General features: G+C 38.7%; 3 protein-coding genes across 12 annotated transcripts; 1 reads left to right on the top strand and 2 right to left on the bottom strand.

Moving 5' to 3' along the window:
• Window positions 1-16586: 16586 nt before the first annotated feature.
• Window positions 16587-37039, bottom strand: ALG5 (ALG5 dolichyl-phosphate beta-glucosyltransferase). Its single transcript, XM_030953471.1, has 10 exons — window positions 36893-37039; window positions 35717-35858; window positions 34841-34887; window positions 34085-34153; window positions 32776-32868; window positions 31127-31240; window positions 29762-29821; window positions 26862-27013; window positions 19001-19086; window positions 16587-17841 (listed from the first exon to the last, which is right to left on the bottom strand). The coding sequence occupies exons 1-10, from the start codon at window positions 36980-36982 to the stop codon at window positions 17729-17731; spliced, it is 966 nt and encodes a 321-aa protein (XP_030809331.1). The 5' UTR covers window positions 36983-37039; the 3' UTR covers window positions 16587-17728.
• A 102-nt stretch (window positions 37040-37141) lies between these two features.
• On the top strand, window positions 37142-47320 carry EXOSC8 (exosome component 8). Its single transcript, XM_030968175.1, has 11 exons — window positions 37142-37217; window positions 38809-38845; window positions 39895-39958; window positions 40504-40577; window positions 41146-41191; window positions 42186-42291; window positions 42375-42420; window positions 42685-42781; window positions 43840-43960; window positions 45888-45994; window positions 46416-47320. The coding sequence occupies exons 1-11, from the start codon at window positions 37177-37179 to the stop codon at window positions 46529-46531; spliced, it is 855 nt and encodes a 284-aa protein (XP_030824035.1). The 5' UTR covers window positions 37142-37176; the 3' UTR covers window positions 46532-47320.
• Window positions 46557-76398, bottom strand: SUPT20H (SPT20 homolog, SAGA complex component). Of its 10 annotated transcripts, none has more exons than XM_030967275.1 (24): window positions 76336-76398; window positions 75551-75648; window positions 73560-73595; window positions 72410-72468; window positions 72260-72326; window positions 70850-70979; window positions 70138-70241; window positions 69497-69613; window positions 69329-69382; window positions 68997-69136; window positions 67597-67753; window positions 67455-67511; window positions 65784-65855; window positions 64633-64790; window positions 62436-62468; window positions 60403-60514; window positions 58123-58231; window positions 57725-57883; window positions 55646-55958; window positions 54485-54639; window positions 52147-52202; window positions 48558-48663; window positions 47906-48033; window positions 46557-47083 (listed from the first exon to the last, which is right to left on the bottom strand). In XM_030967275.1, exons 2-24 carry the CDS (start codon window positions 75566-75568, stop codon window positions 46949-46951), a joined length of 2475 nt encoding a protein of 824 aa, XP_030823135.1. In that variant the 5' UTR covers window positions 75569-75648; window positions 76336-76398; the 3' UTR covers window positions 46557-46948. The 10 variants fall into 10 exon arrangements, with proteins under 10 accessions (XP_030823135.1, XP_030823649.1, XP_030823215.1 ...); XM_030967789.1 differs by having other exon boundaries at window positions 55646-55715; XM_030967355.1 differs by having other exon boundaries at window positions 58123-58228.
• Between the last annotated feature and the right edge of the window lie 61232 nt (window positions 76399-137630).

Genomic DNA, 137630 nt, shown 5'->3' with positions numbered 1-137630 from the left:
GTAGCTGTAAAATGGATGGAAAGGTACTAATGTCTTTTAGCACTGATACTGTGTAGAACATAGAATAACATTAATTTTCCACTTGGATGAAGCTGCAAGTTCCTGAGAGCTGTAAATACACTGACTCTGTCAGTACTGCTCCAGGGCTCCAGTGGAGTACTGGCAGTGTCCACCCCTGAACAAGGAACAGCTGTTACAACAGCAGTGTCATGTGCCGGGTGATGGAGATCCCTCAAACTGCTCCAAGTGCGCTGCTGCAGGCACTAGAAGACTCCTAGCCACAGTGTCTTGGATTTAATGCATGAGTTACATTTTCCTCAAGGACACTCTCCAGGCAAAGACACAGCAGGCACTTGCCTCTGGCAGCAGATTTTTGGGAACAGCAACATAGTTGTGGTTCTGTTGCCTGCTTTGCCTGTGCCAGAGCCCTGGAAAGTGAGGGCTGTTCCTGTATTGCAGGGTGGACTCAGACATGTGGGGCAGCATTGCCAAGAAGAAGCTCATTATTCAAGTAGCAGCAGTCACCATCTCACTCTCTCTGTGTATGCCTGAACTACAATCCCAAACCCTGCCAGGATGCCTAGTTCCACAACTTTTACTCCCCTTCCCAGGATAGGGCAGGACCAGCCCCAACTCCTTACCCTCGGGTTTGACTGTTTGATATTTCTTGTGCCCTCTGGAAGCCTGAGCTTACCCTGCTTCTTATTCACAGGCAGATTGGGTATCTCAGTATCCTAAGGTCTCAACAGTTTGGACACATCTGTATCAGGTTTGAAAATAAGCACTTGAACCATCAGGGAGTCTTCTTTCACATATCTTTTCTAGCACAAGCAGGATGAAACATTTGCTTTTATAAACATGTTTTGTGCTACTCACATCAATTTCCTGCATGTTTATGGTTTAAGGTGCTAATTCTCAGAAGAAAAACGGGTGGAAAAAGCAGCTGCAATCTTGTGCAACATGTTGGTGAATGCAGCATTGCAGAGACTGTGCTGGGCAGCTGGGTGGTCTGTTCTGTCACAGAAAAGGAATTGCAATTGCTCATCTCACTGCTTTTTGCTTCAGATTCTGCAAGTGAAGCTATAAATCCAGAGAGGCAGAAGAAGGACGTAGGCAGGCAGGTTTGGAGGTGCATGCCTAAAGGGAGAGAAGGAATAAAGGGAATCAGGAGTAGAGTGGATGGAGTAACAAGGACCACCTGAGAAAACTGAAAAACAATAGTTCAGAAATATTGGGAGACACAGATGAGTGGGCTAAGTGGCTTCAGGTACTGCCACCAGCATGGGGATTCTCTCCCTTTTGGGTCAGATGATTAGTAAGATCTGCAATTTGTCATTTAGCTTCGTGGCACTTATCATCCAGGGTTGAAAGAGGTGTCAAGAAGTGAACGAGCATACTGTGGAGTGGACGAATGAATTTATTCTCAGTACCTTTCAATTACCAGATGAAAAAGACTCTGCAAAATATTTGGACTGGCCAGGTTACTACAGTTTTCGTAAGTGGAAAGGATAATTTCCTACCCAGTACCATAACAAGATTTTTGTTAGTGTGTGTATATAAGTACTGGCTAAAAGAATGAAATCATATTTGTTATTGAAGATTTTGGAGGCAATTTCTGCTCCAGGCTAAAACCTCATAAATTCTAAGGAATTCCAGGGTAATTTGTCTTCATTTATTATACTAAATTTCCATAGGGTCTCTTGATTTTTTTCCTTTTTTTTCATCCACATACAATGACTTGTCTTTAATTCTCCAAAGCTTTTAGTGCACTGAGATCCAGCTACCTTATTTGTGCTGAGTTTGTTCTCTGCTGCAGAGACTTGAGATGCACAGAACAGTATGATTCTTGAGATGTCTTTTTATTCCAAGATATGTGGATTGATGCCAGACTAGCTGAGATTAGTTGGAAGAATCTTCCAGTTGACAGAGTCTGTTACTTTATCCTCAAAACTGTGAGACCACGTGGAGGAAGAGGACAGAGACAACCTACTTGCCCTTCTTGTTCCTTTAGCATAGCAACACTGATGACGCAGTAAACCTTAGAAGGCAAAGTCTGGAAGGATTCTTTCCACTCTTTTTAGCCATCACTGGCTGAAACCTGTGATAAATCACCTCCCTGATGTTTGCTTGACCTGGATGAAATATTTATGTGCCTCTGCCTCAGCTGGCATTGATTCAAGAACTGCTGTAATCCCCTGCCTTCACTTCACCTTCTGAACTTCACACCTAATGTTGAGAAGAATCAGAGTAACTCTCAGCCATTTTATCTAAGTCCATTCTTTATCTTACTAACATGAGCAGTTTTCTTGTTGCTGAGGACTTGCTTGGATGAAAAGAAAGAGTATGGCAAAGAAACAATATATAAAGATTCATTGGTAGTAAGAATAAGCCACTGTCCTTTGGCTTCACAGATATACAGAGGTCCCAGGATTTCCCTGAACTTTGGCATCAGAGCCAACAGCTATGGTTGAGCTAGAGCAAATCTTCTGGAAAAAGAGATTTTGAAATCATTAGTGATGGAAAATCCATTACAAGTCTTGTTAAGTTGTTCTGTGGTCAGGCTTATCCTTGGCTTACAAGGTAGCATAAGCATGGGCTATAAAGAGAAATGGATTTCTCTGCTCTGAATTTTTCGAGCTTCACTACTAGCAGTTTCATCTTGTGTCTCTACACATGGGACTAAAAGTTCATTAATTCTGCATGTTCCTTTACAGACTGTGCTTATGCTCTATCTTTTCCTTCATACACTTGGCAATGGCCCTTAAATATCAGGTGATTAAATAATCTTAAGAGTTGCTGGGCTCCCCTTTGATTCCATTCCAAGTTTTCAACATTTTTTGAGTGGTGGCATCAAGAACCCAGGCTTCTCCAGCTCTACTAGAAATCAGGGGACATACACAGAGAAGAGTTGACATTTTAAGTCTCTATTGCAACTTACGGACATCACACTGGTATTTAATAATTTTGTCTCTTGCTGAGATGAAGCCCAAGATTTATTTAGGTTCTAGGTTAGACTCCCCATTCTCTCACACCTTGACCTGCAAAGATTCTTGACTCCAGCACGTCACCTTACAGACAGGAACAGACTGTGCAGAAATGTGCTGTTTTCTTGAGCCAGGCTTACAAGCAAGTACTGGAATAACTTCCCCACTGCCGAGGAAGAAATTCTGCCTCTGAAGAACAGATTAGGCAAAAAATCTGTCAGAACAGCTGGTTCTTTCGTGGAAATGGGGAGGGATAGAATGACTTTGAGGTCCTCATCTGCACTACTGACAGTCTAATTACATATTCTCTTCAAATTATTTTTTGTCCTCCTTTTTCAACAATGCCATAATTTGTGTCATTGGCAAAGTTCTCAGTAACAACTTCATAGATTCTTCTGTGTCATTATTAAAAAGATAGTTAAATCCTGTTAGGTCAAGAAATTATCTCTTTGAGCCCTCATTAAAAATCCATCAAGCTGATAAAATTTTCCCCATTTATGGTGATGTTTTCAGACCTAGGAACTAGTCAGTTCTTAATCAATTTAAAATAATACAAATTCAATACAGCTTACATTAATTTCTTAATTAAAATGTCAGGTAGCGTGAAGCTGAATACCTCTGCAAAGTCTGTAATATCAAACTCATTTCCTTTACCACTTAATCTTTTAATTCAATTTTAATTTCATCAGATGTATTTATTGAGTGGGGGTACATATGCCATCCTCCTGTTGTCCTCCCTTAATCTTATAGCAACCATGACCTGTTTTAACTGTTTCATTGTTTTACCTGGAACTGTTCTTAACTCGGAAAGACTTCTAATCACCCCACATATCTCAAAATGCTAACATAATATTAGCTATCTTCTACTTTAATGTTCCTAACTTTTCCAAATCCGTTGAAGTAGCATGTGTTGGTCATAGAGCTCGTTAGTGCTCACATTTAAAATCCTTGAGAACAAGGTGTTAGATGCTGAATTTTTAAGACCAGGGAATCCAGTAAGCACAACTTTTCAGAAGAAGTTATTGACCTAAAGATTTCAAAATGTCTTAAGTCAGGGTTTGCTTTTTAACATCATCTTCAGTTATTGTTAAAATAGAAAATGTACTTACCTTGCAGTATAAGTAATTTAACTCTTTTTTTCCCAGATAGTTTTTGAAATCTTTAATTTATTATTTTCAGTTCTATGATTTCTACCTAGTACTGAACAAATAATTGTTGGAATTAATTAATCTGGAATACTTAAGACCTTTATTACTGTTACTTTTGCTATCCATGGATTTCTCCTCCTTTTTTTTTTTTCTATCATGATTTTTTATCCAAAATATCTATTTCTTTTTTGTCTTTTGTGTTTTATAGAACATATTTGCACTCATACTCATTCAGGGTCTGTCTGTTCTCTGTTAACCAGAATAGCCTCCGTTCTCAGTTGGATTGTGGTTTTGAAAGTATCTCCTACAATGTTTTAAGCAGTTCCTAATTATTATTTCCTTTCTATTTATTTTCTTTCTTTTCAGCTGATTTAGCTTCAAAATGCTTTCAGCTTTGTAAGACTAAATTTCTGGTTTTGGTTTGTGGTTTTGAGAGGGTTTTTTTTTTTGGTTGTTTTTTTTTTTTTTTTTTGCGAGGTTTTTTTAAAATTTATTTCCAAGAACATGTGGAGCTGTCTGAACTATCTCCTGATCACACATCACAAATGCAATTGCAATACCTTGCAATTAAGCAATCTTTGTAAAGCAATCTCTTTTGATAGAGAAGATAGGTTTCTCTACCAGTCCAAATTATATTCCTTCCATGTTAGATACTAAATTTTTGAGGCCAGTGAAGACATCCTTAGTGAACAGAACTTTTCAGGAGAAACTATTGACCTGACAGGGTATCATTCCTGACCCTTTCTGGAAGCAGATTTAAAGTGAGTCCATAGAGGTATTTTTTTTCTCTTGGCCACATTGTCGATGAAGAAGAGGTATGAAGAAGATTGTGGAAATATTGAGTGGGGTCATCTTGATGTGTTAATTTCAGTTCTGATGCACCTCCTTCTGTTTGAAACTCAGCTTGAACAGTTCCTTTACTCTTTACAAGTGCCTGAAAGGAGGTTCTAGCAAGTGAGGGTTGGCCTCTTCTCCCAGGCAAAACTAGTGATAGAGTGGTTACACACTGGGACAGGCTCTCCAGGCAATGGTGGAGTCAGCATCCCTGGAAGTGTTCAAAACCCGAGAAAGCGTGGCATGTTGTGATATAACCTATTGGGCATGGTGCTGTTCAGATGGAGCTTGAATTTGGTGGTCTTGGAGGTCTTTTCCAATCTAACTGGAAACTTTGTTTTATCTTTATCTAGTGCAGCAGTTATCCCTAAAACGTCCTTGTATGTTCTGTTTACTTAGAAGGTATGGTTGCTTGGATTTTCACATTCTTATATGGTTTCTTCATATTCTTGCTCTAGGAAGGGAAAAGAATGGTCACAACAACAACAAGCCAGTAATTTCCCCCCTCCCCCACCCTTTTTCTTTTTTATGGACTTAAAAGCTCATTAACAAATTTCTCAAAACAGAGACTGCAAAGATGTGTTTCACTTTTGGAGAAAGCCCATCTTGGAAAGTAATTTGAAACTCTTATCACTAAATGGTGTCTTCAGCCTTCCCTCTCCAGATGAAAACATGTAAAAATGTTAAAAATTAATGTTGATTGCAAACATCTCCTTAATAATAAAACATATAATAATATGTTTTATTTTAAAACACTCCCACAGTTTAAAGAAAGACAGTATATGTGCCTGCCAGGGGAGAAAAAAAGACATCTTTATAAACTAGACTATTTAAAACTCAGAATATAAAGAGGAAAAACCCCTCAGTGATACATGACAGACTAGAACATTGTACTGATAAACATATCTTATTTGTTCAGTGTTGGCATTAAAGCAGGATGCAGTGATTAGAAGGGAAAATGCCATCTGTACTAGAACACCCAAAGTATTTTAATTAAAAACTTGATTTATATGGGTCAGATTTATCTGTATTTTTATTATCGGGCAGAAGGAAAAAGAACCTCACAAACTTACAGTTGCTTCAAGCAATACGGGTCAAGCAGTGCATCATTTTACCCTGTGTTTTCTTTGAAACAAGTTGGGTACTGACTGAATATTCTGCTTAGAAGTTCCAAGATGGAGACCACTGCACTCTAATCCATTCCTTGCAAATATGTTGTTGTCTTGGAGATCATGAAGTTGTTGCCACTCCATAGGACAAGTAGGAACAGTCTGCTTGGAGGTCTGTGCCTTTCAAAGGGAGACGCATTTGGTAATGTATGCCCTGATTTAAAGTTGACTGCAGTTCATAGGAACTAACATTAAGTTACAGATCAAGTAGTTATTAAATAAGGATTGCAAGACTAAGCATGTGAAAAATTCACTCCCCTGGGAAACACCTGGCACCAAATACCAGGCCTCATATTTAATCAAGTTATCAGAGAAGCTGAGATACATAAAGATCTGTTTTACTCAGCATCTGTTCAGTGACTATTAGATATCTGAAATGTACAAATCATGAAGAATGTTTTTATACCTGCAAGTATTTTAACCCACTCAATGCCTAGCATTAAATACTTTGAGATAGTTCATTAGTCTTACATTTTCTAGTCTTAACATAAAAAACCTGCAAACAAACCAAAAGAGAAATAAGGGGAGAAGAAGCTATTTCTTATGGAGGAAAGCAAATCAACATTTAAAGATTTGCCACTAAAGCATACCTGTAGGTATATCACTGTATGAACTTCAGACAGGAAAATCATAGAGCAGCTTAAATCATAAAGCAGCTAAAACCATAAAGCAGCTATTTATTTTCTAGAGTCTTACCACATTTGAATTACAGAGATGATGTACAGTACATGAGGCATATGCTGTTGCCATTTCATGATGTCTCTTCATCTTTTTCCATGCTCCAATCCATATTCCAGAAAAATTGAATCATTCCTTTCACAGAAACATCTGTCCAACTGTAAAACCGACCCCTTTTTTGTTGTTGTTTTGTGGCTTCCATCACAAGACTTAAAGGCACCATATTTTACAATCTAACACATTTAGATTCAGTGAAACTCTGTGTTGCTGCACACTAATGTAATAATGAGAAATGTAATTAAAGTCACTGCTATAATAACATCTTATCGGAATGCACAATGAAGATAAACTTGCTTATTCCAGAGACAGAGGGCTTATTGCATAGGAAGCAGTTTGTTCTGATGGGTTCTTTGATCTACAACCCGTATTTCTGTTAACTGGAGGGGTGAGGAAGGGCTCGGTATATACTGCTGCATTTTCCTTTGGCTGCCAAAGGGAGGATAATTAAAATAAAGGGGGCTTCAGGATCAAATAAATGGAAAAAGTTATGCTGCCTAGTCAACAAGCTGAGGGAAAAAGTTTTTAAAAAAGATCTTCATTAGTAAATATTTAGAAGGCACAGATGCTGAATAAACACCTCATTTAGCTACAGAGCTCAGCAGAACAATTACTGTATGAAAAAACTCAAAAGATTCAAAAGAAAAATAAAACTGGGTTGGTGGCTAGTATGTAAACTGTGTGGAGAAATACCACAACTATGCACAAGGTATCAGGTTTTCTTCATAAAGAGAGAGAAATTACTCTGACTCATCTCTCCATATTTTGTACACAAATGAGACTGGATGGCAACTGAAAGCCTCAGAGAAGGCTCAGAAGTCAATCCCTGGGAACTGGGTGAGATAGTTTCAGCAAACTGGCCCTTGGCACTGTGTATCTCAAACTGGGGTGCCCAACTAGCTCCAGTCTCCTCCAAAGGAGGCACTAACAAGCACAAGGAAAGAGAGAAGAAAAGGAGTGATTTCTTTATTCTGCACAAGGCTTGCGAAAGCTGGAGCACAACATTAATTGTTTATTCCAAATACTTAAACACTCAGTGTAAGGGTCCATGTTTGCAGAGTCCAAGTGGAAATGACTCAGCATGCTAAAAAGAAAAAGAGCAGGCTGTCCTGTTGTAATTCACGTAATTAAAATATTCTGCCTAAATGCATTACATCTCCCCACACACATCAAAGGCTTGTGTTTCCTCAAATTCTCCATTTACATTTAAGGAAGCAGAGTTTTTAAGCTCTTATGAGAGAGAAAATATGATGTGGTCTGGGCATCTCTACCTCACAGTGCATAACAAATCATAATACTGTGTAAAATACCAGGTCTCAGGGAAAGATGCCTGATTTTCAATACATACTGCAGCAGCACCACTGCTCTGTTACCCTTTGCTGTATGAAGGGCTGTTTGTCTAACTCAGTTTGTACATCAGCTTGCATTGACATGAGCCTGCCTGTGGGCCCACCAGCAGCCCAGCAGTGCTGGAAAACTGGGCTGTAGGTCTTAAGGAGCCAGTAGGAATTTACATCCTAGCTGGCATATTTTTAAAGGTTTTTTTTTGTTTACTTGCTTTTTGAAGGTTGTGTGGGGAATTCCTGGGAAGCAGAGGTCTGCCTAGAAGAATGGCACTTGTGATGTGAATGGGCAAGGGCCTGCCGTGCCCCTGTTGGCATTTGGATAGGGCTGCTCTTTTCCTCGGTGGCTTTAGATAGCATTGATGAAGGCTTCATCAGCATATGTGAGGTATTTGCTCTCTGGCCTGGCAGCCTCCAGGTGATGGAAAATGCAGGTGGAGAGGCAGCAGTTTAGGGAAATAAGGACTCAGCAATCCCTATGATGGAAAGAGCAGCAGCTGTGGGCTTTGGGCCAATAATAAAAGTGACAGTCATTGCAGGGGTATCCTGAAAAGCAAGGAGGAGCCAGCAGTAATGCTTGTGTGGACTGCTTGCACGGGGACTGACTGGACGGTGGGTGCAGCCTTGTTGGTCTTTGCTGGGAAGAGACATTGACAGGGAAGATGAGGGGCAGGCACTTAGTGCTTGTTGTACCCTTTTGTATCATGGAGACAAGTGATATGAGTAAGGTGAATGATCAAAAATTTTAGAAGAAAAGGTGGTTGCTATTTTCCCTTTATAGCCCAGCTGGCATGGTTTTAGGTCAAGGATGATAATGTGAAGAGAGTGAGGGTAGGGGCTAAGGCATGGTGGTGTTGCCCTCTGGTCTCTGCATGTGAGGTCAAATCTTTTCCTTGGCTTAGGGGGCTGTGTTCTGGTTGACTATGTGATGGACAGTGTCTGGACTCTTCTGGTGGGGGCAGCCACTCCAAAAGCTGGAGCCTGTCACCTGGCCCACATTCTTCTTGGCTGAAGCAACATCTCCCTACAGGTTTCTTTAATGTAATTTGGCATTTCCAGTGGGTTTATGTCCCAGTGGTGCTATTTACTGGGACATTGTACTGTGTATCTTGTGAAGACAAGACTTAGGACTGACCACTATAAACAACTACCACATAGTTCAGGGGGTGAAGAAATGAGCATGTTTTAGAAAAACCTTCTTGTTTGGTATTTTCCCATGATACTCCCAATCTAGTTTCTCTAGCAGCAGTAACCAACCATTCCGTGGCATTTAGTCTTATACTACAAACATTGGTTTCCCAATTAATTTTCCCTCTTAGTACAGCTGGGGAATAGATCTCATTTCCACAACATGGGTGTATAATCCCTTTTATTTTTACAGCTTTGATGAATTAGAGCAGTTCTCCTTGCCTGTCTCAGCTCCTCAGCTGAAAGCTCTTGGGCATAAGAGGTGGTGCTTGGTACTTGTAGGAGAGTGAGAACCAGATCATCATCTGAAGAAGGTAGGAGCTGTGTCACCACAGCAATGTAATGGCTACAACAAAATGGAGCAGACAGGTTTTGGATCCTGCTGAGCTTAAAGGAATTTAATCTGTGGTACCTCCTTTCTGAAACAGTCATTGAGCCATGGAAAGGTCCAGCATGAGGCCACTGAAATCCATTGGGCCACTGTTCAGCAAGGAGTGCAGGACTCCTGAGGACACAAAGTGGAGAGGTACACACCCTCCCTTTTAACAGAAAAATGTGTTTGAGAATGGGAAGTCTTGGTTCTTGTCCATGTGCTGGAAACTGCTTCACTACACTTGCCCAAGAAGCAATTGAATAAAAAATGCCTCTGCAGCACTGGAAACAAGACAGAGGACTCCTTTCCCAAGGGGATATTTAAATTTTTCATTGGAAAAGATTTAAACTTGTCATTTGACATATTTTGTCAGCAATGATTTTATTACTCAGTGGCTATTAATCATGGGCCTTACTGTGGCACTCATATTTCAAGTCATTAGCCTTTTATTTTCTGGCAAAAATGTAGTAGATCTGTAAGAGTGACTGTTCCCTGCTGTTGAGAAAGCCATGGCATCATAAAACTTGAGAAGCCTTGCACTAATGTAATCAATCTACTAAGCGACAGCTATATTTGAAATACAGTGTGCATGTACAATGCCTCACAACGGAAAGCAAAATACTGGTAGCACTGCCGTGTTGTGGCTCCACACCAGCAATCTGGGCAGTTTTCTTGTGTGAAACTACTTCCATGCTGCAAACACTTCTTGAAGGTCTGTTCCCTCAGACTTGGTGGTGCTATCAAACACCAAATGGTGTGTTGGCCACAGAGCATTTTGATGTCAGGTTTGCATCCTAGCAAAATGACAACAACGTCTTTTTTTGGTTGTTGTAATTATATTACCCCTCAGATATGAAAGATAATGTTTGCCACTAACTTGACATCCAGTGAATGTTTCCTGTAAATTTTTTTGCTGTGTTAAGCAAAGACCCGTGAAACCTGAATCAATTTATTTTGAAATTCTTTACAGTGGTACTAACTACAAAGACAACAGCTATCTTAGGAACATTGCATCAGGAGCACTGCATACTTTCATCTGTCCTCTTCATTGAGAATGAGGAATAAATCTCTACAGGACACAGTCCCATTTAGTATGGGATTCAACCCTGAGTGAATGTAAATGCAGATTAAATTGAGGGAAAAATGTTGATGAGTCTGCAGCAGCAACTTGGAAAGAACAAACCTTTTGTAGAGCTAGGAATTTCCTAAGAAACTTTTAAGGTCCTCGTACATTATTATCTAGGCACAGGTGAGAACATCAGTCTACATTCCTGCTGAATTTTCCTAACTCTTAAATATCTGACTGAGTGCAGTAGTGGCTTTATGAATGATCATTCTGCAATTTTTTTCCCTAAACATCAAACATCTTGCTTGATGGAAATAAAAGCTCTTGCACATTGCTTGAACTTGTGCAGTGATATTATCCATTAGATTTGCACTTAGTAGCAAAGACAGTATTCTCCACAAAGTAATCACAGTGCATAATAAAACTTCTTTAAAGTGGGGAGTGCAATTGCTTGCTGTTGACTGCACACCTACAGAACTATAAGCCAAATGCTTGCATTGATAGAGAACATCTCAGAAGGAGAGGAGCTAAAACCCCAGGATTTTAGTGCAGCCTGCAGGCAGGGTAATTGGGGTCCCAGGGAGTTGACAAAATGACTTCATATTCCTCGTGAATGTTTGCTGTTCACAGTGAGGAGCTTCTGTTCCAACATATTAAAATCTTTTGTCCTACCATTGGAAAATTCAGCAGAGGTTTTTTGAAGGTAATTAAATTATCATGCCCATCTTCTAGATTAGGGGTAGACTGATTTACTGTATAATCTTGAGTAAATAAGGAGAAGCCAGGAATAGAAAGAATACTTCATTATTTTACAACCCAGAGAAATCATTACATGTGAAATTAGATTCTTGTAACCACGCAGGTCTGTTCAAGGCACTCCTGAAATTCCTTTGTGATGGGCAAGGGTGCACACAGCAAGAACACTCTTCCCTCACTACTTTCTCCAAAACCTTTCAGTACTGGAGGCAGAGCATCCATGGTTTCAGGGAATGGAGTGGGCCTTACACTGAATTTTCCTACCTTCAGTCTTCTCAGTGTAAGATAAAACCCCATTCTCTCGCCTCTGAATGATTGTTCAGGGGTACCTGAGCAGCGACCCTGCTTTATCATGATTCTCTTCTACTCTGTGGAAAGGGGAATGTCCAGGATATGAAGTTAGCTCTTCCCTGGTTCTCATGAAGCTTAGGAAGGCGCTGGCAAGTATGTGAAAGACAAACGTTACACATGTAGACAAGATGGTGAGTAACATCTCCAGTCTGCAGTATTTCTGTAGGATCTGACAAATCACAGCATTCCTTACTCTTTGTTTAATACTTAAAGATGAATGGCTCTATTAAGTTGTCTAGCTCTATTTATTCATTTTGGTAAACAGACTTTTTCAGTAATTAATTTGTTTGATTAGTGAACTGAAAAGGTCCAGATTTCTTCTGCCATGGGATTACTATATGCAGATATGAATGTGGGTGCAAGAATTTCAGAGGTGTCATGGAAATTGAGGCAATACATGAAAACATGAGTAATGCATGAAGAAGTTGCTTCAATCGAATATATTCTTGTGTAATCAACCATTCTCTTTTTCTAGCTTTCTAGCAAATACTGGAATGAAATTGCTTGCTGTCTCCTTTATGAGAATAATTTTTGTGTTTGTCCTTTCTCTAGTCCCCTTGCAGAAAATGGGCTATATTTCATTCTGTTCCTGTTCTTATGAAGCATTTTATTGAGAAAATAAATTGTCAAGAATAGTAAAATTAGACATAACATCAGAAAACATTTTTGTGAGATCAGACTTTTACTCTTTGATTGAAAACCAGTAAAGGTCGTTCTAATCTCATCTGTGTTTCATCTTTCATTACCGCAAAACCTTCTACCAGGACAGAACCTAGCCAGACTTGTAAAACAACCAGAGGAAGAGCTGACACAGTTGATTACCACTTCCAAAATGTATGACTTGGCTTAAAAACAGGAAGATGGCCATGGATATAGTTTTGGTTTTTTTGGCAGCAAGATATGGAAGTTATCAGCAGTTCTGTTGTTGAGACCTTAAACGGCAGACCAAGTCAGCCAAAAAGAGTTACAAATTCCTTGTGGTTTTGACCCTTTTCCTAGTTTGACAACAGATGACTGAGAGTATGCAGTGGGTTGTTTATGACAGCCTGTGCTGTGCAACTAAGGCTGTAGCGTGGCTAAAGGGTGAAGCCTGTCCTTGACATAATTAGCTAAACCTTTCTCTACTCTACAAAGATAGGAAGATAAGGATTAGTCCCACATGTGGAAGGCTGCTTTACAGAGATGAGGCAAAGTGAATTTGCCAAAACTGTTTGCAGAACTCCATGATTCTTCATCATCCTGTGGTTCAAGTACCTCTTCTGATCTCCAGTCCAAAAGCTAACACTCAATATTTCTCTTTGTTTTGTAACGGGATCTTTACATAGCTCCAGAATAACCCCAGATAAAACACCAAAACATGGCAAAAACCAGATGGGAATGCCAGAGTTCATGTCACCTCATCCTTCAAGAATATTGCATAGAATGTGCCAGCAACAAAGGCTTGGATTCAGTCTAGATATTGAAGTTTGTTCTGCTAAAACAACAAATTGATGAAAATCCAATGGAGGAAAGTGATCTTGACAGCAGAGCATGAAGAACCAAGGAAAGCAGAGCCTGACTGATGTGATATACCTGAGGAGGGAGTTAAGCTCACGTAGGTAAGAAGGATCACCTGTGGCTAAGCTATTTTGGAAGGATGTTTGTTTCATTTGCAGCTGTTTCTTGAACACCAAAGAGTGTTCTGGTACTAAGAAGACTAAGCCCAGCAAACAGGACTGGACTGGTTTTGTTTGTTCCTTTTTTACACCAGAGAAATATCTAATTATGCAGCCAGGGCAGTTGAACAGATCCATGAACGAAACATTAAGTAGATTAAAAAACACTGAGGGAAATGGAGGTTAGTTAGCCCTTTCTTTTCTGATGGATCTCTTAAATGAAATCATATTCTAGCACACCCCTCTCAGCTATGATCTCACAACTATTACTAATGCTTGGTCATATGAAAATATAATTTCTTTCCTAGTAAGAAACAAAGGTTTGTCTGTAGCTTCTCCCCTGAGCCTCAATGACCCCTTGGGCTTGTGTGCTCAAGACTTCCTTATGTGCTGTTGGATAAAGCAATAGGTATGACTTGGTATCATCCCATTCTTAACCTCTGAATCTCTATCCCATAGAGGTAGATAACTTATAGTCCAGCTGGCAGGGTGCAGCCTTCAGCAGTGCTGGAATACTACTTTAATTCATGCCCCTTGAGCTATTACAGACATGCCACTGCATCCCTAAGAAACACACACAGATCATAAATAAGGTTAGATGTTATTTTAAGTAATAAACACTAAGATACAGAAATTTCATCGCAGCCTTCTGTCTTTGACTGTCTCTTCGTTTTGACTATTTTTAGTTTGCAGTCAGCATTATGCCTGTGAACTCAAGGAACACTTGGACAATAGGTACATAAATAATTATGGATAGGTCTCCAGAGCCTTAAACATTAGCAAAGAATTCAAGTTAAATACTGGCTGGTACTATTCTGTGGCTTGGAAATACAAACTGTACTTATACACATTGCTATAATTTTATTTCCCATGACCAGGACATTGGTGGTGGTGGAAGGGTCTGCACACAAGCTTCGAGAATTGCAAATTGATGTATTACTGAACACAATTCTGCAGAACAAACTGGTGCCATCTTCTATGTTTGTCTGCTTATACTTCTCAACAGTGAACTTTGAGCTGTCACAGAAAACATATTGCACATCCACAGACATGCCTGAGAGTAAAATGAAGGATTTTTACTGTTTTTCCAATTAATATTTAAAACGTGAGTTCAAAAAAATAGCTTGTAAGGATAAAAGCTAAGTGTGTATCAAGGGATATTGCATGGCTAGTGCTTTGGGTTGTGATAAAAAATAGTAAAGAAAACTCATATAAACTACTGAACATTTTCCAGTAACTTGCTTTTTTCTTTTTTATGTGTTTTTCAAAGAGGACTTTAAAATTGTTGCCTTTTGAAAAAATCTCGTTAGTAAAGTGGTGCAGAAAAGTAAGGTTTTTATGCAGAGATATAAAAATGTTTTCTTTTTTAAAATTGAAATCTACATTTATAAAAGCACTGCCTACGCAGACATTGATGTTGGTAGGAACATTGCAGAATTACCATGTAGATTTTCTCTATTTGTTTTTATTTTCCTTCACAGTCTGTGAGACTACTTTGAGTCTTTGGAGATCTGGGTCAGGACAGTGAGTTATATAGAAGACTTTCACCTCCTGCAGGTCACCCCTGCAAATGCAAGGCTAGGAAGAAATAGTAAAAGTTAAGACTCCACTGGAATACAAATAAATGTATCCCTGCAACTCTACAAAGAGAAGCATGAGGACAAGTTAGGCAGAGCACTGGTCTGAATGACAGCCTTAGTGATCAGGGAGGTTCTTTGTTTATGTCTGAGGCACTTAGTTCTCTACAGTCTCTGCAATTAAGCAGGCCTGCATCAAATGTGAATCAATCAGCTCTTCTACTAGGAATGACTGAAACATTCTACTCAAACCTCCCATTTCATGTTGTACCACTTAGTAAAACCAAGTGGGGTCTCTGGAACACGTCAAGAGCCAGAGTCAAATCTTTCTTGATGGAACACAGTAATTCAAGGTCTCATTATGAGAATTCAACAAGACCTCAGGTCTTGTATAGGCTTAAAAAAGGAGGAATTTTAATTTACTTTTCCTGCCTTTGGACAGGGTACTACTAGCCTCCAGGTGACAAGTCAGTCTACAAACTTGTGGCATGTTCACAGCCACCAAAGGGGCAGCTCTCCTTTTGCTGCTGCACCCTCTGCCTGCTAGACCATGGAGGGAGTCATTTTAGATCACTGAAATGGTAGAAAACTATCTCAGAAGAAAGGAAAAAAAAATGCAGACATGTAGAAGATGGGATCCTGCCATTCTAGCGAGCTGAACTGGCTCCAGGGAGACTCTAAGCAGCATCAGAACAGGTGTAGAGAGGGAGCAGGAATACTCCTCTTTATGCCTCTGTGCCATTAAACAGTACATCTGCTTCTGAAACGGAACCCAGGAGAATATTTCCCTGATTCTGGGATCACTGTGCAACAATTGAGGTGTGCTGGGCCTGAAGGAACACACAGGAGAGCAGAGCAAAAATCTAAATGAAACTGTGAGTCTAAAAGATGCTTTTTTAGAGCATGTGTGTGGTGAGTCCTGGTCTCCCGGTACCACCTGTGTGTCTTGTATTTCCTAATCTGCAAATAACTGCCTAGGAGATGAGTATGATACCCAGAAGACTTCTGACAGCTACATGAGTGACAGAAGGCCAAGGCAACCAACTTTCTCAGCTAAAGTAAATCTTCCATTTCACTCTGGCTTTCAACCTCAGCCCCAGATCATGCTCCATTTCTATTTCTCCCCATTCTCCTTCCATCCCAGATGGCTCCTTCTTTTATTCCAGTTCAGCTCTTATCCCCACTACAAGGGAATGCATCAGGCTACACCTATAGAAGCAACCATTATAGGTCCCTTCCAACTCAGAATATTGTCTGATTCTGTGAATCCACACTGTAGCTGGTGTCCTGAGGAGCTGGTATTTTATTCTAGTAATGGCAATGAGGAGTCATGATTGATTCTGCAGAGGTGACAGACATGTATCTGGATAAGGTAAGAGAACAAAGCCTGTGAAGTCAAACTGAATATATTTTTTGAGAATTTATTCCAGCACTTTATAGAAAACTGAGGTAATCCTAACAGAAGCAATACTCAAGTCAGTATTACAGAAAGAATAAGAAAAATCACCAGTGAATTAATATGTGAAAGTACAACCATACACTGTTCATTTTTTAAAGCTCTTCAAATTTGTACAAGTTTCAGGAAGACAGATTGGCTTAGTTTGTTGGCAATTCACAGCTACTTTGAAAGCACAAATGAAACTGTTACTGTACTGTAATGCAGTGTGACATTTGTATGAAAGAGTCAAGACCCTCCCTCTGTCTCTGATTTCATTTGAAGCATGACAACATCAGACTGGCATTACTAATGCACAGGTCCCCAGTGTACACTGGGTCTCACTTTCGCATACTCTGAGCTTTCCATAGCCTTTTCACTACAGATCTGTAGATGTCAAGGACTCCTAGCCTTGAGCATGCACTACTAAGTATGTATGGGCAAAACACATTTATAAAAGACATTTTAAAATTAAATGTGCTTTCTCTTGGACCTTCTACAGTCTGGAAAAGATCTGCAGTTGCATCTCAGGAAAATTATTTCAGCTTCAGACAAAAACATTTGGAATGTCAAGGGACTACTGGAAGTCCTGAGAACAACTTTATGAACATTACTGTTATAACTCAGTAAAATCCATGAATGTTTCCCATAACATTGAATCTAAACATGCATCAGTGTGAACCATGAATGATAATTCCAAGTTGCAATATGTCCTAACATTTCCAGATATAACAGAAACAAATGGCTGCGGTCATTCACAACAGAACATTGCACTATGTCGAACAGAGTGCCTCTTTTTATAAGGAGATTCCAGATGGATTACGAGACAAAAGCAGATATATTTATTTGAATGAATTTATAAGAAATGTTAAAGCTACTATTTAATAAAATAAAAACCTGATTACCACGTAAGAAAATCTTTTTGGAAATGCTTTCTTTTTTCAAAATGTAGAAATTCTCTGCTAACAATCTTATAAAACACATACATGCTGCAAAAATGAGACATACAGAGGAACAAGGAAGAATTACCTCAGCTTTCACCACCACTTCACTTGATTGAAACTGTTCTTGTGTTCCATTAAGCATAATAATATATTTGGAAAATGTAAATAACCTAATTACATTTTTTTGCTTCAAGCTTCCAGGCACCAGTCATATATCGCAGTCGTATAAAAAGAAGATCCCTGCCCATCTGCAGCCAGCTCCAAAAGGGAACTAACTTAGAACCTGTGATTAATGAAGAAGAAAATCAGAATGACATTGTTAGGAAAAAAATGAGCACCGGCAAGACTCACATTTAAGCAGTCACAAACCTCTGCATTCTCAGCATACTCAGCCCCACAACCTAGATCTTAACATTAATAAAAAATATATATTTTGAAAGCAATTGCATTATAGTATTACATTATGCCATAAGTGAAACACTCTAGTTTGCAAGCAGCACAGTAATTCCATGTATATGACAAGATGCGCACTGCTCCCCATGACAAGGCTTTGTTCAAGTAAATAGGAACCTGAATGCCAATAGCTAAGCAAATTACTTATCTAGCAACTTTGGAGAAGAGGACCACCAGCTTGTCTTTCAACAATAATACAAAGGTACCTATCTTGAGGCAAGGCAAGGAACCCACACTACAAAACCAAGCCTTCTACCATCTCTGTTAATATTTGTGCTGGGTGCAATGTACACATGGAACTGCACTGAAAGAAAACATTTTTAGAAAAGTTGGCTCAGGACATTCTCTGCTTGCACCTTTCATCATTACTACAATTCATTATAATTTCTCTTGTCCAGGGGTTCTGCACGAAAAGGGCAAAAAAACCAGAGGAACCGCATTTGATGGGGGGGAAGTGAGCTGAAGCAAGCAGTACCTCTTAAGCTGGTTCTGCACTGAAGAAATATGCAAGGAGCTATACTTCCCAGTAACTTAGTGGCAGAGACCTCCCTACAGGTCTGAAAAAATATCACATCTTAAGAAGACATGGTGCTCTAGAGGAAGCCTTAGTAGCCGAGAATTTTGGAAAGCAAGATACAGCGAAATGGAATTTAATCAGTAAGCGATGATGGTCAGACTCCCTGCACAGTGTTTGAAAATTGCACTGATTTATTAACACATTACAGCAAGAAGACATGCCGAAATAGTATTTTGTCCTAGCACTGTAATTCCTTTTGTCTCCAGTGGGACTGCAGAGTTTCTCTGCCATGTTACCCCTTCACCTACGCTTTCTATACCAAGCCATAGCAATAGGCTGGCAAGGACACAAAATTCAGTACGGAAAGAAGGCTGTGTGCTATCAAAACCAGGTAAATAGTGCAATAACCTTGGATCTGTTATTCTGGATTGACATGTCAGGAATCTTGTAAGAACATGAACTATCTCCCCACCTTCTATTTCAGTCCAGTTGACAGCAACTTCTGCTATAGGTATTTTCAAGCGCTGGGCTATATAAAGAAGTTCCACGTCAAATGCCCTGAAGAAGAACAGGAAATACCATTAAATATAATCACACATACTCCCAGATGAAAGACAGTGGAAATGTTAATTAAATGACTGTTCATTTATGCAGTTGATACCAATGCTCTATGGGTCAGATACACATGGATGGGAAATTAATTTTCTTGATTAAACATCTCACAACACAGCCAAAATACAGACAACAATAACAATACTTCACTGTGTCCTGTATTTGAAGGTATAGATCACTCTGTGTTCAGCCCACTTCTTGCTTTTCCTTCTGTCACAATCACAATTTTAACATTTTTGAAGACCATGAAGACCAAGCAGTCAAATGCACAGTGTCACTCCACATCTCTAGTAGTTTCATCAAAGAGGACATCTACCTGCTGTGGCTTTATGCTGATCTGGTGGGTGCTCCTTTTATTTTCTCAGTCAAGGAACTCAAGGCAGCAGCACAGAAGTGAGAAATTATTTATGTTACCATGCACAACCGAATCCAAACAACAGTTTGGTGACCACTTAATGCACAACACAAAACCCCTCTTGAGAGAGACGTGGGTTTTTTTTGGCTCAATTTTTTGCAGGTTGTACGGCAAAATGAATTGAAGCAGTGATCCTGCTGTGTAAGGTGCTCCTTCCTATTCACTTTGTCCAGAATGCACCTTAATCCCCTCAGTTCTCGGCATAGAGAATTGTCTGTGTCTTTCATTCCTGTAAGTGCATTCTCAAGTAGGCCTTCTGGCTCTGAAACACCAGACTTTTGATATGCAACAAGTAGTTTGGCAGCTTATAATGCTTGCTTAGAAATCAGCATATGAAACTGCCAGTAGCTACTACTGACAGGGTTGAACACAAATCACAATTAAGAAGATTCTGATAATTTGCCTTAAGTTCTCGTTGCTGAATCAAAGACAGTTTTCTTTTGAAGTGAAAGAAAATATTTTGCCACTGGAGGAAATGTATGCAATAAAAAACCCCCAAAATTATTAATTCATGCTTAAAGAGTTGCTTGAATTCATGTCTTTGGTAATTCCATTTAACACTAGAGAAAAGATGGAAAGGGACCAAGTGATCAAGAGCAGGCAGAAGACACACTTTAGCAGGTTGCTTGCAAAGTTCAGATGTTATTTCCTTCTACTTTAAGCCACCTTCTCCTTTTAAGAGGTGCATTTCTGTAAAACTATTAATAAATGCAACAACAGCAGCAGTCCACTCTGAAATGTGCACGTAGGTCTGACACACACAAGTAGGTTCCCCCTGAAGTGCAGACCACAGCAGGCTGCCTTGCTGATGGAATCACAGGCACACGCACAGATCTGGACTCATGCTCTCTGTGTACATGACAGGAGAGCCACTGATTCCACATGGGACAGCATTAAAACAAGCAAAGGCAGCACAGACAGATGTTATCTACAGAGGCTACAGCTATTGTGTATAGGGAATTTAGAGCTGCTTTGCAAATCTGATTTTGATTAGGACACAGGCCTTCTCACTGTCACCAAAAAAGTTAGAAGAATAAATTATTTTTTTACCTCAGTGAACTAAATCTGCTCCAAGCAGCCCTGTCATTTCACTGCTGCCTTTACATGAGGGTTGAATATTATTTTATTAATCACTCCACGGTCTCTTCTACTGAAGAGGTAGCATTTAATTTTTTGCTGACATTTACATTTGTAAGCTAAAAACCCAATGTATTCACCTTTGAATGTTTATGAATCGTGTATTAAGACTAAATCTAATTTTGTAAGACTTACTTAAATGACTAAAAATTTTAAGAGACGCAGAATAATTGTCTGATGAATTAGACTGCATGAGCTGTTCTAAAAGTATTACATAAACTATTAGCCTAGTGAACTAATAGTTATTTGCAGTAATTCCTGTGGACAACTGATTACTGGAATGTCAGCACATACATCACAGAACAACAACATTAAATAGTTCTGTGAACTACAGGGCTCGAAGTAAGAGATTAAAAGCACACGAATTAATCAGGTTGAACACTAATATTGTTACATGTGGTTGCCATTTGGGTAACAGTGAACATATCCTGAAATTAAAAAAACCACAACCTATTCAAAGCTGAAAGGAGAACGACTTCAGTAGAATATCACTGGGCTATCATTTTTCATCCCTTTTCCCCACCACCTTTCAGTATGCCAGAATGGTTAGTCAGGGAATACAGAGTGCAGTGTGCTCAATACACTGACGGCAGTACAGGCACACTGCAGACCACCACATCCAGATGATACAGGAGAACCATACAGAACTTGGGTGTGTTAAATAGAGCCTACCCTAGAGGAGATCAAAGCCACACCCGTGGATGAACTGTAAATGCAATTCATGTGCCATTTGTGAGCAGTTAAACTGTGACAGAACCGCTCCCAGAAACAGCAAGATATTATTCACACCATGTACTTAATTCTGCTGCCTCTTGGGAGGGGGACACACAGCTCAGAACACCCAAACTTGGCTCCAGCCTGAAAGAATTCAGATTCCAATCTAAGTATCCAGAGTTAGATAGCCAAAAATCTATGATGTGAACGATTTCCCCATGTATTTCTAATAGTAGCTCCATGACATCCTAATTACCACAAATATATATTGTAAACTAAAGAAAAAATTCTCCATGTGGTTGTGTTTTGGTTAAGTTACAATTTAAGACAATGCTGGCTAAAATTCATCCGAAAACCAAGTTGGTAGGCGTTTAATTGAATTCAGTCTTTTTAAACTGAATCCTTAAGATGCTTGAGCTTTTAAAATATCTATCCTTAAAAATTATTCTGTATTTTAAAATTGCACTAGGACTCTTTCTTCCTCTGGTCCAGTATAGTGTTTCAAAAAACAAAATCAGGCCTTCAGCTATAATGTTCTAACTGGAATTTACGAGTTTTGTACATCCAAGATATGTTTTTCCAAGAAACTCTTAAAGGCAAAGAAAACAGCAAATGGTCAAAGAGGTCCAACCATGAAACAAGATGCCAAGTGGGCTAGACTGCCAGAACTGCCCTAGCTGAACTTGGGCTTCTGAAAGTCCACATGTCAGCCAAGAGCAGGACTTTTTAAAAGACGAAACAGACAGAGTTAAAACAGCAAAAATATTTTTGCGTCGACTAGACACTCATAAACAATTCTACTTGCCATGCACAAAACCAGGAAAAAAACAATTCATTCCACTGCTTGTGTTAGTCTAGAATAGCACAAAAGTGGGGAAAAATCCCTGCAACAATATGAATGCTTATTTTTCTGTAACTTTTGTATAGCAACTCATATTCAGAGATTAGTGACAAACTGGAGAACCATTTTTTTAACCATTTTTTAAACCAGTTTCTTCCACAGTTTAAAATGTGAAACAGCATGCCTTGCTCAGTGCACAAGGCAATTTTTATAGATAAAAGTAATAGCAACAATTTGATCTCTTAATTGATCTGCTGACTTGTACAATGCCATCATAAATTGCCACTTTACAAAAATATGTCCATCAAACCAGGACTAGAACTACATTTTGAATTTCCCCTCCTTTCATCATAAAGGTAGGACTGTAATTGCTATGCCTAGTTCTCCTACGGATAGACATTTTCTGGCTGGAAGAAAATTTATCTTTTTTTTTTGTTGTCAGAAGAAATCAATGATCAAATTTAGGATAGGAAAACTCAGCCAGCGGGACCATTTAATTTTCCAGTATTTCTCCTGTGCATCAAAATTTAACAAGAACAGTTACATTTTTTAGGTCAAGACTGTAGATGCAGAACTAGATCTTCTTTTATAGCCTGAAGTGACTAATTCCAACTGTCTCTGTTATGTTTTTATAATATCTCTTTTAATTTTCTTTTAAGTCTTAAATTAAAAAATCTGCTCCATCCGTTTCTGAAAAACAGATTAGCTGTGTAATCAAATTCAGAATCTAAAACACAAAGCATATGCTTTCTGTTCAAAAGGTTGCTTTCATTTCAAACTAATGTCAAAACTTTGCTATTTAGAAAGTAAATTTCAAGAATGTTTCGTTTATATTCATATATACACAGCTAAAGGATAGTTAAACAAAAAAGACAATGAGAACACTCACCAAAAAAAGCCAGTTTAGGATGTAACTATCGAATATATAAACAGTTTGTAGTATCTATTAATTTTCAAATGCCTTCTAAAATTTAGGGTTAGATTAAAAAAATATTCTAGGAAATATTTGGTCTCTCTTTAAGAAGTGTTACGTGATCCTTATTGCCATAATAATAAAACTGTATTTTTCCTTGTATGGTTCAGTTTCAAGATTTCTTAAATGTAAGGATCTATAAATCAAATTCAGTGCAGCAAGAAGAAAAATCTGGTCAGTTTTCTAGTATTTTTAATGTTAAAGAGGCGATGTTCACATCAATGTCCACTGGAATGGAAAAAGCATGGTGAAAGCATTAAGAACTGAGGGTCTAAGCAGGTGGGAATTATTAGATAGCTGATTTTATAGTACTTCTGTATTAACTTCATGAGTAAACATGTTATGCGTCAATTTTAGTCTAAGTATTTTTAATAAGCATTCACCTAGCACTGTAGTACTCCCACAAATCCAAGCTTGACTAAGCTTGAGCAGACAGGACAGACAACTTGGTTTGTGCAGAAATTCCCTTCAGCAGCTCACAACATGTTCCAGTGCACCAGCTGGGGAGCCTTCAGCAGGCTCAAGGACCAGGGTGCTAAACTCAGATGGCTTTTATCCTATTAAATCCAGCACCCTCCTATGTTATTCCCTGAACATCTGAGCACTGACCACACAGAACTGAACACTCCTTCAAGTACCTAACAGACCTGCACCCCACTTGTGGGATTTTAAGATTCAATGAGAATCAAATGTCCATTTCCTTGGATGTCAAGTAGCCTCAGTGCAGTGACGTAGAAGCAAAAATAAATCCAGATTTCAGAGCCTGTTATCCAGTACCAAGAGAGTGTTTCCTCTGCTACCCCTTGCTGATGGTTTCAGCATGAACAAGTTGCTTTGTGATCCAGCTGGGGCCACATTGTTCCAGGTCAGCAGAAGTACAATTCCAACTACTATTTCTTATTCTTCTGTCTCCATACTCATGATATGTACAGAACCTCTATGGCACAATGTCTAACCAGTTTGTATTTTCCATTTTACACGTTATGCAATGGAAAGATATCCGATTTGCTTAAAAAGAAGTTTCCAGCATTGAGCTATTTCAGATTCTTACACACTTACATACAAAGAAATCTAATGCTATGGGATGAATGTTTGATGTCACTATATAATTTCCAATTACAATTATCCCAACTGTTTGCGCAATGCTGACATTTCACTTAGGACTATCATTTCCCTGAATATATGCACTCTCCCCACATACTTATATCTCCCCATCTCCCAGTTTATTTTCAGATCTTTTGAATATTAACTGGGAAAGGGACAATACTTGATTTGTGCACTGACATGCTATCTTCCACTTACAGATGCTAAATGACTAGCTGTGGAGCAGAAAAGTAACTTTTGAGACCTTACTATAGGGTTTTTTCTTCAGCTGTGGCAATAATCTGAGTTTCTCTCCCCTAAGTGGGTTTAATTTTCCACAAACCTTGACAAAGCTTTTGATCTTGAAATCTCTACTGTTCTGTCAGATTAGGTTTAAATTAGCCAATAAATATAAAAAAGAAGGTGGGTAAACACAGAGACTGTTGATCGAGAGATGAGCATGAAACCAGAAAATACATTGCCAGTTTGTACAGAAATAAACCAAATTTTAAAAGACCCAAAAAATCTATAGCTGTTTTAGGCAATTTCTGACTTATAATTATCTGAAGAGGCTCTTTCTTGGAAGAACTTGAGTTGTTCTTTTCTTGACACACAAAACAAGCATTCTTCATCACTAACTAGCACATTTCAGATAAATAATAAAACATACAAGGGATTAGTTTATGGATTACTGTAGATAAAAGAGTAAGAACAGAAGGCTCATCTTCTAGAGGCACATAAAAGGCTCAATGAACTAAGACATGAAGATCTGGTATGTTCCACACCAATGCTATAATTACTATAAAATGTTAGCAATATCCCTTTTTCATTGCTTCTATTCCTGGATAATGAGGTACAGCACAATTGTTTTTACTCTTTCATTCTTTTGGTTCTAGATAACTGAAGTGCAGAAGAAAGCTTGTTTCTATCTAGAAAACACTTCATATAACCAATAAATCCAATTACAAAAAAATCCTTCATTTTAAAAAAGAATAAAATTTAAGATTGAATTTTTAAGCTGAAACTGATTATCCTCATTTACTTCTTTCAGTTTTCTCCTTGAAGTGCTTAATTTACAAAATGAAGTTAAATAAGGCAATTTTGAGACGTGCACTTCTGGGCCTCGCACATGAGTTTAACCACTTATTATTAGTGCTTAGAAAATGCTGTATGTGAAATTTACAGAGCTTTATAGCTCAAGACTGGGTTTGGAGGTAGCAGCACAAATCCTACTTCTGGCTCAGCCATAGTCTCATTTAGGGCAATAAGCATCCCACTCAGGTGGCAAAGTGATTTTCTGACTGTTGACTGCCCAGTTCAATGCAACCATAGCTCTCTGTTCCACACAAGATTCATGTGCCCAAACATGACCTTTGCAACTGCAAAAGTCTGGAGGGGCACTACAGCTGTCAGAGCTCAGCCTAAAACTATACACATTGGAATTGACTAGGAATGTAGGATTGTACACAATCCTGTTTGAGTTTGGGAATGTTGTTCAGCAGCTCTGTTCCCTGTCAAGCAAACAGAAACCCATGAGAGATTTTCTTGAATGAAGACAATAGTTTGAAGAAGTTTGATTACACCTAAATAAACTATCCTTTTTAGCAAGAATTGTGGGATTGAAAATCTACAGAAATTATGGTATTTGTGTGAAAACAGTGCTTCAGTCCCATAATAACAGCCAAGGCTGTATCACTCACATTTGGGAACTGTTGTAGTTAAATTATAACTAAAGAAGCTCTAAAGTAATTTAAAAAACAATAATATTCAATTTTCTGAAATTAAAGATATTTGTCAATGTTCCTCACATAAAACACTTTAGCAAGAAAGTAAGTAAAGAATAAGCATTTGTTTTCACTTTAGAGTCCTCAGCAATTACAAACACCTTATCAGATATTGATTTTACATAAAATACTTCGGTTAAGCATTACTGAATTGTAATGTATAAAAAATAACACTGATAGGAGTTTTGAATATGATTAATAACTCTTAACTTTCCTAATCATAATAACAGCTGCTCTCTATTTCTTACCCTGCTTGCATGGCTTATATCTGTAAAAGGAAAGAGGACTCAGAAATTAGGAGTGAATTACAGCACCATGAAAAACTGTTTGTTCGAAATTTCTTCTGGAGGTGAAGAAAGAAGAGCTATTGGGATTTTCAGTTGTTTGAGGCCTTTTTCCTCTTTTTTTCCCTCTCCTCTTTCCTAATCAATTACCATTTCCTATGACAAGGCAAAACCAAAGTATCCTACCTAGGGTTACATACATCTTTTGAGAAAAGAGAATAAAGTTAAATAAAGAATAAAATTAAATACCCAACTACTTTCCTACAATGTATCTTAAGAAGAACATAGAATTTCTAGCAATTACCAGGATACTTTAACATAACAAGAAATCAAAGCAGCCATGCAGGCAATGCTGCAATTGGCTAAACTGAGCAGCTGAGATGCATACACAGACATCACATGCTTCATTGTAGCTGCAACACTAAAATTACTTTTTCAAACCCATGTTCAATTATAAAAAAACACCACCAACAAAAAAGGAACAATTTACCAGCGTTCTATGTGAAGATTTGAGAAAGTCTGCAAGGCAGCTTGTCTGGTAAGAAGTTTAAATCCACACTGTGTGTCCCGGATTTCTTTGACACAGAGAAACCACACCAGGAAGTGGAACCCATACATGAGGAGAGTTCGAAAGTAAGAGCGCTGTGGACAAAAGGCAAGAAATCAGGTGGTTTTATTTGAGTGATAAGTGAAGTGCTTGAAGAGACCTGTCTTACAGGACAGTAATCCTGTTTTGTGATACCTTTCAAAGTTTGTAAACAGGTTATATCTTGCACTGGAATGAAAACAGAACTTAAAAATTGTTACAGTACAAACAAAATATTGGCTGAAAGAGAAATATTTTGATCTAGGGAAAGACTTGCCAATCATGTGTATAGTCTAGGATAGGAGAAATCCAAGTTCCTTTTTCTCCTCTCCCCAGTTCAGAGCAGTTTTTCACTCTGGATTATGCCTTGCTAGGTAAAGCAGGAACCTGCACCTGAATTTCAAATAATTAGTGGAACAGCCATAGTGTCATCTGCATGATTCTTTGGAAGTATATAATGGACTACGCGAAAACCAGGTCTAAAGTAAAGGCTGCTGTGCAAGATATTTTATTTTATACTTCCAGCAATGTTACAGTCATCTCTTTTGTTCTTTTGCTTTCACAGATATATTTTATATTCCTGATAAAAGTACCCAGCCTACTCATTGGTTACACCTGTGTTCCTGACACAATAATCATACAGATAAGTTTGGCCACGAACTCCAGAGGGTGGAGTCTGGATTTGCAGAGGTCCCTCTCAGGCTTTCATTCAAGACAGTTCCTCAACAACTAGAACTGTGATCTAAAAATTGCTTCTGAACTCACTGCTGTTCTCAAGCTAACTTTAAGTGATTGTATCTATGACTGCAAGTCATATATCATGTAAAATTGTTAGCAGCCAATGACTCAAGTGTTAAGTGTCTCTGGGTGATAAGAGATGCCTTTAAAGCCAACAATTTAGAATCTCACTTGAAAAAAAAGAGATGATGTCTGGCTTATTATGTAATAGCCTTTGGCTTAAGGAAAACCAAATTCATAGTTTGTGTCTTTTGAAAAGTCCTCCTGCCCCCGGTTAATGGTAGATCTGGTGTGGCTTCTTTTGCTCTTCTGGCTCTGTGACCAAGAACACCAGGTTCCCACCAGGGCCAGAAGGGAAGTGCTAGGAGGCTGCATGATTGTCAGACAGTGAAACTGTGCACTTACTTCACAAAAAGGAGGTCTTGGGTTATACTTACCATCCTAAGATTATTTATGCAAGTCATAGTATTATAGATTCATTAAAGGACATTAACAATACTGGAGGCAGACCAGAATTCTTCATGTATTGAGACTGAGCATAAGGGTGAAATTCTGGTTTTAATAAATTCAATACAGCTGCTTATCACAGCTTCATTCTACTGTTTCAGATGCCAGTGATATCCCAACATCTAAAAGATTGCTCTGCAACTTTTTTATACCTATTGCACTATACAGTAGGTATAAAAGAGTATAGTCTTGTCCCACTATAGTAAAGGTAGTCTTTCTATTCCAGTCTAGGAACAACTGGGTGATGAAATGAAATGGACTACACATTTCAAGCAAATCAGTACTACCTAACCAGTTTGTGATTCCTCTTAAAAATTCAGAAATATGTGGAGAATCAGGAAGCAAAGGATAGACATGTCCTAAAAATTATACTTTTGTATTAAAAGATGAAAGTCCTGTTCCAATTCTTCTCCCTAATGTTGCAAGACCTTCAAGAAATATGAATGCACTGAGAAAAGTCTGTCCTCATCCAGTACTTGACCATGCAATGAAACACTTTTTCTGGGCTCCACTTTATCAGCTACATAATCTCCCTGTAGTAGTTCCTAGTATCTGATAATGATGAAGGTTTTTTCTTGTTCAGTTCTTTTTTTGGTTTTGGTTTCTTTTTCTTTTTGAGGATGAGGATGCTTTGAGGATGCATTGAGGATGCAAATATACACACAGCAGTATTTGCAAGAACTCAGGAAGAGTGAACCACTCCAATACTATCTGATAAACCAGAAGAAAAAAGTACAGATCTACAAGAGGCTGAACATTACCAGTGTAACTTCTTTTGAACTTCTGTAACTATTTTAGTAGTTGTATATATATTTTAGAATAATTTCAAGTACTAAACATCAGTGTAAACAAAGCTTACTCTTGAGAACGTTCACCATGAAGAGCATGTCCAATGACGCTAAAAAATGAGCCCAGCAATGTGTCTGTTGCAATACAAGTTCCATGCCTGTGCTTTGTCAATTACTATGTGCCAAGACATCAGAAAATCAGTTGCAGGGTAAAGCCATGTGCCTCTGCATCACTGTTTACTACACAAGAGTCACACATAGAACAGTACCGTCTGTGTGTTCAACACTCAAAAATTTTACTATGAGTAATACAGAGGACTTAAAACCACTTTCCCATGAATAGAGGTACTCTTCAAACAGCTGGCTGCTAATTATCTCTAACTCATTTTAAACAGGTTTCAAGATCTGCAGGCCAAGTTCTTGCACTGGAAGGAAATCAATAAAAATGAACTCATCAGCTGCCTTCCCTTTGAGCCCCAGTACTGGTTACCAATTCTGTCAGGGTTTAGAAGCTCTGCTTGTGAAATATTCTTAACTATAAAAATTAAATCCATAAATTGGAATGTTAACTAAAATGAATTCAAAGTGCTTAAAATCTAGAACACATCCTTTGTATGTGATGGAGGACATCCTGCATGTATGACATGCTTTTCCTTATTTTTAGCTTCCATTCTTTAAAAAATATTGAATATCTACTTGCAAAACCTGTAGAGCAGAAACAAATAATGGAAACATTTGGTTATTAGTACACAGCAGGAAATGGAAACAAACCTTTGCTATTGAGTCCTTCTCCAGATGAGCTCTAGAACCACAGGAAATAGCCATCCCTTCCTGTACAGGAATATAAATTAAAGAGTTACTTCTTAAATGAATATTATTTGAATTGGTGGAATCTTGTGTTGAGAACCATAAAATAAAAAAAACAAACTTCAAAGCAGTGCACTTTTCTGCTTCCTGTAGGTGCACTTCTTCTACTGCTCGGTTTTGACCCAAAATCAGTCTTCTACAATTAAGAGACAATCTAAAGTTTATTACAATTTGCATAAGGTGCATGCAAATTGCCTCAATTTATTCAGGTCTTGTTTAGCTTTAAATTGTTTACTTCATGCATATGGCAAATGTTAGCAGCACAGATAAGTATGCAGCATTCCTAGGAACTAAGTGTTACAATGTACATTTTCCTTAAATATTGCATGATGGAAGCAATTACAGAATAAAGCACTTGTTGCACTGATGTATCTTCAAACGAATAAACTGCCATGATATCAACGAAAAATATACTCTCAAATTAAATCAACATGATAAAAAAAAGGTTTAACACTATTCTCACACTACTTCCCACATGAAATCTCTCAAATCTACTCTATTTGAGGCCAGTGCTGGAGAACTAGCAGCTGCTGCAGCCCTGGTAGGGAAGAGTGTCAGGGTCACACATGCTGCCCGCTGGGTCCTGCACTTGCAGCTCTTGCACCCACAGGCTGTGACCCCTTCCACAGGTACATCCCCTGCAGCTCTGTAAGGCTGCACATCTCTTCTGGCATTCTAGGAAACCAGCTACAAGTACCTCACCCATCTGCATTTAAGCAGAAAATAAACCTCAGTTCTTTCAAGTCAAGCTCCCAAAAGAGAATGACTGTGCAGGGAGGTGTTCTTGTTCCACAGGTTCTTGAATTTTGGTTTACAATAAAAGTTCTTCCAAATACTGTCATTAAACTAAGGACCCTGAGAAAAGAAAACCTATATAAAAGAGGGTGGAATTAAGATGCACCCTTAAAGGTATACAGGATGACATCAGATAAAAAAAAACAAACACAGTTCACAAAGAAGACTAAGTAGGCATCACATGGTATTTATACAGAATGTAACAACTTCAAACAATTTGCAGGAAGGATAAACAGCAAATAGAACATTCTGTACTGCCTTGGAGTAGGCACAATGGATGCAAAGGAGGTAAGAACTCAGTGAAAGCTCCTTCTGACAGCCCATTCTTGAGGCTTCTAACCTTATACTTAGGTCTTCAGACTTACACCTAGATCTTCCACTGGATCTCAAAACATTGGAAGACAACTACAGAAGTCTATCTTGTGTATTAAAGTATGCATGTATTGCAGTAAAAGCATGACAATTTGTACTCACAGGCCATGGCCGGAGATTCTTTAGACCTTCTTCTACTTTTTCAATATCTGCAAATTTTGTAGCTCCATCTGCATCAGCCATAAGAATCGTTTTGCCCCGAGAACTAAAGACACCCTGCAATGAAAATAGTCAATACAAAAATCAACACCTTTGTAATCAATTATTTGTCATAAGCTAGGTGCAAGACACTCCAAAAACCTATGTAGTAACAAGACAGTGATATCTCACAGATTCCACACAGCGAGTCTTAATATTCTGCTACTAACAGTAATGTACCTATTTATAAGGTAATAACATCTAGAGACTTCACACTCTGAGTGTCCACAGTGACAGACAATGCACGAACATGAAAGGCTAACAATCCTTCTCAGGAAAACCTAAATCTAAAAGGCAACAAGTTGCTACAGTCAGCTCTAGAGGGGAGCACCAAGAAGCAGTGATTAGCAGTTGCCACTGCAGGGGATGGCTTTTCTTTGTCATGTGCGATGTGGAAAGGAGGATGCAGTGTGAGTTTTTTTAACACTGTTTTATGAAAATTCAAGTGCTATTTCTCAAAACTAATTTAAGACTGAGTCTCAAGTCATAGTATCACTGCAAAACACTTGTGATGCACAGGTTTCACAGCTTAATTTGCTACATTCTTGGTGAGAAATATTTCATAATTTTTGAAGGGCTCCAAACAGGAAAACAATTAGCAGCGCCTGCGACAGAAGTACTGTTGCAACCAAGCATGTGTGCATCTAGAAAAGCCTGTCAAGGAAGTAGCTGTACACATATGCTCTCTACATCATGCATTGTAAAAGTATATCACACAGAAAATTGTTCTCCTTCTCTTGGAATAACTTCAAATTTGTATCTCTTACAACAGTTCCATATGTTCCAATATTATGTTCTCTCCATTTCTGATAGTTATTAATTTTTCATAAAAAATAAACTGACATACTAAAGATAGAGCTGAAAATACAGATAAAGATACATCACTGACAATCCATAGATGATACCACCCTTTTTCAGAAAAGCAAGGTGGCATGCATCATAGGAATACAATGTTCCTTCTAAATGTGCAACAGCTATTTAATATTTAGAACATGTTCTTTTTATGATAATATCTATGAGAAAGCATGAATTGTGCTGTTTTGATTATCGAGCGTGGGTGATAGTAGTGGGCTTCAGTAAACATAAACTGTGCTGGATGAGTTCTTGTTTATCAGCCAAGTTAAAAACCACAGCCATGACCTGAAGAGTGAAGTTTGCCAATTTGATTCTATTTTGTCTACAAAAGCTTAACTTTAATCTGTAACAGTTTTGGGTTTTTTTTTTTTTTTTTGGTTGGCTTTTATAAATGCAAGCTTGTTTCTAAGTAGAACTAACACAAATATGAGATTCAAGCAGTTTTTTCCTCCTTGAATTCTCATATTTAAAAAAAGTCTTTGTTACTGATCTTTCTGGAAAGACAACACTGCTACCACGATCTAAAATAAACTTACTGTGAAAAATATTTTTGCTTTAATTTATAGAATCTGTACTCAGTTTTCTCTTAATCATTTTGTTAATGCATTGAATTCAAAATGTCAATCAGCACAGCTCTATCTTCTGCATATTTGGGCACAGGTAGTTCAAACAGAGAAGGAGATGAAAGTATTAATTACCGTCCTGACTGCTCCCCCTTTCCCTCGATTTTTTTCCAAAGATATCACTCGCACTTTGTCACTTCCATATTTCTTGCAGTACTCCTTTGCAACCTGACAGATACACAAAAAGCCAGCATAAAACAAAACCAGGAACCAAGGGAGAAGTGTACATTTGCTCACCCTTCAAAAGAAAATAAATTAATAGCACAGAGCTATAACCACTTCAGTCGGCACAAATACATTGCCAGTGTTCGCTGGAGTCTGTTTGGGAAAATAAAAAACAGTCCACAGTCAAAACAAAAAGACTGAAGAAATGAAGTAATGTTCAATAAGAACAGAATATTTCCCTAAGCAATCTCAACCCCCATCCTCCCACCTCTAAAAAACTCAATCCTAATTCAATTTATATCATACTATTACAGATCTTTTCCATTAACACCAATAGTTCATAGAAGAAATACAATTTTCTATGACAGCCACCTATTTCTCACTTGTCTTGCTGCTATTTCAGGTTTTGAAGAAAAATCCGTATTGATCTAAAACCCCATTCACACTGCAAGGATCTGAACATTTTGGTACATGTTGTGGGGAAGAGAAAGCTTGAGTTTTCTTCTAATTTTTTCTAAAGGTTGTCCTGAGTCCTTTTAAGTCCAGAGGCCTGCAGCCATTGTATGCTCAGTTGAAAGAGATGGTAGAAAGAATGCACAGCAGTCAAAAATATATACCAGCAACCTTAAAGCAATATGCATTTTAGTGTCTACCTCAAACATCTTCCAAGCAGTAGAAAAAACCCCCACAAGCTGGCTAGCCTTCCTTGTCAGTGACATACATCAAAAGCAGAAGAAAACAGAACCATTTTGAAAATACTACTACTGGCACATGGATTTTTAAATGAACAATCTCACAAAGGGTGTGGCAAAGAACTGTGTCACCTGTTCTGTCAATCACAGTATGAATGAGATATTTTAAAAGACTTTTTAGCTTCCTCAAATTCGTATTCACATCATCACTATGCACATGTAGAGTACTTCAAGCAAAATTTCTTGAAGTTAGGATTAGAATTCTTAGAACCTCAGCTGCAGGAAAATGGCTGTCACAGTTGCCAATCAAGAAAACTAGAATTTGCAAAACAATAATATGTGTATTCATGTGCAGATGCACCATCCACGATGCAACAACAGAGGTAATTCAGAAATGTGAACTTCAACTGTCAACTGCTTCAAGTACCAAAATATAAATATAAACCACTGGTATATTCCACAAATATACAAAAATCCAAACAAAATTCATGCCTCTGATTGCTTGGGAAGACATTACTTTTTCTTACCTTTGCAGTTTGATCTTTACTACCATCATTAACTACTATCACTTCATAAGTGAATGAAGGATCTTGTTTCTTGAAAATAAAAGCAAAAATAATGAATTTTGTTTCAATTTCATCAGTTTCATGCAATTTCTTAAGTAGGCAGTAGGTCTTTCAAATGTCATTATTCTTTTCTCCCTAGCAGTCATTCACAGGTGCCAACAGATACTAATATGATGCAGTAAATTTGTTAAGATGGCATAATTACAGAATTTTGCCATATTTGATGCAGGTACCATTACACTGGCTCATCATGCTACCATCTAGGACTGAAAAATCAATTTAGCTGTAGAAGATGGAAGCTTAGAAAAACATCACTTTTAAGAAAACCCAAACAAAACAAAATCCACAAACTTTTCACAATGAGCTTCTTACCCAGAGAACAAATCCTAATGAAGAACAGATGCTTATGAAACTTGCTGGAACAAACCAGGACTTAGCTTAGCAAGTTAAATGCATGGTTAATCCTTAGCTCTGTCTTGGGGAAATTTTGTGCATATCAAGATCGTTTCATCCTACAGTAGCATGTCAAATTTTTACTTAATTTAAAAATCCTTTCTGGCACTCAATCCAAAAATAACTGATAAGAGACAGAAGCATTATTTCTAAGGGGCCAGGTACTACTGTTTTAATGTACACTAACATAACAAAGTGACTAGATCACTGACTTGTTAAGCATAATACACAGAAAAATGAATTTTGAATGCAAAAAGAAAATACCTGTCTATTTTCTAGATAATCCAAAGCTTCATCCATCATAAGTGGTACTAGAGAAAAGGTGGAGGAAGTCATGTTAGTAGCATATAAAACCAAAAGCACCTGCACAAACAAGCTGAAAACAGCCACAAAGCAAGGCTGAGCAAATCAACTCTTTCATACAACACTACCTTCAGTAACCAAGCTTAGCAGCTGCAACTCTAAGTGCTGCCCTTTCTGAATGCAGAAAGAACACTGAAGATAAAAAGACAGGATAAAAACTTTTATTCTGAGGAACTAACTTTTCACTTTGAAGTATATAATTCTTTACACAACTTTAAAGGGAAAAAAATCATTCTTTATGACTGACCCTGCAAAGCAGCACTGACTTTATCTATTTAAGCAAGCTGTCAGCTTGTGTACTCCCATATCAGCTTTAGAGGTTGATTATTTCTATCACATCTAAATGCCTTCACTCAGTATCAGGTACTCCTATCTATGGCCTTGTCAAACACAAACTCATGAGATCATCCCTTTTCCTGCTTGTCTGAAGCTGCTGTTGTTGTTCTAAAGAGTGGGAAGCTCTCAAATCAATTTAAAAAGTATTTTACTACTTCTTGCCTTGCAGCATTTGCAGGGGCAATAAACAGCCATTCTTCTGGGGTTCATTAAAAGAGGATTCTTACAAGTGCCCCATGCTATTTTTAGCAGTAGAAATCAAGTTACACTATGCCTTAATTTTGAAATCCAAAGTACTTGGACCGTTTTCTGGAAACTGTGTCCAAAATCTGATACATAATCTGGCCTGCCAGAATCTGCTAATAACCCAATTGACCTCTGCATTATTACAGTAACAACAGACAGATTTTCTTCTTTTCCTCAAAACTAGAAAAATCTTACACCGGTTTTCCTCATTGTATGAAGGCACAATGACAGAGAGTTCTCTTGTAGCAGGATCACGTAAATTTGGTGCAGATCCTTTCCTGCACTCAGCATCTTCGTGTGGCATTGTTTTGGCAGTTACATGAGCGATTATACAAATCTGTGATGAAGAAGAAATGAAAAAAGTTGTCAGGCATTCTGTTAGAAGCTTACCTATCTGTTAAATGTGCTACCAGGGGCAACCAAGTATATTTCAGTAACGACGTGGGTCACTGATATGGAATTTCACACAGGACCAAAACCCTCTCACGCCATTTGGTTATTCCCACTCCGACCACTGTCAGCATCATTGGCTTGCTGCTGTTTTTAACTGCAAAGCATGCAGGTGCCTCCAAAGTCGTGGTCCAAGTTCTTTCCCCAAGCAACCTTGAGCACATAAGCAGGCGCCACCCCTGATCCCCCACCAAGGCACTGAAATCAATGGCAAGGCTCACGACCGGCCAGCCATATGTGCTTGCAAAACTAAGGCTCTGATTGCTTTATGCATGGCTGAAAAAAAAAAGCGGTAGAACTTGGGTTCTGGAGCACTTTTACTTGGTGACATCACACAGAGAATCACTTAGGTTGAAGAAGACCTCTGAGATCACCGATGCTCCAGCACCACGGTATCAATTAGACCACTGCACTGAGTGCCACGTCTCCTCTTTCCTTAAACACCTCCAGGGACGGTGCCTCCGCCACCTCCCTGGGCAGGATGCATACGTGGCACTGCGGACAGGCAGCAGAATTTAGCTTTCCAGGGGGTCGACCTTCTTAATCTCGCAGGGCACTTCGGATACGCAGAAACACATCCACTTCCCAAATGGTTAACGCGAAAGCGTTACCAGGACATTTCCCAACACGTACTCAAAGGCTGAAATGCTCCGTCTTGGTGCCCTTTGCCAGGCACGGCACCCCACGCCTTGCCGAAACACCTTGCCCGTACAACCCCCCGCACAAGCGCAGCCCTGCCGGCTTCTGCCGCCCAGCCCGGGCCGCCCCTGCCGCCTGCAGGGCGCGACGGGACCGCGGGACCCCCGGGCAGGGCCGCGACCCTGGGCAGCGCCCCTGCCCCGCACCGGGGGGCGGGCACCGGGCGGCCTCGCCCACCGCCCCCGCCACGGAGCCCCCGGGCCCGCCGTGCGCGGCTCTCACCAGGACGAGGAGGAAGGCGGCGAGGGCCGCTAGCGCCAGCGCGGCTGCGGGCAGGGACAGGGGCAGGGACGGGAGCGGCGGCAGCGCCATCGCCCGCGGCAGCCGCGGGCCCCCAGCGCGCCGCGACAGCGACGCGGAAGCGGCCGCGCCGCCCGCCGGGTGCCACTGGGAGCCGCCGGCGCCCCCGGCGGTCAGGGCCCAGCAGCGCCGCCGCCCCTGTGGCCGCCGCTGCAGCCAGTCCGCCCGCGGAGGCTGCCGGGAGGGCGGCCGCCAGGGGGCGCCACATGCGGGGCGGAGACGGCACCGCCATGGCCGCGGCGTTCAAGTAAGTGCCGGGCCCGGGGGCCGCGGTCCCGCCGGAGCCGCGCCGCGGGTCCCGGCCGCGCCTCCCAGCGGCCCCCGGCCGCTCGGGGACCCTCGAGGGCTTTATCCGCTCACCGCCCCGGCCGCTCGGGGAGCGGGCTCGGCGCGTCTGGGCGGGATGGGGTCGGTGCTGCGGGGCTGTGGAGCCCCCGACGTGTGAGGGAGACTGAGCGAGCGGGGTTTGGCCAGCCGGGAAAACGCTCGGCAAAAAGCGGAGCTCAGTGAGGCCCGGAGCTACCTGGTATCAGAATTGCAGAGTATACCGAGGTGGATCCTTAGAGATCAGCGAGTTCAGCTCCTGGCCCTGTGCAGGACACCCCCGGACTCACCATGTGCCTGAGGGCGTTATCCAAGCACTTCTTGGACTCGGGCAGTTCTGGTGCTGTGACCTCTGCCCTGGGAAAGTTCCAGTTCTAGTGCTCAATCACCCTCTAGGTGACAAAAGTTTTCCTACTCTCCGACCTAAACCTCCCCTTACACAGCGAATCGAATTATAAGGAAGTTAAAACTGTAGGGAATTCACTGACTTCCCATTTATAACTACTCGTTTTAGAATAGTAAAATGGTTTGGGTCAGAGGGGATTTTCCCAGCTCATCCGTGGGCAGGAACACCTTTTGTTAGACCAGGTTGCTCAGAGCCCCATCTAGCCTGGCCTTGACCACTTCCAGGCACGGAGCATCCACAGCTTCTCTGGATAGGCTGTCCTAGCATCCGTGATTCTATTGTGTGGCTTAAAAGCTTCAAAACAAGGTTTAGCAAGTGCTGTTACATGAGCTGTAAGACAACAGACCTTGTGTTGGGCTTATAATCCAGTGGTACAGGACCACACATGTGGAGCCAACAGGAGCCAATTCGTGCTGGCCTTTATGTTGGTGATGCCTCTGTGTGTTAGTTTGCATTTGGAAAACTTGCCTATTCCACTTACCTTTTTTCCACCCCTGCCCCAGAAGCACTATTTTAACAAAACTGTGAAAGCTTTGTTTAATATTGGCAATTTTTTTAATAAAACTTTTTTTTTACCCTAATGATCCCTGCTTAAAATACTAATACATAGGTACTAGTGCTAATACTAGCACTAGTACTAGTGCTAATACTAGTACTAATACTGCTACTAGTGTATGAATAATAATAAGCATCAATTATCATATGAAGCATATTTAGTAATTTTATGTTTTCTCAAAGATTCTAAGAAAAACTGCATAATTAAAAATTTTAATGCAAATTTCTGCGTCTGAATGCAGTCCTTGAACTAACAGATATTTCACACAGTGTATTAAAATTTTCCTGTTGCATTCCTTGAAAGATGAAAGCTAGCAGTTTTTGTTCAGTGTATGTGCAGGCAGGTTCATTGTATGGAAGGAGCATTTTGGAACTGTACTTAGGAAGAAATCTTTTTTTTTAGATTAGTTTAAAATTTCCTCATTGTTCTATAACAGTATTGCAAAACAGCTTTGTCAGGTATCTTGATTCCCAGATTTTTTTTTCCCTGTGTCTTGGGACTTGCAAGCTTCTCAGGAGCTTGCATTTGAACTTCTCTTTCTATTTGTTCTAGAACTGTGGAACCATTGGAATATTACAGGAGGTTTTTGGTAAGTGAAACATAAGATGCCTGTATAAGTTCTTTGCAGTGAATTTTTTCTTGCTTGCTTCTGCTCTTCTAACTTGTCTGTATGGAAATCTGAAACGGTGGAAATGGAAACTGGAAAAAAAAAAACAAAAAACTGTCTGAGCAGGTGAAAAACATTTGTGCTCTTCAGAACAATGTTTTTCTTTCCATCTTTCCGTGGTGTTGATGCTGTTCGTCTTGATGGGTAAATGCTTCTGTTGGTCTTGAAAGGAGTTCAGGTTAAATATGACCAAGATGCAGGTTTTTGCCTAGTACAAAATTATGTCAAACCAGGGTTTTAGATGTTACAGAAATTAATAATAGAGACTATTGCTGCTAATCATGCACACTGTAACTGTGGAGGAAGAACACTGACTTTTGTTACCTTAAATTAAAATTAAAATTTTGTTACCTTAGTTAGCTATTACTGAAGTTGTATTGACTTAGAAATGGATCCAGTATTACTGCAAATTTTGGTTCTCATAATTGAACCAAAAGTGTTTACTTTTGAAAAGCTTGAAACTGTGGTGAGTAACAATTCAGATCTAAAATGAAGGAATACTGTTTCAGTTTCTAAAATAAGGGTTATGTGTTGTACTGATGGTATTTGAATGCTGCGTTTTCTTTTGGTGCAGGGTTTTTCTTTTGTTTTCTTTAGTTCACTATAATTTTAAGAGCTCCACTAAGCAATGCAGGCAGGTAGAAACTCTCATTTTAAGTTTACCGGTGCGTGTTCATTCTTGGATGATGTTCTGAATCTAGTCTCATGTAGTACCTACCCTTGAGACAATCAGTCTATTGTTATATTGTCTAAATAAATTTAAATGAATTTTTACAATCAGGAGTTCTCTTTTGCAGGCCTAAAGCCGCAAACTACGTATCAGTTGATGAAAAGCCAGCTATAGTCTGACTGAGTTTTCCCTAGCATTTTTGAGAAGAGAGTATTATTTTTTATGAAGTTCTGTACAAAAATATTACTGTGTTATTTGACAAACTATATTTTCTAATTTGAAGTTGGTAATTTTTCTTTAGAAAGAGAACTGCCGACCTGATGGAAGAGAGTTAGGTGAATTTCGGACAACCACTGTCAACATAGGCAAGTGCTTATTTGGAATAATAATAATGGGAGAGGTATTATTAATATCAGTTTATAGTGGTGACCTTAATGACTTGCTAATTGGTTTTCTTGGTTCTTGTATTTGGAAACCAGGGAGAGGAAGGATTTTTCTTTACAGTTTCAACAAGCATGAAAGAGAATGTGTGGTACAATGGTATCCTTGAGCAGTTTCCAGTCCTGTTCCTGGGCTAACGTGCACAGTGTAATCAGTCCGTTCTGCTCCTGTATGTGAAGCACAATTTAGGTGCTCTCACAGGTTTGCAGATGACATTGAACTGGGGATGGCTGATATGCCAGAGGGTTCTGCTGCCATGCAGAGGGGCCTTGGCAGGATGGAGAACCTCAACCATTCTGTGTGATTGACTGTTTAATACAGAGATTCTGTCCCACTCTGGATTCGAGACTTTGCTTAGGCTGTGTTTAGTATAAAATGTTGAAAAGTAAACACTCCGTGAAGGTTGGATGTTATTTAGTGCTCTTTGAAGGGAAAATAGATTTTATTGAACAGTAATTTTTCTCTTCAGGTTCAATTACAACTGCAGATGGTTCTGCCCTGGTGAAGTTAGGAAATACCACAGTGATTTGCGGAGTAAAAGCGGTATGGTTGGTTTTTATCTTTATTTGTTGTTAGCTGATTTCGTGCATTTGTGTTTAGAATTGATCACCCTTGGAGTTACAATAACGTGCCAGTCAGATGCAATTACAGTCTTTCACCCGAGTTACTTCCAGACCTGAAAGTTAATATATAATGTAATTGTATAATCCTACCTGTATAGTCTGAGAACATGTATTTTGGTGATGCCTATCCTGTATGGGGAAAGATGTGTACAAAACTAAAGTCCTTGTTATTTCTAGATAAAAGCTCTGTAATTGAAAAAAGTTCCTGAACATGGATCAGTAAGTGCCCCTGGGAATGAGCTGGCTGGACTATTGAATGCCTTGTAGCCTCAACTCTACTGCTGCCCTGCCATGGCCTACAAGACAAATGTCTGTTCATCCCTGCACCGAGTTCTTTCACAGGAAATTTACAGACAAGGACTGATTAAAAATGACTTTTGTAAATCTCATCGTAATAATAACTGGGAAGAAAACAACCATTTGTCTATAGAACAGCTGAAAAATATTTTGTACAAAATTCTTCATTTATCTCTTTTCTATTTCTCCAGGAACTTGCTCCACCTGCAGTGGATTCTGCTAATAAGGGATACATTGGTAAGTGTTTCAGTATGGATCTGAGGTTTTGTATTACTTCAGCTAAAAGATGGTGGAAATTGTGTTCGGTAGATTTCTTAAAAGAATTAATTTTGACCAAATTTTATTACAACCCGTCAAATTAATTTCAAAATTGACATCTAGGCATCTATAATTCCCTTTTCTTTGCTTGTGAGTTTTCCATATACAGCTACCTTTTTGTTGCTGTTTCCAGGCTGGGCATGGAAGGAAACCTGCATCATTGTGTATATTAAGAGGTAGAAGATACTCTATAAAAGACAGTGGTATGCATGGTTGTGCAAAGGCATGTTAACTTCTGTTTCAAAGTCCCAGTAGGCAAAAAATGTAACTGTTAAAAACTGTGAAATAAAAACTGTTTATTTCTCAGAGAACTGTAAGTCCCAGTGGTACCTCCTCACTATTGTTTGGAGTTTCTTTGGAAATAAAATAATTCTGTGGAATTGAGAGACAAAGTCCTCTTTTTCTAAGGCATCTCCCAAGTATGTTGTTTTCACTAAGCTTGACTATGCTTAGGTTTTTTTCATGAATGTTTATGCATGTTTTTGCTTCAAGTCTAAAGCCTCAGGTTTTAATGGTTGATGGAAAGCAGACAGCATACCAGTAAAGTCAGGCAGTGGGATGGAAATGCTGCTGTTTCTTGATCTGCTGAAAAGTGCTTAATACTTAAAGAAGTGTTTGTGTGGGTCATGATAGAGAAGGATTATAAACAGAGAGTGGTAGCTAGGAGTATGTGCTTTTCCATGGAATATATAGTTCGTGAGTACAGAGAGCACTACAAGTTCTTTAATACAAACTCATGCATAACTTTATTTTTGAGGGGAGAATTAGGAAGGCTCGGTTGAAAAAATCTTGGTCTTGCCTTTCATTTGAAGTATATAAAATAGTATTAATAGCATCTGTTATTTATTTTTTTATTTTTGATTACCCATTGCCTGCTTTCTTTGGTTTATGACTAATGATTCTTGCTACCTAGTTCCAAATGTGGAGCTGCCATCCCTCTGTGCAGAGAGGTTTCGCTCTGGACCACCTGGTGAAGAGGCTCAAGCAGCGAGCCAGTTCATTGCAGATGTGATTGAAAAGTAAGAACCATTTTAGTGCTGTTAAAATGCAAGCAACTCCGCAAGAGTTTTCTATTGCCTTGCTTACTCTCATTTTATTTTAGTTCACAGATGATAGTGAAAGAAGATCTGTGTATTGCCAATGGCAAGGTAAGTTCTATCTCAGAACGAAGAAGGAGATAGTAACAAGATCACAGGACCTGTACAAAAGTACAAATACAGAAGGTATTTGAGGTTATAGGGGGTTTTAGTGTTGTTTTTGCTTTTCAGTCTTCATAGCTTAGTTTACATCCTAAGTGCAAAAATCAAATTATAGAATAAGTATCTGTATTTAGTGTGGCCAGAATTTTCTTATATATTGCACCATTTACTTAGCTGATGGAATATCTCACATGTGCAAACCTTTTTTGATAGCTTGCGTGGGTGCTATACTGTGATATCATATGTCTGGACTATGATGGAAACCTTCTGGATGCCAGTGTCTTTGCTTTGTTGGCAGCATTAAAAAATGGTAGGTCTTCCTTAGAACAAGAGACATTATGATAAGTGTTGCTTGGAGAAATGCATTTGTTTTGAACCCTCATAAGTGGGTAACTAGTTCATGGGACTGTTTGTTTCCTGTCATTTGAATACAAATACAAGGTGGAAGTGATGGTGGGATGCCATAGGTGTGTAACACCTGAAAAATAGGATCTTTTTTGTACACTTATTATTGCTTTCTTAAAGGACTAACTGCTATTCTGCCATGTATTCTTTGGTGTCAGATATATGAGTCTTTCAGCAGTGACCATGAATGAGTTTAACATCTACATCATCAGGGTATTACTTTGATAATGTATTTTGTGTAGGCAGGATGAGCTGTTGGAGACTTTGCTTACACAAGTACTTTGTCACAACAGAATATTCCTTTCCTAGCCTAATGAATTATAGTTTGTAAAAAAATGTGTGGCCTGACTGTTTGCAGGTGTGTGGCTTATAAATGCATGAAGGCAGCAGTTCAAAGGGAAGCTTATGGCAAGGCCTCCCTTTCTAACTGTGAATTGCCAGCCTTGGAATTCCCCTAGCTACTTGGCTCTTCTCCTTCTTGTCACCAGCAATGTATGGGGTTGTCACAGCAAGAGTTAGCTGAAGGTCAGGTTGCACTGTTTCTACAGATACATAAAATTCATGACATGGGACTATATTCCTAGTTTTTTTATGTTCAGTAGACTTGGGGAAAAAATACTTTTGGTTAAATATTCTAAAGTATTAGAATCTAAAGTACTGGAGTCTAAAGTATTTTAATTGTGTGGCATTTTGGAAGTAGAAAAAAATTCTGTGTAAGGAGAAAAGCTTCTGTTACCCTGAGTACAAAAATCAAATACTTGCTTGAACAGGTCATTCTAAGCTAAATACTTTCCTTGAATTCAAAATTTTTTTTTCTTTTTTTTTTTGTAGAGAGTACGATTAATGTAGGAAAAACTATTCTGATTGATTTTCAGTGGGTTAAGAGAACAGCTTAAATATTTAAGTAGTTGCTAAACCCAGCATGTTTAATATTAGACCATTTTAATTTTTTCATCTCTTCAGTGCAATTGCCGTTGGTTACGATAAACGAAGAAACTGGTTTATCAGAAGTTAATTTAAAACAGAAGAATCCTTTGATTATCAGAAAGCATCCGGTTGCCACATCATTTGCTATATTTGATGAGTAAGTTCCAAACTGTTTTGTACTTTATGGAAACAACAGTGTTTGTAAAACAAATGAAAGATGGAAGATACCACCGGTGATGTTTGTGCACTTCTGCCAGAGACCAGAGTGGAGCCTCAGGCAATGCTGCTCCACCCATCTTAAATCCACAGCCTCTCTCATTGAAGGGGCCTCTAGTTCTGTGATGTAAGGAGTGCACAGAACAAAGTGCAGTAAAAGATAAGCTTAAAAGTACAGGGATGGGTACTGTTTTAGGTTTTTGAAGTATCTTCAAGATGAAAATGTTACCAGTGCAAATAATGTTTTAGAAGCCTGTGTAATAACTGATAGAAAAGATGGTAGTTTTTGAACAGCTTATGCTAAGGATGTAGTCAACAAAGGAAGTAGGAAGTAACAGTCCAGTTAGAACAACAGAACCCCTGGATAACTGAAAACGCAATTACCCAAGGTGAAGTGTAACCAGCATGCTTAAATCATTGTTCATGTAGAAAGAGAATCTGATTATGAGAATTCAAAGTAATCACATCTGATAACTTGACTCCTCATCTGAAATTGTCTACTGGGTCTTCCTTAGGTCTAGAATGTTAAGAATGTGTTCTACTGCTATTTATAAGAAATGCAGTCATTTCTGGTGACATCCATTTGCAGAGTAGAAAGTGACAGGATAGTGATCACTGTGCTATTCAAGATTTAGGTCTGTTTGAAGATCTTGGGGGGTTATGGCATATTAATGTGTATTCACATAAATGATTAGTAGGGGCCTTTCATCCAAATAACAAATGGTGTGGGGAGAGCAACAATGTCAGTTGTTGACCAGGTGATTACCAAAATGCATCAGAGCAGGACATTACTAGTACTTTAGAATGCCTCTGTTAGTTGCTTTAGTACCATTTCTGCTGGGTCTGAACTTTGATGTACACTAAGTGTATGAGTAACGTACTAGGCAGACAGCTGTCATTAGGGTGTTATTTTTACACACAAATCACACGTACTTACACATAGACCAAAAAGCTGCCTGGGGAAGAAGGCTTTCCATGAGTAGTCTATTGGGCTTTGTTTCCTTCCCTGTAACCAACTATTGCATCAAACAAGTTACTGAAGTCTCCTTTTAGCTTCTAAAACTAAGTACTGAGGGGGTGTCTGCCTGTGTTGTGTGGTTTGCGTTGGTTTTATTTTTTTTTTTAATTCTGGTTAATAGCCCTTTCAATAAAATGCTTTTCATACCCTGGCTTCCAGAGGCATTTTTCTTCTGCATAAAAGGCCTCTTTGAATAAATGGAAGTGGTAGGTTGCTGGTTAGTGTGGCCATGGCTGAGGAGCACTGCTGCAGGGCTGCTCCTGTGGCAGCAACCTGTACATCAACAACAGCCATGCACTGAACTGCTCATGTGACAGTATGACAGCCAGAATAAGCTGTCTTAAGCAACCCAATGAATCTGGTTTTGAACTATTCCCAGTCTGAGTGATGTTAGAGTTCACTGACAACAAATTGAGAACCACTTTGGTGAACTTACCAGTGCAAATCAGTTTTGCTTTAAGGTATCTGGTAGAAATTAGTGCAGCCTACACCTAAAACCAATGCTAGTGTCCAGTGTAACTACAAAGTAACAACTGCAGTCTTTCTTATTACATACTGCAAATGGCAATTCAGTGGCATTTTCCTGCAATACCCGGCTGTCACAAATTTTTGAAACCACTTATATGCCTATTTTCCACAGTCACAAACACATGATTATGTGGACTCTCCCACATTTTTTGGCTTTTTTCTCTTTTTTTAAAAAATTGGTGCATTTTGGTAGGAAAACAGATAAGCTTGAGCACTAAATCCATCTACAAGTATTTTGTAAGACTACAGTAAAAATTGTATTTTGAAATAACATTAATGGAGCAATGTATACCAACATATCTGCATGCATTTCTTTCACAAGCACATTACTCATTGTTGATCCAACTGCTGAAGAAGAAGATTTAGCAACTGGAACAGTAACCATTGTAACTGATGAAGAAGGCAGACTGTGTTCTGTCCATAAACCAGGTACTTCTAAATTTACTACAAAGAAGCTTATGGGAGATGATGATGTTAGGTCAAGAAAAGATTGTGTAACTGCTTTGCGTTGTGAGATGCAGGTGCTTTATGGCAACAATGTCTGCCTGAATACTCCTGGCTCTTGAAAGGAGTTTTAAGATGGTGGGTGGCATGACTAAAGTTCAAGAAGCAGTCACAGGAGAGGACTAATTCTGGGCATGTCTCCTGTTACAGCTCTTGTTTGTTTCCATTATCTTTGCCTGAAGCTAGGGCTGGGAAAGCTGTATGCTCCCCAGTGAAAGGTGCTGGTAATGACAATTACTGTATTAATACTTGCATTTGGAAATCACACTTAGATACACTGAAGTATAAGTAGAAAATAGTAACTGAAGTATAAGTAGAAAATCAAATTGTTCCCTTCAATGTTTAGGTGGAAGTCCTCTTACAGGAGCCAAGCTTCAGGATTGTATCACCAGAGCAATTACAAGACACAAAGAAGTAAAGAAGCTCATAGACAAAGTAATAAAAAGTATAACACCCAAGTGAACAAAAAGAGAGCTCTTTTCAAAAATGGATTTGTAAAAATTGTATTTGTTACAGTGTTCACAAACCTTTTCTACTAAATAAACAAATACCAATACTACATTTACAAAGTTCATTTTTTCTAAAATGTTTTTCACCCTCATTCTATGTACAATGTTGTTGACTGGTAAAAAATACAAGATAAAACATTCTGTTAAAAAATTAGTGAGTAGAGGAAACCAGATCCTAGCCACTTTATAGATGAAATTTCTAAGTTCTGTAAGGTTGGCTTCCAAAATCAGTTCATTTCTTTTAGTGTAATGTCAAAATTCATTTTCCCACCAGTAATATAAAACACTAATTTTATTTTAAGCCTTTTCCTTAACAATCTGAAAAAAAAAATCCCCTTCCAATCAATTTTTTTGTGGGGGGAGGCAAGTCTCATGATTTTGGAGGGGCTGATGTGCCTCTTTTCCTTTTACTTTTTGAGTGGCTGCCTGAATGTTGATGATGCAGGTGAGCTGCTTGTGCTGCTGCCGCTGCCATAGCCATTTGATGCTGCAAGAATCGCAACTGCTGCCATGGAGGAGAAGGGAGAAAAAGCTTGTTAGTGTTGACTATAAAGCTTTCATATCAGGAAGAATGAAGAGGGGGAGAGAAAGAAAAAATAAGGAAGCACCAGGTTGACAAAAGGAACACACCATGTACTGGGGCAGTGGGTACAGTCAAGCAGCACCAGTGGCACAGAAGCCTGCTGAGGGCACAAGCTAACATTTCACATGTGAATGTGCACAGCTTTGTTTCTTTGCCCTTTCTCTTCATTGCAGTAACTCAGCAACTTCACTGAGTGTTTGGGTTACACAGTACCTTTTTAATATGATAACTTCTCAGTGTATGCATTGTATGAATTTTCTGTATATATTACAAACATGAGACTGTGTACTAAAAAATGCTAAAATGTTTTCATGAAGCATCTGAATGGTAAAGAAGCTTCACAGAGCTCTTGCTTTCATGTACTGACTGTAGCAGGGCTACATTTGAATTTCCAGGTGCTTACATCCATGCCATTTTGAAATTTATTGGCACCTGGTATAGTATTTAGATATGTGCCACAAGCACCCCTTGAATGTCTGCAAATCAGGAAGGTGGAGGGCTTAAACGAATAAAAATAAATTCAGTGCTCCAAGCTGAGAGAACCACAGATTTCAGGTCTTGCATGATAGTTTGCCAAATACATGTCGGTTTTGTTGTTTTTTTTTTTCCTTTCAATTTGTGAGACCATAACTGCATTAGTTAAAAAGAGAGCCCAAGAGAGCAATATTTTTGATTTTGGAGCCAAGAATTGTATTTTTAATTTAATTTTTTTTTAACACAGTCAGAGTGAAGTTGCTGGATTACTTGTATCTGTTGCTGCTGCTGCTGCAAGGCTTGTTGTTGTTGCTGTTGCAAGGCAGAAGAGAGCTGGAGTCTCTGCTGAGGAAGGCTTTGCCCACGTCTGTTCACGGCAGAGCCAAGCTGAGACAACACTGAGAAAGGAGAAGGGGAAAGCAGGCAGGTCAATGAAGTCAGGTTGAGTTGGTCAGGGGAGGAAGACATAGGAATACAGTGTAACAGGAAAGGGGGATCAATAGAATTAGTTTCAGAGTCAAATTTGGAACAGTGCAGAATAAAGTATACATGATATACATACTCAGTTAGTTAGAACATTATTAGATTATGAAGTGCTTGTGGAGACACAAAGGTTTCTCACACTGGATGTTAAGCACAGAGTTAAAGAAACATTCCTTAATGAAGTCTGGCATGAAGTTCCCTGCATTTTCATTTTGTCTTAAGTGTAACTTGTTTTCATGTGATACTATCAATTGATGGCACTTAACTGCCAAACAAAGCAGAGAAGTGCATGATTTAGAAGTTGAGTATTTCTCATAGAATTCAAGTCCTGATAATCATTGTGATCTAACGTAAGACTTCCTTAAGACCAAACTTCATTTCAGTGTGAATTTATCAACATAAACACTTCGCTACAAAAGGAGGCTCAGCAAGCACATACCTGTGGCTTGAGGTTGCATAAAATTCCCTACTCCAGTCAGGTTAATTACAGCAGCTTGTTGGGCAGATAATGCCTGATCTTGATTGGATGGACCTTGGTCAGACCCCTAGCAAAAATGAAAAGCTTGATCCTTATTACCAAACTTTCGTATCAATGAATAAGCAAATAAAGCCAGTGTGAAGGCAAACTTCTGAAGTGCCATTTAAAAACATTTAATGCTACATCATCCAGTGCGTGCCAGATACAGGCTATAGTGGAGTCACTAACAGTAGAACAAACAGATACTGAATGCCCCAGAACAGCTTTGTTTTGGCAGAAATGGTAGTGCTCCTGTTACTCAGCAGAAATCCACGTAGTTGTCAATTTCTCTGCAGTCTAGCAGAGACTACACTTAATGGTTGTAATCTTATGACAATTTCCTGTCCCACTCCCAGCCCCTAAGTCTTCAGGGGACCCTGAGATATCCGTGTGCAAAGGTCCTAATCAAACAAAGTGTGCAAAGGCTGACACATTCCCATGTTCATATTGTGCTACACACCTTAATTTCATAAAAATACCAGACCCTGCTTTTAAAATCACATTTTCAGAACACAGTAGTTTTCACAGTAATCACTTTAAAGGAATTAGTGGAGTCTGACCTAGTCTCTCCTGAAGTCAAAGGGTGCTGAATTATGACCTCTTTTAGAACTTAAATTATGCACTGATTTATAACACAGGAAAATAAAGCATTATATGCACAATTCAAGAAAACTTCATGGCTTATGAGTCAGAAAAAAACTGGTTCAGTCCAGGAGTTGCAATGCTTCTTTAGCATTACATTATAATGCTACTAAGATCTAGGAAAACCAGACCAAAAGATTGCATGTTGAGACATCATCACCTCCATGATGACTAAGAGTCATAGAACCACCATGTGGGGAAAATCTTTAAGTATGAGAGAGAGAATGCATATTTATATTATATTGGTAGCACAGAAAATTGTTGTTGTTTTTGGGCCTGAGTTTTTTCACTAAGCACTGTGAGCACATACATTCCTATCCTTATCAAAGCTAAGGAATCTAGTGTTCATAATATCTCATTTTTGCCAACAACCCCCTCCTCTATAATGCAAGGTATGAGAGAAGTTCCTTAGGGCAGTTTAACCAATGCAGAGATTGATTTTCTCCAGAACTTCCTGCCACAAGAACTACGCTTACATCAGCCTTTTTATAAATGCCCTTGGTGTTCAATATCTAGAAAATAAAACCCAACATTACAAGGTCACATGATATTTTTTTTTTAGTAGTTCAACTACTAACTGACATTCAGAGATTCAGATGCTGTGAACAAATTGGAAAGTTTCCCATTAAACTTTCCCACAATCCAGAACAAGGCCCGTGGCACAGGAGGCTATATACCATAAAAAAAAAATCAGAGAGTCATCTTATTTATGAACAGTCTACAGTATCACAAGTGAAATTATGACAAACTTGAGTATCCAGTAGAGAGTATTTGGTTAAGCAGAAGGCTTGTGTGTCTGAGAACACAAAAGCAGAGCAGCTAGTTTTCTCACACTGCTGCATCAATGTTAGTTAGGATTTTTAAGTACTAACCTGGTACTTGCACCTTAGGATTTTTAAGGTGCAATTGACCACTCAAAATTTGTCATTTGAAGATGGATCAGTGTCTATCGCCTTTAACACTAATTACAGGCAACAGCAGAGCAAATCTCTTAAGATTACAGCTTTAAAGACAACTTGTATTTCCTTTGGTGCAAAGAAAATTCTGCTGAACTACAGCAGTGAGGTTTGTAAGCCAACTCACAGCAGTATCAGTAACAAGTTTTTGTTTCTCTGTAATAATCCTGACTGCATTTTTTCTCTGTATATCTGTTAGTTATGATAAACAAAGCACTAAGCTGGTTTTACACTACTCATTCAGTGGGGCTGGCTCTCTTCATGACAGAGTTAGACAATGCTCAGCAGTTGTTACAGCTTTTCTATACAGGATATAAATAAAGAAGTATAACCCAGCTCCAGCCATAGCAACAGAGCCACTGCACTCTTCGCTGTTTGAGAAAGTTTAGGAGGAAGAGTTTCCTCCCCCTCTGCTTCAGTTCTATGGGGTAGTGGCTCATTTACTTGTGGAGATGCGGAGACTAGGAGAAACTGTTTCATCCATGCACCCCAGACTGAGGGCTGTTAGCACACACCTGTTCTCCCTGCTGCTGAGGACTACAGGTTGTAGGCTGCTGAGATTGCTGCTGTGGAGAAAACTGTGACAGCTGCTGCTGGAGTGGGTTAAAAATAAGTGAACCACCTGGAAGCTGTTGAAGATTAAAAACAAAAGGCATAATTCAATCAAGCTGCTGAGTTTCTTACTGTTCTAGGGTGAACATAGTATTGATAGTGGTGTACTTCCCAGAGGTTTGATTTTTGTTTTGTAATGCCTTTAAAGTCAATCAATTTACAATTGTTGCTGATTCTGAAAAAGGCTCATGCTCTGAAAATAAATTTGCATGAACTGACAGAAAGGTATTTCCATAGGAAATATATTTAATTATTTTAATTAAAATGGCAGATACTGTACTGATATGGAAAGATAAATGCCAGTCTTCGACAGCGCTGTATATAATTTCCACTTTCAGAATATTCCACTGAATTTTAATAGATAGTGACATGGCCTTGATTCCTCTCCCTTACTCCAGCTTTAACTGCACTTATTTTAGCTGAATTGTTCTTGGTTTATATGAGTGGCAGAGCTAGCTTGAAAGAATGTCCTTCTGGAATCACTCAAGTACAAGCATTTAATTCTATAGAAGAGCTCTATTCTGGCACAACTGCCTCCTGTGCCTGCCTTTTTCCATCTTTCTGGAGTGTACAGGAGTGGAAAGAGGAAGTAGCAAAGCTGGTAGTAATTTTTTGAAGCATGGTGCAACCTATGTGGAACACCGAAGCTGCAATTCTGCACCTGCATCTGGCAGCTGACTGCAAGGTCCAGGAACTCCGCCCAGTTCCACAAACAACCCCTGCTCTGCTTTTAAATGCAACTCTGACATAATAAACATCTGCTTGTATTTGTATTTGTATGTATGCTTAGTGCAAATAAAGCATTTACAGACCTTCTAAACTCCCTATCTTACATGAACTTCCATTTCTAAAAACTCTTTAAACCTATTACTGCACCTACCTGTGCTTGCTGAGCTTGGCTTTTAGGCATTCTACGTGTAACCTCTGAGTGATTCTACTACACTGTTTTGTACAGTATAATTGTAACCTTAGTCTGTGATCTGCAATGAAACCTTAGGCAAATCCTGAAAGACTGTATTTTAGGGTTAATCTTTTGAATTCAAATGTCAGCATCCTTATATTGTTACTGAGAATTATCTGCTTTTTTCTGAGCTAGGAATATAATTTCCACCTGGTATGTCTACAGAGATATCTTTTCTCTTATTCTAAGCCTTTTAAATAAGCAATTAAGATTTGCAGTAAATGGTCTGACCAACTGGCTCCAAAGATCTGTATGGGACAGTGCAGTAAGCAGCACTAAGCAGGTCTCTACAGAAAGATAAGAAATTATCATTATTATTGTGTCCAAGTATATAAATTACCTGTAGAAGATTTAAGGGCCGAAGATTTGATGTATTTTTCAAACCAAATGGGCTGCCTGTTAAAGAAAACATCTTTTTATTAGTAGTGAGTCTTTACTCAGTTCTATTTGTGTTTTGCAGTACACCTTTCCACTGGGACTATTTCTAAATATCTGGAAGTTGGAAAACTGGCAAGTGTAAATTGAGTGGAAACTTAATACTAAGTGTATAATAATACAAGTATAATAAAAGTGTAATACTGGCAATATAAATTAAGTGTAAACTTAATACAATGCTTCGTTTTCCATAATGCAGCTCATAGTTATTCAGACTCAAAGCACACAAGAGCTGACTAAATGGAAAAAATCTGGATCTCTACATTAACATTACACCCTGTGACCTATAACCTGTTTGTACATTTACACAAAGGTGATTGTGGAGAACACCACAGCTGTTATTTTTCAGTGATCCTTCTTCTGCCTTTAAAAAGCTTTACTGTATGCACAGTAAATCCAAAAAAGTCCAAGGGCTCAATGAAGTAATACACTCTTACCAATCTTTAACAGAAAACAATTCCACCCCAAATCTGAGCAACGCTCCAGTAAGACAGCAGCTATCAAAGAGAAGCCCTGGAGGTCTTGCACAGACCTAGCTCAGCTCTCTACTTGCATCTGTTGTGTGGGTGACAGCACAGCATGAACAAATCTGTGACACCTAACTGGTAGAAGTTGATAGTGCTTGAAAGGACAGAAGTAGACTAAAAGCAATCCTCATGAACTGAAGAAATGGTCCAAAACTCAGTAACACTGATTTAAAAAAAGACAAATGACCAAGTACAAAATTTTAACTATCTTTGTGTCTATACAGCAAGAAAGGACACGAGAAGTTACAGGAGGTCACAAACATATCCAAATCATCCATATCACAAACTACAGAGCACACAAAAGAAAAGAACCTCTTCACACAGTTTACATCTATAAAATTCACTGTCACAAGATGCTGTAGAGATTCCGAAAATATACATGGGTTCAAAAACCAATTAGATAAATCAATAGACTAGAAATCTAGCACAGGATATTAAGCACAAAGATCCATGTGGATATTCTTCAGCTGAGAAAGTCTCAAAGCTGTAAATTGCCAGAAGAGGTACAGTTGTAGGCAAGGGATGTTTCATTTCACGCTTTTGTCTCATCTCAAACACTCTCCTCAGTATCCTCTAATGGCAACTGTCAGAGACAGAATATAAACTGGATGGATTTTTGGCCTAAACCAGTAAAGCCATTCTTATGTCAAGGTAATGCTGTTGCAAAAAATACAGATAAAAAATAGGCAGACCTCATTTGGGGAAATGTTAACAGGAATGTTGTGAAAGAGATGAGATGCATTTATTCTGCTGTGCTCCACAGTGGTAAATCAGCCAAGCTCAGGCTTGTGTCCCGTTTTGGTTATCACATTTTAAGAAGGATGTAAGCAAATTGGACAGTCTAGAAAAGAGTGACAGGATTATGAAAGGTTTGAAAAATACGACCTATCAGAAAAAGACAAGTGTGGGACATGACAGCATGTTTGATACTTAGAAGGTAAAGAGAAAGAGTGAACAACTATTTTTCACATCTGAAGGATATAGGAGGAAAAAAAATTACAATTCAGGAGATGCACTGTAATTAGAAGGAAACATTTTACATGGATAATGAGCCACTCCAAACAGCTACTGAGGAAGACTGGAATCTTCTTCAGTGACGATATTTAAACACAGTTTATATAAACATTGGTTCAGTATGGTTTAGACAGATTTAACTCTTAGCATAAGGGATGGATATCTTGAAGTCTTCTACTGTTCTCATTCTATAACCATACATTAGACTCTTTTTTATTATATGTTCAGAAAAAATAAACTGATAATTTAAATTGTGCTTTTAAGATTTATATAGTTGCATTTGAAGGCAATAAGGAACTACTTAATTGTTGTACAAGAATAAAGTAGTACCAGGGCTAGAATAAAATGCCCCACACATTTAGAAAGTGAGGCCTCTTTCTAATTTCAGTCATGCCTTTTTTCTAGCAGTCATCATCATCAAAATTTCATTTAAATTTGGAGTTTCTCCCAAACTTCTTACTGAGTGCACCAAACAATCCAGGTTTTGACTGCATATCCCCAGCCTAGCTCACCAAAAACCAGCTTAAAACAATCTTCAACACAGCCTACACCTTGAATACAAAAAGATGTATGTTGTTCCTGAGCTCCAGCCATCAAATACACAACCTCTTCACACAAAGGCCACTTCAGTGCACTTTTCTCACAAAATGTTTTCACACTGTCCCTGTCTGAAGGGTGGCTTTTCCACTCAGTCACACTGACCTGCTTGGGAGGCAGATTGCATTGCAGCGGGCAGCGCACTTGGTACCAGACCTCCTGGGGGTAAAATGCCACTCAGATTTATACCTGCAGGGGCTATGGCACCAGTGTTGCACCCCAACATAGGGTTTGAACCACTCATCAGTGACTGTGCTCCACTGTAGAAGAGGAAAGACAACACATCAAACCCAAGTGGCACAAGTAAGTCTGAATAACTAAATTGTTGCCCTCTGTCTCATGGCAAGTAAATCAGTAGCTTGCTGTAAATTATGGGACTATGATAAAGCATCAGTGCAGCTTAAAAAAGAATCATTTTGCCTAAAGCGTAACATATATTTGATATTATGAGCACATACTGGTTTTTTTTCTTCTTTGATATGAACTGTTAAAAATAAACCACAAGTGGTCCTTTCATTCTAGAAATACTAAAAGGCCAACAGTTTTCAAAATGGTTGTACTATCATAAAAGGAACAGGTTTGCTTTTTCTTTTTTCCCTATAAAAAAAGTCCAATTTATCAACAGTGACCAGCTGCTGAACACCTTAGCTGGGTAGTTTGAATGTCTGATACCTGCATTGAAGCACACTATGTGTCTTACACTGACATCATAATCGCAGAATTTTCCTTAGTCTAAAAAGCAGTTCATGTTATACCATACCATGTATTCTTGACAGCATTTATTATTTTCTTCAAACCACAAAATGAGTTTTAAGGATCAAGGAATATTTCACCTCAATGCTTTTTCAAATTGATAGAAACAAATCTGTCCCCATTTTTTGTTTAGATTGGTCTGCATATGATATCTACTTCCCCTCTGATTAACAAAAAGTTTTCAAACTTACAGAGCAAAACCTCAGAAATCACTTAAATTGAGATAAAGCTTTCAGAAATGAACCTATACAACTCCACAAAGATGAAAGCAATAAAAGCCTTTCTTAATAGATCTTTTCAATAATCTAATAGTAGGTGACTTCTATCTGAGAAATACAAATTGTTTCTAGTGGCTCTCCACTTTGTAATTACAAAGTGAGTGATCTTTTTTGTAGCGCAGATCCTGAAAAATATTTACCCTAATGGACGGTGGACAGTCCTGGACCACATCCCCTCCCACCAACCAACCAACCCCCATGGCAAATTAAGAAACCATCATAACAAAAGACTTACCACACAGAGCCCACTACATTGATGAAGTTAAGTCCTGCAGGGTTTGCCATGACCTGGGTGGAGGTTGTTCCTGTAGTAATGGATGTTACCATGGTGGAAAGAGGAATTGTCATTACAGGCAGTGCCTGGCTCAGAGACATTTGCTGCTGAGCAAACGGGGTTAACAAAGTGGGCTGAGGGGTGAAGCCTGAATCTTGGGGAGTAGGGGTGGCAGAAAGGGTAATAGGAGTTGAGCTCTGAGCATCAGGAGGGTGTGGGGTCGATGAAGGGGTGTTGGTTGGAGTAGGAGTAGATGGTTTAGGAGTTCCAGACCCTGCTCATTGAGAAAAATAAAAAGTGCTAGTTTGTTATAAAAGGCCAGTCCTTTTTGTATAAGGTTAATGGAATCTTACTTAGCATTGACAATTTCTTCTGTTTTTTAGATTGCAAGTGTTAATTTCTACATGACAAGTGTTGCAGCACACACTTATTGTTAAGGATGCAGTATAATCACAAAGAAAATCCATTCTCCATGCTTCATTCCTTGTGGCATACACCAATTTCTATTGTCCTTTAAGCTTCCATAATCTATCACACATCAAGTCATTAATTCTATTCAGGAATACTTAGAATAATTTCTTAGGGACCATTTTAACCTAATTAATGCTTGTCCTAAACTTTAAACAAATAGTATCCATGTACTGCCTGCGCAAGAGGTTGTGTTAAAAACTTATGATGGAACACAAGAGTCAGCAAGATCATGTACAATTTCAATGATCATGGGGCTGATCTAAATTTCATCAGATACTCAAACTGCAATTTTCCAAGCATTGATCAAATAAAAAGCAACTATCTAATATTTAAGAACCATAGAAGAGGATAATACTGCATCTTTAAAAGCTACTGCGTAATTCTCTCTACTTAAATGTAACACATACTGTTACATTTGTTGTAACAGTATGTATTTGTTGTGGATGCAGTAAGCAAAGTCCATCAATAGAAAAACAAAACAAAACAAAACAAAACCCCCAAAAAGCTTGAGCTGGTTTTTTTTTTTTTTTCTTTTTTTTTTTAGATTATATGTCCTGCAGAAAAAAAGGAAATAAATATGAATGGTGACCAGAGCCTTAAAGTAACTGTGTGCAGCAGATTTACACAACTCATAACACTAACATAAATCCAGACTCAGTATTTTGGAAGAAAACTTAAGTTTTCTTTTTTATCTTGTGCAAAACAAGAAGGCAGAAAAGTTACACCTTTTGAGCTACCCAGATTTTAAATTATTTAATGCAAAAAGCATATTATAATACCATGCAGGATACTGGAATGTGTAGTATACAATTATTCATAAAAAAATTGAGAAGCTGCAGCTATGGTTCCCTCTTTGTACAGATCTGTTCACGAAATGGCTCAAGACACATACATGTTTTAAAAAACATTTATGATCTACAGCCAAGATTACAATGATCCTGTCAGTGTTAACGAAAATACTTTTAACTAGGATATCGCTTCTGATTGAAATTTGCATTTTTACACCTGAGAATATGGTGCTATCATCAGCAGCATCACCACCACACTTGCAATCAGCAATGATTTGTAAAACAGTGTAGGAGTGTTTTTAAAAAATCATCTTATCGTTTATTGTATCATCACCTTGGGACTGATCAGATTATATACATACACAGATACACAACTGCACCAGCTCCTATAACATTTAAAAAAACAGATGCTTAAATAATGTAAAGGCAAATTGATCTAACATATCGTTTTTACACTGGAGGAAAAAAATCTACACTTTGGAATTTATCTCATCACATCATCTACCAGCCTTTCATATATGAGGAGATCATGCTAATTGCAGAAAATGTATTAAAACGTATACACAGAGGGTGCATACATATATATACAGAAAACGAACACAGTTACAATAAACATAAAATACATACAGTGAACAAGAGACCTGCCTAAAGCTGCACAACTTATACAATTTAGGGTACACTGTACACTTAAATTTCATCATTCCACAGGTTAAGAAGTTTATCTCAGGAAGCATTTATGCAAAAGCCTAAGATTTAATGGAGAATTTAGGTCGTGACTCACTTTGTGAAGAGCTCGCAGGAGACATGGCAGCTGGAGAGAGCATGCTAACTTGATTAAGATCCATAGATTGTTTCCGAGAAAGACCAGGAGGCTTAGAAGGAGGAGGTGGAGTTGGGGATTTTAGATGGCCACTTGACTGTTGTGAACTAAAAATATTACCTGAAAAAGCATAATTAAAATACATTACTATTCTGTGAGTACATGTTAACTTGAATATTAGGATCGACTTTTGTGAACAATATAATCAGAAATTAAAAAAAAACAAACAGAAAACCCCATGCTCTTCTCACAGATAAAATTCTGGTAATTTTAATTAAATCTTAATCAAAGGGATATCCTTTCATTTTACAACAGGCAGATGATGTTAAAATTAGATGTTTGAGTCAAAAAATAATTACCTGAAGAGCTACTTCCTGAACTTGAAGGCAATTTGATAGGAGGAGGTCGGTGTTTTACACCTTTCCCCAGTACTGAAGACTGAACAGAGCCTGATACACTTTCCGGCTGCTGGGAGGAAAGAGCAATTAACACTACCACAGCAATGACAAAAGTTTTCACATAGCTGACAGAAAAGACAATCCAAATGATTTGTATGAAGGCTTCAAAGAACAATGATAATATTCCTTTCAGCTATTTCAGATGCTTATGCATTCATTTTTAAAAAATAATCTATGATGAACTCTCTTTAGATGAAGTCTTTACCATCAAGAAGCAGCAAAAAGTGCTAGTAAAAATTTAAACTGAGCAAAAAAATAAGTAATACAATTAAAGAGTTTCACTTTTCTCCATAATTCTGGAATTTCTTGTAGTAATTTTTACAAACACAAAAGTGATGAATACACTTGAAATAATAAAACATTTAGGTTTTACTTGAAAAATGACATCATTTAATTCATTCATTCTCTATATACCTGCCATTTTCAACCAGGACAGATTTAAAGAACAGGATCAGAATTCTTTTTTCTGGGAGCAGGATTTCAATAAATTTAGGAAAATCTTGAATGCAGAGAAATCAAGATACATTTCCCCACTGGTTTCAGTGGGACCAGACCTTCATATTCTTAGAGGGAAGATACAGCCTTTTTGTTTGCTTTTGTATCCTAATCATCAGGTTGTCTGAACATGTATCTGCTTCACCTATTTGAGTCTGCAGTTCTCAGTCACTCACAACAGACTCTAAATCCATAATTCCAATAGCGTACGCTGTCTAAAGACTCAACAGTGAAACACATTCAGTTATATTCTATGTGGTTTTACCTTATAGCAGATATCCATAAATGACAGTACTGTTTAAACAAACATACAGTTTGCAAACTGCTGAAACTAGGAAATGAGGCTGGCAATTTAGTGAATGGAATATTTCAATACTGGAGCCTCAATTAAATGTGCATGAGCTAAGAAATCAGAGCATTGTGCAGAATTCACTCTTTTGGGTGAGCTTAACTTCCACTGATTCTCAGTGATAAGAGACAGTCCTCTATATGTTTCTAATTGCTTGCTTATAAAAAAGAATCCTTTGAGGAAAATTCTGAGGTCTACCTTTCTGTTCTTGTATTAAAATCTGCTTTCTTGATTTTGAAAATAAAGACCATTCCAATGGTAACTAGATCATTAAATACAATAACCTGAGTAACTCTAGTCCAGCTTTTGGTAGGGGCTTGGACAGGCAGACAAGCTGACCTTGGCAAGCACTCTTCCACCCATTTATTATATGATTTTAATGTATATATACACACATGCATGTTGTACACGTCTGTATGTGTGCACACATACATAGAAACATCCATTTTCCTTTCGGCAACTGCTGGCCTTGGAATGCTGCTGGTCTGCCTGACACCAGGAACTACCTCCTTCAGAAAAACATTGCTGGAGTTTTAAAGTAGATATTTAGAGGAAAGATGTCAAGGAAACACCCCAGGGGATACAAATCTCATTTACTAGCTGGACTATAACATACAGCTCACTGCTGAAGTACTGACTCTGACCAAACAAAGTCAGAAGCAGCAAGTAAAACGCAAGGCAATGCCAACAGGCAGGAAAATTTGGGAATGCAAGAGTTTATACTGGAAATGTAGAAATGTGTGTGCATGTAAACATACACGCTTTAAAGTTGTTGGGGTTTGTGTTTTGGATGTTTTTTTGATTTTTTTTATATGTTTGAGCTTTTTATTTTGCCTTTGGCTTTTTGTTTCTTTTGTTTGTATTGGTTTTTGTTTGGGTGTTTTTTTAAGTTTTCCTCTTCAAATTGAAGAGAAAATAATTTGAATTTCTAAGGTAAAAGAAGTTCAGCTACTCCATCTGCTTCTGTGTTTACTGACCTGCAAAACAAGACACACAGCTGCATTTTACTATACTGCTCTATGAAAGGGTCACCTGAACAGGGGAAAATGCTAAAACATTTTACAGCTCTAGTTTGGAGCTAACTAGAGCTGATACAGAGCCAACCCTCCACCCCTCAAAACAGCTAAAAGACAACATTTGAACACTGAAAATATAAATGCTTTCTGCTAACTTTTCCAATATACTCACATTGAATGATCATGACAATAATGCATTTAAAAATTCATTCAGGATAACATTTTTAGGTTATTTTACTGTTAAATGTGGATAACAAAACTTATTCTAATAATTCAATAATTAAGCGCAAATAAAAGAAATTTGTAGCTTGATAAACTCACTTCCATTTCCTTCCCTGGAGAAAGATGACTGACTGATCCACTTGAATTATGAAACATTTTCACAGTACATTTAGCTTCATTTTGCACTAACTCCTGATACTGATTCACCACCCTGAAACAAACAATAAGGACATAAAAAGATTAACAAATTTGAACTTCCAAAGTAGATACTTATAGATAAACACATGACTGTATATGTTATAGTTATATATTTTATATATTGCATAAGCATATCTCTATATAACAGAGAGATGCACATTTATAAAACATACTTATATCTCTTTGTATCTTTCTACATTATATTCCTGGGCTCTTAGATTTATTAAATTTTAACTTTTACTCTCTTTTTTTTCCTAACACAAAATACAGTGTGAGAAACACTACTGGAGGAATACAGAACACAACAGAACAGTTCCATTCCCAAAAGCAACTGCAGATCTTTGGGATGTCAGTCAACAGGGATCCCATTCCCCCTTTTTTACAGAGGTCCAGAATATTTTATCAAAGTGTCTCTTCTGGTTATGCTGCCTGTGAAACAGTCAACCTTCCTTCATCTTGAGGTCTATGTCAGATGAGGAGTCTAAATGCAAGGGCTGAACAATCACTCCCCTGTAAGCATTATGACAGACATTTGATAAAGCATCAGGGATACAAGTTTAAAATATTGTTTTATCAAACTGAATCAGATACTACATCTCTACTAATCTAAGACAACCAAGCTGAGGGAATACTGTTTCACAAATATGAGTGGAATATACAAAATGACCTTGAAATATAAAGCTGAAATACTGTGGTCACTTACACTCTGGCAGACTGGACCTCAGTGAAAACCAGCTGGAATATTTCCATTACCTCACACCTAAATGTGATGAAATACTCTTTATTTTGATGTAGCCCTGCTTCTGTCACATGCTGTTACCTGACTAATGCAGACATAAGCAAGATGTCTTATGCAGAAACACCGCCCCCTTTCCTCTGACACACAACGACAGAGGAAAGGGAGCAGTGCACTTTTTGTAGCAATTAGATTTTAGACTGACTTATTTAAAAATCAGTGGAATCAGGGTAGTAAAATGGCATGTACTCAAAAAGGTGGTCCTGCACTCCTCTACTGTTTCTTCTTGTCCTTGTCCCTTAAACCCTGTTGCTGCTTCTGATGAAAGGACTTGTGCAACCCAGTGACAAACATGATCAGGAAATCAATCCCAGTTAAAACTAGGCTCTTGTAATATTGTTGTTTTACTTTTCAGCCAGCCAATCTCCCCAGTTCAGCTTACAAAACAAGCAGCAAAAGTATCAGCACAAAGGAGGCAAGACAGAATATAAGCAAAGAGTTTCTTGATCAAAATTACCTATTTAAAAAAAGAACATTATTACTGATTTTTGATCAAAGACTCATTTCCCTGCCAGGCACATAAGGGTACGTGAAGATAAGAGCTATGGCATGTACCTATGGAGGCATAAAACCACAACTGGTTGCTTTTTAAAGGTTCTGTGCTTATATGCACAGGCAATCTAATGCGATGTACTCTGACAAACACTTAAAAACCACTTATTTTGCTGCCTCAGTTATCCCTGAATTAGCTACTCCTACTCATTCTACAAGGAAAATATACTGAAAAACTGGTTTATTACTTGTTTCTCTAGGAAAGCTGAATCAAGACATGCACAATACACAAAATGAAGGTGTTTAAATCTTAAATCCTAGATTACACTTCAAATGACAAGTTTAAATGAACCATTTCCATGATTGCTAATTTACCATGTCAAATGTTAGGATGAAATTACTACTAAGTGGTCTCAGAGTTCAGGTGTACTCACATATTTGATGTCCTCTATTCTTCCTTGCTTGTTAAATACAGAAGCTACACACTATTCTAATTCTTGATATGATGACTAATTCCTCTTATTTTTTTTCATTTGTTCTGCATCTGTTTCCATAACCCTAGCACTGGCAGTCATAACTGCCAAAAAGGAACAAAATTTATTATTTGTCATCAAGCCAAATAGCTGTACAAACTATATTAATTTACCTTTCAGCATCAGTCTTCGAACCAATAAGGAACCTAAAATGTAAAGTATATTTTCAGTCATGAATTGGACTAAAAGAACATATTTTTATAATCACAAGGCTTCAAACAAATGGCAGTGCTGTGTTTTTTTCATACCTGCTTGAAATACAAATGATAATGTATCCATTCAATGGACTGAGTATCATTCAGTATTTGAAATACACACTTGACTTCCTAACTATATGTACAATATACACACATGATCTAATATGGTCTCCTTTAACAGCAAATTACCTACAAAGCAAAAGGCAGAATATAGAAGTTTTGGATTTTATATTTTTAAAAAAAAATGTGAGTAACTGCTACAGAATTATTTATGTAAAAAGTACATGTAAAGAAAAGACATGTATAAACCAACACCATACCAGTACACTCAAGACTGAAATACAAGTGTGCTGAGGGGACGTCAAAAACAGTCCTATGCATAATATTTTAACAAACATTTAGTTTCCATTGTTTGATTTCACTTATGCCAATTCCAATTCCCCATGATTTTCCAGACCTCCTAAATAAGTATCTCTCTTTTGCATAACACTTACAGCTTGAAAACTTATTACTATGTTTCTTTAACTTTACAGAGGTTTCTCTTTCTCCAGCTCCAGAAAAAAAACAAACAACATTTTATTTTACTGAACAACAAAAATGTTTACTTCACCTTTCATTCCATATGACAGTTTGCCAAGGATGGGTTATCCAGGTTTTGATGAACTTTAATTGTTAGTGTCTTAGCAATGATTTCCAAAACCCTCCAGGCATTTAATACCTCTAAATTAATTTAATTCCCAGCCTTATTACACAACTCTAAGCTAGCACTGTTGCTCCAAAAAGATCAGCACTAAGTATGTGTGCTGGTTTTGGCTAGGGTAGAGTTAATTTTCTCCATGATAGCTGACACAGGGCTGTTTTGGATTTGTGCTAAAAACAGTGCTGGTAATACAAGGGTGTTTTAGCTATTCCTAAGCAGTACTGACAAAGGTCTCTCACAAGCAAGAGGGCTAGGGGTGTTCAATAAGTGGGGAAGTGACTCTGCACAGACAGCTGACCCCAAGTGACCAAAGGAAGGGATATTCCATACATACCATACGGCAAATAAAGGCAAGGCAAAAAGGAAGAGAGGGGTGGGGGAAGCATTTAGAAAGAAGGCATTTGTCTTTCCCATCAGGTGTGATGGGGCCCTGCCCTCCTGGAGGGCAAACACCTGCCTGTCCACGGGAAGTGGTGAATGAATTCCTTGTTTTGTTTTGCTTGCATATGTAGGTTTTCCTTGACCTATTAAACTGTCCTTATCTCAAGCCACATGGTTCCTCAGTTTTATCCTTGCTATTTTTCCCCCCATTCCACCAGGGAGGTCAGGGGAGGAGGGAGTGACTGCTTGCATGGTGCTTAGTTGCCAGCTGGGGTTAAACCACAACAGTATGGAAACAAACAGGGAATAGCTCAAGCCTAGGGATAAAATACTCTTAAAACTCAGGATGTTTTAAAATTTTCATTAAAAAAGAGAGAATGATTACATAGTAGAAGATAAAAATAACTTTCATTAGCAGAACTAAAAGGTTTCTCAGTCTCACTGCTCCCTGCCTTAGTGAAATTTATAGGCTCTACTCTGCTTGCATGGGTTCCTCCACACAAATATTTTGGTATATACAACAAAAACAGCCAAGAGCAGAGAATCTTTGTAGAACCCCAGCCAAAACCAGCATATTCCAAACAATTCAAAATTATGAAGCTTCTCAGAAGCTCGCGTTTTTCTTCATTTATTTAGTTCAACTGGATCTAAGAGTAAACAGAATATAGTCACATCTTACACTTTCATGGCATCAGGCAAATTTTGAGAACAATCAAGATTCTGAGTATCACCAAAAAGGAGTGCAAGAACATCTCATAGTGTGTCCACAATTTTCAAGACTGGATTTGCTGGTGATCTTATTTCTCCCCCAGTGTATCTTTAACGTAAAAGAATGTACTAATTTAATGTAAAAGTACATTTGAAATATGATGGTTGCTTGTACACATTTTGGTTTGGGTTTTTTTTTGGTTAAAAAATCTCAAATCACATTTCTAGCTCTAGAGTATTTTTGTGACTGAAAATGACAAGTAATGCTTGTTTTCCTACACCTACTGATCACAGCATAGTTAAAAAAAAGAACATGTAACTTACTGTGATGGAGTTAATAGGTTGTCATTTTCCTCATCACCTTTGAGCGTCTGAATTTTACCATAGTACAAGGGATTGCCAAGAGACTGAAAAATGGTCAGTTTTGTTTTTTGAACCTGATTACCAACTTCACATTCAAACACATAATCATCCTTCATTTCCTAAAAAGACAGAATGACCTAGTAAGTCTTGAACAAGCCTTAGCTGAAACAGCAAGTAAAGCAGACCAGCTCTATATACAATACAGAGTAAGAAACATTCTATAAGTAACTTTAAATAACACACTATAGGAAGGGCTGCATTATCTAAAATGAAAGTGATTCCAGAAGTTACATGAACAGGACGAGAGGAAAAGGATTTATCACCTCTTAAAAATGCAAAGTTATTGCAAACCCCAAACAATCATGTTAGACATGGAAATGTAGACTGGGTAAACATATATAGAAACAGTTTTATATGAATTATGACAATGCAAAAAATGTTGAGAAAAAAATGCTGGAGCTGAACTTTAAATTCTATGGGGAAGTATTACTTTTTTCCAACATGCAACTACAAAGATATCATGATACATGCTGTTAATAAAGCTAGTACCTTGCCTCTGAAATAATAAAAAAATAATCAATTATGTGATTTAATCACATAACTAATCAGTGAATTAATTATTATTCATGTGAATTAATCAATGACTATCTTAAATTACTACTTCTGATCAAATCACATAGTTAGTGCCAAAAATCTTAAGGTTCAACTTAAATATTGCAGAAGGAGTTTTTTTGTAAGAGGCATTTAATATTAATCTCTTTCAAAATGTAACATTTTGTTTTCAATAAAGGTCTTTTTCATCAGCCTTTGAATGTTTGAGTAAAGAAAGCAATTTGTTGTGCAGAGTTCCATGTAAATTATGATAATTTCTTTAATACAAGCTGCTTTATCCTTGTATTTCTGGAAAATCTGAGGAAATCAGACTGATCACATGCTTGCTTTACTGTATAAAATTACAAGTATCTCTGGTAATCTTCCCATGTCTCTGTAACACATGGAAGATTAATTAAATTGGGGGAGGGAAGATTATTCCACATTACATTGATGTTGTTGAAATAAGAGGCATTGTAACTAGAGACAGTGAAGTTTGGCCAAAGGTCTAAATAACTCACGTGTGCTGGCCAGACAGTTGGTTGTGAGTCATCAGACTTGATAGACTTTTCCACTTTGGCATATTTTTCCACCTTAAAGAAAACAGAGAGATCAGAAAAGAAAGAATCCCCTATGTTACCTCCTATGTTTCTTCAAGGAAACTTAATTGAAGAACCTTCAGAACTTTATAGAGTCATACCGCATTTGCTATGTTAAACTTAACAGAAGTGTGAAACATGGTTTCAGACTACAGATTGAAATCATTGCCTGCAATGTGGAACAGTTAAGTAATTTCACAATAACAGTAATTCCTAAAGCCTCTGATCAAGTCAGGTACAACACAGTTGAAGTGAAAAGAGAGGTTTGTTTTGTAGAAACTTACACTGTCATTTCACTGTCATTTGCATTCTTGGCAGCCTCACGGTGTCCAGAGCTACAGTCTTGTCTAGTCTACAGTCTCTTAAAAAATCTCATCATAGTAGAGAAAACTTGTGGAAAGGGACCTGGACATCCTGGTTGGTGGCAAGTCAAATATGAGTCAGCAGTGCCCTGGCAGCCAGGAGGTCCAGGTGTGTCCTGGGGTGCATCAGGCACAGCATCACCAGCTGGGCAAGGGAGGGGATTGTCCCACTCTGCTCTGAGCTGGGGCTGCCTCACCTCAAGCACAGGGGGTAGTTTTGGGTGCCACAGTATAAGAAGGATATAAAGCTACTAGAGAAACCTCAAAGGAGAGCCACAAGGATGGTGAAGGGCCTTGAGGGAAAGCTGTATGAAGAGTGGCTGAGCTCACTTGGTCTGTTCAGCTGGGAGAAGAGGAGACTGAGGAATGAGCTCATTGCAGTTACAACTTCCTTGTGAGGGGAAGAGGAGGAGGGGCAGGCACTGATCTAAACTCTCAGTGGCCAGTGACAGGACCCCAGGTTGTGTTAGGGGAGGTTTAGGCTGGATATTAGGAAAAGGTTCTTCACCCAGAGGGTGGCTGGGCACTAGAACAGGCTCCCCAGGGTAGTGGTCACACCACCAACCTGACAAAGTTCAAGAAGCATTTGGATAAGACACATTATGTGATTTTGGGGCTTGTCCTGCCCTCTCCTCCAGGACTACGAGTTGGACCTGATGATCCTTGTAGGTCCCTTCCAATTCAGGATTTTCTACGAGTCCCTTCTGTACACTAATAGTATGTGTTCTGGCAGTGCCAGAAACTAAGAATATGAATCCCCCCAAGAGAAAAATGCACACAGTGAAAAAAACAACTCTCAACTAGAATTCTCTGCATAAAATCTAAAACTTTTCAAAATATTAATGTCCCATAGTATAACATATCAAAAGGCAGGAATTTCTGCCAAGATCAAAAGTGACTCATATTTAAACAATCTACAAACCTCATTTGCTTTTTGGGTTTTCATACTATCAGAGAACTTCAAATAGACATGTGCTCATTGAGCCCACAGAAGAACAATGCTAACAATTTGTTTGTACTGATTACTTCATCCAAACTATTCTGATACAACTGCAATATATTACAGTGTGGCTTGTGTTTATACCTTATGGTGCAGAAAAGTAACCGTAAATGTTAAAGTCACTCCCATTTTTTAAAGGTCATTCTTTGATACTGGTTACTTCTTAGACACTTCTTCATATAATACAATTTCTAACACTTGCTAATTATACATAACAATTGGTGGTCTTACATCTACTTCAGAAGGAGCAGTCAAGTAGCAAGGGTTCTGTTTCCACATATCTACGCACTGGAAAATGAAAAACAGGATTAATATATTAAATTCTTTAATTAAATAGTTAGAAGTACGTTACATTACTTTTCAGAACACTTACATTTCCAGCTTTTGAAATTTTGAGGTCATACTGCTGGGCTGCTTTCCTCTCCTTCCTTTTCTGTAAGTAGTCAAGTAGTCTGAGCTGAGGTGGAGTTGAGTAGTGAGCTACTTCTTGCTGTCTGTTCAGGGAGGACCTTGAGTACCTTTTGAAGCACCTACGGCAAAATGAAACCTAAGCTTGTAAAACTATCAACATTAACTTCTCCACTGCCCTTGTACAAAACCAAAAATATGCAGGGAACTTAGATGGAGACTAATAAGTTTGTAGTACTCATTTAAAATTCCTTCCGGATTGTAATTGGATTACACTGTACAACTTTAAATTATGATTTAATGTTTATAAAATATACCAGCATTCTGTTCATCTGTTTCAGCACTAAGAATGTGGTTATTTTTTAAATGCCCAATTTAAGTACAACATCAAAATTAGAAATTAAGAAGCTGCCAAGCTTAAAATATTTACGTATTACATTATCTTAATTTCAGTGCCATCAAATGATCCTTGTCCTACTTATGTAATTATAAAGTTGTAACGACAGTAACTACCCTCTAATTTTTGTTTCATGACAAACTCATGGGTTCAGTAATGCTGTTCTGGACATTCATTAATTCGCTTTTCCTATTTTTCTAGTGGAATATTTGTTGACCACCAAGCTTTAATTTCAAAGACAGCATGATCAAAGTAATTATTTATATTTTTCCAGAAATTACTGCTGGTTTGGTGCTAGCATAGTATTTTAATGCAAATTTTTTTTTTAATATTTCATTAATTGTGACAGACCATGAATGCATTTCCTATTTACAGAGTGAATGCAGCTCTGATAGAACAAACACGCTGAACAAAGCTTTCAAGCTTCTGTGGAAATAAAAAAGGCCCCAACCAAGCACAATAGTGAAATAATTTCAATATTTTGTACATAGTGCATACCACATTATTTTAAGTTTTTCCAATATTCTTATACACTTACACTTCTGTTTAGCCTGAATGTCAAACGTAAAAATAATTCTTTTCATTTGCTCATTCAGGATTAAACTCATATGTAGCTTTTAATCAATGAGAGACCAATATGCAACATATCTGTTTACGTATTTTACATTACTGAGCTGCCATCTGACTCTGCGTACACAAAACCTATGCAAAGAAAACCCCAAATCCAAACTGCAATAAAACTGATTATGTTAACATATTTACACTGTCCTTTGATAATCAAAAATGAGCCCAGTACAGTATCTACTAGTAACCAAAATAAAATGCAGTATTGAACACTTAAAAATATAATTTCTTGACTATTTCTCACCTATTCCTATTTAAGTAGGCATTACATAGGAGGAGCTAAATTTTCACATAAAGCATTACTTATATTTTTCTTTGAAAACATATTTCATACTGAAAACTACCGTTTCATGGGGCGAGTGTTCATCTTCTGCTTGTTGTACAGGAGTCTGTTTGTAGTACAGGTCACTGCTATTGAAGGATCAAGACACAAAGGCTCCGCTGTAGCCAAAATAAGTTGGCTCTCAAGTAGGAGTTTGTCCTCCTGTAATATACACAGCTATTAATAAATATAAAAGTTTTTACAGTAGTCAAGTTCCTATATACCTATGCATGTAGACATTATCTTACAAAAAAACTGAAAAAATTATTAAACAAATAAAAACTGTTAATAAATTTTTGGTTTGTTGTGTATTTATGACATCACTGTGAAGTTTTTAAATGACCTCTAACCTACCTGTGTCCATTTGTGGTTGTCACTTGTTATAGAATGCACATCACAAATTAAAGTCTGAGGAAAAAGACATAATGGTAATTATGAATAATAGGATTTGATAATATAGGTTCAGTAATTGTGCATATCCAGTCTATGAACTAGCACAAATTACTTAAGGCTCCTCTTTACCTGCATTGTAGGTCGCAAAAGAATGTGCTTGCTTTGGTAGGTTGGAGATTTCATGTTACCAGACTGCCTGTAGTCCCGTATTTCTGCTATGACACATCCACAATGGAAAATATTAACCTGGTTGAAAGAAAAACACCAGCTTTTGCATAAAGTAATATTTACCAATCTTCCCCTGCCTCTATAAAGAAGTTTGTTTTATAACATATAAAATTCAGTGAAACTAGGAATAAAACTCATGACTAAGTTTTTCAGACCAGCAGTCCTTTCTATGTACACAGACATGTTTGTCCTAGACACACCTAAAATACAAGCTTCAAATGCAGTGTTTTCATATGCCAGCAATGCAGTTGTAAGGAATTCCCATGCCAAACATTCCATAATGACAATGAACAAAGGAAATTTTGCTAGAGTTGAAGATGTTTCACAGCTGTAATCATAGCAATCTCTCTTATCTCCTTCTCCTCAGTAGTAAGTACTGTTTTTTCCTATATATCAATAAAATATTTATTTGGGGCATTAAATACTACAGTTTCATATGCACAAATGTCTTGTGCTTATAATCATCTACGTGAAGCACTCAAAAAATCAAGGTTTATCTAGGTGCAATACGTAAGTTCTTTTTGAAAACAGAAATTTCAAACCTGAGATTTTTCTAAAAGATCAACCAGAATAGGTGGTAGTTCCTCTGCATCCAAATATTCAAGCAGCTCTCCTTCTTCATAAGGCAGACGAATGGTCTCAGAGTCTGAATTTAAACAAAACATATTACCTTTGTGTTTCAAAAAAACACATTAAGAAATCTAAAACAAACTTGCCACAGGAAAAAGCAAGGCTGGCAGAAACCTATCCACACATACCATTTTTTCGGATACTATAATTTTTTTACATCCATTTCTGTACTTAGAGTTTTAGTTTGCTTGTACTGTGCTGGCTTTTGCTCCCAGGCGACATAATGTATGCTCTTATTGCCCATGGCAGTACAAAAGGCATGAAAATGACACCAAAGTGGAACACAAATGCCTCTGGGCAGATCTAGACATGGGAAGCAGTGAAAGAAACAATTTGACAGGAGGAACCTGAAGTGAATGAAACTTGCGTATGCAGCTGCAGAAACTAAGGGAAAATAATAAGAGACTGGAAGGCTATCAAAAAGACTCCTATCTACAGATTTTGTCTGTAGATAAACAGCTCAGAGCTTTATGTAAATTATTAGCTCAAGTACAGTTGGTTCTTCTCCCACCCCCCACTGCAATTATGTTGCAATTATGTAACAGATAAATGTAAACAACAACACATTCTAAAAATTTATACATCATTCTGAGTATCTTTTAAAATTCAAGAGAAAAATATTACCTGAACCATTTTTTCCCCTGAGCATGAGCGAATAACCCTCATTTCCTGGATAGAGGTTTACCACCAGACATGACAATGTCTCCTGCATAACCAGCTTCTCAAGTAAGTTCACATTTCGTCTCAGCTTCTGCTTTAAAAGTAAACATTGCTCATGAACATAATACTATTAAATAATTAGCAGAAATAAAAACAAAAGGAATTGTTTTTATTAGACTGTTACTTAGATTAATGAGAAATTACACATCTAAACAAGCCCAGTTAAATTTAATTGCACCGTACTCAGCAGAGTAAGCATATTATGTATTATCATGCATTCTTATAGACACAGATTTTTGTAAAAAATCACACTCATTTAAACTACAAACCCTAGAACTGGAAGTCCACAGACAACAGAGTTAAATGCTAAAATGTTGTAAATCTACAGTGCACCATTATTTGTATCATTCTACAAACGTCATAAATCCAGTGCAACTCACTGATAACAACAAAATATTTGGTACTTTCAGATATTCCTAACAGAAGAAGGCATTTCTCTCCAGGATTAAAATAACAAGCATTTGGAAGCTTTCTTAATTGCATTTTCTTGTCTGTATTTGCTGAAATCTGATCCAGCAGCCACAGACACTATTCCCTTATTTAACTGTAAAACTATCTTTTCAATGTATAACAGATTTTTATAATTACTTGGTGTGTTTCAGAGAGCAAATGAAACATCTGAAATCCCCTTAGAACTTAAGACAATGAATTCTGAACCTCAGATAATTTTACAGCCTCTGGCTGGAGACCATATTTCATGTCTGAATACCAGCTCTGGCTACAACTATCAGCTGGGAGTTAACCTGAGTGCTCACTTGTCTTCTCATTAATTTTACTTCCTTGAAAGGAGCAATATAGCAGGTTCCACAGCTTTATCTTCTTCTTCAATTTGACATTCAGGGTCTAGCAAAGTAATTTGTACCTTTTACACCTTATATTTAGAACTGATAAGCCTGTTTGAGTCTCTTTGCTAACATTATGAAAATTTTTCACAAAACTTCTTAGCTGACCAACAATTGGAGAAATAAATCGGAATTTACAACAAAATTACAGGGTCTGACAAATGCTCCACGTTTTTCTATGGCAGTCATGCTAGGCAATTGACTGAGAAACAACAATGCACATGGCATTGACACTGGCCCTGAACCTGAACACAAGCGCCCTTCGGCAACACAAGATTAAGACAGAATGAACAGCTCACTAAGCCAGTCTAGGCCTTACTATTCACATTACGTCTTATCTTTAGGTGACTACTACAGTAAGAAGGGTTTATACTTCATTTAACAAAGAAATTAAGTAGAATTAAAACCAAAGTATTTTCTCAACCTGCCTGTTTAGACAGAAATGAAAAGCTTTTCAGCAATTTCCACTTACCTTTATCTCAGGCTCTTTTTCACATTCTTCAATATATAAATCATAAAGTTTTTGAAATACAGATTTTCTGAAATTAAAAAGACTCAACATGTAACCAAAATTAAATCAAAGAAATGCTATTAAGAAACTAAACACTGAAATGCTCGGTACCTTCCACTGGATAAATATTTTCTTTTGGGAGGTCTCTGACGGGCACTTTCAATAATATACTAAAAGAGAAAATTAAACAAGAAGCCAGCATACATTACAAAGAAATTTAATTCTAGTTACCGCACAACTAGAGATCATTACCAGACAGTGTTCTACGTATACAGAAAGTAATTAACAGTTATGGTACATGACTGTTTCAAAAGTGCACTAAACACAATCTGGTTTATGTTTCAGTCATCAACAAGAACACAACTCAATTCAGCTGTCAAAGACAGCATTTCATGTCCATGGCATCAGTTCAATGCAAGGTGTTGATCCTACACTCACATCTTTTAATTAGAGTAGTAACTAACACTACAACACTACTGTACTTGGCTATCACTACTGAAATTCATGTGGTTAACACACTAAGGTACAACCAAGTTTATGCATACGGGCTTAACAACATTTACAAATCAAATACTCTTCAACATGATAATTTCAGGAAGTTCTCCCTTTGCCTTTTGCATTTACATTATTTTTCTCTATAGACTGTGCATTATGAATACAATTCATGCACATTAAACATTTGAATTAAAAAAGAGTAAGAGAGATAGCATCCTCCAGGAAATGTAATTTATATTCTAACAAGGTTTTTCCAAATCTCTATTGTTTTGAAGTATTTCAATTAACAGCTTTGTTCAGAATTTCTGTTCTCTCACAGGAACATGTATTTCCCGTAACAGGGTTCAAGGTAACTGTTATATCAGATGACAGCATTAAAGAACATGAACGTGAAGGCACTTGCCTCTTCATTCTCACTAGGCTATCCTTAAAAACACAAACAGGATTTTAGCATATATTTCTGTCTGCTTATTTCACAGCACACAGATTTGCTGGTTTAGAAGGGGAAAGCTCAAGTCTTGCACAGTCTATCACCATTGCACTTGATGATATTCTCAGTACAATGGGTAAGAGACAAACACATAACAGCAATTTCAGTGAGAATTCTGCAAATTCAGTGTTACATGTATAGGTGATTACACACGTATATATTTACATAACGTGGTTTTCTACCACTCTTCAGGAGAAATAAAAAAATAGCTGTTGTATTTTTATAACTCTAAGACCAATAAGTCATGTACAAACAAGTAATTTAGCCGCTTCTTACCTCAGCACGATCCAATGCCAGTTCTAAAGCCTGTTGCTGCAAGAATGACAAAGGGTTTTGTAGAAATTATATGACTTTTTTTAACATCCTCATACACTAAAAACAGCCCAACAACCCTACTACAACTGATATGAATTTATAATTAGAAGACAGGCTCAAAAATTCTTTGGCACATACTAAACTTAGCTAAAACCTCACGTAACTGCACCACAAGGCTTGGCTAAATTATGACACCTTAGAACAATGAAAGGTAATTAGAATTAAAAGCAGGAATGGAAATTACACCTAATAAAAGCAGTAACAAATACTACCCAAAACAATTAGAGATGACAACTAGAAAACCTGATCTCCTTTGCTAAGCTGGTCACTAACTCAACAGAAAGGATAGGCCAAAATATCCCTGAACGGATGTCCAGGAAGAAAACATTTAAATACCAGTGCCCAAGTATCGGCACAGTTATTTTTCACAAAGTGAAACAAAGATCTTGTGCTCAGAACTTTACTTCTGCACATAATACAATTTAAGAAGTGCTCTTTATGATATACTGTTAGGTGGCTAGGAAACAAAACCAGCTTTCACTACAGACTTTCTCCAAGGTAGGCTAAAAGTCTGCCCAACCCCATGAAACACAACAAAATCTGCAAAAGCTTCTCAATATCCCATAGGATAGTTTACTCAATACCGTTTATTTTAATGAATTTAGCTCTTTTGGAATGTTTTTTTTTACTTCAGTACACCTGCAGCTGATATACTTTTATTTCAAAAAGAGCCCACAACTTCATAGATCAGAATAATGAGTTCTTGGACTAAAATTTGACAAGTATTTCAAACCAGAATAAACAAGCACCAGTGTCAAAAAACAACTCCAAGAAAGTCTTCCTTGGTTTCCAATGTTCCTTCTCTGGCACTCATTTAAGCTCTTTGACAAAGACATCCTTTGTGCAGGAATAATGTGCAGCTGCTAAATGAACCAGGCAATGAAAGTGACTTGGGGCAGGGAGGAAAAAAGAGGACACTATTAAGAACCAAAGCATTGTAGGAGAATTCCAGGAGCTTGATTCATCTCCAGGTAAGTCCAGGGAAGCAATGCATTCACTTCAGTGGCAGCTGGATAAAGTCCTTAGCAATGTACTCCTGACAAGCTCCAATATTCGGTGAAGCTTAGGAACATTTGTAATAGGTACCTCTTCCTGAACATGCACTTGTTCTATTCCCTCAATTTACACCATCCCTATCAGATGCTCCTAAAAGCAAACACTTGAGCCTCAAGGAACAGAAGACACACAAGTCATGTCCCACCCAAGCTAGCACCAGTGATTACACAAATAATATTTTATTAGAATAGAATCCAGTGAAGAAAACCATACTACACAACAACAAAAGAACAACAAAGAAATATACAACAAAAACAGTCATATAATATACCTAAAACAAAATTTCTTACCTGTTCATGAAAATCCCCCCACCAACTTACCATACTACTGTGTGGTAGAACCTGCCATGACAGAACATTTTAATTTTCAAGTGTCTAGGTGTTTTTATGAAAATGTCAAATACTGATGCTTTCTGTATAAGAGAATATATCTAGCAGATACATCTACAATGCCTATGTCTAGGTATGATTTCAAATATTCAATTCACTGACTGATTAACATTAGGTAAAAATCCATGGCAATATTAGCATCTGTGAATAAAAGACTACTATGCAGAAGCAGGATTTATATACACCCAACTTCCTGCCACCACTCCTAAACACCACCAGCTTGATATGGCAATTTCTATGCTGCACTGTCCAGTGAGTAAGTGTTTAGAAGTATCCAAAAGCTATGAAGACACTCCTAAAAAGGGAAGTATCAGAATTCAGCAGTAACAAGCAAAACATTTTTTTAAAAGAAAATGTCAAATATCAGTGGCATCCTCCTCATCAGCCAGCCAGCTAGCAGACTAGAGCAAAAAGATCTGAAAATATATGATCTAAATTCTAACTTACCATTGTAGTTGAAGCCATGTGGCCAAATGGCAAAAGAAGTACTTAAGGAGTTTCGTGTAGCAGGCAAAGAATCATATTTGATGGTCAGACTTGGGGTACTGAAAACAAAAAATTCAAGAAGAAAAAAAAAATACCATTGAGAAACTAAATGGGTATTTCATTTAAATACAACATTTCTGGTGGTTAATTCTACTTTAATTTCATGAGCAGAGTTTCCTGCAAGAGTAGAAACAAGTGTTCCATCCGCTGCTAGTGCAGTACTAGCACTACTAGTAGTGACTACTACTACTTTTCACAATCATTTTACATTAGTTTTATTCAACAGTAAAGTGACAAGCACGTAAATGTACATACACTTTTCTCTATCCCAGCAGTCTACCTGGGCTATCCCAAATGCCACAACCTCAGATGCACAGGAGGCTAAAACACTTAATGAAAAGCAGAGTGTTTAGCACACCGCATCAGCTCTTTTGTTTTGCTTTTCAGAACGTGTTATTAACCAACACCATAACCAACATAGACAACACCTCCACTAGCGGCGTCTTCTAGCATTGTTTGGTTTAAAACTGACTCACAGCGAGCTGTCAATCAAGAAATGAAAAAAATTTGCTGCCACCGCCGGGGCGGAGATCGAGCGGCGCAGCCCCCGACGGCAGCAGCCGGCCGGGAAGGGCCGGGCCGGCGCAAGCCAAGGGCGCAGGCCGGGCCCCGCTTCCCTTCCCGCCCGGTCCGGCCCCGTCCCGCCGTCCCCTCCCCGGCTGTGGGTGCCCCGTGCCCGCCGGTACCTGGCGGCCTCTCCCGCGGAGCCCCCGGCACAGCGGCCCCGCCGCCCGCCCGCGCATCCGCCCCCGCCGCGGCGCCCCGGCCGCTTCCGCCCCGCCGCTTCCGAGCCGCGGCCGGAAGGGGCGGGCGGGTCGCCGTGGAGACCGCGAGGGGCGGGCGAGGGCGGGGAGCGCCCGCCGGGGCCGCGATGGAGGTGGGGGTGTGGATAGGTCGGGATCACGGATGGGCGCCAAGGAATTCGAGGGGTTTAGTGGTAGTAAAGAGCCTGGACTGCGCTGCGAGTCACAGCTTTAATGCCCTTGTGAAGATCAGGATGCGGTCCTGTGTGTCTCAGGGATGCTGTAAGGATATTTGGTGTGTCCATCTCTTGGCCCTGCACAGGACCGTCCCCCAAGAGTCACACCGTGTGCGTGAGAGCAGTGTCCAAACACTTCTCAAGCTTGGTGCTGCAATCCCTTCCCTGGGGAGCCCATGGGCCGATGGAGCCCATGAGCATGCATACTCAAGCTCTGCCAGGCACATCTACACCACACATTGTACATATGTCCCTGGGCACAGCACTTTTATGACTTGTAGCATGTTTTTCCCAGACGTTTCTAGCTCTTCTGGCTGAGCCATAATTTATTTATTGACAGCAATGAGTGAACGGGCTACCCTGTGATCCAGCAGCCAGACCTATAGGAAAAACCACACCTAACACCACTCTTCATGGAGTGCCCTTGTTAACCTTGTGGTGCTCACATGTCGTAGCAAGGACAGTTCTTGAAAACTCGAGTTCTTGAAAACTCAAGAAAATGTAGGCACTCTGAGCCCTAGGTAGCTCTGGATAGAGCGAAGTGCTTCTCGTAGGACCAGCCAGGTACTCTGTCTCGGTGCTGACACTGTTTTGCTTTCAGAACTGGCTTCTTAGGAGCCCCTCTGTGTCTCACAGCATAGCCAAAAATGTTGGGAATCAATTACTGGTTGTGTCTAGAGTCTCTCAGAGGTTCTCAGTGCATAGAATAAAAACATTTGATGAGATCAGTGTTCTTCAGCTGTGGGCATAAATAAGTTGGACACCTATTTTCAGCAACAGGAAGGCTAGTTTACTGATTTTTTTTGGGAGCCCATGTTGTTCCTGAGCACCAGAGAAAAGATGGCTGGAATCCTGTCCTGGAGCAGGAGCAGGTGGCAGTTCTTCCTTGACTCATCTAGGCATTAAATAGGTACATTGTCCAACAGTTCAGTGGCTGCATTTCATCCAATTTTGAATCTCTTTTGAGGATGCAGTTGGTCCATCCTTTCACCTAAATTTTTCTAAATTTCTGTGCTGTATGCCTGGGAGTACCAGAGTTCTGTAGCCATACTGATAGACCTGTCCCAGTACAAAATTGCAAAGCTGTTTTTCATTTTCCTGTGCTCTTTCAAAATTAAATGGATTACAGGCCTATGAATCTGAGTCAGATTTATATGCTGAGGCTGAGACAGTAATTCAAGTATGGTCCCTCTCATTTTAGTACAAACATTAAAAAGAAATGACAGCATGCTGTAAGTAGAAAGTGCTTCATTCAAGTGAGACAGACTGTAGGCATGTGGAAGAAACTTAGGGCAAACAGCCATGAACTCCTGAATTCTGAATCAGTTATGTAATTGACTTTCTGTGTGGGCAGTCCTAAATCCGTGTGGTAACATTCCCTACCCTAGTTATGTACATCTGTATTCAGGACTTAAATGATTTGCAGACTTGAAGAAACCCTGCAACTTCCATTTATTTTAAAGTCAGATACACCTTGTCAGGTATAACCATCCATTCTTTTGTAGGCAGATACTTCTTGACTTAAGCTTGACTGTTTAAATAGAATTTTAGAGGTCTGGCAAGTGTAGCATAAAACTTGAGAGATCTGCGTTCTTCAGCTGGGGACTTTACCCCTGTCTTAGTCAGCCTCCTGCTGGTCAACCAAGTCACTCTCTTGAGACGTCTTGGCTGCCTTGAAGAGTTCCTCTGACTGTGGGAGCAGTAACACATAGAGACACCTAGAATTATCTGTCTCCATCTCAAACTGAGTCTTTCTGCAAGTTCATACCTCAGCTCTGAGATGCTTAGTAGCCTTGATTTTCTTAATTTTCTGACTTACACTTTGTGTCATAGACATGTTTAATTCCATTCTTTCCTTATTGCTCCCCACTTGTTTGAACTTGACAGTTCTTATTAGACACAGCAAAAACTGTTCAGTAGGAGATAAAGTGGGTAAAGGCTTGCTTGCATTTCTGTACACAGAAATGTGGCTGTCAGAGAATTAATTCAGGAGATAACAATCCTTTCAGGATAGCAAATAAAGCAAGGAGATTTAATAGAGGTGGTAAGTCTGAAACATTGTGAACCACAGGAAGTAAGCCAGAGGCTGAGGTTACTAGGACTGATTTTTGGATGCAGTTTTTTCTGTTTTCTTGAGAAAGGCAGGGAGAAGGAAGTAAAAACTGAGGACATGTACAGTGGTCAGGGTAGACTGGCTTCCTGATGGTCTGGAGGCAGGCAAGGCAACATTAGCTTGGGCCTGAGGAGGTTATGCAATCCAGGCTGTACTTTATATAGGAAGGCTGCTCTGGCTGGTCCTTTTCTGGACCTGGGCTTACACAGAAACCCTTATGAGAATGCCAAAGCATGCTTATAGTAATTAATGTCTCATGATGCTAGCTCAATCTGGTATTTGGATTTGGGATAGGTGTCATATTCTTTCCAAGAGCCAAGGAACCTGTGGTTGGAGGAGTTTTTCATGAAGGCATTTCAAGGAGAATTTAGGGCAATACAGATACAGCCAAAAAATTTGAGTCTATGATGCCAAACTTACCTAGCTTGTTAGCATATAAAGGGAGGCTTGTAATGAAACCATTATATTTAGAGCATTTCTGGGAAGAGAATTTTGTCCAGTACCAGTTGATCCAACGTAACCATCAAAGCAGTCAATTAAACAGTGAGGTTGCCATGGCAAACCATAGTGGAACAATAAAACGAGGCCCTCTAATTAAGGCAATAATGTCTGAGTGCAAGAACTTCAGTGTAACAAAGTTAAGAGCAGCCTCAGGATCCCTAGAAATTTTTGTCAAATTCTTCTTATTTGGCAAAGACTAATATATGTGCTTGGATTATGAACAGAATTAATGTAGATATTGAATTAATAAATCTGTAATAAGTATAGAAATAAGATGTTTTCTTCTTCTTAAAAGATTAAAAAATCACATCTTTTATTGAGCATCTTCTGTAATGAATAAGCAAAGAAATATACTATTTCTACATAATTAATTTTTGGATGGGCTGCTCTGACTGAGTAGTCCAAACTTCATAAGTAACAGATTTGTTGGCCTTCTCTTGCAGAACTCAGAATCTGGATAACATATCTGCATATTTGCATTTTAAGCTTTTACAGATGATGTGAAAGTGCAGTGAGATTGTCACTCTTTGGAAGAGGTATCTTTGTTTATTATTATTATTATTATTATTATTATTATTATTATTATTATTATTATTATTATTATTTTTTCCATAGTGTCACCTTTGTTATGTTCTGTCTGTCTAGTTTGGCCCGATTCCCATTTGCTTAGTTCACAGCAAACCAAAACAACATTATATTCATTAAGTCAGGTATATAATGTGACAAAGAGAATCAGCTTTCACAAGTGCTTTCACGAGACTTCTGTGCTGGAGACTGTAGGGCACGTAGGAAGGAGTATGGCAGAGTATCTGTGGCTATCCTGTTAAGGCTGTCCATGCATCATTTATCCTGTGTCAGGAAAGAGGCAGACCACATTCCCATCGCTTTGTGTCTTTCTTTGGCCTTCTAGATGAAGGCAGCTGAATTTAATTGTTTTTATGTTTTAGTGTTGTCTCTTGCACATTTTCTGCAGTCTTTATGTGGAAGCCTCCCATACTTAATTGGAAAATCATTTCAGTAATCTTGTCAGAGCTCTGGATTTAATTTTCACTGTGGGATAAAAATAACAGGAAACCTAAGATCCTCGGTCTTTGGGTAACTGGAGTGTATCATGCAAGTGTTAAATTTTTATTGAATGTAATAGAGGTTCATAAACCTTTGCAGCAATCAGGTCTTAATCTAATTCTTAGATCACAGAAAAATAGGAAGGTACTTATCCCTAACCTGTCTTACTTGTTTTTCTGAATCCAGTCATAGGTCTGAAGGAAAGTTAGCAAAAAAAAGATAAGTCAAGCAAACTTTGCAGATAACTAAGAGTTACAGAATACAGAGTTCCCAATGGGAATGAGCAGTCATGTGCTGAGAATCAAAACACCTCATCAATCAGATGGATGTTGGCATAAGGCAAACACAGTACTGCTGTTAGCCTGCAATTAATTTTCATCTGTTTAATAAAATAGCTATTCCTTGGCTGATTGCATGGCTTTGCTTTCTACATTTTCCAGGTTAAAATGATATTGTTTATGAAACGACGTTAGCATGTAATCCTGCCTGCAATATTGTTTCACTGAACCCACTAGAGGTCAGGGCTGTACTGCTAAGGTAAGTGGTTAAAAATCAGCTAGGGAGAAATCTCTTAAGAGGTTGCCAGAAGTGAGAGTTACGTGAGAGACTTCTAAATTATGGAAATTTAGAATATGTTACATAATGCAGCTAATACCAAAGAATCCATTGTATTTACTACTGCTGAAGTAGGTTAGTTTAGCAGATCCACAGTTATACTAAAATTATAGAGCATTGAGAAAAATGTGTAATCTGTTTTTTAATTATTATATATCTCAATTTCTATTAAATTGCTATTGCAGTTTTAGTTCCAGCTTTGTGATTGCATTTTTTACTGGTTATCTAAGTATCTACTTAAAGAAGATCAGAGACAGGTATGAGGAATTTTTCTTAGTTCCATAGAACAAGGGTTAATTCAAGTCCCATAACCTTCTCAGCAGCATTTTAAAGGAAGGGATTCAATACTAATGGTTGCAATCCAAAGCAGGGGCAAGGTCTTCAACATGACATTTCACACACAGTCCTGGGACTTCTGTGCTTTACTTGTTGGTAATAGGAACTGATTTCATCTTGTTATGAGTACCTTAAATGCAGCACATGATCCGTACTTTGTTCATACTTTATTCTGCTCTTTTGTAGTGTTCCTTTTGTAAAATCCATGTATACTAAAGCAGGGAGAGTCACAAGGCTCATGGCAAACCTATAAAAAGGCTTAACACTCCTACCACACCAGTGTATGACAAAGCCAAGGGAAGGCAGATGAGGAGCTTCATGCTGGTTCTGGTGTAAGAAAGAAAACATTCTTTTTTCTCCTGCATTGACTGTATGCCTTACAAGGCTAGGTCCACCTTGTGACAAAACAGGCAACCTGAAGAGATGAGAAATTACCATTCTTCCAGATGAATGGCAGTGATGCTCATTTCTTTGCCATTGTTTGTTATGAGGTCAGCATCTAAAATATCTGAAACATCTCTCTCAAGTGACCAGTGTGTGTTTAAACACACAGCACTCATGTCTCATTTTGATGTCTACATGCACTATGGATGTGTGCCTGCAAGTGCGGGTGAGAAGAGCAGCACCAGCTCCTTGCTGTGCCTGTGGCATTGCAGGAGGGATGTGTGCCTGCGGCATTGCAGGAGGGATGTGTGCCTGCCCGCCTGTGGAGAAGGTGTGCTCCAAGCCAGTGCTGTGGCTGCAATAGGGCCACATACAGTGGGATTGTGCTCCTGGCTTTGCTGGCATTCTGCCAGCCCAGTAGCCGTGTTGCCTGACCAGTACTCAACAAATCCCAGATCAGGTTGACATGTGGCATCTGCCATGTGTGACTGTGGAGTAGTGAAGCTGCAAGACCACAGATGGAAGGGACTGTGCCAGAGCCAAAAAACTGAACATTAAACTGAGAGCAAGATGTTTGAAAGGTCTGATAGTGTTTATTTGTATCATTTTTCAGAGGGTGAGACCTCCCTCCTTCCCTAAATATTTGAAGAAGTCAATAATTTAAAATTTCACACATGTAGTTATGGTTTTATTCAGAGTAACTAAGATTCTTTCCATGATAATTGGCTTAATTATCCTTTTGAGATCTCACACTTACAGAATTTGATTGAATTTGAGCAATGGAAGCTGTTATGTTTCTGAGCAGGTCTGATATCAGTATTTGCAGGAGAATGCCATGTGATGGATTTGGACATTTGTTAACACTCCCTAGCAAAGGAAATACTTTTGGCTATGTGCTGGGATTTGTTTTCAACTTGTCTTAGTGAAACAAAATTAGGGAAACCAATGTGGACTCTTCTAAATTTTTCACAATATTGTAAGATGGTGCAGAACAAACTTACCTATCTCTGTCAGCAGGACGGGTGATATATGTTGTGATTATTTGTTACTGTAAAATTAATTGCATTTTTGCTGTAGCACATTGACAGTCCAGGATAATTAAATCTGGTTTTTTTGCCAGGCCTGGCTGAGCCACCCCATGTTGCAGTATGAACAAACTGTGGTGTTGAAGCCCCAGTTGTTTAAGCCTTTCAACTCTCTCGTTTTACTTTTCCCGTGATACTGTCTTTCAGGACACCCAGTTTAACAAGAGTTACTTGTTCAGTGCATCTCTGTCCTACTACTTATGCAAAAAAATTATAATCAAGCATTGCTGCTATGTACTAGTCATGTGTAGATGATGTAGTTGGTAACCCCAGCAATCTCATACACCTTCCTGCATGTCAGAAGCTTTCTGAAACTAATTTGTTTACCCAGTATTTGGCAAAAGTTGGAGTAATGAAGTGAAGAGTAGCAAATGCCAATCTTTTTCTCCACTGAAATAGGCTGGTGGCTTGTGATGGTCTCAGCGTGGATATCCAGGGCCAGTTCTCCACTGAGAACTCCAAAGGTGGCCCTCTCTATGGGGAAATTCTCCATCCATTGTTGGTCATCCCACTTATAGCATAGTGTAGTCTTGCCAATGGGTTTTAGTTTTTGAGGCCTTAGACCTTTCCTCTCGTAAAAGGTAATGCATAGCAGACTTGCACTCTCCTTGCAATTGGCCTTGGCCAGGAATTGTGCGCCTCAATAGCACTTTTCTCTGTTCCTTTGCTGAGTCCCAAGACAATGCATAGTTTATGTGTGTGGTGGATAATTTGCTGACACATAATTTTGTCTCCAACTAGGGAGGCAAGCCTGAGAAAGCATGCAAAGCTGTCTGATATGGATAAAAGTAATAAAAAAAATCAAAGCAGTTGGAGCTTTGGGGGTATGAGCATCCAGAGGCAGCATGTACACAGAAGGTTCAGCAACTGCCCACGTGAGAGCATCTGTGGGTCTGAAGTTATTCAGTGCATGTGTCCTATCGGACTTGCAGGGGAGTGTGTGGGCCGCTTCAAAGCTCTGGGAGATGGATCCCATGCACTAGTCTCTGCCATCTAGCTGGCATCTGGCCCAGGATCACTGTTTGGAAGGTAGTGAGCTTATCAGCCTGCATGAACACCATGCTATGTCAGCTTGCTCAAGGGGCAGAGCAAGTAAGTGCTTTGGCATGCTCATTTTAGTAGTGGAAACATATTGTAATTTTGTTAGGCAGAGCTAAGTACCCATGGATGTTTCATGAGTGCCAACATGCTGATTGGGAAATCATATACACTGCACTGTTGAAATTGTTGTAAACAGCAGTGTTGTTAATCATAACATTTCTCAGCTTTCCTTTGAAGGTAAAGCCATAGTAACAAAATTAAGGCAACATCAGTCCTTGCTCTCAAAAGATGATCAAAGATTAGATTCACATTTATCAGTCCTTCCTCTGGGGTTTTTTCTCACTGTCTTTCTTGTTCTTTCTCCCTATCTAGTTTGAAGAACCTTTTCTTAATAATGAAAATTGGCCCAATTTGAATAGAGCTAACAAAAAACTCCCATTTTCTCCATTCTTCCCTCACACTGTCTTATGCTAGAAGCATACTTTTTTCTGAATATCCTAGAGCTGTGAGGATGAGATTCCCTGGGACAGCAGGAACAGTATCTTTAATCCCCCAAGAAAGGAGTGGACTTAAATGGCCATCATACAAATCTTTGCTAATCACTCTAATCATGGTGCAATGATGGAAAGAAGGACATTTCAATCTCCCTTATGGAGAGGTTGGTACACTTCATGTACTCTGAATATACCTCAAGAATTGAGCTCTTAAGGTAACAGGCCTGGGCCTGGAGGAACATTTTACTTGCTTTATTATGCATGAAATAGGTGCTGAGATTTCAGAGCTATCAGGAGCACGTTTTGTCTGACAAATCCCAGGTGCAGCATTCTAGATGTCAGGTGAGCTCTGGTATCAGAAACTTAGCCAGCTACAGAGCTTCTCTACAGACTGAGCAGATACCAAATAGTGATTGTGCTGAGCTATACTTCCAGGTAATGCCTGAAATGGCAGCTGGACTCCTCTGAGGTGAGACTTTTAAAGGAAGTCTGGATTAAGCTATTTAATACTAGTTTTAACTGTAGTAAAATTAATAACTGATAAATGCAATAGCTGACAGCAGGGCTCTTCATTTTTTTTCCCTCAAGCCTGGAAAGAATGCTATTGTGTTGCAATTATCTTTGTGTGTCTGAAAATTTAAAATTTTTCAATATGCCTCTGTTTTAAGTAAATTTTAAATTTGTTCAGTATAAATAATAGTCTTTCTTATGAATAAGTATTTTTGAAAAAAAGTCAGATTAAATATTACTCAACTGACAGACCATGGAAAAAATCACATGGTGAGAAGGCCAAGTATCCTTATGATGTAACTTTGTCTTACATATCAGGTCATAATTTTGTTTGAGAATATATGTTTGTTCCCAGCTGTTGGCAGCCTCTGTTTTTCATCTTTACGACCTTTAAGAGTGTCTGTTAAGGAGAACATCAACTCAAAACCATTTTCTTTTAGTTACTTTCCAGACAGAATCACCGTATCTCCTTTTTGTTTAGAGAATCCAGAAAGCTGTTGTATGAGAATTTGCTTACTTTTTGTTTTTGCTTTTAATTTTCTTTCTTTCATGTATTATTATGTGTTTATGTGTGCTGTAAATGACAGACAAATCCAAAACTTTGAACTGATGCTGTAATCTAGTCTTTAGGCTTTTCTTACATGAGCACAGCCAATTTATTCCATATGTTACTGAAAAGCTGGCTTGTAAATTCTGTTTATGTGTTAAAAATAAATGTCTTATCAAAACTAACAGCTACTCCTCACAATTTAAAGTAATTTTTATCTATATATTTCATTTCAGTCTTGGAAGAAGGTGTAGGAAGGTAGGCCTGCTGAAGAGACTGACTAGCCTAAAACCTGTGGCTTTCAAAGAAGCATAGTGCATTTTCACAAAACTTTGTTTTATCTTTGTTTTGTTTTGCTGAAAGTGTTAATACTATGTCCAGGACAAACTGCTGCCTCGGAAACAGCACACTTTTTGACTTTGCAGGTCACACATGTTTGCATATTCTCAAGTCAATGGTACTTTTAGTTATTGTCTAAACTCTTGCTGTGCCAAGGGCTATTTTTTGGTGCTACTCGTTTTTTTTGTATTAATAATACCACATTTGGTATGGGAAATAAAGTGTGTAATGGCTTCTGGTGTGTGTGAAGGCAAGGAAAGGATATGTCTTACTTTGGACTTAGCATTCTACAGCTGTGGAAAAGTAGACTTGATACTTAAGGGCATCCTATGTGTTTCTATTTGTTTCTATACATTTGTAATCACTAAAGAACTCCAGACAGGCTATGCTATTTCTAGTTTAAATTCTGATATATATATATATCTGTATGGAGGTATCATTCAAGTATATCTTCAAGAACCCAAGATGGGAGTCATGCCCAGACTACAGTCACCTAAGCTTCTGCATCTCAAAAGAAGTTTCCACATTCATGTGAGGTGTCTCAGATGCCAATATAATAAAGAGATCAGTACAGAAAACAGAGTGGGATTCAGTTGCATTAATTCAGCTCAACACTCTTAAAAGATAATTCAGCTGATCACCTGTAAGTGTCTCTTTTAGGATAAACTGGGTCAGTTGATTACATAGGTGGGAAGATGATTTTGTTTCCCATGCATGTGAATTTAATGCCCTTTTTTGTGGTAGGGGTACATCCTGGAATTTAGCTCCACATTTTTCCCCGCGAGTCCTCTGACATAGCTGTCAGCTCTGTCCAGGTGTTCTGGATTGTCCATGATGATGGAAATCTCTAAGGTCACTGAATTCCACTCTAGCTCTGGTGACATCAAAATTTTGTCTTCAAAGTCTGACACTGATTCAAGCCTTTGTTCTTTACTGTCCTGCTAATTATGTCTCTGTTAATCTACCATAGATAATTGTTTCATACCCAAGTGTTGGACCCTAGTTCTGCATTTATGTTATAAAATTTATATCATATAAGTAAGTCAATCCTGGTTTTAAGTTCACAGTATTACTCAGACAATTAAAAAAATACTGATACATTTTTAAATTAGAAATTTGAATCAAAATCGTATAACTGTTTTGTCTTTATGAAAGGCCTTCAGAACAGTAAAATGTAATTTTTCAAGTATTGCTGTGTATTTCAGTTATTTTGGAAGTAATTCTTAATTGCAATTTTGGGATCCTTCAGAATTAATATAGTTGGTGTAATTATTATTTTCTTTCATTATGAGTTTTACTACAAATTTAACAATGTGAGTTATAAATACTGGATGTTCTTTCTCTTGACTTCATAACCTTGTCTTTTAAGCAGCTCAAGCGTTACTCTGATGTAGACGGCAACTCTCCAGTCTGCAGATGCTATGAACAGGCTTAATTAAAAAACCTTACTCTTCTATTCTGAATGGCAAGACAAAAAACAGATTTTGAAGTTGATCCAGCTGTAAGCTGGAGAAGTCTCTGGCATTGCTTTTTGCTATTTCTGTCTGAAACTAATGCCTTCTGCAATAACTACCTTATATATAATTTCAGAGAGCTACTTCTTTCAAATGCACCGTTTACCCTACCATATATCAAAAAGTAGATAACATTTCATGACAATAAATGAGTAAGAATTCATAGTAAGAAATAAATAGAAATGCCTCAAATGGAGTTTTTCCAGGTATTAATGTTGCCTTCCTGAACTTCAGAGAATTACAAAGAGTAGTCAGAGTATGTGTGGCTTATGTTTGTGTTTCGCTATCATGAAGAGACAACTTTAGATTCAGATTTTATTCTAATATTTTGCTGAAGATATTTTCAGTACTGATTGACTCAGATAACACTCAAATAATGCCACAGTCTTAGACGTTGTAAATGTAGTTAGGAAGATTCTTGACACAGCAGGAAGACTGAGGAAACACTGCTGTAATGGTCAGAAGAAGTAAAGGTTTATTCACTAGCTGTGAGAGTTTACATGCTACACACCCCTCATCTTCCAGTGCTTTCCTGTCCTGCTGGGCCATAAGGTGCCCAGCAAGCTTCTCTATCACTCTCTCTCCATCAAAAGGACAGGAAGATAAAATGCAATGAAAAGCTTGTAGGTGGGCTAAGGAGAGAAAGATCACTTTTCAATTGCCATCATGGGCAAAACAGACTCAACTTGGCAAAATTAATTTAATTTAGTTTATTATTTGCCAATAATGAGAAATAAGAATTAATCTTAAAATACCTTCCTCCCACTCCTCCCTTCTTCCTGGGCTCAGCTTCACTATCAACTTCTCCATCTCCTCCTACCCTCATCAGCACAGAGGGGTGGGGAATGGGGAATCAGTTCATCACATTGTCTCTGCCTCTCCTTATTCCCACGTCTCTTCCCATGTTCCAGTGTGGGATCCTTAAACATAGGCTGCAGTCCTTCATGACCTTCTCCAATGAGAGTCCTTCCCATGGGCTGCAATTCTTCACAAACTTGCTCCTCCTTCCACAGGGTAGAAGAGTCCTTTAGGAATGAACTTCTTCAGTGTGGGTCCCTCATGGGCTCCCAGATCCCACCAGAAAACTTGTGTCAGTGTGGTCTTCTTTGTTTGGGGCACACACTTCTGCTCCAGCATGGGGCCTACCATGGGCTCTAGGTGGATATCTGATCCACTGTGATCCTCAAGGCTTCAGCAGAACAACCTGGCTCACCAGGGTCTGCATCACAGGCTGCAGGGGAATCTTTGCTCTGGTACTTGGAGCACCTCCTCCCTCTGCTTCCCCAGGGCCCTGGGTGTCTGCAGACTTGTTTCTCTCATATTTTCTCACTCCTCTCTCACAGATGCTGCTGTGCAGCATTTTTCACCCTTTAAAAATATGTTATCACAGAGACATTACCTGTGTGTCTGATAGGCTCCGCTTTGGCCAATGGTGCACTCATCATGAAGCGGGGTGGAAACTGGCCCAGTCCAATGGGGGGGCAGCTTCTCACAGAAGACAGAAGTCTGCTCTCCAGATATCAGCAAGACAGCATCATTTAGGCACCAGGTTTCTCTTGTGTAACCAAAAAATACATAATTAAATTGACTAGTAAGCTTCACCACTTAATTATATTGCTTCAGAGTTTTTCTAATTATCCAAGGAAAAAACAGCTGAAAATGTATCCAGTGAGACATAATTGGTTCATATTTCCTGTTATGATTTTAGAAAAAATCCAACTCTTCAATCAGTCCCACTCTGAGAAAAAGAGCAACCTCTGTAAAGTTACCCAAGCACTCAAATAGAAACCTCAAAATTGCATGAAAGGATGTGAGATGTGTCAGTAAAAAACAGATTATGTTATTCCCTCATTATATGTCTGATTTGTCACTGATAGATTTTCCTTTTCTGCAGCCACCCCCATGCCCCCAGCATGGTGCAAATAACATGTGGCTTGCATAGCAGATATTGTAGATATTCTTTGGACAGATAAAAAAAGATGTAACAGCAAAAAAAAAGGAAGAAAAATATGTCCACATATGGGGGAAGCTTCTGAACTTTACTTAATCATTTGTATTTAGTGATATAAAGGGGGGAAAAGGCATTTCCAGACATTAATTTTCATACTTTCTGAATACGTTTTGGTTGAGAGGTTGAGTAAGAGAATGACTTTATACAATCTCTCATTATACAAATAGACAAAAAAAAGGTATTTCTGGTAAGTTAAAGGGGTGGAAGATGTTCTGCATAACTCAGTAATGGTGGTCTCTGGATTGGAAATTGTGGAAAATGAAGAAAATATATTAAAAGAATATCTCTCCATACTTATATTTTTCTTCTCTTTTCCTTTAATCAAGTGTTAGAGGGCACAGTTCAATCAAATGAACCTCTTTTTGTAGCTGGAAAGGCAGTTCTTATGTTCTTAAGTTCTAATATTGTCCTTATTTTTTGAGAATTTTACATGCTAGCACACTTTTCAAATCCACAAGATTGCCATATGAACGAAGGGTTGTTCTTCATTTTAGATTTTCTGTTTTGAGAGCCAGATGTTTCAGAGCCCATTGTTTGACATCTCTCTCCTGGGGAGATGCACAGCAGTCAATAAACTCTGTGTCTCTGACTCAGATTCTGTCTATGTCCTACATGTTTCCTGCTGAGTCACTGTATGACTTTCTCACTGACTTTTAGTGTTCTTGTTTTTGAGTGGGAAATTATTTTGGCTGAAGGCCATACTTTTCTGTATTTCTATGTATTATTTACAACAAAGAAACTTGATGCAAAAAACTGTGGAAAACAGCCATGGGGTGATCATAATAAAGCATTTTTTTAATGAAACAGGTAATCAATTTAAAAAAATAAGAGAAAACTGTAAACTAGTCCTCTTTCCATTGACTAGACACATCTTTTTGTAGCAGCTGGAAGCAAGCAACCAAAGAAGTCAATCTGCAAATTTTCATTTGGACAGAGGGGATCTCCATGCTCACCACACTGATTTACAGAGAAGAAACAGAGCTGTTTGTTCTGTACTTGTAATTCTACTGCTCCCATATCAGCAAGGCTACTTCAAAAAATCTGAAAACCTGAAAAGTGAAGCAGGGGTAGTTGAGATAAAGAACTTTATATAAAAACCATGGATTATGCTTAGAAAAAAAGGTTTTTCTTGGTGGTTTTCCTCTTCCACCTTCTTCACAGTTGCACATTTAAAATGATCTGCTGCCAAAACTCAGCTAAATTAAATGGAGAAATTAAATCAGTCTGGATAAAATTGTAAGAGCAGTTTTAAACTTATATAAATTATAAATTTATAAGAATGTCTTAATGTTAATGTGGATGACAGCATATATTTGCACCTTTAGAATAATAGTTAGAGGCTAATAATTAATAAAAATTAAATAGGTTTAAAACCAGGGCCTAATTTTCTATTGGTCTCCTGTGGCAAGTGAAATATTACGGACTTACAGAACAATGCATTATTCCCTCTTCCTGTCCCTTCCAAGCTTTCCACTTCATTACCTGTGTTCTTCTATATTTTTTTTTCAGTTTTTTTTTTCATTCAAGGAAAAGTTTTAGCAAATGAAAAGGTTTTGTGTTCTTAGTAAAGTATTTAAAAATTGTGACTTAATATGTGGTAGCCTGTTACCGAAAATCCTGTCCTACAGTCTTCCTGCAGGCCTTTTTCTGTATACACTACTGCAGATTATCTGGGTAGCTCTGAATTCTCAAAGTCTCTCAGGTCCCAGCACTTAAATTATCATTACTACTTTGGCTTTGAGGCAGAATAAAACAGAGAGACAGGGAAGCTGTCTGCATGGAGGTGATGTAGCAATGATTGCTTTGTCATTAAGTAAGCTGGAGACACCAAACTCCATAACTGATAACAAAGGTTGAGAATACCACCAAATATTGTAACAAATTCGTGATTTCAGTATGCAGAAAGTTACTGCACAGCTTCTGCAGCTTTCTTCATTCATATTAATGCAAATATTTATATCTCTGGCAGATGAGTGTTAACATTTCTGGTAGGATTGTTTTAAGCTTACTTTTTGCCTGCTCTTTCAACAAGAATGAACTTTGGATAGAAAGTTTTCAGAACTTGGAGATGCTTAGTTTTCCATGTGCCCTGGATTAGACTGTGCATGTGTAACAGATTTGCACATGTGCCTCTGACACTTCTCAAGGACTTCTGGACATGCAACAGTCAGTAGGTGATTGCTTGGAGCAGTAGGATGGCAGGGTATTGCTGTGTAACACTTCAGGCAAAGCCTGAGAAGTAGCCTGAATAGCCACAGTCTGTTTCTCCTTTGAGTCATAGCCCCAGAGGTTCCAACATCAGCTATGTTGCTTTAATCCAGTCTGTGAATCTAGGCAGCTGTTTCTTGTGATTGTTTCCTAGTACTTCTTTTATAGTATTTTATTTTTTGTGCCACAGTGATTCAGTTGTGGGAGAAGCTTAGCAAGATTCATTGGCACCCTCATCCCTTTTCTGTGTTTACTAGAATGAAGTAATTGACATATGGGAGCATTTATGGTATTGTGTCAGACAAACTAGACTGAAAGCAACAGACAGATGTCCAGTGAGTTAAATATGCAAATCTTGAATATAAATGATGAATTAGATTAATGAACAGATGAAAAATGACCATATTAAAAATGACTGGAATCTGATCTCATTCCTTCTGGGATAGTTTTGTGTATCACATTATTATCACAGAGAAAGCATGTTTCTCTTTTAGTGTTATTCTGGATAACTGGTACATTCTTTGTTATTATCTTGCTATGTTTGAATGTGCTTTTCAGTGCCTAAATGGAACTTCTCAGTAGGTACTTTCTGAATATTTGTCATTCACACTCACTTTAATCACATAGCACTAGATGGTAACAGGAGTATTGATTCATACTCTCAGTAAGTTTAAAATTCTAACAATTGATGTAAAGGTGTCTGATCAAAGTAACAAAAATAAATCCTTTCTTTTCTTGCATATATTTTCATCACTGAGAACTGCATGCAGACACACAAGACTTGATTTCGAACCACTGGAGATTGTAGGGTTTTGCTGGGACATAGCTGAAGTGATATTAACAATATTAAATGCATTTAATTACAACAGAAGAGATTAATTTCTTTCTAGCACACAGCCTAGTATGAGCTATTTTTTTAAAGCCAGCGGAGAAAAGCTAGACTGGGGTCATGGCCAGGGGCCCACTCTGTCAGCATGCCTCTGGCTCCATTCATGCCATTGCTCTTTCTGTGTCTCTTTTAGCAGCTGCTGGAATAAGCAGAATCAGGTTCCACTGTACTGTCTGTTTCCTTGGAGGGATGCAGGAGCATGGAGAACGTGGAAACCTCCCTTTTGGTGACAATTCAGGTTTCTGTTGCATAAAAATACCCATTTAGCACAGTTAACAATGCCTGTAATGAGCTGTACTGCTTGCAGCAGGAGCCCAGACAAACAAGTTACTTAGTTACTTAGAAAAACAGAATTAAGGAAGATAAATCCTGGTCTTAGTCTGCTAAACATTTACAGTCAACAAAAAATGAAGTGTTTACATGACAGGCTGTGTGAGGGTGTGGTGCGATAAGCTTCTTCTGCATTTCATTCTTTACAGCTACTTTAAAAAATGTGAAATAAGAAAAGAAAGAAAAGATGAAATAAGTTAAAGATGAGCATGCAGTTGTAAATATTGATATAACTGCTTATTGTCACAGAAACGCAAAATAATTATTTGGAAGTGACATCTGGAAATTGTCTGGGCCCATATTCCTACTTAAGCAGGGCAATCCAAAGCCAGTTGATCAGGACTGTGCCCAGTTGGGTTTTGAGTGTCTCCAAGGATGGGGACTTCACAAGCTCCCTGGGCCAGGTGTGCCAGTGCTTGGTCATCCTCACAGCAAGAAAAGATGTTTCCTGATGTTCAGATGACATCTCTGTGTTTGAGTTTGTGCCCATTTTCTGATGTCCTTTCACTGGGCACCACTGAAGAGGCCAGCTCTGTCCTCTTTAAACATTCCCTTCAGGTGTTTATAGGCATGGATAAGGTCTGCCTGAGCCTTCTTTTCTGAGGTCTGAACAGTCCCAGTTCTCTCAACCTCTCTTCATAGGGGAGATGCTCCGGTACCTGTATCACCTTTTTGGCCATTTATTGCCCTCCCTACTGCATGTCCATGTCTTTGTTGCATTCATACATCCCACATGGACACAACTGTCCAGGGGCAGCCTCACCAGTGTCAGAGGGGCAGCATCATCCCTTTTGACCTGCTGGCAATGCAGTGCAGGTTAACCTTGGTTTCTTTGCAGCATGGGCATACTGTTGGCTCGTGTTCAACTTGGTCTTCACCAGAACCCCCAGGCTGTTTTCTGTCAAGCTGCTTTTCACCTGGTATATGTAGGTGCTTTTCACATATACCTATGCCTGATGTTGTCCATCCCCACATGTAAGACTTTGCACTTCATCTTGTTGAACAAAGAAATTACTGAAATGATTTAGAAAGAAAAAAATCTCTTAAAATGTTGTAACCACAGGGACATTCCTTCTTGAGGTACAGGGCTTTCTTTACCCAGTCAGGTTTTCTCCTACTGGTCTTGTTTAGTTTGTCTGTTTTTAGACAGTTTTTGGAGGAAAAAACAATAGCGCGTTGAGTTGAGGAATGTAGTTAAAAGTATTTTGTGGTGAGCCCTGAGATGTCACTCTTAAAGTCTGGGTTCAGAATATTGTTTGCAATCATTGCGGGTCTGCAAGAAAACCACTTTCCCTTAGCATTCTTATCAGTATATTTCGCCTTCAGCCTCAACTCATGAAAAAAAGGAGAAAGTGAGGTTAATGCCTTCCCACTCCTTTCACCCCTCTCATGTGAGGGCAGCTGAACTTGCTATTTCTCAACTAATGAAGTAGCAAATTGCAGCGTCATGATTTAAAGTAAAGCATCACTAGCTTTCATCTCCTTACATTCCACAATCTTTACTGGAGCAGTTTGGAGAGTGATTTGTAAGTGGTTTAGTGCATTTATTTCCTTCCACTGAAGACAAGGTAGACTTCTGGGGTTGAAGTTTCATCAACAGCCCTCTTTTGTTTTGTCTCCATTCAGGAATCAGAGCACTTTAATCCTAAATTAGCTCTTCAGAGGAACTTTGACTCAGTACATTTTAGTGTGTCATTTACCATAAGAGTCCCTCCGTGTCACCTGAAACTTCCAGTCACTATGACAACACAAATCATAACAAACTGGTGAACATCTGAAAGAGATTACAAAAAGGCAATATGTAGCTGGATAGTTTTTTTAAAGAGATTTCATTAACCTATTTTCAGAACAAGCAGAAGTGCAGGGCTTGGGAGTGCCCCTGCTCTGTGAAGCTGAGTCATATGTGAGTACTTTCACTGTCAAAATGTGAGCTGGGTTTATGACCCAATGGTGGGATGTCTTCCAATTGCTCAACTTCCACTTGTGCATGAAGTGGAAGGATGTGGTTTTGGATATGGCCTGTTGTAGACAATGTCACCTGGTTTTGGCCATTCCCAGAGGACCCATTGGGAGGTGCTAATCTACCTTTGTGGGAAAAGTGGTGCTAAAGAAGCAGAGAATACAGCTGCATATATGTCGGGACTCAGGACATTCCTCTGGCTGCCCTGGAGGACTCAAGACCCTGGCAAGGGGCTCAGAGACCTTGGCACACAGTCAAAAACACCTGTGCCTTTGATTTTAGTCCATGGAAAAAATTACCAGCTTTGTGTGAAAATTTACAAGCCACAAGAGTTTGAGTAGAATGATAGTTAATTTGTCACAGGGTGAAAAAGTAGAATTTTGGGGTTTTAGAATGGGGGTTCAAGAGGCAAGATGGAGGAATCTGGGCGTGTCCTGTCCTTCTTCTCCTTCTTATTGTCCTCCATCATCTGCTGTGATGGTGACACTTTTTAATTGATTTATAGTACAGACAGCCTGTCTAACATAGGCTATAAGTATTCGAAAATTATTGTAAATAAAGTACATATAGTTCGTGTAAATATAAAAGGAATGTAATAGATAAGAGGAAATAAACAACCTTGAAAAGCAGAACTGACAAATCTCAGCTTCTTCTTGGGTTGGGGGTCTGTGAAAAAAAAGACTTTCTAATACCTTGGGGGTCATCTCAACCACAGAAACGCAAGACATTATGTGTATTGAGCATTGGGAGCTACTTTCCAGCTGTAAGATCGATAGAAATAGGTGCTTTGATTTACACACTTCCTTTTCCAGCTTCCTTTCATCGTGTGAGCAAAGGTTGTGTACATGCTGTGATCTGCTTTTTTTCTGACAGTCTGCTGGTATGTGCTTCTGTTTGAAGTGTTTATTTTCTCAGGAGAGAAGAAAATATTAGTTTTGTATAAATTTAACAGACATTTGTAGCAAGAAATTAGTCTCTGAGTATTTCCAGGTTAAATATACTGTAACTAAGAAATACTTGTGGCTCACAGAGATAATACTTTGACTTTATTATTGCAGACAAGTGAAGTATGCTACAAAATATTTATCTGTGGGAACAGTGAGGTTTGATGACTTCCTAGGCATTTACAAATTAATGTGAGTCATCCTTACAATGTGTTTGTTTCCTTGCATGAGGAAACATAATCAATGCCTCTCATTTCAATGGTTCTTTTTTACAGCTAAAAAACTGCTTATTTGTGGTGGTGAGATATCAGTCTGACTAAATGACTAATTCAGTCAATAAAGAAGGTCCTGTGGGGAAGGTGGGAGTGAACTACTTACATGAGAATTGGTCACTGTTTGTTAGATGTCAGAATCAATCCAGATTCCAATTCCTATGAACAGAAGCCCACATTTTCCAGTAAAACATGAAGCTCTGACTAAGAAGTTTGATTCCTAATTGTGAAGTTATTGTCTCTCTCCTTTGGTATTACAGAAACTTCTTTGGGGCCTACCCAAACAATGGCAGTGAATCCAAAAGCAGTTAAGCTTTTACTAAGGCATCTGGACTACCACTGCTTGAGACATGTAAAACACCATTACGACAGTCTATTAGAAAGCCTTAGAAAATATCCAGAGAGAATCTGCAATGGTAAAATTTTGTATTCCTTTAAAATCTTTTACTAACTCATTTAGGTTAGTTTTTAATAATATTTTATTGTGTAGAGAAAATGAAATAAGGGGAAACTAGAACCTGCTTTGTGCTAGAATTTGAGTGAGTCTTTAAGTGGGTGGCCACATTTCACCTTCCTTGGAAATGAAGGCATGTATGTGAGTCTCAGTGAATGGGTTTAAATGCCTTGTCTTGAGGTCAAAGATAGTCAGAAGCAGAAGACTGGATTTCCTGTCCCACATGTCGTGCATAGGACTCACTATGAACTCTGATTTATGTGCTTCCTTTTCCAGTTTGCATTCATTTTGCGAGCAAAGGCTGTAAATACACTGTGATCTGCTTTTTCTGACAGTCTACCAGTATGTGCTTCTGTTTGAAGGATTTATGTTTATTTTCTCAACAGAGAAGAAAATAATTGTTTCATATAAATTTAAGGGAATTTGTAGCAAATAATTTTTCTCTTTTATCTCTATCTTCTGTGTATTCTAAGTAAAGTTTTAGCTTTATTATACAAAACTTACTTCCCTATTTTTTTGCACATCTATGTGCATTCTGTGTATGAGTGTTCATGTGATGAAGAGCCTGTATTGCTGTATTCTCCTTATATCACTAGGACAGCTATTCCAGCTCAGCATACTCTATCTCATTTGCACACAAAATTCCTTCTGGGTACTTTTTTTCTAGTTTATCTACTCTGCACTAATGGGAGTTACAAGTTAAATTCTGTTAATGACCAGTTTTCCAACAGAAAATCTCCACCCCTAAATTTAGGAAATCTTTCTTTTATTTCGAATATCCAGGAGCTGTACATACTTCACTAAGTCTAACTGGAAAAGTATAGTCTGTAGCTTCCTAAATTTTACCTGGTTCAGAATTAAGGCAAGAATTCATGGATAGAGATTTCAGTTTCCACAAGCATAAGGACTTTGTAAAGGGAGAAGCAGGGTAAAAAGCAAACAAGCAATAAAAGTCAAATAAAAATGCTAAAGATGTTTGCACACTTGACGTGTCTACAGCTACTGGCTTAGAATGATTATGAGTTGTGCCAGGGACAAATAACAAGTTCATTGCTTGCACATGAATCTTTAAAGGCCGTGTGTTAAGTTAATGGGCTACTGATAACTTATCATATTTTATGTCTAGACATCCAAGCTAATGTGAATAGGAATACTTTCATGTGTTTTTTCCCTCTGGTGATTTTCCCCCCACAACTGTGCTCTTTTTCTGCTTCAGTGCTGATAAGAATAATAATGGAAACGTTCTGTCAAAAAAGACAGGCAGACATACACACCAAACCCCCCATTACCTTTTCATGATGTAATATAGAATATGGAGCTTTGGCCCTTGCAATGATGTGTTTCAATTTGAATGTGGTCATTTCTTCCTTACCTAGAATAGGTGATGTATTGTTTATCTCTAGAGTTATCCTTGAGGGGCTTAGAATATTTAGGTCTTGTTTTGCATCTGCTGTAGTACACTTGGATTATAGATGGGTTACCAGATAAGAAAGACAATTCTCCTGGTCGTACATTAGATTTTTACACTTTTGTAGAGCTATTCAGTTAGACAAAGTTTTAAATCAGGAGGAAGGTTCTTGAATTCATGGTGATTTAGCTTCTCTTGCAAGTGGTTTTCCATTAACTTTGTATAAAAATTCCTTTAGAAGCTCTTCAATTAGCAAGGTTCCCCTACTGAAAGATTGAAGAATGACAAGACTGGGAATTGCCTTAAAAACACTATGGAAAATTAATCTAATTTATGTAAGTTCCAGCTATCCAGCATAGTGTCTTTTGACATTTTCAGGCCTGTCAGGGTCGAGTGGATGTTGGGCTGCTCTGCAAGGAACACAGAGCCTGTAGAGACCCTTGGAGAGGAGCCCTGTCCCATGGTCCCCAAACAAGAGGAGCAGAGCAGGTCTAGGGGTTATCAGGGCAGTAAATGACTCTCATTTCTAGACCAGGTTGTGGTGACTTGGTCTGAAGCCACGCTGGGAAGGCTAGGCAGCAGGTGGTCACAGCCACAGGCATACCTGTGTGCTGCTCAGACAAGGACTGTGGGCCAGGATTCAGGCCAAAAGCAGATCCCAAGCTGGGAAGAGGTTCCCAGCGAGCATCTCTTGGGTCTTTCTCACTCAGCTCTTTCCCAGCAGTTTCACCCAAGGTTCAGCCACTGTACCAGAATTGGTCATGAGCACCCAAAGCCAAACTGTTGGCAGTGGAAAGAGGCTGCAGAACCTGTTGATACACTCAGCAGGTTGAAGCTGAGGAGAAATAAGTCTAGTTGGTGGTAATTTGATAACAATCTGCAAAAGAAGACTGTTAAAGAGGTGAACAAAAGACGATTCTTAAAAGCTTGGAACAATTAATTTCAATCATTAGCTCTCTTTTTTTCTTTTAAAGAGATAGTTGCTGATAAACTGAAGATAAAATAAACAAAAGGAAGTATCTTCTACATAGTGATTTGCTATATCATGAAAAACTTGTGGCAGCAGAAGTCTAATTCAGAAGTAGGCCAAAATACTTCATCTCCTTTGTGGAATGTAGATCCCCAGATGACAAGTAAACTTCATACTCAGGATGTGACTTTTGGTTCAGGGACACCCTAAACCATCAGCTGTGAGCAGTTTGGAAGATGTGCCAGGGAAAAAATGTCTCTGCATCAGGCATACTTGTCACATATAGTAATTATGCTGAGATAGTTAATCATGCCTTCATAATATTAACATTCACTATGATAATATAACTTAGCTGGACATGAGTCCTTTAACTCTCAGGGTGTTAGAAATAATGCAGTTTGCTATTGCATATCTTCTCAGTTTTACAGGTGTTAACATAAAACTTGTCCTTCAAACAAACTATGGGTTCCTATGGTACTTCTAGTTAGTTTCAAAAGCTCATCAAATTATTTAGGGTCTCAGGCCAAGGGTATCTAAAAGCCATCCTGAATTTCCTGGTTGATGATTTTCATCTCTGCACAATGAAATACTCATGAAGTTTTCCTGGCAATGTTGGAGGATTTGAAAAGAAGTCACTGGGGAACTAAGGATCATTACAAATGTCAGCATATTATTTTTCTTACAATCTGGCTTTTTCTAAGAAAAAATATATGTGACTCTGTATTTTAATACAGTGTGGAAATAACTCCTTCAGTAAAACCAAACCTCAAACCTAATAAAACCTGAACAATGGCAGAACAAAGCTGTCCTATTTGTGTCTCCTTTGCTCTCCTGCTCCTGGGGGACTGGTGGGGAAAATCCATAGTATTGCATAGTCTTCTGTTCCCTTTTCTTTCCAAATTAAAATAGCTCAGATTGTACTGTAATAATCACAGAGGAGAATAAATATAAAACAGGACAAATGTCCCAGTTTATGCCCAAACTAGTCACTTTCCACCATGTTCAATCAGTGAAACAAACTAATAGCTTTTTTTCCTTTCCTTCCATGCAAGAATATGCAGAGAAATTTGGAAGTCCACTGTAGACTGAAAATGCAAATAGGGTATTAACTTATGCCATTTAATTTTTATATATAGTAACTCCTAAGATGTCTTTACATTCTTACTATGTTTTCCATGAGTATAGATCTCAAGATTTTCTATTGGGAAACTTATACAGCAACCCTCCATTTTACTCTTCCAGTCCTCTTTGTAGAAATAGGGGTTTTAATATTATCTTGTCAGACAGTCAAGGAAGATGACTTGATGTGATGTCAAATGACTGTACTCTGAAGATATAAGTAAATAGTCCACTGCTGATATATGAAAAGAAAAGCAGCAAACCACATAATTTCATCTTCTTCTGAGGATAAATTTTCCTTAGATTTGACTCCTTCTTACACAGAACACCTGACATCTTTTGGAGGGAGAACTGGAACCTTTAGAAACTCCCAAATTAGCTGCAGAATTCTCAAATTCTACCTGCCCTCATAATTTCTAGCCATGCGACATGAACCTGAACTAATGCAGCCATGCACAGTTGTTTGCCTTTGCGATAGGAAAAAAAATACTGATATACATTCAGTGTGCACTCAGCGTACTTGGCCCAATATGCATGAACCATGTGATTTTATTTTACAATAACTATCCCAGAGGAGTCACAGTAAATTGCCAGCTGGAGCTCATTTTACCACCTCATGGATAGTTTATAATGGGAAGAGTTCCTGCTGAGGCAGTGTTTCTCCCCTTTCTCCATTTACATCTTTCAAATGAAGTCCTGTGATCCTTAATGGTGTCTTTTATCACACACTTTCTTATGAATCTAAATTCAGATGTGAGTCCACCATGGGTGTAATATGTCTTTTGTCCCAGTTTGAGTTTTCTCTGGCTCTCATATTGCTGTGTTGGCAACTCACAGTCTCCTGATACTGGTGTGCCATCATAGTGTTTCTCCTGCTCCTTCTATGCTAGAAAGGTCTGAGGAGCAGATGGAAAATGTTTACTTGTCTCTAGGTTCAGCCTAAAGTCATAGCCATAGTGTCAGACTTGGTTTGGGGAAGCAAATATGGACCCAATTCCTGTATGTGACCCGATCTGGGGATATGACATGTGGACATGCACATCACATCTCTTCACCACTGGGTGGGTTAATGAAATAATGTTAAGGATTTGGGTCTTCAAATGCTTAATTAGGAATCTGCTGATGCTGGTGAACCCATTTTGATTTGAGTCCAATGCTAAGCATTCTTGCCATGAGATATTGGATTTGGGGTTAACCCTATGCTCTATATTGATACTTAGATCAAATTCCATTGATACTGTTTACTCCTTGGCTTTCATTTTCACATCTCTAAGTAGTCCATAAAATTTTTATTGCTGAGTGTCAATGAGATACACGTTTGAAATATAGGTTTTACCCGGGGAATTTTGCTGTCTACTTCTCTGTGCATATTTCAGGTAGAAAGAACTTTAAATTAAAAATTCTCATTAATAAGGAAAAAGAAATTATATTGAAATGTATAATATAAGCTTTTGAAATAATACATAAATATATGTATTTATATGAGCTTTGAAGAAAGCTAAGAAATGTATTATATAAGCTTTTGAAATCCTGCTTTATGTTGAAAAAATCTGAGACACAATAATTAAAATAACCAACACCTTGCTCTAAATATCTGCAGTGTAACCTCAGATGGGGGTTCAGACTTTTAACATTTTGGTTAAAATATATGGATATTTTGCTAAGGCACTACTTACTCCCAAAGGCATAAATAATCAACAGCAAGGACTGACTGAAGACCTCATGCTCTGACAATATAAAAGAGGATCAGATGCCTGGATCAGGCAGCAGAAACTGTATGTAACCTCACAGCACACATTATGTCAGATCCCAGAATGGCCTAATTAGTAACATTTGAATGAAGTGATCTAGTGCAAATAATTGACAGATAAGGCAATTTTTAATCTCTGTGTCAGAAGAGTAGCAGAATGACTGCGAGGTTAATTTTTGAAGTTAGCTCCATCAATGCTCACAACTCTGAAAAATGGTAAGTCTGTGTTGCTGCAAAATTGGAATTTTACTCCTTGTAGATGCTGTGCTTTATTCAAGTCTCACCATGTTTAAGCTGGTCATTGATGCTCAGTCACTTTGGGCATGAGTAAATGTGATACTGGATGCTTTGCTCTTTTTGCATGTGAAGCTGAATATGAAGAACTGGTGGGCCTTAACTTTGCTCTTTTACAGAGATATTAATAGGGATTTATGGACTTACTGAATGAAAGCAAAAAGTGTGTGTATTACACATTACATGCACATTAGTTGTGGTAAAGTGCAGGAAAAATTATTATTGATGTGTTTGTGGTATGGTTGTTGGTGGAACCAAGAAAAAGTTTTGGGAGAAAATCAGGCTAGAGGTGATAAACTACTTCTGCACTTGCTCTCTGTTTTGCAAATACTTTAGCTAGCCTTTGAAAAAAGCAAAGATGGAATTTCACTTCTTACAGTTATATAACTCTGAAGTACTTAGTTGGGCTTTCTGGAAATGTGTTGAGGCCTTACTGTAGGCTCTCTGGGCTCCAGCTGCCTTTCTTTAGGCACATGGGTCATCCACAGCTTCTTGTCACACCTGCCAGCTCTGTGTCTTCATCACTGTGAATAATTGCAAAATAACTCTAGGTACCAGTGTCCAGACAACTGAATCTGCTTGTCTTGCTTTTTCCCTGCATCTCAGAAATGGGATTTCTAACCTGGATCCTGGCCACATAATCTGTCCTCAAAGTCCTGGCCTCTCAGTCCTGCATCTTCGGCAGCTGGTGGAGGCTGCTTGGAGTCTGTCCAGGGTAGGAATGTGGATTTCCTCTGCAAGAAAAAACAGGGCATGTGGGAGGATGAGGTGTGTAGGCAGGGAACACACCCACTATGATGAGAAGCTGGGATATGGACATCTGGGCCCAAGAACTGGGATGTGTACCTATCTGAGAGGACTGGATATGGTCTAGACTATGTCTAGACATGATCTAACAAAAAGTACTAGATTTTTGGCTATGGGGAGCTTGAAAAGTTCCCAGTTTGAGCAGGAGGGATGCTGAATCCTTCATCCAGCTGCTTCAGGACAAATTAATAATGGAAAATTCTCAAGTATGGTAGTTTTCACAGCTCTGCTGGTAATCTGGCAGTCTTACCACTACTAGAGGTAGGTAGCTTTGAACTAGATTTGTGGACATGAAATGAACTCCTATTATTTGTCATATTTAATTGCTGAATTTGGTAAGAAAACTATAGCTCTAAAAATAATGTAGGAAAAAAAATTATTTGTACCCTTAGCAAAATAACATATTCATACATATATAAGAACATTTCTATTCAGAAAGACATTTTTCAAAATAAAAATAAAGTGCTCCTCCTCATTCCTCCTGACAATTCCCAACCCATCAATTCCTGTTTATGGTCAAGTTTCAGATGATGTAATTCAACCTCTTTGTGAACAGAAGTTGGGCTGAAAAGGAGAAAACTTTTTTTTCAATTCAACAAATCTTTTTTAGATCCCGGGACTCCTACAGACAGAGTATCAGGCTCTTCATTCAGTTATACAAATATAAATCACAGGACTGTAGAAGAAGGTATTGATAGACATAACTATTCTTCAGAAAACCAGGGGGAAAAGTTCCAGAATACTGGAATACTGGAAGATTGTCATGTATGTCCTTAAATATTAGAAATCTTATCTTTGTCATTAAGTATTGTACTCAGTGACGTCCTTGGTGACTCTTCAGTGAGCAGCATTGGTAAATAGGTCTGAATGTGCTGTGGGAAAACCACTTTAAGTTAAATCTACTGTGAATCTCTTTGAAAGTACATGCACCTTCAATCAAACATTCAAACAGAACATCTCTTGTTGATAGGAAGAGTTTTATGACTCTGTATCAACAAGATAGTTGATGGCTTCCAAGAAAATGATGTTACCCTGAGATTAGTTCACCAATCTAGAGAGAAACCTGTGACTGGAGTGATAAAGAAAAGGGAAGAAACCTGATCCAGAGTTCTGTTGCTGACTTTCAGGAAGGTTTTCCACACTTACTATGTCCCAGCTGAATGTCCTTATTGCTAGCCTCTTATCACAATTCTCTGCAGCGGCTCTCCTTCTGGTCTGATGACTCTTGCATGCCTGATCCCACAGCACATAAATCATGTCTCCTGAGTGACCTGCTATCCTGAATCCCAGGGCTGTCTTGTGGAAGATGTGGATTTGAACCTCTTCTGCCTGAAGGAAGCCACTTCATTGAAAGTGCTCTTGCAACTTTGTGGAAGGTAGGAGATGTGGCCAGGAAGTCCCTAACCCTTCAGGGGAAAGAGAGGTAGCTGATCCAAAATGGATCTAAGTATCAGTTTATCTGACTATAGAACAAAGAAACAGGATCTCCCTTCAGAGGTTTTCAGACACTGTTGCTTCTCTCCCTGATGTCCCAACACGATTGGGAGCTAATTTATTAGGTCTAACTTATATCCCTGAGGCAATCACTGAATCTAAGAAAGCTGGATGCACAAGATGGGCAATGAAGATGCACATTATGAATTACATGTAAGATTAATATAGGCCTTTTATAGAAACTCTTTCCAAATAGTTGTCTTTAGTGGGATACATGCAGGCCAGAAAGAATAAATTTGCCCAATTTTCCCTCTTTCATTTGAGCTGAGAAACTCCTAATATTTCGGCTTCACTTGTCTCTGCAATGGCACATTGAACCCATTTTACAGCCTGATACCTAGTGCAGAAACATTAGGCTAATCTATCTTTCTTTTCTTCTGTTTCCTTTTATTTTATTTGGCTATCATTTTGTGTAGGCTCTTTTCAAATCATTGTAGATTTTGCAAGACCGGATTTAATTGGTCGTCGTACCAAAGGAAATATTTAATAATTTTTGATCACAAAAACCACTGTCATTTGTGAATGAATTGACAGTGAACCTCTTCATCCTTCAAACCACTGTGGGCTGTTCAATATAATGAAGCCAAGTATTCATTTTTCCCTTTAAAAAGCATCCACAAATATTTTTTCAGCTTCACATGTATATGTTTCACATGTAATGATAGATCAAGGGGTAATGGGTTTAAACTGAATGAGGGTATGCTTTGATTAGATATTAAAAAGATGTCATCTGCTATGGGAGTGATGGCCCAAAGTGGTGGATGCCTCATCCTTGGAAGAGTTCAAAACCAGCTTGGATGGGGCTTTGAGCAATCTGGCCTGTGGAAGGTGTCCCTGCTCCATCCAACCTGGCCTAATGTAGCTTCTCTGAGGGGAATTTTTAATTATACTTTCCCTTCTTCCATAAACTTTTGCCAGTTCCAAGAGTGAATTTTCCCTCTGAGGCAGACTGTGATGCAAAATCCCTGACCACCTCGTCCAGGCAGCAAGCAGAGATGCTGCTAAGGTTCTCAGCTGTCAGCCCATAATTAGCATTTGTTTAACCTACATGTTATTTACACACTTGTTATGGACAGCTTCTCCAGGAAAGCAGTCCTTTGACCTTCCCAGCTGGGACTGGAAGCAGGGAGTTCATTATCAGGGCTGATGCAGGGTGGGAGCTCCCTGCAGAGGTGTGGCTTGCTTTGTGCAGACTTTCTGCAGCAAAATGAGGGAAAAGGCTGCTTTTTTGCTGTGTGTCACAACTACTCACAGACTTTGGAAAGGTTGCACATTAAAAATATTAGAAAATCCAAGCTCTGAAGTATCAATTCATTCTTCGAAATCACTGAAAGACTTTGTTTCTGGTTTTTGGTTTTTTTGGGTTTTTTTTTTTTTTTTTTTGGTTTGTTTTTTTTTTTTTTTTTTTTTTTGTTTTTTTTTGTGGTTTTCTTTTTGTCAGGGAGGCAAGGGTTTTTGGCAGACTGAAATTTTTCTTTATGGAACCTCACCTGTTCTCATAGCATTTAATCCAAGAACCACAAAAAGCAATTGGAAAGTGCTACTAGAGTTTTGTCAGGCTTCTGACTGGGCCCTTTACCTTGAGCTGGGAGTGTCTATACATAACATCAATAACAGGGTTTGGTACTGGTAGAACATGCAGGAGGGATCACAGAAATTAAATCTAACCCCTGTTCTACGTCTGAAAATCTTGTGCTACACAACTTTGGGCAGGGGATAAAACAGAGGACCCCCTGCACAACAGGTAGAGATAGTAGCACTTTCCTATCCCAAAGAGGTGCTCTGAGGATGAACAGATGCACAGGTCGGTCTGTGAGTAGGGCTGTGAGCATCACTGTCAACACTGAAAGACTGAAGTAGAGGGACCAGAACTCCATAACCCCATTCAGGGACAAAGGGAGATCAGTCCTGATGTATTAAATTTGTGGCACACAAACTTCAAAATCAGATTTCTCGCTCTCAAATTTTTCTAAAAATAGTTGGTTTAAGTAAACTTACATTTTTTACATTATATCTAATTTCACTGATTACATGTGGTAAAGATTTATTCTAGAGGCAGGTTTGCAAGGCTGTCTATAATATAGTAAATATAATAATCTGCCTGCTTTGTTAATATGTAACAATTAAGTAAAAGCTGTAAGAAATTGCTCTTATTTATGATCAAGTCTCTCTTGCCTGTACAGCTTTGGAGGCTTTGTTTTGTTGGTTTAATTTTTAAATGATATAATATGGCAATTCTTGCTGTTGCTACTTACATTCTGAAATTGCTGTTGTGATAAAAAATACCAAACTAACAAACCCAACCCAATCACCCAAGTGTTTTACCCTTATGCATTGGGTTGTCAGGACTGAATGTGTTTCTTTCCCTGGACTGCATTCCTTTGAAAAGGACAAGTCAGCACAAGGTGGTGCTAAATAGCACGCCATTAATCTTTTTCTAATATACAGCCCTGAAGGGAGCTTTGGGAAAAGGCAGTTAAAGGATCTTTTTTTAACTGCCTGATAAGAGATTTTTCTTTTTTTATTAGTTAATTTATTTACTTGTCTGTCATGATTGGGAGATTTTCCCCAGTAAAGCCTGCTCACTTTGGCTATCAAGGATGACAGCCAAAACCTTGGAGAGGTGTGGGCCCCCAGTCTTTGGATAAATGAAGTAATGTCTTTTTAAGCTTTCCTTACAGGAAAATGTAGGCATTATCTACTTATTTTTAAGTGGATGGTGGTATTTTTCACCTCTGTTCCACAGATCTTCAGGTTTTGTGAGTAGTTTCTGAGAAAATCTGTACATCGTGTGCTGTGGGCTTAAGTTACAGGGTTCTGTATTTCATTTGGACAAATTGCTAAGGAGAGGTTGAAAATACAAAATGGGTGGAGAAAACTGGAATGCCTGAGCAGATTCAGGACTGGCAGCTCCAGGGAGGATGGGTGCCCCTTCACCCAAGAGCTGCTCTGTTCTGTGTGCTGCTGCTCTGCCAGAAGAGAGGAGGGATGTAGTGTTTGACTGGCTGCTGATCTTTCTGCTTTGTCTGCAAGCAGAAGCACAAATTAGATATTTTGGTTTTTTGGCACCAAATAGCCTCTTCTGAGAAAATGCTCCTGAGATGCAAACTGAAAGGGATGGACATTATTAAATACTCTATATTTTAGGGGAAGGCAAAATGAAAAAAAGTCTCTAAAAACCCCCAAAACAAAATTGTGTTTTTGCAAGTAAACACAAATCAGATCAGCTGGAGTAAATTAGCCAGTCATGCACTTGCTGATGCTGTGTTTCTCAAAGAATCTTGACTCCACAGATATTTGGCAGCATTTCGGTGTTGTATCTGCACCTCAGAGACTTCCTTTCATGTCTTTTGCCCTTTAAAACATGTGTTATAGGTAGGAAAGGTGTCTAGGAAAGCCTGGAACATTATTTCTTTTGCAAAACAACGTAAGTTTCAGAGGGGTCCTATTTCTTTCCCATCATTTAAATCCCATTGTCAGAGAAAGCTTCCTAAGAAACTAGGGGAGCAGTTATTAGGCTTCCTAGAGAGGTGATCAATACCCCAAGCCTGTCAGTGTTTGAGAGGAATTTGGAGAATGCCCTTAACAACATTCTCTGACTTGTGGTCAGGCAGTTTGAGAGGATGATTGCTGTAAGTCCCTGCCAACTGAAATATTCCATTCCATTCCATTCCATTCCATTCCATTCCATTCCATTCCATTCCATTCCATTCCATTCCATTCCATTCCATATAATGAATAGCTAACTTTCTCTCCTAATTTGTTTGGACAGGAATTGAGCTAATGAGTCAGAGGAGGTTGGCTGTATTGTCTCTTATATGGACATAAATTAGTTAATATACACTAATATAATAATATTACCAGAACTGAGGTTTGAAATCCAGGCTGAGTAACTCCCTAGTTCTTATAACCTAATTTTCCACCAGAAATTCCCCCAGATCTCTAAAACACATTTGTAACTGTAGTAACACATTTTCTGTTGGAAACAAAGTGCAGATCATGACTTGTTCTTCCTGCATGCCATTGACACTCCATTTCATTAAGAGACATTAATTTTGTTGAGAATTAATGCTTTATCTATTGACTCTTTACCAAGCTTGAAAATGCTGTTCTATGTTAGCATTCTAAATCATGTTATATAACTATTCATAGGCATTTTCATCAGAAGATGAGTCTGGACAACTCATCAGGATCTGAAACATCCAAATTTATGGTGAAGTTCTTTAGGTGATTGTGGTATGAGCTGTTGGAACAAAATTTGGCAGGCATCAAGAGATTAGACATGTTTATATAGTGGGAACACTGAATTAGTTTTGGATAAGTACCTGGACTTCAGAATATAGTTCAGTGACTGGAGTGAGCAAGACATTCCTTCTTCAGATAGGTTATCCCACAAGTTTTTACTGGATAGACGGATCAGAAGTCTGCTCTGATATGGCAGTCCCTGCTTTGTATGTTTTAAGCATCAAGTACAGAAAAGATCTGGAAACACAAAGTGGCATTTTCAAGGGTGAGATCTGATACTCCTCATCTGTGTTTTTAGTTTCAGCCAGGAGTCTGAGTGGCTGAAACTCAGACACTATTAGACAATATAGTGGAGTTCAGGGGGGGTGGTGGTGGCAGCATTTTCTGTTTGTTTGTTTTGTTGTTGTTGTTTGGTCTTTTGGTGTTTTTTTTTGTGCTTGTGAAGAACATGAATTAATATACCAATAATCTTCCCTTTTCTTATGATCTGTCCAGTTTTTCAGATGTGAGTCTGTGGATTTACAAAGCTTGGACTGGTGACTTTTTATTTGTCCTCCATCCCCTACCTCAATTTATTTATCACCCATTTTGACCATTAGTAGTAAATTGCTTTCTTGTTCACCTAAGTCTCAGGTAGGCAAAGAGATCTACTTTGAGTCCATTCAGCACCAAATAATTAACTTGGTGTACAAGTAGGTACATTTCCATTCAGGAAGGCAAGAGGGAACACATGAGGAACTAACTCAGTTTCTTGGTTAGAGGGCATGTTTCTAGGAGCTATTTCATAAGGCAGCTTTGCAGTTACTGAATTGGCACTGAAAGCAAGTAAAAAAGACTAAACAAATCAAACCCCAGAAAATAACAGTTTTATAGATAATGATTCTCCAACTATCAGGAGAGGCTCAACAGAGAAAAGGCAGATGGTGGAGAAGAAATCAAATTGATTTCTACTGATCTCTTTGCTCCTGTTGATACTATTGCACTGCTACTTGTTCGTGCCAGTGGGAGAGAGAAAGTTGTGTTGCTGAGCACCACAGCAGGGTGAAGATCTTCAGAAGTGTTCTGTATAAATTGAGAATGAGTTTACTTTGTTCCCTAACCTGGTCCTTCAAACTGACTAGTGAGAGATTTTGCTTGATGTTGTAACTATTCTCACTTAGCACAGCTGAGTCATTGCTCTCTTTCATCTGCTTTTTTTCTTGTAATTATAGGTCTGCATACAAAGGTGTGAGCCTTTGGCATCTACATTGCCTCAAGCGATTAAAGTGCTGAAAGAGGAGACATTTTCCTCATTTTGTAATAACACTGCCTTCGATGAATGCTATAAATCACTTGGTCCTTTATGCTGATTTTCCTTTGGCCTTCTGGTGTCCCTCCTGCAGTCTGGAATGATTGCTGCTATGAAGTACAGTTTGTTTCTGGGAAAATCATGCTGGCACTTGTAGCTTGAGCTCCTCTGGAGGATACAGCCTATTCATGTACAGAGAGGCCTAGTGCTTCACTTGCTGGAAAACTGTCAGTTCTCTCTGGAGTGTTAGTAGCTTAAGTTACAAGTGACTGCATCTTTCAGGCTTCCAACCTCTTATTCCACTAGGATATAAGAATTTGACATTTTGATTTTTTGTTTAATGAAAGCATTCTCTTACCTATATCTCAGCTGTTCTGACATTTAAAAAAGAAAAGAAAATACATATTTTGGAAACCAGAGATCTTGACTATATAGGAACATTGTTTTCCATCCATCCAACAGTGTGACGCCAAGCAATTAGAAAGAAGAGTAGCATTGGCCTTCACACTGGGTAACAGTGAATAAAACATGACCAAATATTAAACAAAAATTGTGCCCATAATCTTTGATTCAGATCCCAATCGGAACAATTTCCACTATTAGAGGTGCTTACAGCTAAGTCTTGGGTTCAGTCTAGGGTAAAGGGATGGATTGTTTGAATGCGTGGTTTGCAAATGAGCTTGGGTTTAGGTCCATTTCCTCAAGATGGACATGGCCCTTTGCATATGATTGTTCTGGCATACTGCTGCTCTGCAATGTTCTTTAGTGTCCATCAGATCTTGAGAAGCTTTTCTGGGTGGCTGCACAGTTCAGTTGTGTCTGAGCAGGGCTGCAGACACTGCTCTGCTGAGTGCTCCCCTCTGAGGTCTTAGAGGATAAATGGGCTGAGCTCTTGCAGACTGAACTCATAGCAGCTGGTGTAGCTTTACATTGTGGACCCTACGCTGGAATCTCCAGGGTCAGCTGACAGCAAGAGAAACCCTTGGAAGCACGAGGTCTTCAGGAGCCACAGGGACGGGTGTGGTGCAATGAGTAACGGTATGTAATGCATGTGCAAGGGGCCTCTGGAAAATACCTGAGAGCACCAGAGATCTCAGCAGGAGATCTGTATTTATCTCTGCAGCAGGAACTCTGTATTTATCTCTGAGCTGGAAAGAGTTGCTCATTCAGTTCACTATCTGGTCTTAGTGGAGCCAACATCTGAGAAAGATATATGCAAGGTCAGACAGATAGCTAACCTGCCTTTCAGAAAGTTCTTCCTCCTCCTGGCTGTTTCATTACTTTGTGAGCTAAGGTAAGAATAATATATATCTTTAACCTTTTCAAAAAGAGCTTTGGATGTTCTTATTATCTGTATGAATGTCTAATTCTGCTTTTATTGCTGGCCAATGCTTGAATGCATCACACAGCAATGACTCACACAGTGTAATGGTATGTCATGTAAAAGGCACCTCTGTAAAAAATATTTCTTTTCTACTGCACTACTTGTGGATTTTCTTCTTATATTTATGGAAGACTTGTTTGCAAGAGGCTTCTTTCAAAACTTATCTCTCAGAAAGAGATCACTTTCACATGAAGGTCCAGATTCTCATTCTACAGCCGTGCAGTTTAGAAGCACTAGCCTTACATGAGAAATGGCGCACAGTCTGCAAAAGCATGCATTATGGATTTTTGCTACAGCTGCAGGAAGAAGGAAAAAAACATACAGGGAGTTGCAACAAGTTCCTTTAAATAATACATGGTCTCTTGATTTGGGAATGTCTTTGAATTTTTTTTCATTTTCACTGAGTTTTTAGGCTAAGAGAAAGGTTTTTTTTAAAAGCTGTAGCAGGCTTTGAACCAGCCAGAGTAGCTGGGAAGCTGACACTCCTTTTCAGTAACTACTGGCATTGCTCATGTGCTCAGGTATTCCATGTTAACTGGTCTTGCTTCTGTCCTCTTGGGTCCATGGTGGTGTGTGTGAGTTTGTTAACCAAGAAAACTCATAAGAAATGTCACAAGAAAAGTGCATTAACCACGAAAGCTCACAAGAACAGCTGAGCAAGACAGTGATTTCTATTTTTCATCAGAGGAATGGCTTTTCTCTGTTTTTTTTCCATGCAAAATATTTCTCTCATTCTTTGAGGAAGATTGCATTCTTCAAATTCTTCAGAAATCCCTTCAAATGACTCTGCTTCTGCCTGGTAGCAGTTATCTTCACAGGAGCTTCAGCTTTGTTGGTTGGCAAAGAGACTGGTACACACAAAGGAGCCTACTCAAGTTTCCTGAACTCAGCAGAAAGTTTCTTCACTTAAAATAGCAGATTCTGGACATGATTAGTCTTGTCTGATGGACTTTTCAGAATGGAAGAAGATCCATTAATAAGTTTTTCAAGAGTTTGTTAAAATATTATATTAAGACTAATTTAGTTTGCAGCAGGGTGTATCAGAAAGTGAAAATGTCCCTGAGGTAAGGTCACAAAAGGGCTTGCAAGTCTAACACAATAAATGGAAATAGCGGGTTATATTGACAGATACAGTTCCTAGCAGATTAAATGTAAAACTGGGAAACTGCTTCCAAAATTTTTTGTCCTATTTTTAACTTCTCTCATTAATTTATTATGGAATTAATTTACTTCAGTGAAACTCATCTTATTTAGACCAGCTGGAGATAGGGTCTACTATATGCTGTTGGGGAGAAGCAGGAACACATTTGAAGACATTTGGCAAAAATTTTCAAGTTATTCTTGTTGCAAGTGTGAGCAAATGTCTGTGCCTGAAGAAAGTAAGGAAGTTACCTTCATCCATGGCACTTATTTATTTAATGGGTATTTAATAACTATGCATTTAATGCATGACTTTCACTACATTTAAACCCAAAAACAATGTGAAGGATTATGTTGAACTTAAAAGCAAACTACAGGTTTTTCTGCTTCCAGTGCCTTTGAATATTTTTTACATGTTTTCTGTCTGTACAAGTTCAATTGACTGAAGGATATGATTATGCTGGAACACTGTGAAATGAGGAAAAAAAAGGCACACCAATACTGTCAAAAATTAGTAGGTTTCTGTAGCAGTTGAATATGTGTGAATTTAGTTCACTGAATTTAAACTGAAGGCTAGGTGGGTTTTCTGCTGACAGGGTTTGAAGGCAATATGGTGCATTTCTTCCTTCCTTTCCAATGACTAATGGAAACCATTATGAATTTGTATGGAACCATAATTGAAATCACATGATTTTAAATCACTGTAATGCTTGAATTTTGTCTTCATGAAGTATATAATCTATTATTTCTTCTCTCAGTATTACTATATAGGAATATTAATACTTGCTCCAATACTGTGAAAATACATACAGGTCCCTGTATGTAGTGGGATATTTCTTTTCTATCCTCCAACAGCCTTCTCTTTCCATGCCTTGGGAGCCCTAACTCTGCAATTTTCTTTCAGTACATTTTCATCTGTTCCAGTGAGCATTAATTCCTACCACAATATCCTCCCAAATTAATTCCCATCACATTATCCTCCCAAATTCTTACCCTTAATAGTATCTTCTTCACTGCTGAATGCCACTGCTGCACCTCAGCTATTTAGCAAGCTGCCTTACAAGGTGGGTAGAAGAAGGAGTTGCTAGGAAAGGGATGGGTTTGTGCTACAAGCTGAATATGGGACTGCAGTAGTCTATTGATTTAGACAGAGAAAGGAACATCCTTTTTGTGTATCACACAAAACCCCCATTTTTTCGTGTGCCGTGACAAACCAATATAAAAACCAAGAAGTCATAAAAATGGCTTGAATGGGTCTAAAGGACACAACAGCCAAAGGCATTTAAAAAGGAAAGAATTTGTAGACAGCTGAATTTAAGGTGTGAATGAGTGAGTTGCCCAATGAGTTTTATGTAAATATCAAAAATTTTAAGAGAAACTAAATGGCTTTACTTGTACATCCTTGGTTCTTTTCTTGTTTAAAATAATAATAAGAATACTCCTGGTAGCAGTGAAATAATTTACTCCACTATATGAAATGTAATGTGTTTTATGATTTATTCTTCTGGCTGCCTTCTATGGACAGCTTTGCCCAAATTCTGTAGAGCTGAAGGCAGTGGATAGTGGCATGAAGCCATGGAACATTAGTTAATGTAGCAAAACAGAAATGCAGGAGTTATTGTAAGTACTGAAAATCTTGGAGAAAAAGGAAAGTAGCTGAAGAGAAAAGCTGAAATAGCCAGTATATTAACTTGATAAGCCTAATGTGAAATAATGTGTGGATTGGCCTGATCAACAGCAAGAAGGGGAGCTCTCTAAATTTGGCCACACACCCAACTGTGATTGTACACACACACACAGATTGTGTGTACACGAAGGGATTTCTGGAAGAGCTGGTAAGTTGAAACTGATTGTGCGAGTCCCCCTGGCAACAGATCACCTGATCAGCCATGAAAATGCCAGGGAAAGACCCCCCATTATTTTCCCTAGTCCCACATTTTTTTTTTTTGCTATTTCAAAATTAATCGATAATAGAGGGCTCTCATAATTATCATCTTTTTCCACTGTTTCCTGGAATGTCCGTCCCTCTTTTAGATTTTGGCTCTTGTCCAAACTACTACAATCTCTTTTCGCCTACCACAGGAAGAAGTGCAGTTCCGCCACCTTAATCCACTGGAATTATTCAAAAATGGGCTGCCTCTGAAAACATCTGGCTGTGTTTTAGCACGCTGTTTATCAAACTTGCATACTATTAGGCAAATACAGAATTATGAGTAAGCCATACCAAAAATGAGCAAAATAATCATGCTCATAGAGCAAAAAAAGAAACAAGTAAAAATTTATTTCATTGGAAACTCATAATTTTTCCTTGAAGAGTCATTATGTAGAAGTATGTTTGGCTTTATATGTATGCCCCTGTGCTCAATATAGGTTTGATTTAGGGGAAGAAGAGAGGGAGAATGGACAACACAGGCCCTCTTTCACCTCTGCTGCTCTGATGATCTCAGTTTCAGTGATTGAGTAATTCCTAATTTGTGCAGATGGCAGACGTAGGCTCTGGGGTTCTCTGGTTTACCAGTTTCCAAGAACTGGCTTAAGAAACCTTTTTTAAAAGTTCAAAGAGCAATGTTTTGAACCTCTGGGATACATTGTATTTTAAAGGAAATAATTTCCATGTCCTTTGAGATTTGGTGCTCAGTTCTATTTCACTCTGGATGAATTACAGTGTAGGAAGGCAGAAAAGGAAGGTATTAGTATTTAATCCTACTCCTATTTTAAAAAAAGTGGTTTAGAAGGGATCAAATTTCTTCTCATGCTCTACTGAAGACTAGCTAAAAGATAATCCTCCCTTGTTTTTGACTCTATGATTATGGGGGCATTATGGACGCATTATGGACGCATTATGGACATTCATACTGCAAATGCAGCTGTCATTGAAAGTTCTGATGTGAACACAATGTGAGCTCATTAGGTGTTTACATTCAGAGCAGTACAGGGTCTATCTTGCTTCTTGGTTATGACAGCTGGTTCCAATTTTTGAAGTGTGTTAACTGTTTCCAATGAACAGTACATTACATTAACTAGGTACATCATGTCGTCAGATAGCTGAGGACCTGCCAGATTGTGAGATACGTTCATTGCTCAGACCTTCTATCACGAGTAGTCATTTTTCATTAGTTGCCCTGAAATTTGGTGAAAATCGATGAAGATATAGCCATAGGTGAATTTTGGTCGTTTTTGAGGAGACTTGACTTTGCTTTTAATTGACTTTTCCTTTTTACATTGCAGATTTTATTAAATGAAGGCAGATTATATAATATTTGGTAGTGAAAGGTCTATTCAGTCTGCACTTCAAGGTTGGTTTTTTTTTTTTTTTTTTGGTTTGTTTGGTTTAGTTTCTTTCTCTGTCATGTATACTCACATCCATTATGTTGAAGAATATTCCTGCTGTCCACTGAACCATGTCAGACCTGTAATTAAAGTGTGCTCTCTGCATCTTCCTTAGGCTGAAATCAGACCTAGATCTAGATACAGCTTTTCTGTAGCATCCTTCCAGTTAGAGCACAAACAGCACACGTCATTGCTGGACGCTGAGCAGAGGCAAACCGTTCACACCCACACTCATCTCTTGGATGACCTTGCAGCACTCGGTGGGGGAATATATCCAAGTTTCTTATCACCACAGGGAGAGCTGGAGGGAGAACAGGAAGAGAAGCATCTGTTTCTCCCCTCTTAGAGCACTGGCTGTAGGGTTAGGGGCGCAGCTAGAGACCTTGAGAGCTTATTAGCACTTCCAAATGTTTCATTTCCAAGTCTTACAGCTAATGGCACATGCAGGTCCCATCCTTTGCTGCTTATGGAAAAAGACACACTTGAATAAATGCTCTGTAATAATCTGGGGAGTGGGAAGAGGAGAAAGAAGTACCTAGAGAAAACTTGTTATCACAATTAATGTGTCATTAGACTGCCTAATACTTTACTATTGCCCTAGTAATGTTTTAGATGAAAATTTATTACTTCCTATCATTTACTGATTATACTATAATTTACTGATCACATCCAAGACCCAATTAGCATAGGCTTCCTCACCTGAGGAAGTAATAGCTCTGTCTTTGCTGTTTCCTTGAAATCCAGGTGGAAGATGGAAACTGCAAAGTATCACCATGTGTAGTGGTTAATTAAGCCTCCAATTTTATAACAATTTTATAATTACAGAACATCAAGGAGAACTATTTTAACTCCTCCTAAATCATTAAGTGTGCAGCTCTCTGGCACAGGGCATGTCCTGTCCTGGCTCCTTATTGTGAGCTTTCAACAGCTTTTATATTCAAATTAGTTTTCTTTACAAGTTTTAGGGTCCTCTCAAGTTGTTCCCTTTTCAGTCAAGCACTCAGACAGAATGACACTGTTCCTATTCCTTTATAAGAATCTCAAAACAACACAAATTTTATTTTAAATCTTAAGTGTTCCTCCCACTGCCCTATTTTTCACTACTTCACTGCATTCAAATACTATAGAGATGTGTCAATTGACATTTTTTTCTAATTAGAAGCAGCCTAACCTTTCTTAAAAGAATTCTGCCAAGTGTCTTGTACAATATACTGGCTTTAATTCACAATCAGATGAAAAAAAGAATGTATTTTTAGTGATCATTTATTAGACATATAAGTTTCTACTTTATACTTTTGTATGGTGAGAATATGTATTCTTTGATGCATTTATTTCACAGAGCAGTCACATCACTCTCATATCTTACACACCACTTCAGATCCTCATCTGAGCAATGCTGCTCTTAAGCAATGGTTTCCAATCCACAGAATGTGGGCAATGAGCCCAACATTACTCATGGTACATTTGTTCCTATAGATTTTAATTTCTTTAACATGACGTGAGATCAGAGTGGCACGTGTCCTCTGAAAGCAGCACAGACACTCTTAGTCACACTTTTATATACCTCTCATAGTTTACAGATACTTTCCTATCTACTCTGGAATATTGATTATATTTTCCAGGGAAACTTTTTGACTGTTCAGATACAGTCTAAAGAAAGAGTATACATTAAAGGGTATTAAAGTATACATTAAAGGGTATTCTGCACAAAAAGATCACTGTATTTTTGTGGGTACCTCCTATCTCCTCTTTGATTTATTAGACATGAAAAAATTTCCTATAATGAAAAAAAAAATCAAGTATTAAAACATTTATTGCTCCAGTTGAAAACATTTTGAAAAAAAAGTCTTTATATACATACATATATATATGGTCTATATACTATCTGATAGAGTTTATAAATTTATTTCCTACAGTGATCAAGGGTGAATACAAGCCCTATGGTGTCATTTGCTTGGATGCGATTTCTGGAAAAATTATGTTATTTAACTCTTCTTTTAGTGCTTGCTCTTCCTCTTGTCATTACCTGGTACTATTCTGTGCTATATCTATCTATATCTATTTCTATATCTAATTTATATCTATCTAATATATATCTATATATCTATATCTATATAATCTATATCTGTATCTATCTATATCATCTATATCTATACCTATGTCTCTCTATATCTATCCATATATCTATCAGTGGCTTTTTTTTTGACTAAGAAACAAAGATTTTCCACTTTTTTCTTGTGTTTCTGCTATCATCATTTTCCGTGTTACTCTCATCATGATGGCATTGTCAAGTTCTTGCAAGCAGTGTAATCAATTATTATTCCATTTTCACAGAGTCTGGTTTCTGCTATTTGTCACAGCATGCAGAGTTCTTTTGTTCCACTTTGTTGTTTTTTCTCTGAACTCGAATTCTGAGCTTCGTGTATTTTTCTGTCTCAAATCTCTTTCCTTTTAGCATGCTGGGGTTTTTGTCACGTACCCATAAACTAGTTCACCATAAAACACCTTCCATGCAGGAGATTGAGAGGGGACCTCATCAATGTCCATAAGTATCTGAAGGGAAGATATTAAGAAGATGGAGCCAGGGTCTGAAGGTGGTAATCCAGACACAGCCTTTTCTTGTGTTGCTGCCAGGGGATGTTTTCAAAAGGGGAACCAAACACACCATCCTTTAGGAGTTTCCTTCTTGCCCTCCTTTTCATCCCTTTAATAATGTTCAAATATTACAACACCAAAGACTGTCATATGTCAGAGCTTGTCTTGTTGCTTGCCAGCATTCAGGCAAAAGATTATGATAAATTATAGAGAAATAAGCCTCTTTCTTAGAAAGCTAGAATAGATCTGCCCTGTGCTGTTGTCTCCTGATGTGTGTAAACTGTCTGTTACACACCTCTGGAAGTCTTCAGAAGATTAATGCTCTAAGATAGCTCTACCCAGAAATAAAATTGTGATTATATCCTGTTGGCTACAAAGCGGGTCTAAAAAGTCCTCAAAGCTTTCCCTCAGCTGATGGAAATAAAGGTTACCAAAACAGAGAGAGAAAAAAAGTGTTTCTTTCGGTCATGTGCTCATCATCAAATGAGGAAGGAGACAGAGACTCCAAAGAAAGACTGTCAGGTTTTGTAATCATCTTCCTGACCCTTCAACTAGAGCCACTTAACATCTGCTGGAATAAACACCTTTCTGGCTATAAAACCAGGAAGAAATTAGTGAAAAAACATTTAAAATTGTCCAATTTTATTCCCAGGGTGACTTTCTGATGTTGTGGAGTGCTCTGTACAACCTCCAGTAGCACTTGAAAGTATGTCAAAGCCAATAAAGCTTTATGATTTCAGCTAAACCCCAGATTTTTGAGTGAAAAACTGAGAATTCAGGGATTATTTCCATCTGCACCTGCTAAATCTTTTGGCATGATGCTGAGGTGGGCAGAAAGAGGCAGCATTTTCTTGAGCTGCCACAACCTAAACCTGTTCAGCTGAGCTTCTTGAGTCCTTAGGCTTTTCTCTCTTCTCTGCATTCATAGTTCATGAGGTAGTTACATCTGAACTTCACCCTACTTCTCCTTGTTCCTCCTCTCCCACAGGACAGTGGGACAGAGCCAGAAGTGATGCTGAAATGACAAAATGTGGAAGTTTTTCATACATGGATGAGGAGAAATGGACTAGGAAAAAAATCTTCTTCCTTAAGTTTTGAAGATAAGAGTCTTTCAAGATGTGGCCATGGGAAAAGTCAAGGCAGTCCAAGAAAATGTGAATTTGTGGGTGGTAAGAAAAGGTATGATGCATTCTGCCTAACTTGAGTTACAAGATTGTGCTCACTTTTTAGCACATAGCAAAGCAGTCCTAAGTGCTTACACTGAGTATTTATTGATGTAGAGAGGTGGATAATGTTGAAAACCTCTATAGTATACTTCCTTTCTTTCTTAACTTTAATAAAAAAACCTATTTAAAATCATACTTTATAGAGCCTGAGTGACTTTCTTACCAAGATAATAGGGGACCAGCTGGTGTAAGAACAGTGCCCCTTAGGATCAAAAAAATGACTTAAAACAATGGACTTAAAACAATGGTGCTTAAAACAATGGACTGTGTCTGAGGAATAAAGATTAATCCAAATTTTGTCTTCCCTTTCATAGAAAACATTTTTATTCTGATTCAGACAGAGCACTGCAACACAGAGTCTTAATCTATTATAATCAGTAAGGTTAAAAATGTTTGATCAGTAGACTCACTTTTGCTATAGAATTCAGATAAGGTAGATCAACTCCTGATATAGAAAGAAGCCCAGGCTGAGCACTGTTTGCCTGGCTCATTTCTGTGCCTCCTTAGTTGCATGAAAACACTATAAATCACAGCTATAAATCACAGTTTCTCTCCCCCTGGCATCCTCTGCTCACAAAGGGCACGAAAGAGTTTGCTGTTAATGCTGACTTCCAGAGCATTTATACTTAAATAACAAAATTACTGGGAGAGTTAGGGGAGGAAATTCAGCAGCTTGTTTCCACAGCTGTGATTCAAAACCTCAAAGGCATTCATACCCAGTGAATGAGGCTGCTGCAGACCAGCACTCTTTTCGTATCCTGTCTGCTTTCTATCACCTCATTAGGTTTTTTTTGTTTTTTAGTCAGAGGTCAGCTGTGTCCCTCTCCCATTTGAACACCTATGGAGGGAACGACTTTGTGAATTTCCCCAACAGTATGAGATTTCATCTTGTGTTATGCAAGTTGTATAACTCTTTTGAAAGTCTCAGTTTTACTCTGCTTATTTTATTTCTCATATTTCCTCTTTGTCAGGCCTATTCCTCTGTGGGCAGCTACTGGATACTTTTCTTCATAAAACTGATCCTATGTAATAGCTGGGGTGCTTTTTCTGTTTTAAAGTATCTGCAACTGGTATATTGCTGCTCTGTATGGCTGTGTTATGTTGTATTTCAACAAGCTAGGGAAATGGCCCTGAAAAGATGTGCTCTTATCTGTAAATAGTACTTAGGGATACATTTGTCTTAAGCACATGACTATTCCCACCAAAGCTGTCTATGTGTGTAAGCGCTTTATTAGGTCCTTGTAGCAATAGTACAATTTTTTTTTGATATTAGGGCAAATGAGTACTAATGAAAAATTGTGCTGAATTAATAATATTTACCGTACCCTAAATGCTGGAAATAAGTGTCTCAGTTTTGGAAATGTACTTCCAAGGAGATGTTAGGTAAATTATTAATATTTTTGGAACCTGGAAGTCAGTTTTAAATATTGATGACTAGTGGGAGTTAAAACCTTTGATAGTTCTTCCAGCGCTATGAGTAATCTCTACTTCCACAGATTAAGAAAGATTTCTTAGAAATTTTAGTTGCTCAGAGGATGTTTTCTTTTGACCTATTATTATTAGTTCTGTGGAAACAGCATTTTTTGTCTGTTGGCTTGGAAAATTTTATGACAGAGAGCACTAAGCAGCAGATATCTGCTTACTGCTCCTTGCTTAGTGGTTGTGTGCATAAAGCCACAAGTAAAGAGAATGCATTTGCCATGGCACAATGAGTAAAGGCAGCAGTTTTGACAGAATGTATTTTAATATTTAGTAATGTCAGCAATAGTGGAGAGGATCAATTTTGAGATACCTCTTACTTATCTTGAGGCATGTGAATCCCTACCATTATAAGTAGGGATTTTTGAGAGTGGTGTTTATGTCTTCTTGTTTTCAGCTATGAAATGTAGAAAGCAAGTGATGTCTCAGCATGCTGTGGGAAAGCAGGCTGGAGGTGCTTGGGTCAGGGTTATTCTCCTGACTAAGCCCAGCAGATATTTAATGGTCAAGTTGTGCAACCACAGGATGCTGAAGGGAAGGTTCACAGTGCCGGGGATCAGCCAGGAAAGAGCTGTTGGAGCAGAATGCTTTCTGTTCCTGGATTCTGTTCTGGGATGAAGAGGGAAGATAAGATGCCATGACCTCACTAGCTGCCAGGCAGGTCATGGCAGTGACAAGGCAGGCTTCTGGGTCCCAGTGTGAAACAGTGTTCAGGAGCACTGGTGAGGAGTTACACCTTCAGTGTATGGTTCTGTTGAGTCACAGGTACAGAAAAATCCATACAAAGTTTTGCTGAGGTTGTGTGCACGGAGGACATGAAGGATAACCTGACTGCATTTTCCACCCTTTAGGATATGCCCGAATTTCAGGCTGCAGAGCTGCCTCCTGTGGAAGGGAAGACAATGCCGCCAGCACTCCCATAAGACTGCTGCTACTGTGTGCATGCTGCAGCTCACCTGCACATGTCAGGTATAACCAACTTGTCCTGTAAATCACCTACTGCTGGATGCCCTGGAGGGGCACAGCATACACACAGCATGAATATGGTCAGGGTACTGGCATCCCTCTTCCTATCCTGTGTGGAGATCCCTGGGAAAAGGGATATTATTATTATTGTTACCCTTATTATAATTATATTATTAATATACAATAGTATTTTACTATTTATAATATAAAATTATATATTATATAATAATTGTAATATAAAATCATTGCTTCATTGAGGGAGGCAATTTCTCATGACAGTTGTTGATTTGAATTTATTTGATGGGGATTATGGTGATATTTCTGAGGATGAAAAGGACTCTTTCTTATTGTGGGTTTTGATAGCTCTCTGTTGTCAAGTGGTGTCAGGGCCAATGTAAAACAAACAACTGATTTTTTTCATTTGGGAAGGATTTCTATTTCTTTACAGGATTAGTCTTTTTCCACTTCCTAATGGTTATATTGTAGAAATTGTGAGTGGAACATAAATTTATTTCCCCACATCTTCACCAAGAAACAAAATAGGAAAATATGGGGAAAAAAATCTCAAGTGTGTTGCTTGGTGTTTTCATGGTTTTGTTTCTCCTGTTGGCTTGAACTCTATTAATTTTGTTGTTTTCAGGGGGTTGTTGGTTTCAGGGGGTTCAAGGTGATAAATCATGAGAAAGCAAAGTAGTATCTTTTGGCTGACCAACAGGCTGATTCATGGTTGTGGTATGGAGTAGGTCAGGTCTTTCCCAACAGAACATAAACTGCCCATTACTGCAAACCTTAAATTTAAAAAATATCTTGGATACCTCAGGTGTGGCCCTGTACTCCAGCTGTCTAATGACCGGCATGTAACAAATACAACCCTTTCAAAAGTTTTTTCACATGGGACCGAGATCTTAAAATCTGGTATGTATAGCATTCATACAATAATAAGAATAGGAAGTGCTAATTACTTGCTCTGATGGTGAGATTACTCTCATTCCTGTGAGGGCTTCCTTTCCCCAGATGTATCAGTTCTTTTTGTTGCTGGAGCTGGGGAGGTTGGATGTGTGTCTTATCGGTGTGAGTGCTTTCCTTCTGCCACTCCTGCTGACCTTCCTCAGTTTGGATTCCCTATGCCTCTGGGTCCCTCTCACAGTACTGAGGTGATGCTGAAGGCATTGTTTCATCATGAAGGAGTACAGACCAAGGAGGAGCTTGGACACAGATGTTTTTGAGCTGTCTAGTACAGTTTAGAGTAGAGAATGTGAGAGATAAGTGATAATCCATGAGTGCTGGAAGAAACATCCCTAACCACATTCTGTAAGGTATAGGGAAAGGAATGGGATGTCCTCAGCATGACCTTGTTTTACAAATCTCTGGAGGATGGATCGTGGCTATTCCAGAGAGATCAAAAAAAGTACATGGTACTTTTTCCAAGAACTACTAGACCCTGGGGCCAAAGGCTGAAGCACATAACTTTTCTTGTCACATTCATTTTCATACTGTAAGGAAATCATGTGGTCCTCTGGTCCAACACTACCACTAGCCACATGACTGGGTGGATGAAATCAGTATCTATGTTACCATCTTACTGTACATCCTTATTGGCAGTATTTGTTGGGTTTTTTCTTTACAACAGCTTTAGAAAAATTTCAATTTTCATTGTTTGAGAAAACAAGCTCACTTTTTAGCTTCTACTTACTATTTCACTATTCATCTTTTGGCTCTGGAAGTCTGAAATTTCTTAATATTATTGGTTATTTTCCCTCCAAAATAAATTGACAGAGTCTACTGGTTGAATACATAGACTGGCACTGGATAGAGCAGCTTGGAATTAAAGTCTAGAGGAGACCTATGAAGAGGCCTGCATGGTCAAAAAGCTCACGTAGCTGTGTATGTGGCCAGCAGGAACTGTTCCCAGCTTTGCTGGCTGAAGTGATAACACAGAGGTAACTGGGCTGAAGACGTGCAAATTGTCACTGTGAATAAAGGTGAAACCTGGAAAGAAACCATCAATTTGTTTTTAGAGTATTGCCCAAGTCTCCAATACTCTTCCTTTTCTCTCCACTGTACTAAGACTAAATACTGTCAGAGAATAAACTCAAGGGTCTCCTCCAGTCCACAAGGTTCATGCAAGGGCTTAACAAAAGGCTTTGACAAAAGAATGCATGTCCTATGCCTCTGCTGAATACCAGCCAACACTTAAACTTCCTAGTAAACTTGATGTTCATCAGAGATCTGTTTATCTGGTCCCTGTGGCTTTAGGATCAGTGTCTGTGCCTGATGGACTTCAGCTTGGCTTCTAATCCAAGCTCAGTCCTGCCTTGGGCCTTTCTCTGCTGAGGCCCAGTGACAAACCTGACTCATCAGACACGGCCTACACATGGCTTGGTCTGAGTAAGGTGTTAGGTTCATGGCATTGCCTGATGTGTCTGCCATGCTCATGGCCAGGCAGGGCCATGTCACATTTCATGTCTCCGTGCTCTTCCCAGTGCTTGAGCATCACCAGATCAGTGTCTCACAAAGTGCAGCCTCACCTTGTCTCATCTTCAGGGCCTTCAAACCTGTGTTTTCCACCTTCCATAGCTGTGGTGAAACTAGAAACCTCTGGGCTCTCCTTGGTGAGCAGAGATAAACAGCAGTGCATAGATTTGTGGCATCTTGGTTGGAGCACTGAACGAGGAAGGAGGTTAACTTTTGGACATCTAAGCCTACACATTTTATCTTCTAATTGCTTGATGTGAAATGCACTATAGAGGCAGGGAGGAAGGGAGAACAGCTCAGGACTATCTGTTTCCCTCTGACCAGTGAAGTAGCAGACAACTAAGCCTAGCTCCATTTTTTATTCCTATAACTGTACAAAAAATAAAGTATTTTCTTTGTAGAATTTCCCAGATTACCTGTCAGTGTTAGTCCAAATGAGTTTTGAAAGAAGTTGTGTATTGTATTTCAGGTATTTTTTACCCAATTTGTACATAAAAATAATCGATATAATTATTTAGGAGTGATGAGAAATGTTATGGATAATTAGACAAAATTTAGCTCTTAGCCACTTTGTGGCAGAGGAAATAACCCAAATAGTTGGACTACATTGCCTTGCTGTCTTCTTATAGGAAAAAGTTTTTCCTGGGTTCACTAACAGTGTTTCACTTGCCAACATTCATCTGTAATAGAATTCCTCATGGTGAGACAAGCTCAGCCCCTGTGATATTTCAGGTACTCTACACCATGCAGCAGAGAAAGGCACAGAGATGCTTCAGTTCACATTGCTGGGGCTTTCTCCCTGTCTAGTGGCAGCTCCGCTGGCCGGCACAGTGTTGCAGCTGAGATGAAAAGTGTTTGTGAAAGCCCTCATTAGCTCATGTGCCAATGCTACTGTGCTGCTCTGGGATCTGGGAGATTATCTCCATTATGTCCTAGTAGTGTTTCACAGATATTTCTGCTCTTTCAGCGCTAGTTTCAGCATGTTGTCTTGTGCAGTATGAAGACACCAAGACAAGAGACACTCCAAAGGGAGTACAGACACCACAGGGCTGCCTAGTGGAGCTGGGCAGCAAGGCAACAGAGATGACTTCCCTCTGCTACTTGCCTGGGTAATACCACAGGCTGATCCATTAAGGGGAAAAGAACATCTAGATTAAAATATAACAGCAAGCTAATTCTTGCAAACCATTCCTGTGCTGAGATGTAGAATCTGGTACAGTGAGTGATTTAATTTTGCAATGTTCCATTTTCCTGTGCCTAACATGTACAACACTTGGCACACTTTGCTCAACAGTTCTGTGTTAGAAAATACCATCCATGTCTGTTTCCTCACTAGACTCCTTGTGTTCTGCCTGAGGACTGCAGAGTTTGCATCCAGCAGGCATTTCTTGATGGCTAGACACAGAGACTCCAAAATTCAGTAAATATTTGTGTCAGATTCTGATCTTTGTTCTGCTGATGTGAACTTGGAATAACTCTCTGGATTTCAGTGATCCAGACTTGCACTTTCAGTGACAGAAAGTTTCTTGGGCTAGATTTCTGGCTGAGACAAATGGGTGTGCCTTTCTTGGACATGAGGAGCTACAGAGCTTCATATAGATGAAGTTATGAATTTACTGAATATGCTGCTTTTACATTAGTATGTATTAAAACCATAAAGTGGTGTGTTTGGTTTTTTGTAATTTGATTTGAAAGTCACAGCTGTGGAGTAGATTTCCATTGTGGTTACAGCCACTGAGCAGCTTTTAATTCACTGTCTGTAATGCGGCTGGCTGAGTAGCCAAGAAAACACAAAGCTCCAGATGAAATGAAAGATCCGCTTGAGAGAAGAGGAAAGGAACCTGCTCTGAGATCTGCATTTCTTCAAGCAATGTCAGATATTCCTGAGCTACAGGCCTAGACTGGTCTGTCCCAGACTGCACTGAAAGACTGTTGAAATTTTATTTCTTTGCTCCTTGGCACCCCCTGTTCTTTTGAACAAACAGTGGCTTCCTAGTGTACGTATAGATTTTTGCATAACATGAAAAATGTCCCAGTCTGTACTTTCCATTCCTGAAGGTATTTCTGTTATCTTTACCACATACAAAAGGGAATGTGTTTTACATCCTTCTCTACATATAAGACATATTAGCCCAAGGAAAGAGAGCTGTGTGCTAGGAGGGCTTTTTTTCCTGTCTCTGACATTAGGCAAGTCAATCAGAGCTTGATTTTCAAACAGATAATTTATACTTCTTGTGGTTACTAAGATCAAAAGGTTCAAGTAGTTCAGTAGTAGTTCCTTGCTATCCATCAAGTATTCTCCACCATTTTGATGTGAAAGGAGAGCTTTCCTGGCTAACAGTGGTCATGAAGGAGTGAATTATTTGCATCACTTAACACCTGCTGCCAAAGGATATGCAATAGGACTAGTAGAGAGGAATCAACTCTGGGAGCAGCAGGTTACTAAATTATTCTATTTTTGAGATATTTTTCATACTTGCAAATAATTTCAAAACATTTATAAATTCTCTCTCTGACTTTGGACTAAGGACTTTACTGTACATTTGAGAAGCAAATGTTAGTATGAGAAATGGTGTCCTAAGTCTGAGGACGGGAAAGTTTATCCTCAAATCATTAGCAGTGCAGTCATTGACCATTTAAACTATCCATTGGGGTTTTTTTATCCTCCAGGATATAAAAGAACACTACTCCACCAAGGCACACAAAAATTCTATGGCAATCATAGACCTACCAGCCTTAATTATGACAGCTTACTTTGGTCATATTAGGCATCCTAAATGGTTAATTTAGTGGAGTTCACTGCACTCATACAGGACAAAACTACATGAAAAAATGGCTTTTTGGGTGAGGAATTCTCTGATGGGTTGGGCTCAAAGAGTTATATTAAAGGGGTTCACAGTCACAGAATCACAGGAGGGACAAGGTTGGAAAAGACCTTTAACATCATCCAGTCCAACCTATGACCTAACTTAACACCTCCTCATCAACTAAACCACAGCACTGAGTGCCACGTCCAGTCCTTTTTTAAACACATCCAGGGATGGTGACTACCTCCCTGGGCAGACAATTCCATTGCTTAGTTACTCTTTGAAGAATTTTTTCTAACATTTTACCTAAGCTTCTCATGGCACAGCTTCAGACTGCATCCTCTCGTTCTGTCACTTGTTGCCTGGGAGAACAGACTTTCATCCAGCCCTTTGCTACTTGATGTGCATACACCTCATTCAATCCACTAAGGAGGCATAGCTCAGTGATCACTGATCATTACTTTTCTCCCAGCATCCTAGTTATTCATATTCTCCCTATTCATTGTAACAATGCTTAATTTTTTTTTCTTTTTTTTTTAATGTGTGTGTGTGTGTGTGTGATATCAGAAGAAGAAAACCCCGGGTCTCACTAATGTTGAGATATTTAGTGACCTTCTTCTCAACAACTCAAGTCTTGTAACAAACAGAAATATTTTAAGCAATGTGATTTATCATATACCTTAGAAACGAGTGATTTCACTGATGGCTCTTGTTATCCCTGATGTAAGAATCAATTTTTTTCAGTAATTTTTCAATGGGACTTAGTATATAGAAATCATACTATTGATTTTTTTTTCCCCAGGGGAGGTATTTTTCCTTTGTCATAACTTTCAGTGTCTCAATTTAAAGGCAGATTTTATAGTCACGCATTCAAAAGTGGTCTCTGTGGAGCATTCAAAAAGTTTGTAACAGTGGAAAGGCAGTTGCTACCTACCTAAGTGAAATAAAGATAAAATCAAGGAAGGAAAGTAAATTTTGCAGTACATTTGCTATTAAATTGCTGTCGAAGTGGGTATCAACTGGTCAGCTTCATGGGGAGGTGTGTGCTAACTGAGTTTTCATCTACTTTACTACAGTAGTGACTTCTTCCAGGCTTTTATGATTTATTTATTGAAATCTTAGTGTTTGGAAAAAGAATTTTAGTAATCACCTCAGTTAGAAAAAAATCTGATGAAAGAAGTAAAAAAATTTTTGGGAAATGGTCTTTTCAGGAGCAAAGGGAGGAGAGGCTCAATGCAAGGCAAAATATTTTGCTTTTATAAAAAACACGCCTGTTTTTCACCGTCCAAACCCACCAATTTGTTTTTAAAAGCTGCATGTGAAGGACTGGTTTTTGTGTCACTTATACACGCATGGAAGTTTTTTTCTGGGGTCATAGTCATAATGGCTGGAGTAAATTCACTCATAATGGACCTACGTGAATTAAAAAGAAATAAAAAATGCAATGTTTCTGAGCAGTCCAGCAGTATTTTGCTCTGCAGTTACATCGTGCTGAAGTCAGGGGTTCAATTGGCAGAGTTCAGTTGCAGGGACTGATATTTCCATCTCGTCATCACCACATTAATTTTTTTTCACTGTGAGTAGCAGTGCATACAAGCCAAACTAAGAAATGAGGATCAGGGGATTAAAAGGAAAACTGACATTAAGAATAGAGAAATAATTTAAAAATTCTTTAGATTGATTAATCCCGGTTGCCTACAACTCAGTCTCAACTGGCCATTTAAATAAACCTCAAGGACTTACTAACCCTTTTTCAAGTTATTCTGGTTTCTGTCCAGCTTCAATCTGAGAGAACAAGGAAAGAATAAGTCTTCCTTTTCTCAAAGAGGCAGCATAACAGTAATTATTTTCTTCCTTATCTTTCTATGCAAAGTTCATCCTGCATATGCTGAAAGTTTAATGACTGAATGGGAGCTTTGCCTCACTTTTGGGTTGTAGAATCACAGAGTAGTTTGAAGCACCTTTGAAAGTCATCTAGTGTAACCCCCCTGCAATGAACAAGGGCACCTTCAACTAGATCAGATTGCTCAGACTTCCGTCCAACTCAGCCTTGAACACTTCCTGTGCCTGGCACAACTGAGTTTTTAGTTACTTTAAAGGGCCAATCTAACTTTTTCAGGTGCAGCACTGAACCTGTGTGGCATTGCTACTGCACTTCAGCCCAGAATGAACGAGGAATAAGGGAAGCTGACCATTGTAACCAAAAAGGAATTTCTTTAGATTAGCTTGTGACTGAAGTACAGTGACTAATAAATAATTCTTGAGTCTAAAAGCTTGCAAGGCATGCTGATACCACACATTAATTTTTTTTCTCATGATATTGAAAAAAGTAGATATACAGATGTATCTGAGGATATATAAAGATACAAATCTGTTACAAAGATACAAAGGTCTTATAAAGATACAAATCTGCTTTTTAAAATTTTGAAGCATGAGCAGGTCCTAGTCTTTTGGATCACCAGATGCAAAGCTATTTTTTCAAACTGTCTCTAATGGGTAAGAATAACACAGTCGATGTTGATACCTATCTACTAGCTGAGGCACAAAGTGGCTCAGAGTCAATTGCTTCAAGGATAAAAGTTGGGCAAAGAACCACTGCTCAAGGTAAAATGTATAGTCATCATCACAGTGAATGCTTATTATCTTCACTAAAAAAGGAAAGGGAATTATAAATCATTTCCCAGGTGAAACTTAGCTACATATGGAAAAACTCAGTGAGCTCAAGCAGGCAGTTCAGTCAGAGAATGTATCAATGAGCAGACACCTGAAATGATTGGTGAAGTGGAAGAAAATCAAGTTGATTTTCCATCAATCAAGCTGAGAAGAGGTATCTCAGAGAGATATCCAGAGGTTGGGTTTTTTTTTAATATTTGTTTTTAAAAATACTTTGGAAATATCTACTTAAGAAGCCAGGCCAATTAAGTATTACTGAACTGAGATTTCACTGGAAAAATGAAATGGAATCGGTGCCTCAGAGTCCTCGCCAAGTGAAGAATGGAAATTGTGGAGTATAGGTCTGACAAGGAGCAGAGGCACTGGAGGAGACCAAAGGGTTGTGTCTGGAAGCTTTGCACAATGACATCTGAGGCTTAAACTGCAGCAGGGTGTGCCAGCTGCTGCTGGAAGCTGGGAACAAAAGCTAATGAGACACCTCATGTCTGGCACGCTCTAACGCTGCTGGAGAGGAGGTTTGCACATGAACTGTTAGGAGGGGTGACCAGGCTGCTGGAGCTGCAGTTGTAACAGTTCAATAGCTTGGTTCATCGGTGGGGGTAAATGCAGACACAAGCAAAGCAAAAGGATGAGCTGTGAACAATGTGATGGGTTGTGTCCTGTCTCTGAGGACAGCACCATCAAAGTATATCAGGTAAAGCTTAAAAAAGAATAGGGGTGGAAATTTGTCTCTGACATCTGCAATCTCCCTGCATCATGACCATTACTCCTGGAAAGATAGTGGCACTGAATCTGAGAACACTGAAGGACAGGTACATAATAGTTACAAAATCTGATGTAATGCAGTCTGCATTGGCTTTCAGAGGGATCACTCTAGTGAATCACCCCCAGAGCCATACTAGTACGTTGTCTGGGAGACAGCTAGGTGGAACACACCAAGACTGAACCATGGAGAAAGATAAAATGACAGCAGAGTGGAGTGGCTGAGCTGACTTCCCAGCCTCTTATCATTTGACAGGGCAGGTATGTCTCTGCCTCCAGCTGGCTTCCCCATCTGAGCAGCCTCTAACTCCCAGAGATGGCATGTAGAAAAGGTACAGCAGACAGAGGTGAAGTGTACCTTCAAATTTTCAAATGTTTTTTTGCTTGAATTCCAGAAATCCCATAATGGGAGTTCCCATTTGCAAAATCCTTCAGGGAAAATTATTGATTTACAGTGGTACACCTGGCTGCTGCCTGCTGACGGACTGCCTGTACAGGACTGCAGCAATCTGCCAGGGAAAAGCAAGCAAGACATACCTGGCAGGTCTTGCTGAAATGGGACTGTTTCCATCAGATCATGATAAACAAGTAACTCCAATAAAAAATGTCTTGAAAACCTCCCAATGGGAAACACCCATTAGCGACACCACATCAAGCCATCCAGACCCCACTCAATCATCAGAAATAAGTTCAGTTTGCTGAAGCACAGAGAACATGAAGTTGTTAAAGGATATTTATGAGACATAGTCTATGGAAAATGCTTTGCAAAGCAAGAGTGTTTGATTGTATAAGGCCCCAGTTCTCATAAAATGTTTCCTATTGCCAAAACAAGTTGATGGATGTATATATTCATGCAATCCTCTCATTTGTCTGAAGAATAGAGCTGCTTACTGCTAATTAAATCTGTTAGGACTTTTGTGGGAGCTCACTGGTACAGGTTGTGGGGTCAAGGTTCCATGAGCATTAGTCATGATCAACCTCTTTGATAAGATGCAGTTATGCTATGCTGTCTTTTGGGTATTGAACAAACTAGGGAAATGCCAGCACTTCTTTGTGAGGGAAATACTTCTCGTTGCACTACTGGTGACAGATATAGCAAAATAACTAATGAAAAAGAGGTGACTGTATGTGACAGATATCAATGAATATGTATGAAATATATATATATATCTATATATATAGATATATAGATGTATAAATAGATGTATAAACAAAAGGAAATGCAAGACAGGCACCACCAAAAAGCTAGGACTGAAAGCTGGTTAAAGAAATGCATGGAAGAGGGAGATCTATTGGTTGGTGTAGGTATCTCAGATAGATCTTCCAATCTTAGCATCATTTAGGTTGGAAAAGGTCTCTAAGGTCATCATCAGTTCCAGTCATTAACCCAGCACTGTTACACACTTACCCCTAAACCATTTCCCCAGGTACCACATCCACATATTTATTAAACTCAATTACTTCTCTGTGCAGCCCAGTCCAGTGTCTGACCACCCTCTCAGTAGATAAATTCTTCCTTGTATCCAATCTAAACATCTCCAGCACAACTTGAGGCCACTTTCTCTCCTTCTGTCACTTCTTACCAGAGAGAAGAGACTGAACCCGCCTCACTACAACCTCCTTTCATGAAGTTGCAGAGAGTGATAAGGATTCCCCCTGAGCCTCCTTTCCCCCAGGCTAAACAACCCCAATTCTCTCAGACACTCCTCTTAGACCTTGTCCTCCAAACCCCAGGTCCTTCTCCCCAGAGCTTTCCAACAGGTCAGCCCCCAACCTGTACCAATGCTTGAGGTTATTCCTCCCCAAGTGCAGGACCCTGCATTTACCCTCACTCAATTTCAGAAAGTTCCTCTCTGCCTGTCTCTCCAACCTGTCAAGATCCCTCTGAAGAGTCCCACAGCCCTCTGAAGTGTCAGCCACTCCTCCCAGTTTTGTATCTCTGTGAAGTTGCTGAGGAGGAAATCTGCTGAATTCCAGTCAGCTGGGACCTGCCCAGTTAGCCAGGACTAAATGGTAAACAATTGAAAGTAGCTCTGTGAGCCCTTTCATCAGCTCTCTCAGTACTCTTTTGTGGGTCCCATCCATCCCCATAGATTTGTGTAGGTCTAGGTGGTGTTGCAGCTCAATAAGCATTTCCCCTTGGATTCTGGGGGCTTCGTTTTTCTCTGTGTCGCTGTCTTTTAGCTCAGGGGGCTGATGAACAATTGATCTTACTCTTAAAGACATGCAAATAGCCTCAGTCTTTTCATCATCATTTGTCACTATGTTTTCCCTTGTATCCAATAAAAGATGGAGATTCTCCTTAGTTCTACTTTCGTTGCTAGTTTTTGTTGTATTTATAGAAAGATTTTTTGTTGTCTTTTACTGCAGTAGCCAAATTAAGTTCTAGTTGGGCTTTGATCCCTCTAATTTTCTCCCTGCATAACATCACAAAATTTTTGTAGTCTTCCTGAGAGGTCTGTCCAACCTGCTAGTGAATCTTTAAGATTTACTTCTTGAAGAATATCCAGACTTCCTAGACATTTTTGCCCTTCAGAATGCTTCCAGCCAGGGTCCTAAACAGGACAAAATCTGACCTGTGGAAGTCCTAGTTGTCAGTTCTGCCAGTCTCCCTCCTGACTTCTCCAAGTGAAAATTCTATCATTTAATGATTACTATTTCCAAGACAGCTTCTAACCATCACAGCTCCCACTAGTTCTTCTCTGTTCACTAAAAATGTGTCCTGTGTGGCACCTCCCCTGGTTCCTCACTGATCAGCTGTGTCAAGAAGTTGTCTTAACACTCTCTCAGGAACCTCCTGGTCTGTTTCCTCTCTGCTGTTTTATTTCCAGCAGACTGGTGAGCAGAAGTCGCCCTAGAAGAAGGGCTAATGATTGTGAGACTTTTCTCAGCTGCTTACAGAATATTCCTTCTGCCTCTTTATCCTGCTTGGGAAGGTCTATAGCAGACACCCACCAGGAGATTTGCCTTGTTGGTCTTCCCTGGAATCTTACCCATAAACATTCCACCCTTTTGTCCTGGTCATTAAGCTCCAGACAATCAAGACATTTCCTAACCTACAGGACTATCACACCACCCATTCTTCCTTGCCTATTCCCTCTGAAGAATTTATTGCCATCCATTGCATTGCTCCAGTTTTCAAGTCATCCCATGATTGCAGCTATGTCCTAATTTTCCTGCTGCACAATGGCTCCCAGCTTCTCCTGTTTGTTGCCCATCCTACATGCATTGGTGCAGATGTGCTTCAGTTTGGTATTAACCCTACCACATTTTTGAACAGGGAAGCCCAAATTCCTGTGTGACCATTCTCAGGTGCTTCTGTGGTTTCTATCACATTGAAAGCCCTTGTGTCTTTGCTGCCAGAAGGATCTCCATCCCCTGCCTCCACAGACTGAAGGACCTGGCTACACACCATCCCTTAAATATTAGGGTGCTGCCCACAGGCTTATTTCTAGCAAGCTTGTCTTACCCTTTTTGTCCTGTCAAATCTAGTTTAAAGTCCTTTCAATGAACTCCTTATTCCCTTCACACTGCCAGAATCGTCTCTTCTGGATTCTTGTGAGAATGCCAGCTCTTAACTTTTATCTTCCACTTGCACTTGAGTTAAGCATTTAAAGTCACCTAAACAAGCTAAACAACACAGCTCCCACAGCGTCCATCCCGTCTTTATTTCTGAACAATCTACTGGTTGTAGAGAGTTAGAACCTGAAAGAAGAATTCTTCACCTTAGAGAAGAATTCTGTAAATCTGCAAACAGTCAGAAAATTCCCATAATCAAAGCCTAATAGTAAATGGGTCCAAAGACCCCAAATCTCATAGCAACTATCACATTGAAAAAGCAAGAATAAAGAGTAGACAGGTATACTGCAGAATTTTCTAATAATCACACTCATTACTGAAAATGGAAAGGAAAGCTCTAGAAGCTTATACTGAGTCTTGCAAAGCAAAGGGGAAACATATAATGCTATGAACAGTAAAATCTGTTAGTATCATAACAGTATCATAATCTGAGAACACAACCAGTGCTGGCAGCTAAGCTGTAAGAGGGTGCCAGCACAAGCCCTGATCCGTCTGTGATGAACGATTTGGAGCTGTCTTGCAGCCATGAGTCATCGTGCTAGGAGCTGTACAAACATGGCTGACCCAGCATGTGGTGGGTGAGCAGGTCCTGGAGGGAGGGAAGGAGAGGAGCACTCGGTTCTGCACGCGAGCAGGCAGTGCAGGTGGTGCAGAGGGAGCAGGAACCACCTTAATCCTGCCTGGGGTGAGCCCTGGTGTGACTGAAAGATGTCCCAAGCACTGATAGTGTGTGCCTGGATCTATCCCTGAAAAATGCTTGGTTTGTCTTTTCATCACACCCTGGTGAACTTCATACATGCAAAATTCAGATCCTAAACAGCTCTGTTGGCTAAAGTTGGCTAAAGTCATATTATTGTGATTGTTATAAGGGAAGAAACATCTGTTGCATTCTCTGTTTTTTTCCAGAGAAGGACTGGCCCATCAAACAAGATATAATGCAAAGACTCTGGGGGTACTGTGATATTTATTACTAACAGTTTTTCAGTTCTCTGTGTAATACCCGTTTTTTTTTTTTTGGCTTGGGGAGTGGCTCATTTTCTTCATGTTTTAAGAAAAAAATATTAGCCATAATCAAATCACTAAATATGAGGTCATTTGACTACACATTTATGAAGTGGTATGCGTATTGCACATGGTATGAAGATGGCTGCATATTGTGATTTCCTTGCAAGAGATTTACAGTATCTTTTTTTAATTATGTATTATGTAGGAGGTAAAAAGGTGTTTCCCTTCCCTTAGCACTCAGGGGGCATCTCTGCATTATCTTTGATTTTCTTCTTCATCTCTGCCCCATCCCAAGCATAAGTGCATCCCAGTCCTCCATGCTGTCTTGAGGATTTTCCATCTTCTTTTTCCACATCTGTCTCTCCTTCAGGTCCCACCAGAAACCAACCATTATGTCCATCACCTCTTTTTCCCAATGCTTATCCTGGCATCACTGGGAAAGCTTAACAGGCCAAATGTGATTTCTAAAATCCCTAGGGGACGCTTCACACTGGGATGCATGCACACACACATGCTCTGTCTGATAGAGGTGCATTCTCTGTCTCTGCTTGCAGTGGTGGAGGTGTGTTCCCACAGATTTAGGACAGTGGCAGAACAAGCCCAGCTTTTTACAAAGCTCTTAGGAAATGAAGGAGAACCATGCTGTTAGCTAATGCTGGTCTCAATCCAGAAGAAATAAAATTATATGCTGAAATAAGGTAACAAGAGCTTCTTAATGTTCAGAGGCTGTAGCCTGCACATAGTTGCATGGCTCCACATGTTTTTGTTTAACACCAGTGTGTCATTGGAAACATGGAGAAAGCTGCATGACCTTGCCTCTGAAATGACTGATGTGTGACTAGATTGAACTGAGAAATTATGTAACAAATGCAACAGAACAATCCTTTATGCTGCTCAAACACAGGTTGTGTCTGCCTCTGTCTTCACCTGTATTTGCTGCTTCAGCAATTGTCCTGTAGGAAGAAACATCATTAGGAAAATTGTTACTGCTCAAAACCAGTTTGGTTTTACTCACTGAGCAGAAACAGCTTGTGAATCACTTTCAGCTTGTGCCTGCTAAATTTCCAGGTTCATGAGATGGTGTTCAATGTTTCTTCCTAGGATTCCACTTTCTTGTAGGATCCTTAGGCATAAGCAACTGTATAAGTTTTAACTCAAGACAGTTCTGACTGGCCAATTTTAATCACCCAAATTCCCCATTAGTTCTTGGTATGTAGTGATGAAGGGCACCTGATTTCTTCCCTGTAAAAGTTTGGATTTCTCATTATTTTCTTACAATACCATCTTTTCAGACATCCTTTATTGTGTGTCCTGCTTTTTCTAGCCAAGCATTTGTTAATCTTTGCATTACAAATGATAGCATTACTAAATGATCTGGTGAAAAAAGTCAGCATTGCTGTGTTGGGTTTTTAGAGTTTTCTCCCTATGTTTCTCACAGACATTTCTTGGTCTGAAGAAATATGTCACTATGTGCACAACACCTTCACCAAAAGACAACATAGACAGACTAGATGTTTTATCTCATATGTGTTTGAGTCTACTATGCATAACTGGACATTTTTTAGTGTTGAACAACATTTCTTGGTAATTGTACGAGGATAATTTTACTAAAAGCCAAGTTAATCTGAGTTGGGAGGAGAGAGTTAAAACCAGAAGATTTGGTGAGGGGGAAATAGTTTCACTCAAACTGACCTTTCAGCTGGGAATGCTAAGAATAACAGTTTGGAACAACTTTTATTATGCCTACTTTTGTTCATCCTCTGCCTGTTTTGAATAGTATTCCTGTGCAGGGATAATACACTCCCACAGATATGCTTGAACCTTCTGCTGGAGAGAGATAATAAAAGCACAGTCTTGTGATAAACTGTGTGTGCATAAAGGCTTTTGAAATATTAGGGCAGGCAACAGGCTCTCAGTTTTTGCTAGGTTGAGCTTAGCCTAAGGGAGTCTGTCTCCCTGTGTGTCTCTGCTACCCCATGTTGTTAGCAAGGTACTGAAATAAATCTACTCTCTGCATTTCAGCTGTGGGTTGGTGGTCATCCTGGTATATGTTGATTCACACAATCTGTCATCTAAAGAGCCTTTTCATATCTCATATTCACAGAATTTACTTTGTAGATGCAGACCTCTGAAAAACTTCTATCTTATTCATCCCTTCTCCTCTATATTTATCCCAAGCAGCTATTAAAAAAAGACACTAAGCTGTCTAGATATCATCTTAAAGTTTTTCATCAATTCCTCTAAGTTTCCCTCTTTTATTTCACCTCTATCCTCCTGTAGTGCACTGAACACTGTGAGTTTCTCTGCCTGCCATTGCTGACTGGGGGTGAAAGATCTTGGATCTGTAGTTTGTCTGTCTGGATTTCATTTAGTGTTCATGTTGCTGTTTGAGTTCCTTCCAGGCATGCACTGTGTTTTCCTGGGCCATCAGGGTTCAGGAAGTTGGAGTTAATGGCCTCTGTAGAAGCCATCAGAAATGCATGGGGCCTTTTGGCACTCTATGCCTTCTACTTCTGGAACCCCTTAAAATTTTCTTTAAAAGCATAAGCAGTTACAAAGCAAAGCTTTCATTAGGACATGAAACTACATGCAGG

The sequence above is a fragment of the Camarhynchus parvulus genome, chromosome 1 (genome assembly GCF_901933205.1).
Source record: "Camarhynchus parvulus chromosome 1, STF_HiC, whole genome shotgun sequence".
Lineage (NCBI taxonomy): Eukaryota > Metazoa > Chordata > Aves > Passeriformes > Thraupidae > Camarhynchus > Camarhynchus parvulus.
Note: the sequence above shows the minus strand (reverse complement) of the source record. Positions and strands in the feature narration are given on the sequence as shown.

Coding starts and splice junctions, on each gene's coding strand:
- ALG5 (XM_030953471.1), bottom strand. CDS start 36,982: ATGGCGCTGCCGCCGCTCCCGTCCCTGCCCCTGTCCCTGCCCGCAGCC. Junction 34,888..35,716: donor ATACAATGAGGAAAACCGGT/GTAAGATTTTTC, acceptor CCTTTTCTCTAG/TACCACTTATGATGGATGAA. Junction 27,014..29,761: donor AGAAGGACTCAATAGCAAAG/GTTTGTTTCCAT, acceptor TTTTGTCCACAG/CGCTCTTACTTTCGAACTCT.
- EXOSC8 (XM_030968175.1), top strand. CDS start 37,177: ATGCGGGGCGGAGACGGCACCGCCATGGCCGCGGCGTTCAA. Junction 39,959..40,503: donor GACAACCACTGTCAACATAG/GCAAGTGCTTAT, acceptor TTTTCTCTTCAG/GTTCAATTACAACTGCAGAT. Junction 42,782..43,839: donor GTTGGCAGCATTAAAAAATG/GTAGGTCTTCCT, acceptor TCATCTCTTCAG/TGCAATTGCCGTTGGTTACG.
- SUPT20H (XM_030967275.1), bottom strand. Junction 70,980..72,259: donor AAAAAGAGCCTGAGATAAAG/GTAAGTGGAAAT, acceptor TTACTTTTAAAG/CAGAAGCTGAGACGAAATGT. Junction 52,203..54,484: donor GCAATCTGCCTCCCAAGCAG/GTCAGTGTGACT, acceptor TTTCTTTAACAG/GCAGCCCATTTGGTTTGAAA.